This window comes from Labrus bergylta, chromosome 18, assembly GCF_963930695.1.
Source record: "Labrus bergylta chromosome 18, fLabBer1.1, whole genome shotgun sequence".
Lineage (NCBI taxonomy): Eukaryota > Metazoa > Chordata > Actinopteri > Labriformes > Labridae > Labrus > Labrus bergylta.
Genome location: NC_089212.1, coordinates 6,861,205 through 6,966,358, shown reverse-complemented (window position 1 = coordinate 6,966,358; position 105,154 = coordinate 6,861,205). Strand labels below are relative to the sequence as shown.

General features: G+C 41.1%; 2 protein-coding genes across 2 annotated transcripts; both read right to left on the bottom strand.

Moving 5' to 3' along the window:
• Window positions 1-7,765: 7,765 nt before the first annotated feature.
• syne3 (spectrin repeat containing, nuclear envelope family member 3) lies at window positions 7,766-45,976 on the bottom strand. Its single transcript, XM_020641258.3, has 18 exons — window positions 45,699-45,976; window positions 42,503-42,660; window positions 41,904-42,076; window positions 41,115-41,424; window positions 37,019-37,174; window positions 35,194-35,553; window positions 29,606-29,742; window positions 23,674-23,848; window positions 22,801-22,983; window positions 21,597-21,740; window positions 21,194-21,328; window positions 20,805-20,966; window positions 19,600-19,772; window positions 17,706-18,372; window positions 17,178-17,321; window positions 15,370-15,555; window positions 14,651-14,701; window positions 7,766-11,785 (listed from the first exon to the last, which is right to left on the bottom strand). The coding sequence occupies exons 2-18, from the start codon at window positions 42,644-42,646 to the stop codon at window positions 11,603-11,605; spliced, it is 3,483 nt and encodes a 1,160-aa protein (XP_020496914.2). The 5' UTR covers window positions 42,647-42,660; window positions 45,699-45,976; the 3' UTR covers window positions 7,766-11,602.
• A 2,875-nt stretch (window positions 45,977-48,851) lies between these two features.
• Window positions 48,852-98,621, bottom strand: gabrr2a (gamma-aminobutyric acid type A receptor subunit rho2a). Its single transcript, XM_020641270.3, has 9 exons — window positions 98,344-98,621; window positions 95,063-95,169; window positions 71,279-71,346; window positions 69,106-69,329; window positions 65,250-65,332; window positions 60,676-60,816; window positions 59,861-60,013; window positions 58,074-58,282; window positions 48,852-56,796 (listed from the first exon to the last, which is right to left on the bottom strand). The coding sequence occupies exons 1-9, from the start codon at window positions 98,463-98,465 to the stop codon at window positions 56,464-56,466; spliced, it is 1,440 nt and encodes a 479-aa protein (XP_020496926.1). The 5' UTR covers window positions 98,466-98,621; the 3' UTR covers window positions 48,852-56,463.
• Window positions 98,622-105,154: the final 6,533 nt, after the last annotated feature.

Sequence of the window (105,154 nt, the reverse complement as noted above, 5' to 3'; positions counted from 1 at the left end):
ACATTTAGCATGAGCCAATCAGCTCTCAGACAGGAAGTTTTCTTGTGTTTCTCTCAGTGAAAATAAACATTTTTGACCCATTTAGTGAATGTTTCTCATTATTGTCATGTTCAGGAATTTAAAGCTACTTGAAACTGTGTGAACCTGAACTCAGTCAAATATTTTAAAGTTGATATCTAACAGACTTGCATGCACAACATTAGCTTTCATATGCCTGTAAGATTCATTGTGCACACAGTTTTCAAGCTTCACTTTGAGTGGGTTGCAATGCTAACTACTGCTGATCAGGCCCTAGCTGCCAAATTATGGCAGCATGGTATGAAAGGTGCTATATGGTGCTGAAGAGATTTTCAAATTTGACAGCAGCAGGATGATTGGTTGAGGCAGAATCTGATTGGTTATTTACCTAAAGAGTAAACGCCCATAATCGGCTGATCACCAGAGCAGGGAGGACAGGACTGAGGAAGTGGAAAAGAAAAGGGGCATGTCCAGACTTTTTGTACTCGGGTAGGCCATCTGGGTCGCTGACTTGTGTCCGTTATGATGGTGTCCGGGGTTTGTCACTTTTTATAAAACATAACCCCTGACTTTTATTTTTTTTGTGTTTTTTTGTCTTTATTTCATAGGACGCTGGATTGAGTAGGAAATTGGGAGAGCGTGGGGAATAACATGCAATTTTAATTCATGTCAGAGTCTTGCCTCTTGCCTCTGAACCCCCCCCCTTTTTTAAGTTTGGGTTAATATTAAGAGTTTTTATCCGAGGATCAAAGTGTTCAAAGATTTAGGGGAAACTTTTCAGTGCGAAGAATTCTCCAATTAGTGACTCAAGCTTTATTTATAGACGCTTCCTTTTGAGTCACAGTTCTGAATAAACCATCAACTTATCACATTCAGGGAGAAGTGAGTGAAAAGTTGAACGTCTCCGTTTTTATCAGGAACATCAGGGGGCTTCTTGCAGAACATTTGGCTGCGACAGAGCTGGCGGTGAAGACGTAAACAGGACATGAGCCATAACTCAATTATTTCTCTCATCAGGGATTCATATTACTCAGTGGGCAGCTCATGCATCATTGATCCATGTCTGATATATCCGGCTTTCTGCACGCTGAACAAATACATATTGATTGCATATCTATATTTGCTTTTATTCAAATCTATATGGTGGACATAGAAAAACAGAGCTGCTCTTCCTCCTGAGCCGTCTATGACTCATGTAGCAGTGTGTGGGTGTTAGTGCAGCTTTTCAACAGGTGTCAGTTCAGCTATCTTCAACAGGTCTCTTCAGCGGAAAGTTTTTTTTTCCCCTCTTAATTGAGATGCAGGCTGAAAGGACAGAGTCACTTCCTGCAGGGCACTCAGCCAATCAGACGGCAGGATCGGCTATATTTAACCATATCATGGTCTGAATCCAGGCAGAGATGGAACAACCATAGACTGTATAAAACATGGGTGGGTAGTCTCATTGGTTTTTTGAAGAGATGTTATGATGCCCAACGATGGAGGTCATCATTTTGCAAATGCTCTCTGTACCAAATGTTTGATCAATCTAGAAACCGACAGAGGTTAAGCCAAAGTGGGCTTCAAGCCTCCTTGCAAACAGCCACAGGGCCCCCACCTGTCAGTCAACTCAGCCACGCCCCCAATTATGCAAATATATACATCTCACTACAAACCAAATATATTATGATCCGTCGAGGACAAAATCATCTATTGTACCAGGCTGTAAACATGTTTATTTCTGCTGTAGCGTTGCACATTATGATAAGGGACCTGATGGGGATTGATTGATTTATGCAGCCACTCTCAAGTGGTCTCTCGAGGAACTGCAGTTTTCTTGCACTTCCCTTTTGGCTTCATTTGTCAACGCAGGAGGTTGCCGCTGCCGCTTGTTAACAACTCAATATTTTCACATTTAGAAGCAGCTAGACTTCTTATTATCTTCTTTAAACTCCTTAAAGCTGAGGTAATGGGTGACATCATATTTCCTGCTCTTATCGGTCAAAATGTCAATCAATTCTGGAAACTTATTTACATACAGTATGTACACACGCGTCCACACAAACACACAAGTCATCCTCTTCCTATGACAAATGTCCAGCTCGCTGTCCATCTGTTGTGTGACTGAATACAGAAAGCAAGCCAGAAAACACACACACACACACACACACACACACACACACACACACACACACACACACACACACACACACACACACACACACACACACACACACACACACACACACACACACACACTCAGGCCACATGTAGTTAGAGGGAAGGACGAGTCAACAGTTGAGTGCACAAACACAGAGCTGCTTCAGTTCATCTCATCAGAAGCAAACAGTCACATGTTGATAAGCAGCACTGTCTGCAGAGTTTACATCTCAACAATCATATAAAGGATGTTTATTTCTTGATTTAGCGTCTTTACAAAGACGAATTCAGACGAAGACAAAAAACGATGGTTATCATATCGTGACATACTTTCACTTTTCATGTGAAGTTTATTTCTGTATTCTGTAGTCGACCTCATTTCTTTGGCTCCTCATTTTACTTTCAAATCAGCGACACCCAGCTGGTTTCCTTCAACTGTTTGGCTTTGACGTCAGAGCCTTTGACTCATCTCCCTCAGTAATAAACTGTTTCACAGCGCGCCCCCTTCAGGCCTGGAGCACTTCTGCTGTGATGACTCAGGCAGCATCACCCAGGTGTTAGGTGCTGATTTATAAGTGTTAAAAAAAATGCAGTTCATCAAGTGTCCACTTGAGGCAGACTACAAAAGCCCTGGAAGTCCTTTAACATCCATGTTAAATTGTCTTTATTTACAGCAGAGATAAACATGTTTACAGCCTGCGTGGTCATGTCTCTATTGGTTCACATTGGACAGGGTTGATTTTTTTAACTACTCATCTTTTAAGATTATATTAAGATGAAGAGTTATGCATGCATTTGCATAAACAGGGGCGTGGCTGATTTGACTGACAGGTGGGCGGGTTCAGCTCCACCTCTGTCTGTTGTTAAAAAACTTGGTTAGTGAAGGTTTTTTAAATATGGTGCCCACCATTGCTGCAGCTTCATAACTCATCTTCAGACACCAATGGGTGATGTCATTGAGACGGCGTCCATGTTTTATACAGACTACTGAACGTGGTGGCTGATTATGAAGCATTCTTCCACTTTTGCTGTTTTCTTCTGACTTTGTGCATTTTTGACTTGATATAATTTATTATTTGTGCAGCGGGTTTGCTGTTGAGGAAAATGAACCGTACAACCTAGGAAATCTCCCAGGGATCTCTAAGGACACTCAGGGGGGCTCCTGAATATTTCAATACATCTTAAAATATATTTATTCATTAATTTAAATCAAAGAGTACGGGCTCATGGGAGCTATTCGAAACTCCCTGTGGATAATGTCACCAATTTAACAACATCATTTAAGATAGCTTAAGGTGACACCGTATGCAACCTTCTTTTGAAACCTTTTTCAAACTCTAGTTTTTATTGTGATGAAGATTGTTTCCCACATGTCACACATTGTCAGTTATTCTACATGAGTTTCTGATTTCTGTCAGCTCACCTGTCCTCTCTGCTGACATCTCCCTCCACGTGCTTCAGCTGTCTGTCAGATAGTTCACCCTCTCTACAAAATAATGAAACAATGAGGTATGAGGAGCTAAAGAACCGAATCAGAATGTTAAGTTATCAGTACTCAACTTTCATGTCAGTTTTTTCTGACTTTTGCACCCAAAATAATCCCCCAAACCACAAATATCTATTTATTGCCTTCACTTGTGAAAATTTAAAAAAATCAGCTTTTAACTAGATAAATGATAAACGGACTTGAGCTTGTATATTTATTTTCTAGTCTTCTGACTATTCAAAGTGCTTTAACACCGTAGGTCACACCTACACATCCACACACTGATGGTAGAGGCTGCTGAGTAAAGAAACCATCACAACTAACTAATCCCAAATACACATTCATATGCCCGAAGCAGCAGGAGCAACTCAGGGTTAAGTGTCTTGCTGAAGGACACATCGGACATGTGGCTGCAGGAGCTGGGGATCGAACCCCTGACCTTCCAGTTGAGAGACGACTGACTCTACCACCGAGCCACAGCTGCTCATTTGGTTTATAAATTCTGAATGCAGGGGTTTAAAAAACAGCAACTTTTTATAAACTTAATGCATTTGCTTCTCGTTTTAATGTTTCATGTTGTGATAGTACAGGAAACATGTCTCCCCCTTTTTTCACCCATTTCTCTATTAAATACTGTTTAAAAAGGAAATCAGTCCATGCTGCTTTATCCTCTGTCATCAAGCAGGCGTTTACTTTCAGTTGTCGTTTTACATAAGTCAACAGTAGCATGCTTGTTATCCTTCATAATGGCTCCGTCTGAGATTTGTCGAGCATTGTCGGGCAGCACTGAGGCTTTTTAAAAGCTGTCTTTACGAATCAATGTCACTCTTCTCTTTCTGTACGACTCAATGTGAGCGCTAAGCCAAACAAACCACGGCTCCTCGCGCTGCGCTCTCTTCTGTTCAAATAATCAGCGCCGTCCCTGAACGTCTCTTTCAGACAGAAAAACACTCACCGCGCTGTGACAGCTGCCTTTTTTGTGCTGCTGAAAACTTGTTCAGCCTGTTCTGTGTGATGGAAAGAGAGAAATACAGGAATATAAAGTTCACCTCAATGGGAGAACGTAATCACTGAAGGCTCAGTGCCAGCGATTAAGACAACAGATCAGTCAACAGATTGAAGGTAAAAAGTAACTTCTGAAGATTTATGTTTCAAAATATCAGCAGAGGAATCAACTCATAGAGAGTAGATTTAAGAAGAACAGTTGTGAGGAACTCTGGCATCTTAAAAAACAGTTTCAGGGGTTTTTAAAATGGGGTACACACTACTCCTAGAGGTGATTGATCACAATAATTCTTTGTCCAATTGAAGTTATGATTTATTCAACCAAAATCAAGGCTCTTGGTAAATACCAAAAGCTCTTGGGAAGTTTCAAAGGAAAAAGGTTCCTCAGAGAAGTTCTGGAGGTCTTAAAAGACAGAACCCCAATGACATACCAGGAACAACTTGGGAGGAACCAAGACTCGGTGGAGAGGTTTCAGGATTATATCTGATGATCCAAGCCTCGACTTGCCGGGAATGTTTACAACCTTGAGCTTGGATCTTCCAGGGCCTTGGTTTCTTAGAGCTGGCCAAAAGGTTAAAACCATCGCTGTGATAAAACAAACCCTGTTTCTAAGAATCAGTGCTCGTCTGTGTGAAGCTCAACCTCTAGTTCAGCCTATAAAAGAAAAAGGACACATCTCTATGATGAGCTTTGACACAGTCTGGACTCTTGATAAAGCTGTTCTGTCTGTTAAACCTCACAAAGGATGTCTTTGTTCACTCTGCTGTGAAATGAGGATGGGATGAGTCTTGTTAGTGTAAATGGATAAATCATGACAGCACACTTCCAGGGACTAATGTAGTTAAGCTTCTGTGTGTTCACGATCAAATAACAGGGATTGGTGGCACTAAGATCCTCCAACTGAGTGAGGCTGAAGGTTTTATGGTCTTTAAAGGATTTCAGACTGAAGACGGGTTGTCGCTCTTTCTGTGCTTTAAACTCAAAGACGTTCACCTCTACTCGTTAAAGGATTGTCTTTGTCATAAATCATCATAAAATCAATCATATGGGCATAATGAATCTTGGAGGTTCCCGAAACAAGACTTTGGTATATTTTACTTCCTGTTATTAGATCATCAATTGTTGCTTTAAAACAAACTTGTATTCGTTGCCATCTCCTTATTTTTAATATCTGATATTCTGCTTTTTTCCTGTTATTCATGTATTGTCGATTCTTTATACATCATTTTGCCAACACACAACAACCTACGAGACAGGACTTCACAAGAACATCACCCAGAGGCGTTATGAAGCCCGACAGTGGTGGTCGCCATGTTGGTAATGCTGCTGACTCCAACTAACTTCTAAAACATAAGAGGGTAAAAAGTTAAGGTTGAGGAAAGCTGTGGGACTTTCTTGTTCGCTCAACCACTCCCATCTAGCTGTTCAAGCAAACATATTCAAAATCCTAGTTTGAGGGTCAGTAACGAGATTTAACTTCAGTGAAGCTGGGCCTCCTGAACAGCCACGCCCGTTGTTATGCTTAACTCTTAACTTTGTATGAAGTGAGTGTTTTGATTTTCGCTATAGGGGAAGATGTGGATGTTGTTTAAAGGCTGCAGATTGATGAGGAGTGGATTCTCTTTGGTTTGAGAGGCTACTCTGGTATTTTTTGCTTCATGTTTTTGGCAGAGTGTGAGCTCCAGATTGCAGCACAGCTCGGTGCGCCAGGCTTGGGGGGGCGAGGTGAGAGCAGCGTAGGAGGCAGCAGCACTCTCAGTGAGAACACTTCGACAAACTGACACTGGTTTAGATATTATGGAAAGTGGACTGTGGCAGGATACATCAAACACTGAGCACGGACTGATGAATCAACATCCTAGTTTATAATTTAGTGCAACACATGTTGGAAACTTGACCGTTGCATATTCTAAAAACATTTTGGTCCCAAGGTGGCTGAAATATTGTTGCACAAATTTTCCAAGAAAATAAACACCAGGGAGGGAGCGAACATTACCTCACTAAAGATAGAGTCCGTTAGCATGTGTAACCATGAGCACAGTAAATAAGCTTTTGTTGTTCATGTTTGTCATAGCATTTCATGATGTCACCTATTAGTATGTCAACAACCATTTTGGTAGTCTGTAGTAACCATGTTGGTTTTTCTGGAGCCAGTGATGACCATGTGTGGGGCGGCAGTACCTCAGCATGTAGGGACTTATGTTGGGAACCAGAGGGTCGCCGGTTCAAGTCTTGTGTTGGGATCAGAGGGTCGCCAGTTCAAGTCTTGTGTTGGGATCAGAGGGTCGCCGGTTCAAGTCTTGTGTTGGGATCAGAGGGTCGCCGGTTCAAGTCTTGTGTTGGGATCAGAGGGTCGCCGGTTCAAGTCTTGTGTTGGGAACCAGAGGGTCGCCGGTTCAAGTCTTGTGTTGGGATCAGAGGGTCGCCGGTTCAAGTCTTGTGTTGGGATCAGAGGGTCGCCGGTTCAAGTCTTGTGTTGGGAACCAGAGGGTCGCCGGTTCAAGTCTTGTGTTGGGATCAGAGGGTCGCCGGTTCAAGTCTTGTGTTGGGATCAGAGGGTCGCCGGTTCAAGTCTTGTGTTGGGAACCAGAGGGTCGCCGGTTCAAGTCTTGTGTTGGGAACCAGAGGGTCGCCAGTTCAAGTCTTGTGTTGGGAACCAGAGGGTCGCCGGTTCAAGTCTTGTGTTGGGAACCAGAGGGTCGCCGGTTCAAGTCTTGTATTGGGTACCAGAGGGTCGCCGGTTCAAGTCCTGGTGCGGACTAAAATATGGAAGTTGGTCTGGTAGCTGGAGCGGTGCCAGTTCATTTCCAGAGCACTGCCAAGGTACCCTTGAGCAAGGCCACAAGTGGACACTTAAGGAACTACAGTTTTTTTTATACTCACCAGCTCTGGAGGATGATGCTTCTCGTTCACACTCCTCTTTACTTTGTTTGACTCACTTTTGGAAAAAGCCTCAAGTGGCCATCCGAGGAACTGCGGCTTTATTGACACAATGTTTGCTCTGTTTTTTTATACCCATGTTGGTGCATCCTTTGCTTGTTCCTCTTTCAGTGCATCACTTTCTCCACCTCTTAATCTTAAAACAAAAGCTTACAAAAGAGAGAGTCAAGCACAGAGAATTTAAATTGCCATTTTTATTTCCTTAGAATACAAAAACATTGGTTAAATATAAGCTCTGTTGCATAACACATTGCACTTCTAATCGTTTTCAGACATTAATAAAATAGAATTTTATCCTTTTACAAAACAAAGCTCTCACTTTTCAATCATTACCTCTGCTGTTTTTCTAACAAGTACCGTATCATTCTGAGAGCATTTTGGACATTTTTGCATAACAAGTGTGCTCAAACTATCGGACAGCTTTTCTTCTTTATGTTTGCTACACAAACTGTATCTATGGGACCAGTTGTGCTCTGGAGATTCAAGTCATTTCATATGTTGCATAAAGGTTCAAACGGACACACAGTAACGTAAAGCCAGGCGTTGCATAGGCTTCTGTAAAACAGCGGTTCTCAACTGATGGGTCAGGACTTAAAGTGGGAGCCTTTTTCAGCAGGTCGCAGATAAGTGCCTGGAAAGTGCCAAAAAGTCTGCCCTAACATTTCCATCTCTTTGTTCTGTCTTTTGTGACAGCACTGAGCTCTGAACTGCACTATTGTTCATCAATTCAAGATGATTGGTAAAAAATTTAGCAGGAAATGATGTCACGATTTCTCAATAAGGAGTTGGCGGCGCGTCCTGAGGCTCGACCAGCTGAGAACCACTGCTCTAAAGGGAACATGTGCAGAACATACGAGCAGTGCAACAAACAGCAGCACCACTCAGCCTCATTATTGATTCATAAAGTACAAACACACAAAACATTATATTTAAACTGGTTATATAACTGTTATATATACGGTTATACAGATTGTTGGCTGTGATGCTTTATAAAGCTACATGTTGAATAAATACATGTGGTAATGGCACTGAGGAAAGATGATTACATGGATGGTTACATAAAGCTTTAAGGCCGTGATAACTGTAGATATTTGATAGTAAATCATGCTACAAGTTTCTATATTTACACATTAAGAGTTAATGGTTATTCTGACCAATTGGGGGTGGGGGGTGGGGGGGGTTAATGGAGGGGGTGCAAATTAATCTTTGTGTCTGTATCTTTAAACGTACATCTCGTCTGTTGTTTTTGTTTTCAGGATCCTCATCAGTCAAACTGTGTCTGAAGCCTCTCATGTAAAGCTAGCTTAAAGTTTTAACAGACTTCTGCCAGCAAATCAACAAGTTCTTTCTGAAAAGAGCCATGTGGCACTAAAGATGAGAGGAGGGGTCACTTTCTGCTCTTTAACCAATGAAACGAGTCCTGATGAGGAAGGAAAACTGTGAGGGGAAACTTTGGAAGATGTCCGGACTTATTCCTCCTGACAGTATCTGGACTTCCTATGTGATGTATTTAAAGTGACACAGCAGCAACAGTTCTAACATGTAGATAAAAAACAGTATATTTGGACGGCACCTGAAGATATCTTCATTATTTCCCTGCGTGGTTGATTATTTCTGAACAGTGATAACGGTGCATCAGAGCGTATTACTACATACCCTGGAGCAGAATGGAGAACATGGTATGTTGCTCGTGAACACAGCTTCAAAACGGACTTGATTTGGTTCCCCTGACAATAGTGAACAGTCAATAATACATAAATAAAGAATAAACCGCCGTAAAAGGTAAAGTATGTGTGTACGTGGAGGTGTTTGGGTGTATTTTTAGGAGTGTGCGTGGTGTGAAAAGAGTGGGAATGCAGGATAAAAGAGCAATTTGGAGCTATTTTTGGGTTTGCACAAAGAAGGTGACTGCCAACGTTTACAGCTCGGGCTTTGGCATCAAACGCGCACGGTGGTCCAAGAACATGCCGGAGGGAGGGACGGGGGGATGTTAGACGGCTTTCCAATTGTTTTTCACTGGAGGTTTAGACTGAGAAAGAGACGGATCGCCGTGGTCGAGCCAAAGCGGCACCTCCAGAGAGGAAACAAGGCCAACAAGCTCTCATGAGACGGAACAAAGAAAAGTGCTGCAAGAGGGGGGTATGAAAATCACGGACACCTTATTCCTGAGTCAATATCAGCAGATTAGCTGCAATGAATTCAGGATAAAAATAAAGAGATAAAGAGTGACTGTCTAAAGCTAACCGTGTGAGTCACACCTTCTCAGACAGAGTCAGGCGGGTCTGGGTTCTTCAAAGTACATTCTGCAAATATTTAACAGATATGAAAGCTGTTGAATCCTTCTCAAATATTATTCAGAGTGTTGCATGTTATTTCTGAGGTCATGTGTTTAACTACAGTACACGAGCAGGGAGAGACACTTTAAAAAACATCAGTCAAAGATTTAAAGATCATCCTCAGTGAGGAAAGGTAAGGCATAAAAGTAATGGAGGACGTATCGAGTCATCTTGTCATTAAAATATAAACATCCATAACACTGCGTCTCGTCTAATTGCATACGTTGGAGTGTAATTATAACGAAGAGTTTTCCGGTTACTAAGGCTTTATGCAATTAAACAACCTCAATTTATTCTTGAAACTGAGTTTTTGATGCAAGGAAAAAATGCAATAATAAACATAATAAAGTTTCTCAGACAGTATGACAGCATGTGTGTTTTTGTCCTGATGGCAGAAATCAGCTGCTGTAAATCTCCTTCCTTTGAGCACTTTTGACACTTTGACATTTCTCATTTTGTTGCTTTTCATTCACTTTGTCTCTGAATAAAATGTCCTCTCTGTCAGTCATGTGGCATCGTTTTGACGCGAGTCGTATTTTAGAAAGTTGGAGCATGATGAGCCTGAAATGATGGAAGAGGTGGAAGCTCGTTCCAGAAACAGAGGTAAGAGGGTCGTGGTTGGCGTCTCAAAAATAACAAAAACATTCACAATTAACAGGATGGACTCAGTCTGCGAGTGGTTGCCATGGTTTCTTCTTTTTTTTCTGCTTCTTGGCAGATTTGCAAACCAACTATGTGCATACTGCCCCCTGCTGTATCAGACTAATGTGAACTCAGACCAGCGAGGGAGGGGGGGAGCTATGAACGTCTAATGTGAAAGCTCTGACTCAGTTACTACGGTAACTAAGTCTGTGAACCTGGACTTGACTGCAGCAGGTTTTCTTCAACGAAACCTTCAAACTTTCTCTCTGACTCCTCCCTCCTACAGAGCCAGAAACGCGGTTCAATTTCCTTATTCATTCATTCAGAATGTACCACACGTGTGTTAGCGGAGTTCACCGTTTGTCCAGATGTTTTTATGTAATCTGTTCGGTACGCTGTATAAAATGTAGGCTACTTTTTTGTCCAACATGACGTCATATATTTTCGAGGAGCCTATCTTTTAATGGGGCTGCATTTATTACTCTGAAGGGTGTTACATTTAAGTCAGGAGAAGTTAATTTAATTAGGCGGAATTAGCTTAGTAGCATATTTCGCCAGGAAGACAATGGTCACTTTGGTTTACACGTTAAAGCTTCTACAGTTTCATTAGCGTACTCTGAAGGAGTGTTGCGTTCGATGGAGTCTTGATTGTTCTTGATTCTTAAGTTTAAGTTTGGATCAAGATTTTCAAGCTGCAAATAAAAATGTTTTGGGTGCAGAAGTGTTGAAGCAGAACAAACAGAAAGATCCAGAAAACGTTGGATGTGTCGTTTGCAGATGTGCGTGCTACTCGAGGTCGTGTTTCCTTCATTGATTGTGTTGCATAAAGATAGTGATGATATGAAATGTTGTGATTTTTTCTGATTGAATGACACCGCAAAGGAGTACGTTTTTGTTGCAAAGGAACACATGGTCCTGTCTGTCTTCTGTTAAAGTCTTACATGATGTAGTTATAAAGTAAACCTTTCAAACTCAAGCTATGGAAGTTAAATATTACTTCATGTTATCCAGGACCAGAGGGGGGAGGGGGGTTTCTTAAGTGGGTGGGGGTCCGTCGTAACGCAGCATGATGTTGAAAGATCTGGCGAAGTTGTTGGAGAGCGAGCAGCTGCCGCCTTCGTCCATGAGGGGCAGCAGGAAGGCGAGGAGCAGCAGAGCGAGGAAGAGGAGCCACAGAGGAAGAGCCAGGCGACACACCCGATGACACAACCCGGGCTTCTGCAGACACACGGGGAAAAGAAAACACATGAGTGCACATAGAAATATATTGTGTAGTATGAAGGTTTACCATTCAAAGAGCGGATCTGTGCAACAGAAGTCCACTTACACGGATATTCTTTCCATTTTTTTAGGTCATTTTTTGAAGTATTTTTAACATTTTATATCCTTAAAGGAGCAATATGTAATTCTGACACCTAGTGTTTAAAATGGGTACTTAATTCAAAACATTGTAGAGAGCTGTCTCCCCCTGCCCCCTCCTCTCTAGAGTCGATGCTCACAGGTTGCCATGTGGTGGACACTGAAGCTTCAGTGTTTATCCAGCTCTGCATCGGTCTGTAAACCTTTCTGTGTTCTAACCTCTCTCCATTTTTCAAAAGCATCTCCAATATTGATCCTAGTTTGAGCACGTTTCTGCTCGTGGAGCTTATTAGAAACATGCAGAGGCTTTTTAGGTCGGGTACAATCACTTCTATCTGAACCACTTCTCTTGCCCACTTCCATCACTGCAACACCTGTTGGTTTGACCTTTGCCTTGAAAAGCGAGGGGCTACATACAACATCCGTACGCAATAATCGATTATGTCATCTCATAAATGAAAGTGCAAAGACTACAAAGGCTTTAATCATGAGAAGACTTGAATTCTTGCCTTCCTTAAATATCTGTAGATTGAGCTCTATATTGGAAACATCACTGTGTGCTTCTGCTGCTTTATTTCCTGCATATTGTTTGGAACTTTTTCATTTGTCAACATGGTTGGAATTCAGCGTGCATTACCTCACTGATGTGATCATTTAATAGTGATTCTTTTGCTCAGAAACACAGGAAACCATTTTGAAAATGACAGATTTTGTTGTCCGCACACTCACAGATCCACAGAGAAAAAGTGTGTTTGGTTTGAGACTGTCGGAGGATGAGAGCGGCAGCAGCAGCAGCAGCAGCAGCAGCAGCAGCAGCAGCAGCAGCTCGCCCACACACTCACAAACATCATGTACCAAACTAAAGTGATGAAGCTCAGGCTTGCAGACTCTCTCTCACAGATTTGTTATTTTATGAATCATTTTTACTGCCTACATTCATCTTTCACTTCTGAACTCTGCCTCATTAGAAACATGATGGATGAATATCTACACAGGATGAGCATAAAACATCAAGTAACAGATGTTTTTTTGTAGAATTAGTGTGTGAATGTTGTTTGTTTAAACTGACTTCACTTACAAACCCTCCAGTAAAAACACTGGATCTCCTGAGGTCGGTAAAGTACAGATGCAGGTGAGATATTAAGTATGCACATAATAATAACAACTTGATCTGTTTGATGGTAAAACAAAGTTAACATCTATTTGACGTTAATTTGATTATTATGACATTATTTAAAGGAGCAATATGTAACGCTGATGCCTAGTGTTTAAAATGGGTCCTGCAGTCTTAATTCTAAAAACTGCAGAGAGCTGTCTCCACCCGCCCCCTCCTCTCTAGAGTCGATGCTCACACAGGTTGCCATGTGGTGAACACTGAAGCTTCAGTAGAAGCTTCAACAGTAGTAGCTACAAACCAAAACATGACTACATAACAAACCAAACAATGTTTTCAAACAGAGTCTGTCTGTCAGTATGAACAACAGGGACAGAAGAAAGAGTGTGTGCATACAGTGTGTGTTGCACTGTGTGTGCGTAAGGGTTAATGATTGATTGACTTATTAAGACAAACACTGTTTGTCTAACGGTGTTTCTTTAAATCAGCTCAAACAAACTCTACTGACCCAAAGTAAGAGAATGCACCTGTTAGAGTAGTACAAGTCTTTCCGTGTGGCCACTCACGGCGCGGGGATCAGAAATGAGAGCATTTTTTACAGCGTACCGGTCATTCCAAAATAAATAAAACTGTCTTCATAAAAATGAATTTTAAGTAACATGAGTTAAGCTGCTAAAGTCAGAAGTAGCAGCTACATGTTCAGTTAATGACCCTGGTTACGAGAAAGGAAAATGTAAATAAAGAGCACATCTAGTCAATAAAACCTCCCTCCCCCCTCCGGAAGATAAAGACTGATTTAAGCAGCAGCAGAAAAAAACGTGTGAAAGAATTGAGGAATGTCTGCAGAGCTGCTTCAGAAGAGGGCGTCTGAGGGGTCAACAGGGTGGTCATGGAGGGAGGGGGGCATTCTTTAATCTGCTAACCACCCACTGCTTACTAAATGAATGGTGGGGTGGGGGGTGGGGGCTGGGTGTTTTATATGCGTGACTTGATACCAGTGCTGGGTGGTCAGGTGTTTGGGTCTTTATGCTAAAGAATGAAGGACAGAATTTTGTTTAGAGGTTTAAAAACAGCACAAATATTTTGAATTTGAGCAGGTATGTTCCTCCTCTCGTAATCTTCATTGAACAGAAAGAATTAACTGAAGAACCTAGTTTTTAGTATCAACAGCAACAGGATTCACAGATTCAGCAAGAGTCCCCCATGGGAAGTTTCTGTGCAGCTGTGTAGCTCTTTTTTTAGTGTCACTTGTTTTCACCATGTGGAGTTTGTAATCCTGCTAACTAACAGTATATTAGTTGAGCTCTCGGCCTAAGACAAACGAAGTCCGGACCCACAGCCTGTGATTAATTCAACGAGAATTGCACAACCCACTTCCGCTTGTCACAAAAGAAAAATATTCAGGAAAGAAGCTCTTAACATGAACCTACAATTACTGAGAATGTTGAGAATGAGAATCAGACAACAATAGCATCTGTCCCAGGTGTTTTATCAGACTGACCCTGAAATAATCATCATGCAGAATCAATGGTAACAATCTTTGACCATTACATGTTTGTCCAGTCATGTGTACTCATTCTCTTTTAATAAATAAAAACGTTTTTTTCTACCTTTTCCACCTTTGATGCCACGTCTGGCTGTTCCTGTTTGGCTTTGAGTCTCTGCAGAGAAAGAAAATATTCAAAACAATTCTCAAAGTTCACGTCATTTAAAACCTCTGCTAGAAAATAAAAACACTGAAGCCATGCACTAGAATATCATACTCAAACCACGCTGGAACCCTTATGACTACTGATGGTTTGTTTCTAAATACAAATAAAAACAAGTTTCATATCATCATCTGGTTTTTTTTGCTTGTCTTGAAACAAACAAACCATACTTAGCTGTACAAGCATTGCTCTGAGTAATGTTACACTGCCACCTTGTGGTGAAATATCATTACTGCACCTGGAGGAGGAATCCCCGACATTAAATGTGTCAACAGCAAAGACTTCAAACATTAAAGGAGAAGGCTCTGTTGGCCTGTAATCAGAGCCTGAAGATGTGATCGAAAGATGAGATCCACACACGTAGTGATCTAAGTGCTGGTTCACCAGACAACTGTAGTAAAAACACAAAGCTGGACTACAGAATCTCTGATGCATATTTCTCTTTGCCTGTCTTTGAGCATTTTGTTTTTTTCAGCTTTCTTTTCTTTGTTACTTTGTACTCTGTAATGTTTGCATCAGAATTTGTATTGTGAAATAAAAAAATGCTGATTGGCAGATTGGTACAAAAGGCATTTTGATATGAAGGCTGGACTCTACAATAAAACATTTTCTCCTCTCACCTTAGCACCGGTCCTCGTCCTGAGCTCTCCCATGTCCTTCAGCTTGGACTTGTGCAGCATCCAGCGGTAGCGGAGTTCTTCCAGACTTGCGTCCTCTGCAGGTCCAGAACCGTCCTCACCTCCCTGCCTCTCCTGAAGCAACAGCTGGAACTGCTCCTGACCCCAGACTGCTCCTGCCCTCAAAGTCTGAAGCAGGAGACGACACAGAAACAGAAGGTATAACGGACCAGGACAGAAGGCTTTCTCATGTGTGTACAAAATGCACTTAACTTTTAATTATAAGTAGAGATGCACACTTCTTTAAAGCTAGCTTAAAATCTGATTCTTCAGCAGGAACAGCCACTTTGTTGTGTGTAGCAGAATTTAAAAGAGGAAAATCTGTCTCTTGCAATAAGAAGGAGCAGTCGTGTGGACTTTGCAGCACAGAGTCATGAGCGTTGTTACAGTGTGATGCTCACTTTATGAGTCCAGAATCAAAAGGAAACATGCCGGACACAGTCCGTGTAGTTGCAAGCAGTCACCATTAGGTGGCGCTAAAGAACAAACTATAGAAGAGTCCAACACTGTGAAATTGGAAATTATGAGAAATGACAGATGCAACACTATACACACCAACACTGATTAATACATCAGTACAATTGAATCAGAGACAAATATTTAAGTCAATGGGATTCAGGGCGTGTAAAAACTTTCTAAAAAACATCTACCAGGGTGACCAAAGTCCTTCCCTCACATCTCATCTGAAAATGAGAGCTGGTGTCCCTCAGCTGTTACTGTTTTTTCCAATTGCTAACACACTAAAATGACATGCATAGCACAATTATTTAAACGGACACACAGAGAGCCAAACCTCTTCTCAAGTCTCCAAAAATCTGAACACATTTTCTGCTTTACACACATTTTGCAATTCAAAATGGCACTTTTTAAATGCACTGAACACGGTTCTCTGCAGAAGACACAACAATCAGACATAAAGTCACATGTTTGCCATTTCAAAACACTGCCATTCAAAATGACACTACATGAGCTAATTGTCCAGTGTATGTGCCACCTGGCTAAACACCTCAATGGTTAATTGTTATCACTTCAATCAGGAAGTAAGCACTATGAAAAGACCACAAGTGAGCCCCCTTTTTTTTTTTTTTTTACAACAACAATGAAAGAGGTTGCAGAGAGAGGAAGAGGGAGGGTGAGAATGAGAGGAAGAGGAAGAGTGAGAGGTAGGGGTAGAGCTGGTAGAGGAGTTCATGGCCAAAGAAGACAACAACTTTCAAATGAAATCAGAGCAACCTTAGTTGATCATGACATCATGGGCTGACAATGCGAGAGGCTGGACAGAGAGTGCATCCCAACTTGAGCCGTTTTATTGTACTGGTATATGTTGCACTGACTTGTTTGGCGAAAAATAAAAATGTTTCAACACGTGTGTGTATCTGCAAATATTTCTGTGCATGTGAACAATCTGAACAATTTTCTACAATTCAAACTATTTTAGTATTATGGCAAAGCATACTAAAGATGAGTGTGCTTTTCATTATGCTCAACAGTGTGTAGTTGGTTAGACAAAAATCTGGTAATATGAATGAAGTGTGTGCCATTTGGTGCAAAAGTTAGATTTTGATAATGCTATATGTAGTTTTGGTTGCAGTGCTTCATTTTGCAGGATATATGAGGTATTTTGCAGTTTGGGTGTGTGGTTTTGTGAATTGTGTTAAGTATTTTGATAAAACCAGCCTAGTTTGCAAAATTGTGTTTTAGCAATTGGAAAAAACTGTAAAACCATCCTGAGTGTTCAGACAGAAACTGACCTTGAGTTTGTCCTGTCTGATCTTGAGTTCTTTGGCGCTGAGCGTTGCTGCCTTTGTGCTGAGGATCCCTGAGAGGAGTTCACTCTCTCTGGACAGCCAGGCCTCAAACTCCCACCTCCTGCAGCTGTACTGCCCCTCCAACCCCTTTAAAAACAAACAAACACTCATAAGATACTTTAAAGGGCACATCATGTCAAAAGATCTGGGATGCTTGCTTTTAATTTCTCAAGTAGTTAAATATACTCGTGGCTAAAAGTGCACTCTGTGGTGATAAAAAGCGTGACTTAGCTTTTGCCTACTTTTGATTTCTTTCCATTGTAAAATTGCATGGAGTAATGTTGCTTTCCTTTAAATACGTAACGCAACTTTTTCACAGTTAGCCTGTTTTTTGGATCAGTTAGGACTGTTTTTTTCTGTGTGCATGAGTTTGTCATTAAAAGTAATTACTTTTACAAGGGATATTTTGCTACTCTGCAAAGGGGCTGTAAGGGAGAACAGTTGTTTAGAGTAAGCACTGCACAACAATACCATTGTTTGCTGTGTTGTTGGTGGTGGAGGTGGTGGTGGTGATGATTTCTTGGCTTGGTCCCTTCTGAACAGAACAAATGCTCCTCCTCCTCCTCCTGGACTGAAATGTTCTCCTGCCTCCATGCTGCTGCTTCCTCCAGAGCTCATTCTTCCCCCCTCACCACCGCTGACCTTTGTGGTCAACGATGCTCCCCCTGAGAATCCGGACAAGATGCCACTGTCGCCCCCTGCTGGTATATCCCTGTCAGGACTCCCTGCAGTTGAAACTTCTTGAGCCGCTCTGCTGTGTACACTCCAAGCAGAAGAATCCACTTCATCACCTGTAAAGGAGTGGCTGCCAGCTTTATCTGTCCTTGATTGGCTGAGCTGCTCACTACCCTGTCCAGCCAGACGGAGGCCACCTTCTCTTTGACCCTGGATCCATCCACCTTGCCCCATTAGCCCCTTCTCCCCTGCACGTCCCTCCATGCTTCCTCCTCCCCCAGACCCCGAGCTGCCCTGGAGACCGTACACCTCTGCTGGATTGTCTTGTTGTTGGACCCTGGAGCCTCCAGCCATGACCTGATTGACCCCTCCCCCCAGACTCAGCTGTGTTTTCAGGGATAAATTGTGTGGTGAGAGGCCTCCAGCCCTCCATGAGTCAGACTCCATGGAGCTGTTTAGCAGCCTGCGAGAGAAACAAAGAGAGAGTATTTTTATATCCCACTGCCTGTAATGCATCAACAATCACAAAGAGAGCGGAACACAGAAGTTCTATAATTCATCTCTCGTTTTTCCTCTTGATATAAAACTTTGAGCAACAATAAACTAGCAGTCAGGCAGGGACTTATTATGTTGTTGTTTTGTTTCTATGCAGTCATTTATATTCTCTGCCACAACCAGCCCAAACACTGCAGAGACGGAGTTTAAATTGGTTGGGAATAAAGGTTTCAACAAGCAATCTGAAAAGAGAATCTAAATTAGAGTTTAAAGCCTGGTTTAAAATCCCACTAGGTGTCTTGGTGGCTGCATTGATTTAATGCTGTAAAGCTTTCAGGGAGAGCAAAAGTCACTGAATGACAAATGTTGAGCTGTTGTATAATATATACTGTGTGTGTGTGTGTGTGTGTGTATGTGTGTATATATATATATATATATATATATATATATATATTTTTTTTTTTAATTACGGGCCTGTGCCATGGCCATGCAAACATTTTTAAACACGTCTTATTTTATGTATCCCAGTGCCTTGAACTATGTGAGTGATGTGTAATTAGTCTGTTTAAAAAAAATAACTCAGTTCCTGGGGTGTCAGTGGCCGAGTGGTCAGTTTGCACAGACGTTCAAATCCGACCTGTGGCTCCTTTCCCGCATGTCATTCCCCCCCACTCTCTTCCCCAATTTCTGACTCTATCCACTGTCCTGTCTCTCTAATAAAGTCATAAAAAGCACAAAAATTAATCTAGAAAAAAAAATTCTGGCAATCTGGACATCAAAACTTATCTTGAAATGACAAATTATTCCGCTTCAGAAACGTATGAATAAAACAAATTAAGTGTCCGCACTGCAAGAAAGAAAAGGCCTGTGTTTTCCATAAGCTCTGAACTGCCATACATTAAAAATGATTTGTATTCTGTTCTATACCGATGAAAAAAGCTTGCTATACGTCAGTGAAAAAACGTCTGTTGGACTTCAGAGTAACCAAAAGAATCATTGCCACAAACATGGCTACAAAAGTTTGAAACATTACTAAAGTTTCAAACTGCTCATTTTGACACTGATTATTGCTGAAGCATGCACTCTTCCATGCTGCAGGACCATATAGTGTTTCTGTGGGGTGTAAAGATCTCATCGTGTAAAGAGAAAAAAAGAAAAAGAAAAACCACACCAGTATTGCCATTTCTCTCTCTACCTGTCAAGATTGAGACTCATGTTGTAAAGGGCCAACCAGGACTCTCGTAGGCGCTTCATGTCTCGGATGATGTGGACTCGTCCCGCCTCTGAAGTCCTGTTCAGAACGCCCTGACCCTGAGCCTCCATCTGCTGCAGCTGGAGCTCCTTCTCTGGAAACTCTCCCAGAGCTCTCTGTGGACATCAGCAGGGTTTAACGAGGTTAACGCACACTTCAGGTATCAAGCTGCCACCTCCATGTTTAACACTGAGATGCTTTGGAGCAGAGAAACAAGAGGAGCAACGGTCAGGCTGTTGAATACAGCTCTGAAACACTTGCACATTTGCTGCAGCATAAGAAAGCTGGAATATATTTAAAACCTCTGTAACTCATTTCCTGTTGTCAGTGAGTGTATATATGATTCTCTGACTCAAACATCAGTCTGTTCAGAAATACTTTTCTCCGCTCCGGTGCTCTCGTGGTGCATGTTTGAGCCTGACTGATGGCTGTTTAATTATATTATACAACAATGAATTATTAGCTTTTTTTCCCATAGTGCAACTGGTATTTAATATCCATTATAAAGTTCAGAACGTAAAAGCTCCTCAGCAGTGTAACAGCCACCTTTAAAAGTGCAGTGTTTAAATGTTAACGAAATGCAAAAGTGAAGAATCTCCCCCTGGTGGTGGTGAGATTGGCAGGAAGGTCGTTGTAATTACTAAAAGTCTCTTGGTATTCTCATTAAAATTCATGGCTGCAGGCATCACTTAAGGTCACAGTGAGCTGCCATCAGCTCTGACACAGAGCCGGCGGGATGGAAGGATACACTTCAAGAGACGTGAAATCAAGAGAAAGGGGAAATGGATGTAATGAATTGATTAGTTTATCCATCATGAACCCAGACCCCTGCAGCTCTAGACTTCCTGAATTACAGTCACAGAGCTAATGCATCATAATGAAACTCTCATCCTTCGCTGCTTCATTTGACACTTTTAATATTGTTCAAATTAGCAGATTGATCGGTTAAATCTTTCTCGTGTTGCATGAACTTGTTGAAGTGAAGTTTAAATAACAGAACTTAAGGATGGGGTCACATCATAGCATAGATTTCATAAGCTGCAGTGTTAGACAGTGAGACATTCCGTTTAGAAAAATGTCATTAATTTGATGTATGAGAGATGTAAATGCTCCATGACACTCCTTTGCAGTTAGGTGTAAAAACACACCTGAGCCTCGTGCTGGCGTCCCTCGATGCTCCAGCCTCCTGATTGGCTGTGGAAGGACTCCAGCTTCTGCTTCATGATCATCAGCCACTTCTCGATGTTTAGCAGACTTTCATGGAAGCTCTCGTGGTCAGCAATGCTCTTTTCACTCTCGTGAACCTTACCCTGCAAACAAAGGAAAACGTCAAACAGATTTAGAAATCATCCACTGCACAAGAGGTATCTGCAGCACCTGTGACTGTGTGTTTACAGTTTTTTTTTTTACCCCTGATATTATTGTTTATGGTGTTGTTATTTAAACTTTCAACATTATATCTATTGAGTTTTTTCTGCAGGCCGTATTTGAAGATGGCTGACGTCAAAGCTCTCCTGACACAGCTCTCCTGTCTTACCCGGACCTCCTTGTGCAGATGTTTCCAGTCTGCACAGAGTCTCTCAAACTGAGTCCTGTTGCTCTGACTGGACGAGACCAGAGTCTCCAGAGCTGTGATTTGGGCATCACATTCCTCCAGGTCCTTCAGGATCACCTGAGGAACCACGAGACACACAGTGTGACGCTGTTACCATTGAAATGACACAACTGAGGTTTCAGTTTGCAGTGTAGCACAACCCTTTATAGTGAAGAAATCAGTAAAAACTTTATGGGTACTGAGCTAAAGTTTAATGGCTCTTCAGTCTGATTTCCATTGATAACTGAAATGAGTTGAAACCAAACTGCTACTGATCTTCTTGAGGGAACAACATGACAGTGTGCACATAGAGTTTTAGCCCAGGTGTGACTAGGATTAGACTCACCCTGAACTGGTCTGACTGGGATTTCTTGGCCAGGATGTCAGGCTGGAGCCTGTCCACGGCCATCAGTCGGTCCCTGAGGCTGGTCAGCTTGGAGCGAATCATCTCAGAGGCATCTCCAAAGTCCTTGGTTCTTGAGATTAGGCCCTGAGTGATACAACAATTCAAAAGGTGGATTGTTAAACAGATAGTCATGTCTGTCTGTCGTGTTGAGCCTACATTCACATTATCGCATTTCATTTTAAAGCATATACGTTACGTCCAAATATCTGCAGAGTATTGGTATCGGCCTGAAACTATCCTAGTTGAAGGATGATCCATATTTGCACATAACGTGGCATTCACTGATTTACTTACGTGTTGACTTGCATCAATTTAATGACGCAAAGGTAGTACGCCCCACGTTTTAGTTTACTGTAATGTTTTTTCTTTTGGCCCTGATTTTCACATGAAGTGAATCCCTAAAATGTCATACAATCACACCACGCGCTGTGAGTTTGAAGAACTTCAGGGTTTTATTTTAGAGTGAACTCTCAGCCACAGAGATGTTTGTAAACATTGCACTCCCATTCGCTTGCTGGCTGTGTCTTATTCCACCCTGATTGGTCACTCTCCTATCAGATGACCTTCTTTAACAAACATCAGTCTTGACTTTCAGTCGTTACTTCAACATGAACCACCATTTAAAGGTGCTGTAACACTCTTTGTCTATAGTAGCTGCTGTTGTTTAGTTCGATTCTTGGTCTTGTAATGATTCTACTGCCTACAAGCCAGGCCCTCAATGGAGTGCTGCTCGTCTGTGTTTCTTTAAATAATAACTTCAGATCCAACACAATACTTTTATAACACACAATTCTATAAACAAAGCAGCTAATCAGCCAGGAGCAGTGAAGACATTTGGTTTCCTGGGATGTAAAATTATGATTTTGTTAAAGCAGTCTGGAGGCTTTGAAAAGACCGTAAGATGTAAGGGCTGTTTCTTGTTTTTAAAATAATCTTATTCCTTACAAATCTCTGTAGGGATCCTTTCTGTAATGTTGTCCAACACTGAAAATTTAATCTGAGCCTCTTAGTGTCAAAACAAGAACTTCTAATTTACCAGCTTTCATGATCTAAAGGTTATGCCGGATACGTTGGCAGTGTTCTACATGGTCTGGATAGTTCAGATATACATTTAAGATTTAGAGAGAGAGTACAATGTTGGCACCTGTAGTCTGCTCTTTCTCTGCTGCAGCTGATTGTGCAGCAGCTCTCTGTTCCTGACAGAAGAAGTCAGCTCCTCCTGCAGACCGTCCGACCTCTCAGGACCAAACACGGAGTCCAGCAGGTCGCCCTTCACCTGCAGCTGACCGAAACGCTCCTGCAGCTGGACGCTGTCCTTCAGCAGACGCTGACAGGAAGGACAGGAACAGAGGACACATCAAGTTTGTTGCAGCTTCACTCAGTCAAACCACACTTTCTCCAAGCTGCAGAACAGAACCAGTTTCATGCATGCACAAGTAGTTGATCATAAAATTGCACTGTTTGCAGTTTGCATCTCTAGTTTATTTTCATCAAGATCAAACTCTAGAAAATAACTTCTTACAGAATTTCACACAGAATTTTAACGACTATATAACAGTGATGAAACTCGAGCTCAAGCTTTGAGAGTTATTCATCTTTTCAATCTCTTAAGCAGGGTTTTTCAGTGAAAACATTCTCTGTGACCCTAAGGGTTGGATTATTCAGATTCTAACAAAGTTGATATTGGTCGTCCTGATTGTTTATGGCATTGTGTTGATGTTGGAGAAGTTGAGCTAGAGCTGAGGGATGTAAGGCCAATGTTTCCTCACTTTTTTGGTGCACACTAACTCCCTAAAATAATATCCAACTTCCAAAATGTTAAATACTTCATTATATTCCCCACCTAGCCTCTACCTGAGACCCTCTGGTGTTGACTCATTAGCAGGGACTGTACAATGACTTTGTTTGACTTGCCTGCCCTACAGCTAAACACCAAGCTTTGATTTGTAAATACAGCTGAGGGGAGCTGCACATTCAGATATAGACACAGAGAAATATTGACATGTGATTGCTTTACCTCTATATTCTGCACCAACATAGCGATGTGGGAGAAGTCAGTGACGTCAGCAGAAGCCTCCAGAACCTGTGAGACCATGTGGCTCCACTGAGAATAGATCAGCAGAGGGTCCTGCAGGATGTTTCTCAGCCCGGACTCTGACTCTGAACACAGCCGAGTCGCTCGGCACTTCACACTGCAACAAAAGAACACAACATATTTGACATATACAAGAGAATTAAAAAATTGACTCATAGGTGGTCATTTTTAAAACGTGTTAGTAGATCAAAAGAGAGAACAATCCTTTGCTTTCATGTAAACTTAAACCAAGAATGTAAGAATTGATGTAAGTATTCTTTATAAGACATCAAGTTCTTGTTCAGGTTTACACCCAACCAGCAACGTCTGGTTTTGAAGATGAAGCCAATGCAGAAGTGCAAAATCATGCAGTTCCTTGAGTGTCCACTAGAGGCTGGCTGCAGAAGCACCAGAAGTCACATACATACCACATAAAAAAAAAAACTGTAAAAAAAATAATAAAGGGGGGTCTGATTAGTTATTGTAATCACGGGCACACACTGTGAGGGGAGTGAATTTTTTTGAAGTGCTCTGTTTTGATTTTGAAAACAATACGTGTTATCCATAGTTAGGCCCCCAGCTGACATGATTGACAGGTGGGCGCATTGTAATGGTTCATCATGAGTATAAAAAACCCGCCTCAGCTCCAGCTCTCAGTCTGTCGTTAGGTTGACTGAAAGTTAGACTGAGACAGGATTTCCAACATGGAGACTGCTGCTGATGAACCTCAGGAGCCCTCTGCAGGAACACATGCATGACGTCACTCAGGCTTCAAATATTTATATTTACCAGTTATCTTTGTACATAAGAAACATTTTCCTCTTAATCTCCTGAAAATCAAAGACGAACCTATTTTTAAAAATGATTGACATATTATTCAAATGAAATACAGAGGAGGATAAAGTGTCCTCAACAATCTCTAATTATTATTCTTAGCCAAGGTGGGCTGTTTCAGCGTGGAGTCGTGTCTAGACCTAATATTTCAAAGGAGGAGGAGTGTGGAACTTTAAAACACTTTGAAGAAATTGGCTCAGTTGTATTCAAAGCACGGTGAGACAGATTCAAAGTGACCACGACTTTAGAAGATCAATACGTCAAGCCGAGTTCCTCCACAGACGCCTGACCTCAGCCCCGCTGAACATGTCAGGGGACCGAGGAAGCCAAGCATCACAAGATGACTAAATCATGCTGAGATAAAGTGGGTCATTGAGGTCTGCACAACTTTTTGAAATCGATCCCAACTCAAGTGGATTCTGCCAATAAATCAGCATCGAGGTTTTAATGGTGGCATCACACAGATGTGATCATGTCTCTCTGACAGCTCGACACACAGGGAACAGTGACGGCTGGTAGACTGCAGAGGGGTTGGATAAGGGGTCAGACAAAACCAAAACCTGTACATGAGGAACTACTGAGGGGAGACGCTGAGGCACTATGGGCTAGACAGGCTATCAGAGATCACATCAGAACACCAATCTAAAAGATACATTAAATTCATGTTTCCATCCATTCTTAAAGTCCATCCTGTCATGTAAGGGCATGAGCACACTTGATAGAAGTTGTGATTAGGAACAGAGAGGGCTGACATCTTCTTTTTGCTTGCTCATCACATCATCTGTCTTCTGCTCTTGACGTTTATGCCAAATGTTCGGCAGTGCTCATGGCACCGTTACAGGGTTGTTCTTCATAATATACACGAAGCTGTTTAACAGTCCAGTCGTGTTTGGACGTAGTGACGGTGCCTGCTTTATATCCAGAAAACCATTCTGACTGCTTCTTTCCCACCAGTTTTTGTATATTTTCCAGCTCTTATTTCTATCAGTCTTGTGTTAAAATTCCAAAATTCAAGCTGCTTCCACATGATGTGGTGATGCATGCTAAATACAGGGAACAGCTTTTCTTATCTAATGTGCCTTTTACCTGGTACAAATCTGCTAATTTACTGACACAAAAGCCTCCCAGAAAAGCACTTTTCTTCCACTTTGCTTCACAGACGGCATCAAGATCTCCTCCAGCATCTTTTAATTTGTTCTGAATCACACAAATGGTCCTCTGAGACGAAGTTTTTTCCGTCCATAACACTTATTTCCCCCTGACGTCTTCGTTCTTTTGCCCATCTTAAAACTTCACTTTTTATTGGCCAGTCTTTGATCAGCTTTTTATTTCCTACTAGAAGGACTGCATCAGTTTGACGATGAAGCTGCTGTTTTGGGGGGAAACATTTAATGAAGCTGCCAGAGAAGGACCTGTAATGTATCCCTTTCTCAAACTACAGACTCGGATCTGAACTTGTCTGCTTGTTCAGTTGTGCACTTGAATTTTCCAATTCTTATTTCTTATTGGACAGACGAGTAAACCATGTATGTGATATATAGTTTTAACAAGAAAAGAACAACAGTATTTAAGATTTGAAAGTCTTCTTATCAGAGAAACTGAAACTGTATTTTTTACAGTAACCATATTTGATCTATTTTCCTGCTGTCTATGGATGTGCTGCTTTATGATAATACCTAACCTGTCTTTACCAAGGTGTTTGCATAGTGCATGTAAAAGTGGCAGAAGTTGAAAGTCCCTGTTCAGATATTTCCCTGATTTCTTTGTGAATATTTATAATAGTATATCCACTAGGTGGCAGATTAGGACCAAATGACTCCATTCTGGCATTTGGACCGTGTGACTGTAAATATAACTAAACATGGAAACAGCTACAGAGCGTACTCAGGTGAGTTCAGGACAGAAAAAAACAACAACAGCAAAGACGAGCTGTATTAGATTCTCTTCAGAGCATTTTAACATTTTTCTCGAGTTGTTCAGAGTCTGCTGCTGACCTCCCTTCACACCCTGACGGCCTCCACTCTTCATGGGCTTAATTACATGTTGAAGATGAATTTTGGATGTTGTGGGATTTCAGGGAAAGGAAGATTAAAGTCTTTTTTTTACAACACAAAGACAAGGCAGGACAAGATTTCTGTACAATGGTCAGAAATGTGGCAAAATGACATGCTCTGTGTTTCGTCCCATCTAACCCGAACCCTGTTTGAATATAGAGTGTGTGTCCGCTCCGCTGCAGCCAACCAGTGTGTGAAGCTTTGAAAAAGCTAAGGGCCTGATTCTCAAAAGGATTGGGTTGCTTTTGCACCAGCTAAACCTGTGCAGCTGAATCAAAAAGACGCAGTCTGATTAACCAAACACAAACAAAGGGCTTAATGCAGCACTTACAGCGCTACACAGCAGACAGCTGGACGCACAGAGACCCACACAGCAAGGCTCCTTTATATTCAACTCGGATTCATTGCAAAAAGCATCTAATTCACAAACACCGGCACTTACAGCCAGAGTCAGAGTGATAAAAGATAACGTCTGCAGCTGGAGGTGATTGTGCTGCTATGTTTATAAGAGATGTAACGCTCAAACTTTCCACTGATCAGGGAAACAATTCCACCTGTTTTATCTGTATTTAAAGTCTGTATGACTTCAACATGACTATTATCAATATAATATAATAACCCAGAGTTCAATCAGTCCAGGGCTGTCGACACTTCATCCACACGTGTGGAGACGGTCTGGAGCCGTTACACATGATGAGGATGCGAGTGTTGCTTTTTCTCCCAGTCGTCTTTTCTTGGAGTTGTCCTATCTCTCACAGCCCCAGGCGAGAGAGCAGAATGTGATGCTGCCACACCACAAACCTCTAAAGAACAAATCAATCTGGCTGTATGTATGCCTTTCGTTAAGTACATTTTAGCACCAGATACTTTTGATATTTAAGCACATTTATAATTGGCTATTTTAAGACTTTTTAGCTTAGAAACTTTCAAATGAGGCATCTCTACGTTTACACAAGTATGGATTTTAAGTACTTTCCTAACACTGAGTTTATGTAGGACATGAAGCAGTTTCTGAAAATGAAGCAGGTGGATCAGTTCTGTCAAATGCTCACAAATCTTTTGAGCCATTTCATTTGACTCTTTGTTGTTTTGACTGCTGAGGTTAGAGAAGACAAACCTTCTTGTGTAAGTCACACTTTTATCCACTTAACCCTGAGATGAATTTACCTCCTTCACTGTCAACATGAGGAGAACTGGATGACTCAACTTTGTGCAACACTTTTAACTTTCTTGATAAGCCGTCAACATTTTATCCTCCAGTCGTCTGGAAACAGGGAACACTTCTCTGCTCGCAGGAATGTTGAGATTGTTAATTCAGTTTTGAAGGACAGGGACTGTTTTGTGTGGATGGGTGATTATTTATCTGAGAGTAGAAAGATGACATTTCAATTCCCCCTAAGTCTACGCTCTCGGGCCTCTCTGGTGCAAATTATAGAGAACAACTAAAGGTCGAGCCATGACTATTCAGATGGACTCACTGGTATAAATCATGAGATCACCTGCTGAGTATACTAAAGAATCGACCTATGTGAATCGAATATGTGCTTCAAACAAATCAATGACCGGATTAGCCTAAATCTTCAACAACCAAACTAAAGTTAAGCTGAAAATATTAATTTGGACTTCAAGCTTGAGCAGTTGACACTTACTGATTTTTTTGTTGTATTTGTAGACATTCCTGCTATAACATTACAGCAATCAATACCTCAAATGCTCCAACAAAGAAAGAAAAAAGTTCTGCAAACTGTGGCTTAGGGCAAGGCTGCAAAGATTTTCTCCTTCCAGTGGCTGTGTGCTCATTTGTGCTCACAATCAGACCAGCAACATCAGCTGTATAAATGGAGTTGGAGCACTTTTGGCTGCACGATTACAGATGTCTGTAAATAATAAAAAGCCAAATCATTAAGAGGTGATGTGTTCCCTTTTTTCTCTTCATATGAACCGTTTCACTTGATACAGCCAATGTCTGCTGCACAGAACTGCTTAGACTTCAAACTAAAACCAGAAGACTTGTGGCATCAAAAATCTCTTCTCTGGCATGCTTCCTATTTCATTCATAACACTATCAACTCTTTTCCTCGTCTCCTGATGGGCAGGACCCAGATACAAGGACGGAAACACTCTTGCTGATTTAAATGCTAGCAAGGAAAATGTGTTTACTTCCCACTCAGGCATTGACACAAGCAACAGTGCGAAAGATAGCCAGCTCAAGAATACAGCCATAAGAAGTAGTGGCTGCATTAGTTGGGATGTCCAAACTAAACGTGGGAAAAGTTTCAGATCATGAGGTAAAGGTATGTCGGAGTAATTCAGTGCAGGTAAGTCTGCAGAGGGCGCTAGACGGCTTGTTCTGCAAATAACGCCATAGTTCCCAAATATTAAACCAAGAATTTAATGAGACGGCTTCAAGCCTCTTCATAAGCTGTTACAACCTCTAACATAGGCACTGGAGAGCAGCCATGCAGCGTTCTGCACCCGGAAAAGGCTTCCAGAGAGCTGCCCAATCAGAAGAAAGTGGGCACGTAGGGAGGCCTTAATGAGACAGCGGCGGAAACTAAACCGTTTCAGGCAGTGGCTGAAATGAAGGTTTTTACTGACGCCAGTATCAAATAAATCAGGATTTCTTTCAGCTTTGCAATCATGCAAAGATGCTCTATAGGTTTCTCAGACTGACAACATGGAAGGAGTAATATGAGTAAAATACAGGATTTTTAAATTAAATCACACAGAAAAGCAGATGTCATGAATGTAAATGTAATGCAGCCTCTGTAATCAGTGAATGACTGTGTGTGAAATCATGAATGATATTAGGATGTGTTTAAGACATTTAAGCACCCAGAAATCTTTAAAAAAAAAAAAGGAAAAAAAAAGCTCTTTAAAAGATTTCAAGATTTCAAAAGAATCATTTTCCAGCTTTCTGAGTCTTTCATGGGTTCTCCATCTTTTCCTTCTTGTTTTGAAACAGCGTTAAGATTCCTGTCACATACCTCTGATGTTCTTTGACAACAGCCAGGACGTCATCAGAAAGATGTCGCGAGTCCTCCGAGAACCTGAAGAGCTCCTTCAGCTGAGCTTTCAGAAGTTCCACCTGGGACTCTTCTCCTGCCAGAGCATTCCTCACACCCTGCAAGACACAAGAATGAAACACCAAGTATGAAAGTCAGCAACAAAACAAACGGGGAAGTTTAACCGCAGAAACATCAGTCGTTTGTTTATTCAACATTATAAAACAAAACCATAACTCTGACAAGTTGATTTAGTTCCATTTATATTTGCTATGTATTACCGTACACAAGAGATGTTCCAAGCAACTTGTTTCCCTGTCGATAAAACATATTCAAAATCTGTCTAAAGATGTCGAAATTTGGTGCCAAACTTATTTAAAATGGCTAAAGAACTGTCCTGAACCATAATGCTTGTAGCTTATTAAAATTCTCCATTATCAAATTGAAGGCAATTATAAATGCTGATTAAATGTGGAGCACTTTGCAATGTGTGGTACTCCAAAAGTAAACAATGTGAAACTGGTTTGCCGATTGTAGCTAAAGTTTGCAGCGATAGCATCAGCCTGTGTTGAATGTGGTAAAGTATTGTTCCGGGTAAGTAGTCATATGCTGGTTTAACCTGACACAGCTGCTCCTGTAAATGGTAAATGGAAATTGTTACTTCTGATGGTCACTTTACATCGCAGCGTCTGCCATCTGTGTGGGAATGGGTGTGAATGTGTAGGTGTGACTCCTTCGCCTATTTTGCAGCTCCCTCATGTGTTTTGTATTTTTCATTCTGTGGTCACACACATTTCTCACACTGGACATTTTGATTAGCCACAGATAGAACATTACAGCAGCGCCTAATAAGAGCAATGAAGGCTCTGAACATTCAGTCATTCAGGCAGCATGCACAATACCACAGGCCTGAAAGTGACTCATGCAAATGGAGAGCAGACATTACACAGACCCAGCTACAGATGACTAACAATGAGTAACCACTATGGTATTATGAGAATGATTGTGAATGGATGTTAATTGGCAACACTAAATGATGCACATCCATCTTTCCTTCCATCAGCTGCAGCTGTGGGAAAAAAAAGCACGCTATAAACTCCATTTACAAATGCAACGATTAATTCTACTAAATACCAGCGATTAACCCTTCAACGTTTACATATTTTCTGTATGTTGAGAAGCTGTTTTTGCAAAAGGAATACATGCACTGCAGTTGTTGATAGTAAAAGTTCAATCCAGACCAAAATGTGATTCAGCTCAGTGACTCATTGGTGTCAGTGTTCATTAAATAAATAACACAGGAAAAGTCTAATTCACTGTGCTGCACAGTGACTCATCACACAGAGAATTATTGAGAGAGACACGCCCAGACTTCCTTTAATAAAACTGATTCTGACATAAAATAAGTGACAATAGGATTGTAGCTGTTGTCATGTAAATGCTACTTCCTTTTCACAGGAGAGTTTCCACATTGAGTTTTGCATGAGGAACAACGGAGAGGAACTGAGTATCTTGTAAAACTAGTTTTTCACACTCTGATCTGGTGTTCAAGACATTTACTAAATCATTTATTGAGTCTGAATATTTCAGGAGTTAATATGCTCTGAAATCGTAATACATTAATACATTTATTAAATGAAAGAGTAACTTCATTTCACTGGAGGCAAAAATGGGCCAGCTCATTCAGTGTTACATATGAATGATGAGATGACTCTTGGACTACTAAAAATATTTAATCCCTGATGTGGAAGACGATTAAAAAATGATTCTTAGTCCTCTGTCCCTGGAGAGATGTTGTGTCTATTCTTATCAGTAATACCTTGACAAATAAACGAGATCATCGTTAATGGAAAGAATCCGTCTGGATCGGGCCTAAAATCAATAAAATAATAATCACACCAACTCATCTGTTAAAAAGTTTAGGATGGCTTGTTTCTGAAATCGAGATATGCTGCTATAAACAACACACCTTTTTAAAGCTGGGGCATGAAAAATAGAGACACAGCTACTGTCAATATAGAAAACATGATATACAAAAGTATCCAACAGGAAAATATCAAAGCCACTCCCCAACATGCAGGTTCATGAGGAGCACAGAGCATCATAATCACAGCTGAACTGTATCAAGCTTCCTATCATCTACTTTTTTTCAGCACTTTATAAGCTTTAGATTTTAGAAGACTATGACCATAAGCAATGAGAGAGTGAGCAGTGTGAGCAGAGTGTGCAGAGATAAACAGACAGCTATTATGACTATTATTAAGAGGCAGGTAAGCCACCCAATAATTCAATTTGGTCCAAATGATAGGTCTTGATGGACTTAAAACAGTCCTCCTGTGGTCACACATGCTCAAAGTTTTCTTTAATGCATTTGAATTATTGATGACATTTTCACATTTTACTAAATGTAACAAAAATGCATCCAAAATAAACGTCCCACCCTTAATTTAATAGGAACACACTGTATTTTCTTTAATGTTAAGGCCATTAGCAGAGCTTTTATCACAAAAAATGTGGCATTTCTTGTCATTACCGGATTGCAAATTCCAAGAGGTAAAAACACTTTCGCTACATATTTGCATCGTAGATGAAGTGGAGTTGTTTACAATCTTTAAAAAATAAAGTGAAAACAGACTGAGTCACAGGGAGGTGACAGTCTGTCGAGACTGCAGCAGATGACAGATAGATGGGTCCACATGTCATTTAGCATTCCAGTCACACCCTGCAGAAGTAGCTCTGCAGGTCCACAGGTACACAAGTCTTTCTCTGAACAGTCTCCTGCTGATTCTGTCCTTCACCTGTCACATACATATATACAAAAAGATAGAAAAGCTAAACTCTATGGGGGAAATCATCCACACGTTTATTCTCACTTTCCTACTACGAGGGTCTGCATATCAATCTATATCCAGAGCCAGACAAAGAGGATGATAAACCTGCTATTTGTGACAGTGCAAGGCGCTCGAGTAGAGGTAATACTCTGGCTGTGACCACACCTCTCCGAGGCATTCAGGAGATCCTCTGAAGTAATAAAGCAGCTTCACTGACAGGGCTGCAGGATTGTTTTTCCCGGGGGTTTGAGGGGGAGGGGGGGGGGCAGGTATGTGACATCTAGAGGTAGTAAAATGTAGTCTGATGGAGATAAAGAATCCAGTTTTCATGTCAGGGCACGCAGACATTATAAGCTCTGAGAGGGGACAAGAGGAGGAATGATGATTGTGTTTGGAGGAATCGTAAAGACGGTATCAAAAACTGAAGGAGTGCAACAATAAAGACTGTATGATAGCAAGAAAGACAGATGGAGTACAAGATATTTGGTTTATATTACCAACCGAAAATTGTCTGTAGTTGAGATTCTGATCAGTGTTGTTGTTATCCAAATCAAACTGAAAGCATAAATAATCTAACCACCACCATCCTGATCACAGCAGGAACTGCACCTGCATCTAAATGATGTCAGCAGCACGAGCCTGTTTGGGAGCCCAAGAGGCACCTTTCAGAAAATGTTTCCATGAGCACAATCAAAACACAGCGACTGATATTAGGATCAAAACTAAAAAAACTGGATTTATGAAATTGAAAGGACAGCGACGATCTCAGGGGAAACAGAATCTAAGTTTAACCTCCTGAAATACGTTTTTTTGATCATCAAACGGACGATGCTTTACTTCAAAAAGATTCACGCTATGAACCTGGACTGGTGTGTAGAAAAAAACCACAGAACATAAATTATTAGATCCTGACCAATCCCGTGGGTGTTTGTGTGGAGAGTTTAATAAGAATATCAAGCTAGCTGCTGAGTCTGACCAAATTCAATGAATGTCAGTGTCAGTGCATATTATCATTTGATATGTTTCTATGTTAACCTTGCTGTGATAAGGGGTGCCGGTGTCCAAGTGGTTAGTGCGCATGCCCCATGTACGGAGGGTGTGGTCCTCGGAGCGGGCAGCCCACGTTCAAATCCAACCTGTGGCTCCTTTCCCAAATGTCGTTCCCCATTCTATCTCTCATCAATTTCTGATTCTATCCACTGCCCCACCCCCCCAAAAAAAAAACCTAGCTGTGATGCAGTATTTTCTTTGTCACTATGTTTCTTAGGCGTTGTGTCCACCTAACATTTTTCTCAGCGCCAGCTGTTTGTTGTTTTCAATGAGCAAAGCCCAGCTTCTTTTTTCCAAGCGCTACGCCTTTTTTTTGCAGCCGCTCTGAGCGCTGAAGTTGAAAATCTTTAAACTTTTCAGGAAGGCGCTGTTGACGTCACTGGCGCTCTTTTCCGAATGTATGATATTCCCTGTAGTTTTGCCACCTACAGATAATGTCTTGTACCCTCATCGTCTTTGATCCGAGTCTGATCGGGAAATAAACAATCTCAAATAAAAGCGTACAGTAGAAAGCAACAGAGCCGTGTCGTTGTCAACAGACTGATGTCATTGAGACAAGACAGACTTGCAGCGCTTTTCCGTCCCTGGAAAAAAATGCTAGGTGGACACAGGTCCTTAATTCAACAATGGTTCAATGTTCCTACGCATGCAGGGCAATGTATCAGATAAGCTCTTCAGTTCAGCAGTTTATAGAGAAGAAAGAATCAAGTACAAGAAAATAAAATGAGATGGAAATGACAAAATCAATTCATTGTGGAGAGGAGGATGCTTTGATTAAAAAGAGTAGACCAAGAAATAACTTTTGGAGCTACAGACAGAAAGAATAAAACTCCTGTGGTTGTTTGTTTACTTGTTCCATTTTATGTTGAGCCTTGTCACTCCTGCTGCTCGGGTAAAGTAGAGCTCTGCAGAAAGTGTCTGTCTGGTTTATTTCAAGGTAATTTTCCATAATCCTCTTCAGAAAAAAGATCACTGCAGACGCAGAGCTGTCTGAGTGTTGATGGCCACTGTCACTTCACTGAACTCCCTGAGATCTACACGGTGACTAACACGCTTTCCAAACACACAAACAAGCAACTTCTTTGAAATCTGTCATAAAGTGAAGCTTCAAAACTTTCTGACCCTTACAGCTGATCGAGGTCACACAGTTTCACCCTTTTTCACCCCCATCACCCCCATGCTCCTTTCCCGCATGTCATTCCCCACTCTCTCTGTCCCTGATTCCCGACGCTATCCACTGTTTGGACAGTCTCTACAGTAAAAGGCATAAAAAGTCCAAAAATAAATCTTAAAAAAAAATAAAACTGCTGTATGTTCATCATGTTTACAGAAATCAGGATACTACAGCTCAAGTAACCACGTCCTATATTCTGTGTGAGCTGGCTGCTCTGACCTGTGTGCTTTTAAAATCACTGAAAGTCTCACAGAAAATATCTTAATTCTGCATTACATTACAAAACTAGAGGTAGAAAAAAATGCTGTTCAGAAAATTCCAGCAATGTTGTGATGGCAGTTCTGACTGTCAACAGTGAGTGACAAGCTGCTGAGAGCCTTTAAAGGGCGAAAATGATTCTCTCATCTTGGATTTGTTGAACATCTATGTTGAGTACACAGGCAGTTAAGTCAGGTTTCAAATGTTTTGAAGTGGCTAAACTGAAAATAAAAAATGTATGTAAAAATAAAGCTTACCGTGTATTTCCTCCACTGGCCCACCATCTGCTCCTCTGTGCGGTCTGTGCGGTCCTTGGACTCCCGACCCTCCACCAGCTCCTGGTCCAGTCCCAGCAGAAGCCCCCTGAGGCGGCCGATGTCTTCTCCCAGCCGCTGACACCGGGTCATGTACTGACTGTGGGAGTCCAGGCTGGAGCGCAGGCCGTCCTCCACCTCAAACAGACCCTGCCTCAGCCTCTGCCAGCCCAGCCTCAGCTCTTCTGCCTCCTCCACGACCACCTCCGCCCCCCCAGGAGAGGTGTTACCCCTCACACCCTCTGCCAGGCCCTCGATATGCACCAGGGTCTTCTCCTCCCCGGCCACACTGTCATCCAGAGCCTGATGCAGGGGAAGGAGGGGCATGTCAATGTGATGACTCGGAATTAAAATCCAAAACCCCGACTAAAGTCTTTGTTGGGGTTTTTGTTTAGTTTTAAATCATTTCACACTCACCAAAATTTCAACACAATTCCTGTTTCATTTCTCTGTTAATTCCAAGGGTGCAAACTTTGTCATTTTCCAAATGTAATTCACTAAGATATAAAACTTAACACATCTTAAATTACAGATGTGCCCATAATTCAGCCGTGGGATTCCTCTATATTATTCCGATTTTCTGTCTTTCCTGATGACATTTCTAATCAGACGTCAGGACATAAAAGACTTGTTTGTTCTCCCCTCATGGGAACATGAAGGTGTTGTTGGACAGCCCTCTGCGGCCTGCCTGAATCACTGTGGAGGTAGCAGGACTTTGATCTTTAACGCCCGATCCTCAGCTAAAACCTTTTTGCAATGCCTGTTTACATGACAAGTGAAAACTTAAACCAGCTCAGTGATGACATCCCGCTGTTTCTTTTTCACTCAAACTTTGACATTCAAACTGTTGTGTCAAGTTCCCAACTCAGTTTTAATAACATACGCTTAAACAAAGCAAAACGAGAGAGTGCGTATTGGGCTAATTATGTGACACCAGTTTACCCAGGCACCATCCAACACATCGATTACCGTTACCATTTCTAATACTGGTGACACTCCAGTTGGAGTGATCACTCTTCTATAGAGACATACACATCGTGATAAAAACAAAGTCAATTGGTTCTCAAATAAGGGACAAACGTATATTTCTGCTAATATTTAATTATTTCAAATTCTTTATGTCCCAACAAGTTTTAAGGTCGACTCTAAAACCTATAGACGAAACTTTTTGTGATTTTTCCATCAATGTTCGCATCATAGTTAACCTCAGAGACTTCAAATCACTTTTTCGTATACCAACTGCTGGTTAGTAAATATAATTGGCCATATTTTTTTAACCGGCATCTAGACTTTGATACAGTCATTAAAAACCACTAGTACTTCATTTAAAGTGGCAGTAGAAATTGGAGGATATATGTACTAATGTATTTTTTGTTTTTGATTCTTGGCACACTGATCTAATTGTTTGACAAACAATAAAACAGGCGTGACAAGGCCGATGGTGGCCTGCGTAGGTCATTCAGAGAAATGCAAATGGTCACACGCCAATGAGGGGCAGAGTCATTGAAAACAAAAAAAACATGTTGTTGTAAACTTAAGGGTATGTTTTGTAGTGATGACAGCAGCTGCCATTTTGTTTGCCAAATTGTAATTTCACCTGCATTTTTTGAGTGTAATAAGATAATTTTACACCCTTACAGCTCAGAATATCAACTCAAACTCTGAACAGAATGTCTTCATCTTTCCACAGCTGAAAATAACAATAACAAAGTTTGATGCCTACAAACATGGTGACACCAAACAGCTGCATCCTAATTCTGTTCCTCACTTGTAAGGCTTTGAGCTTGTTCTCGGCTGTATCCTTCCTCTCCATCAGATCGTTCAGCTCCTTGGTCTTTGACATCAGCCACAACTGGAACCTCTGAGCGCAGCCTTGGTAGGTCTGGTGCTCCTCAGCGATCTTCTGAAGCAGCGACAGACGCTCCTAGCGAGGAAGAAGAAACACCTTGTGGTAATTTTTAGCAGTGATGAAGATGTTTCAGGACACATTACACAGTTCATATCTGGGTATCTGAGCAAGAAACCAGAACGTAAATCTGCATTCTCCTGTGATACTCTCTGCTGTCTGTTACTTCCACACGGAGACTACCACAAAGGGCCAGTTTACTGGTGAGAGAGGCTCCTACAAAACACAGCATTATTTAAATCATCACTTTCCCATCTAGAGCGAAATGTTCAGCTCTGCCAGCAGGCCAGTTTGTTTGAGTGAATGCAGGATGTAGGTAAAGACAGACGTGGGTGTGTGGTTAAATCTGACTGACACTTGAAAGAGCCCTCTGAAAAGGGAAGAGGAAGAGCAGATTCATTGGGCGGCTCACGCAGGAGAAAAATCAGCCTGCCTGTCTGTGTTCATGTCGACTAATCTGACAGCATCTTTACTCTGAATGTAAATGATTCACGGCGGAAAAATTCGCGGAGAAGACTGTTGCTGTCTCCGATTGCAACGTCTGAATCTGATTATAAATGAGCAGAAACAAAACATCAACACACTTTTGATTAACATCATCTTTATGTACTGCTGTCTGTCTGAGGATTCACTTTAAAATGGTAACTTCTCAGGTAAACACAAGTTCAATTGAAATCCTTACTATGTGTGTAGATTAAGACTAACAGGAATCCAATGCAACACAAATATCCCTAAAACAGTCACATATCCCACCAAGCAGTCATTCAAAACAAACTCAGACTAAAATTGGATTTTTATTCTGTTAAAATTAACGTTTTCCTCTTTAATGGTGGGAAAAAGTTAGTCAAAAGTAACTTTTTTTTCTCTCTGTCAGACTTTGATGATGTAATTCATATGCATGCATTTTCATCTCTTTTGAAAAAAAACTGGATGTAGCCTTCCATGCTGCCATGAGGTTTGTAACTGATGCAAGCATCTTTACAAACCTGCAACTTCCAAGGCTGAAAAATGAAGCGAACGCCTCAGTGCCAGAAAATTGCAGTTCCTCAAGTGTCCACTCGAGGCATACTCCAAAAGTGAGTCAATCACCGTAGAGCACCATGTTAAAATGTTCAACAGCCTCGTAAAAACAATTTTTTGTCTTTCTAGCACATTTATCTTTTTACAAAAACTGTACTGGGAACATTATAATATAACTCACTTCTTATTTTATTAGAGGCTTGAATGGCTTGTGATGCAAAAGTTTGTGGTCCGTTTTTTTGGTGAGACAAAAACTAGTATTATATTACTTATATGTTGAAAATCATTAGCAGTGTCTTTCTCACCATGCCACCTGAAGAGACGGCAGGGGGCATGTTCTTTAAAGTAACCCAGCAGGAGTCAATCCCTGCTTCTTACTCTCCCTAAAGTAATATGTACGAGTGAGCAGCAGGTTTGCTACATTGGCTTAGTTTCTTCAACTTCTGTTAACTGTCACCCCCAAAAAACTAGCTCATTCTTCAGCTAATTAATTAGCTACGGCTGTAGATTGTATAGCTGTGATTCACTTGGTGTTGGCCAGTCCCTCGCTCTGCTTCAGCTCCATTCTCCTTTGTGGCTAGTTTCATAATCTATAGCCTTTCACATCTTAGGAACTTATCTGAAATGGTTTTATGAACTCGACTGTGTTTAGATAGTAAAACCTAAATGTTATTTTTTATAGGAAACGTGTAACTGGTTATGCTACCTCGCTAACTATCAAGTTGACTGACCTATTCATCCAAAAGCTGTGACACAATCATCAAAGAGATCTCTCCTTCAGGCTCCGACATCTCAAACTGAGCTGTGTAAATCTGCCTTTTCCTCTTCTGCCCTGCAGGCTTAGTAAGAGCTGCGGGGCAAACTTAACTTCAGTTGTTCATCTTTTCTAGACAGGTACAAAAATATTTCAAAGGACAACTTTGTTGCTCTTCTCAGGTCCTGTTATTAACCACTAATTTTAAGCCCACTGGTTCCTGTCTGCTTTGTCTGCCTTTGTTTTTATTTTTAGATTTGCTTAGTGATGACATGTTCCTGCCTGTGAAAGTTTTTTTCTGGTAAAGGAGATGGAGTATCTCTATGGGACCTTTCTATAAAAATCAAGACTAAATAAGAAAACATTTTCCTTGATCTTAACCCACAAAGTGTCCTAATGTGAAGGTGTTTTTATATATATGTTTGCACGTGTGGAAGCACAATTTAAGTTTCCACTTCACGGCTCCGAGATTTCACAAATGCGATTGTTTTTTTGAGTTCAGAGAAGCCGTTTCTTCTTCCTCTAGCAAATTCTCTTTTGTTTTACTCTGAAGGATTAACGTTTTTTCATTTCATGCTTCAATTTCACTTTCTGTTCATAACAAGAATTACAATTCTTCTGTCTAAAAACTACTGCGCTGGTGTCCTCGCATGCCTTCATACATACTGTATCCTCTTAAACAGTTGCCAACACCAAAAAAAAGTTGAACACATTACACCTGTCCTTGAATCACCTCACTTCCTTCTTGTGTGTCAAAAGATAGATTTTAAATTCCTCTTGTCTGACTCAGGAGGACTAAATGTTTTTAGACCTCATCTGATTTATTGGTTCGCTATGAAGCATCCAGACCCCTCAGGTGATCAGTAACAACTTTCAATCAGTTTTTCTATAGCATCAAACAAGGTGAAGCAGCTTTTCTAACTGTAGAACAAGCTGCATGAATACTTGAGATCTGATAAAACTGTCAGTTCATTGAAATCATTAGTGTTTACTGCAGCCAGAAACAAGATTTAAAGGCACATAATGTCTTTAAATCGCTTTCTTTTTCAGCAAACTTTTCTTTTTATTGCCTTTTGAGTGCAATTTAATGTGCTCTTAATGTCTTTTGTAATGTATTTTATGCCCCTGTAAAGCACTTTAAATCGCTTTGTATCTGTAAGCTGCTTCATACCCTCCTTGCTCCTTGAACATATAAGCAGAGTTGGACACAAAGCTCTGTTGAAACTCTATCTCTGAAGTGTATACGAACCAAACACAGAAGGAAACTGACACTTCAGATCCTGCATGATGGAACTAAAGAGGAGTAAATAAACAACTTACACATATCTGAGCTTGAAAACCCAAACAGCAAGCACACTGTTTAGTGGTATCTGTTCTCAATCAACACTTACAACCTGCTTACAGAGGATGGCTGAGTCTGTTCTAGAAAGAATCTGCCCTCCACTGTGATTTGAATATATTTCACTGTGTTCTCTGGGATCCAACTCTGTTCAGCCCACAGCTATTCACAGCCTGCAGGTTAGGACCTCTTTCTATATCTCTGCCTCTCTAAGAACACACTACTTATAGAACGACTGCATGTCAGCAAAATCAGGCAGCAGCAGGGTAATGCAGAGACATACGTGTAGCTGTTCCTGGAAAATAAAAATAAATATCTTGATGCACTGCTTCCTCACCTCTTTATCTCTCTAGCTCGTTCACCAATCTCTCTCTCTCTCTTTCTGATGTTGAGCTCTGAAGGAGGGGCACACTTTGAATGGTGTGGTCTAATAAATCCCACACATTATACCTTAAAACAATAATAAAGATTATTGTGACGTGCAGTCTTACTCAGAAATCAGTAAAACCCAGTCTGGATGCAACATAGATTTCAGATGATATAAGGATACATTTCAGCTTCAATTTTCTTACTTAAAATCAACAGTAGCACTGTTGTGTTAATTTTAGCTGCTGTTTATAAATGTCATGACCCCAGCTGAATAAACCATATGACCTTTATTATGTATAACAGTTCTACAGGCTAGAAATATTTAGTTAAATATGTCAGCTCACCACTGGAAATAAAGAAGTTCAGGACTGTATGGTAACCTATGCAAGCACATCTCTCAGACACCCGCTGCCATGGCTCTGGGCATAAACATACCCTGTATGGTGGTTGAACAGTGCAGCAGAGTCTGACCTCACCTCAGCTCTGTCTCTGACATCGTTGTAGGCCTCCTGCAGCCTCTCCTGGGCCTGGGGCTCCACACTGGGGTCCTGGGTTCTGTTGTGCAGCGCGGCAGCCTCGTCCAGCAGCCGCTCCAGCAGTGCCGCCTGGCCGTGGATGTCGCTCGCCATCACTCTCTGCTGGTCCACCTGCCAGAGCTTCTCCTTCACCCCCAGCTGCAGCTCCACCCCGACGTCCAGACTGCGCTGCTGCTTCGTCAGCCACAGCTCAAACTCCTCGTAGGCCTTCAGGTACTCGCTCCAGTGCAGCCACACCCACTCAATCCGACTGGATGTGAGAGGAAACACGTGATGATGAGTTAAAGGAGCTGTATGTGTTAGGCTAAGAAAAATCTATAAACAGAATCTGCATGCTTTAACTTAGAGTTATATGGGTGAATTGTGTCATGAGGTAGGGTCAGGGCATGAAGAAATTTGGATATAATATTCTGAAAAAATGTGTTGATAACAAAAATAAACCTTGGACAGTTTTTACACAATAGTCCTAGTTAAACATGCCAACAGCAAGTCAGTCTGCAGTTTCAGTCTGTACACCAAAGAACCCGCCTGTCCCAACCACAAGCATTTGTTGAGCAAGTGCACTCCTACGAAGTGGATTCAGCCTCGAGAATATGAAGAAATAAAATGTAAAAAAAAAATAATAATTTAGCAATCGCTCAGATAGCTGCCTCCTTTACTGGAGGCTATCTATTCATATATTCTTTTTATTTGCTGCAGTTAGCTCTAAGTGAACTAACTGAACTCTACCTGTGACAGTGGATGATGTAGGTGCAGGTGTCCTCCCACAGGCTCTTCAGGTCTTTGAGTTTCACGTGGGTTTGATTTCTCAGCTCTTCGTCGTCGCTCTGCAAAAGGTTCTCCGCTGCCACCAGCGCCAAGTCCAACTTTACACGACCTTCATGCTCCGACTGATGGATTTTCTGCACATGCAGGAAAAGGCATCGGAGTTCATTTTAAAGGTAAACATGGGGGATTTGTGGATTGAATTTCAGATAAATAATAATCAAGACCGGAAACTTCTTGGAATCTATCATTAGCACTAATACCTCTCAAAGTTAGGACCATACAGAAAAGCGCTATATAAGCTGTATAAGTCCTTTACCATTTAACTTAAAAATACCCTTTAAAGAACATTAGATGAATATGTACCAAGTTCTGTGATTTGCTAATTTGTATTTATGCTAAAACTCAGTCAAAATTCAGTCACAAGAAAAGAGTCCTCAGAGGATCAGGATCCTGCTTAAAGACCAGAAACAGCAGCTGTCTCCTCTCTGGTGTCTGATGACAGAGGACGGATGTAGAAACGGGGATCAGAGGTGAAGTCAATGGTCAGTGTAATATCTGACCTCTGTCTCCCTGAGTCGGGCTTCAAGAGCATCAAGGGGCCCCTGGGTGTTGTCGTTGGTCTTCAGCCTCTCCTGGATGGCCCGCATCCAGGAGAGGGCCGCCTCCAGGCTCTCCATGAACTCCTGCTGCTCCTGCTGTGTCATGACCAGACCCGGGCCTGAAAGAAAAGCAGCAGGTAGACTCCGGGTCAGCGGAGAAATTTACATAAAAAAAGAAAATAACAATTCCAAATGTTAACAGAAAGCCTGTGATACAAATACCGGTAGTTAACATGTTGTTTAAAATACATGGAAGTGGGCAGTGTCTAACATTACCCTGATGCACCATGGGAAACGTGGGAGGTTTTTGTTCTCCTCATTGAAGAACATTTCTGTTACATCTCTATGTTCTCTATATGAGGGGCACTCTGTGCGATTAAGCGTGTTGCCGGCTGTTGAAAGCCCTTTACATTAGCATTATTAAGAATGCATGTGGGTTAGGATATCAACAGAAACATAGCACACTGACTATGACTAACAACTAGCTTTTGTTCAAAGGGGCATCTTTTCTTTCCATTTACACCAGTGATTAGCAGAAATCCAATGAAGCGTCTGTAATAATTACCACAGGTGCCTCCAAAAACATATAACACAAGATCCATGAGATTGTTACTTAAAGGCTGGCAAGATGAATCTCAGACATAGATATACACCTGATGTGGCACCTTTTAAACTTGCAAAAACTGAAAAACGCTTAAAAGCTGTAACTCACAGTTCCTTCCTATCAGCTGTTCTTCATTTTTTATACAACACCTGTGATTACCACCCATCTCTCCTGAATCCAAAATAAATCACTAATTAACCTATGATAGCTAGCTTCAGCTTCATGACTTCATCAAAATGATGTTAAAGCCTGGATGTTACACCCAGGGCTCTGTCTGAAAGGTCAAATGTGCGAGTGCTGAGTAAGAATGTTTTGCCTGTTTACATAAAATAATTGTATTAAGTGCAATAAATTCAGACTTTTCTGATGTTTTTATTGCGACTGCTCATGTTGCCATAACAATGAAATTGTGATTGGTTCAGCAGCCCCAGTGCATAAATATGCCAACACGTTATAAGCTCTCAGGACTTGTTTGCAGCCAGATGAATAAATGCAGCATTGTTTCTCCTGCTGGGCCTTACTGTGACTTTCTCAAGATTAACACATAGACTCCATCATGTGATGAGTCATAGATGATGAACACATACAGATAAAAATAAATGTGTTCGAAAAAGAGACATCACTGAGCGTGTTGGCAATAGGAGCTGTCCTGTTCACAGTTTTCATGACGTCTCTTTTGTGATTTTGTCCGACTGGGAACATGTTTTAGGTTCTTAGTTGAATTTTTAGATGCTGCAAAACATCTTATTTATAAATCAGTGATCTCAGGGTTCAGTTGGGGATTGCAGGGCAAAAGAGATCAAACTTGTTTCCAGCCTTTTCTCTAACCTACGCCCCTGAACTGCTCGTGAATCTCAACCATGTTGCATTTCATGACTCAGAGAAAGTGCTTTGTATTAACAGGTCACACATATAAATGCCTCAGTTAAATCAACACGGGGTTTCTCATGTGAAAGTGTGACGGTATGTATAATGATGAGTTTGAATAATATGTACCCTTTCTTGCTTTGTGCATATCAAGAATATATTGAAGGCAAAATTCCAGGACCATAAAACCACTGAATGTATGTATGATATTGTGAGCCATTGTGCAGGAGCTCAGCGTGCCCTCAGGAGATACAGCTGGGAGGAAAAACCTTGAGAGAACCAAACTGACGGAGGTAGTAAAAAAAGGAGGGGGTGTTCTTGGCACTGAAGGAGCACAAAGAGGCACACACATCGTTTCTTTGAGGGAAAATAAAACTCAGCCGGCATGGCCCGTTTTCTGAGTGACTCATTTCTCCCCACCACAACATTCCTTCTACCCCACATGTGATTGTTTTCGCTCAGGCTCTTGAATTCGGGTAAATTTAGAACTTTGTGTCCTCAGTGAACACAAACAAAAAACTCTTTATTTTTCTATAATCAAGACGAAAATGTGTTAGAAATGCTCGACTGGATTTTTATTAAATTTGCATTTAATCTGATGTCCGAATGTGCTGGACGACATCTTCAATGCTTGTTTTGTGCTTTTATTAATGTGTTTCAATCCTAACAATATCATTTTTTGTATCTATTGACTGTAACAAAGCACAGGCTGATTCACTTTTTCTGGACCCCACAATGAAAAGACAAAGTAAACACAAGTATTATTTATTTACAGGCTACAATGCACAATGCAACATATTAATATAGATGTGCTCCTGCAGCATTTATAAGGGATGGAAACGATTCGATTTTAAATCGGAATTAGGTTGACGCAATTTATTTATCGGATATCAGACAGACTGACAGACTTTTTTAATCGTGCAGCTATAGTATCGGTATATGTATCTGGATCTGATCTGAACTGAAAAAAAGTGTGTCAGTGGATCTCTAGTACTTTCACCCAATACATGCTTTAATTGGAGTTATTTCCATAAAATCATACAGCTGTTTTGACAAGTTTGGTTCCCTTCAGGTTACATTTTGGAAGCTCCTCATTTACTCTCCTGATTTTTTTTTTTAATAATACTACTTTACCATAATGTCTTTCATCTTTCGCTTTTCCATTCATCACAGATATTTATAACTAGGCGGTCTGGCTCATTAATAAGGCAACCCTTAAGCCCCGCCCCCTCAGTCTGACAGCTCGTGCGCTAAACTCGTTTTCATTAATCCTTTTCACTCGCACGTGCAAACGGCTGAAAGATTCGATCACTGCGTTGCCATGCTAACGACTGTTGCCATGCTAACGACTGTAACCCTGCTCATCTTTGATTCAAGGTCGCTTTTTAATGATTTTTTAACACAAAGTTTACACATGACTTCAGTGTATGTAGAGCTAACTTCGAGGTAAGAGAATAAACGGTTTACGGTAAACCCCCGGGCCGTAAAACAAGACTAACTAATACTTCTGTAGACTCAGATCTCGGCAGCTCATTATAGTACAGTAATCTAATGCAGAGCGGCTGTAAGCACCACAGTGCAGTTTCCGTGTTTTTAGCTAAAGCTAGGCCTATTATCCTTTACATAGCAGAGCAACGGAGGACTTCAACTGTTCAAAAAGGTCTCCAGAGGAATAAAAGCACTTACAGCTCTGTGTTCATCAGGTGTTTGTGTCTCTCTGCTGAATGAACGCTGTCCTACACTTGTGTTGTGAACAGAGAAGTTATGGCAGCAGGCAGGAAGTTGAGCTGAGGCCGAAGGGGGCGGGGCCCAACCCAACTGACAGAACTGTCGTGCTGCATTCACTGACACCACGTAAACTACATAACTTACCGACAAGCCAGCATGGAAGCAACTCATCAAAAATACCAAAAGTACAGCAATACAAAATGGAAAGGGGACACTGCATTCAATTATTACATGGACTGAAGGAGAGGAAAGCAGAGAAAATATTGGACATTTGTTATAACGTAGATATGTTACTTTCATTTTGTTTTTTTTCCACACCTGATGTAAATATAAAGTTGTAGATTTGTATATCGTAGCCTATAGTTTATGTCTTTCTTTTTGCTTTGTTAATATGCATGTTTGCATCATGTTATCTCAATAAAATAACAATTAAAAAAACATTGAAGCAATACAGAATCAGCTTTATTGTCCAGGTATGCTCACACTTGAGGAATTTGACTTCGATTGACTGTGCTCCCTATGAACAAAATTATAACATTACATTTTGAACAAATGTAGGGCCTACAAAAACGAATATATTCAGGCCTATTTTCATTTAATTTAATTTTGCATACTTTATTAATCCCTGAGGGAAATTCATGAGACAATAGTGCAGAGGTGAGCCGTGCAAAATATGCTGAAACAAATATTCTAATAAATTAATTAGGTAACAGATTGGTTCATTTAAATTAGGTTGTTTTTTACAGTGTTTACATGAAGGCAGTGTGCATAGGTTTGATGTCAGATGCGAAGGATAACAGTATTTAATCCTATACATGATTAAGTGAGTGACCATAAAATTATGTTAAATAATCATATTTACATTCACAGTGGGTGTTTTTTACAGGGATTTTTCTCAGAGTGACAGCTTGGGCAAAGAAACTGATCTTGTGTCTATTCGTTATGGCGTACAGTGATCAATGATCAGTAACGCCTGCCTGAGGGAAGGTCTTTGAACAGTTTGTGTCCGAGCTGTGAGGGTTCTGCAGTAATGTTACCTGACTGTTTCCTGACCCTGGACCAAAGCTCGTTTAGTACCTACAAAATGAAACTGTACTTTTCTTGTTTTCCAACAAGTTATTTTGTTATTACCTGTTTTGAAAGTAATCCTAGACTGCTGGATCTATTCCCAAGAAGTTTTTCCTTTAAAGACACACCAGCTTACTAAAGAAACTTAAGTTAAAAGGTGTGGCTCAAAAAAAAAAGAAAGATAAGATGGTTCAGTCAGTTGTGATTGTAGCCTATTTATTGCTTTTTAACCATCATAAATCCAAACTGATATGAAGAACTATCTGATAACGAGAACACTGTCTTTGCACTACAGTGTCTCTTTGTGAGTTAACAAAGGCCTTCATTGAGTTTATCAGGAGTATGCCTAACGGCTGTTTCAGTTTTCCTTTTTTAACTTGTTCAGTTTTTCAGCATGTCGAAAGGTTCAATTCTAACCACTCATGCTAACTTTCCACTCAGAGTATCTCAGTGTTTCCAGGAGTACTTGAACACATCAGCAGACCAGATTTGAACCAGAAGAAAAAACGAATCCAGGGCAGCTGCTGAACCACAGCTGCACACGCTCTGATTCAAACCAGGAGGGCGTGTCCTGAAGTGTGTTCCTATTGGAGGAAAAACATCAACTGTTCATATTGAGTTTGTTTGTATTAATTCTATCAGAACTAATCCTGAACAATTGAGTGAAAAATAACTTTAAGTAGGCCTAACTGTATCACCTTTGAAAACATGCTACTAAAATCTGATAGGCACACAAAAAAAAGAATGACTGTATTGTTCGTTTTTGTTGTTTTCTCTTGCATTTTCTCCTTTTCTCAAGACTACCAAGTTCAGCAAGCTGCAAGGATTATAGTGAAAGGTATGTCTCTTTTTTTAGATGTCATGCAACCTAAAGTGTCTCAAGAGTCAAGAACAGCAGAAAAGCAGAAAGTCAACAGGAATGTATTTTCAAATCTTAACAAAAGTTGTACCGCCTTGCTGTCTCCCAGTGTGTTCCCCTTCCTTTTAGGTCCAATCCTCTTTTTCTTTTCTAGCGATGGAAATCACAAACAGACCTAACAGTACATTTATTCAACCTGCAGCGGGCGTGCAGCCAAACTGAAGGTTATGTGAGGTCAAGATGCAGCCATTCCTGCTGCATAAGGTTTATTCTATTGTTGATCATTACATTAAAGGTCACATATTCTCCTCCTCTTCAACCAGTTTAAATAAGTCTCAGAGCTCCACAAGACATGTCTGTGAAGGTTCTTGTTTTAAATCCACTCTGATCCTGTATTTGATCATGCCTATAAACCCCTCTATTTCAGCCCTGCTCAGAACAGGCTGTTTCTGTGTCTGTACCTTTAAATATGTAAATGAGCTGTGTCTGACCACGCCCCCTCTCTGGAAGGGCTCGGTTGTCTCAGGCTTTCTCGCTCCATGTCCTATTGTTTACAGTGAGAAGGCAGACTCAGAGGGCAGAACAAAAACCTAGCTGTGGGAGTGTCACCCACTTGGGGGAGGGGTTACTGCCCTTTGTGATGTCATGAAGGGAACATCTCCAAACGGCCTGTTTGAGCACACATTTTATGAACAGTGGAGCAGGCAATAGATGGAGAGGATGAACTCATCATTGGGGGGTTTGTAGACGGACTAGGGACACATATCAGTGTTATATGTGACCTTTGAGGTTTAAAATAATCTTGAAAGTTGAGTTACCTCTAGTTTTAGTTTTGTTTTTGGTATAGGCTGATATCTGCATGGGATCTGAGCAGGGATTTTGGATACATTTACAACAACATGCTGAACAATGTTCTTTGGTGAATGCTTTAGTTACATAAATGTGCTTTCACTTTATACATAAATTAATCCTCTGTGCTTTGAAATTGGGAACACTTTGAAACAGTGTTAGTCACTGTGCAATGTTCAATGTTATGTTTTGTAAACAGTGTTTGGTTCCTTTTTTGTTCTTTGTGCTTTCTTTTGTTTTCTTCGAGGTGATGACAGCTTTTGGCACTCAGTGTTTGAAAGAGGGACTCTGAAAGTGTATCTACACAAAGACACTGTGGGGGAGAAAAGTAGAAAAGAAAAAATCAGACTCCAATTGAACAACTAGTTTAATCATTAAGCTGAAAGATCACATGTTTCTTTAAAACACCGTGCCAGACCGGGTTCATGTAAAGCCTCTCTCATGTTTGACAAAACAATTTAACAAAAGATCAGAAATGTCAAATTCATTATCAAAATTATACAAAATGATGCACTCAGTCTACTTAAAATCACATCGAATGTCAGTGATGGAGGCCTGATAATCAGAGATAATGTTCAGAAATAAGCAGAAATTACATTTATGATTAGGGTTTGTTCAGGTATGGGGACGTGGAGCTGCACACCCAAAACAAAACGAGGAGTCAGAATCAGAGGTTTCTTCTATTTTCTGCATTTCTTTGTCCAAATGAACAACTAAATGTCAGTCTATGGCGTTCATGCTTGTCAAGAAACATGCTTATCCTTTTTTATTATGATTTTTGGTCATTCTCTGAAAGACCTTGTCAGTTGTCCGTTTTTTTAATCAGTGAAATGATCACAGCAAGACGGTTGATTTACAAATCCTTGGAAATCGAGCAACTTCTACTATTTTGCATTTAGCTCGCCCACAAAGCAGCACTTCTTTCGAGGCTGGTGCCTTCAGGTTTTACATATTAATGGGATCTTTCCTCGGATTCACATCGACGGTGCAGAGATTCTGTCAGATGCTCCTCTTTGTCATAACTTAAAGCAGCATCACACTTTGTCAGCGTTCATCTCGGGGGCACGATGGTTCTGCCTCGGTGGCTCTAAAAGCGATGACTAGATGACTTCTGCACTCGCAGGACAATTATGCAGGTTTGTCTTTCCTCCTGCAGAGTAACAAAGTGCTGTGCGTGGCATTCTTTAGACAAATAGTACGTCAGTCATATCTCTTTGTGCTGTCTGCTTTCACCTATTAGGACTCTATAACCTGCCATTATGTGAAGTTTAAAGAATCTTTATACCAACCTTAAAAACAACATGGAGACATTTTAAGGAGTCCAGGGGTTGGATTAATGTGAAGCCACCTGTTAAATCCAGCCCACAGTTTAAGGCTGCAAATTTTACAATTAAGTTCAAGATGTTTGGAAACCAGCTGCAACTGTATAGCAGTTAGCATCCATCCATTATCTATGAATGGGGGGAACATGCAAACTCCACACAGGGAGACTCCTGTCAGACGGGGATTCAAACCAGGAACCTCCTCGCTGTGAGGCAACAGCACCCTAATGCAGCCTTCAAAATGACATGCGAGGTAGAATGAGTGATTCTGTGAATGGAGTCTGGGGGCTTTGAGAGGAGTGATGCAGCTGTTTTTGTTTACTTGAAGGTGCGGTAACACACCTGTCGTATCGTACTGAGTCTGTTTCCCAACTCCGTCACATATTTGATATGTACAGCTGGAGAGATAGTCTCTTTACTCAGAGAACCATGGTTACATATAATAACGTTCGTTTCAGCATCTAGTTGCTGTATATGCTTCATGTAGAGACATTTTTTAAAGGTTTCTTTTTTTTTTACTGTCTACCTTTGTTTAGAGAGAGGACAGTGGATAGAGACAGAAATCGGAAAGAGAGAGTTGGGAATGACAGGCGGGAAGGAGCCACAGGTCGGATTTGAACCCGGGCCGTCCGCCTGGAGGACCGCAGCCTCCGCACGTGGGGGCTTGTGCACTAACCACTGCTCTACCGGCGCCCCCATGGAGAGCCTTTTTAAGAATAAGTCTTCCACAGCTGATCATAAAGAACACTTGAGTTTTATTTATTACAGCTTGGGTTCACAGTCTTAGTTACATTAAAGTACTCAATCATGTTCATCCAAGAGCCTTTATTTTTCTTTCTTTGCCGTTACTCACGTTTGCTTACAGTGATACCACCAAATCTCCACACCACAACACGCTTCATGTTTAATGGAAATAGCTTCCAAAAAAAAAAAAAAAGGAACCAGTACTTTAAATTTGCATACTTCCAAAGAGTGTGGACATCAAACATCATTAATCAAATCATCAATCACATTTTCGGGCCAACAGTGTTCAAATAATGAAAACCTGTCAAACTGTTCTGTTTGTATAAATCATTGTTTAGTTGATCTATAAATGGCGACACACACACATACAAAATAAATAGATTTTTTAAAAAGCGTATAAATACTTTACATCGTCACAATACATTCTTTAGCACAGCCATCCTGTGTGCTTCAAATGTCTCTGATTCAAAGGAAAAACATCTATATTATATATTAGATATATTTTAGAGCTTTGGGGCTAAAACTAGGAAGCCCTCTGAGGACATTCACCCTGAGGCCCCGTGTCCACCACGCGTTTTTTTTTTTTCAATTGGTTTCAATGAGGAGTGAGCGTTCACAGCAGCAGGCGGATGCTGGGAGAAAAAGGGGAGCGCCCAACATCTTTTTTCCGAGCGCTCCTCTGCTTTCTTTATGTGGCCGTTCTGAGCACTTGAGTTGAAACTCTTTCAGTTTTACTGTAAAACATACAGTAGAAAAGTGATGTCATACAGCGGCCGTTGTCCACAGACGGTTGTCATAGAGATAGAACGGACATGCAGCGCTTTTCTGCCTGGAAAAAAACACCAGGTGGACATGGCGCCTTACATTTTATTTTAGTACATTTTTCTATTTTAATAGTTTCTTGTCGTTTTCTCGAGACCTTGACTCGTTATCTTGGGATAACCACACTGGTTTTACCATGATAACTGGTTAAATTCAGTCTCTTGCTCCAAATGTCAATAAATTAAGTCGTTATCAGTGGGAAGCTTGTGTTGTTATCTCGAGATAACAACGTTAATACGTTGAGAAAAACAGAGCGAAATAAAATGGTTGGATTTATGACCGCTCAGGGCTTCCGTAGAAAAGAACTGTAAATGTGAGTTGGCTTCAGATATTTGTTTTTGTTTTTTCCTTATTACACACAGATAAATTACCCCAGATAATAAACGGTACTTTACAATTTACAGGAATAGTTTCACATTTGTACCTCCATATGAGAAAATCAAGATGTAATGTATGTGCTTCAGATGGATATCATTTTTTTGTCACTTTAGTGCATTGGCCCTGAGGTGCAAAACACAAACATGTGTACACAGGTTGAGCACGACATCTGGGCTACACCCTTCACCCTGCAGGGGGGGGGGAAGTCAGAGTGTGTGGAAAATGGACTTTTCTTCACGCTACATCAGAAAATAAATACTGAGAGAGCATGGCTCTTAAGAACCCAGAGGATGACATGAGCTGGTTTCCTTTTCATCCTCTAAAGCTGATTTAACTTATTTTCATATTTTTGTGCTCTTAAGATCAATGGCAGTACTTCGCTAAAGGGAATACATGAATACACAGTGTGGCAGTGAATCAAACTTCAAATAAAGAAAACATCCTGACTGAACTTGGAACAGAAACGGATCTTTCTCTCTCTCGAGGACCAAACATTTCATAACACCAACGAATACTCAAAATTGTCGCAGGCTTTCATCAGAGGACGACCGGCTCGGTCACCGTTTTGTTTAGTCATTCAGCCGGAGAAAGAAAAATGAACAACTTTAAACAACTTTAAATGTCTGTTGGTGGAAACCATAGACTGTATAAAAGAAGGACGGCATGACTGCTCTCCAACATTGAAGTCAAAACATTTGGAGCTCCCCCTACTGACAGCTGCAGTGTAGGTCATAGGCCCCGCCTCCTCTAAGTTAACAGATGGGACATGACTCAAACTATAAAATCAAATAAATATTTTCTCTGATTGTTTCTTTATATTTATGTTAGTTCTTATGATGCTGATTTATGTCCAATGTCTGCAAAGTTTACCTTTTCATAGGAATAGGGTGGGTATAACACATTGACTGACAGCTCTGCTGACCAATGAGGCTCCTGCAGCACTGTGTCAGAGTAAAGAAGGAACCATGAGAGGAAACATAACATGCACTAACCAAAGAGTCATTGAACTCTCTTAGCATGAGTGCCTGCTCCCGTTTACGGATTTGATGGATCTGTGACGCCTTATCGGTAAGTCAAAAGTGTGTTTTGGTTAGAGGAAGGGGCAGGACATCAATACTGCAGCTTCATCAGCTGATCCCATACTGCTCCAACTCTGGAACCACATGAGCAGTATGTTTGCTCCTGTCATAGGGGGTATTCAGGTTTAATTTTTTAAGACATTTTTGTGCTGAGGCTTTTTGTACATGCCATCACAATGTGTGCTTTTAAGTGAGTGGGGTTATTTTCCTCTTACAGCGTGCTCTCTCAATTTGAAAGCATCACTCACTATTTCACATTCACCTCCTTGCCCTCACCGTCACTTAAACATTCCCTCCTCAGAGTTGATTTTCTGTGCTTGTGCGCAAACTGTCTGCTTACACTGACTTCCTTTGCTCCAGCGTCAGCCCGTTTTGCTGCAGAAGGAGAAGGAATAAAATGGTAGTGCAGAAATTCAGTGCAAAAAAACCCCAATGTATCTGAGAGAAAGTGCAAGCCTAACGTTTGAATACAAATGGAGCAAATTGTAGTGCAAGCAGGAGCTGTTTGAGAGATCTTTAGATTTGGAACCATTTAAACTTTGAATTGACAGCTTTACATTATATGTACTCACAGTTTATATCTTTTCTGTTCTGGTTACTTCTGGGATGCATGTTTGATTTTTGAGCAATGGAGAGAGAGCAGGATATGTGTTTTTTTGTGTGGCTGAAATGGAAAAATATGTAAATATGAAAGTGGGGCAAAGTGTAATGCAAAGAGGCTTAGTGAATAAATTACCACGTACATGAAGCTTGCAAACGTCCACTGAAGCTTCAAATCCTCCGAGGAAATAAAGAATAGCAGCAGAACAAACAACAGGTTCACACAGAGACTTAAGAAACGGCCTCTTAAAATCACATTTTTGACACATTTGACGAGAGTTGCTTCAATAATTTCATCTTATTCAACCAACTGTAATATAGTTGAATGAAACCTCACTGTAGAATATGAACCTTAAACTGTTTAGCTTTAATATTCAACATGGAAAGATGTGCAATAAATCAATTTTTCTTCACAGTTTACTGTATTTGGGGGATTTCGCTAAAATATGTGCTCCACTCAATAGTGGCCTTACAAATATCCATGCTGAGAGAAGGAACTTAGGGATGACATCCTCTCTGACAGGCCATGACGTATAACATGCCTGATGTACTCAGATGCATTAAAGTCATCAGAAGAAAACAGTTTGAATCCACACTGTGGTGGGGCTCTGAGGACGGTTCAGGGATGTTACTTTGGTTCAGACTTGATGGATTATCATAACATTTTCTGCAGACATTTATTTTGTCCAAAAGGTTCATTGGCTTCAGCACCCCCGTGAGGTCGATGATTTTGGTTTTGATTGAAATATCTGGGGATAGATTATCATAAAATTTGGTTAATGGTGTTTTTTGTCCTCAAACTTCATCTTGTGCCAGCAGAAGGTTGACATTTTTATTTGCTTTTGCAAAATGTCTCAGTTGAGTAAATGTTAATTTACCATCTCTACAAACACTGATTAGATTGCCTTAAACTTTGGAACAGAATTGTAATTGAATGTACTTTGGTGATTCAGAGTTTTCCTTCAGTGCAAAGATTTCATTTTCCCACTTCATGACCAGACACTTGTAAAAGTTAGTCCCCATCAGTCCTAACTGTGCTGGTAAATGTTTGCATGTTAAACTAAGATTGTAATCATGATAATCACGAAGTGCTTAACATAGTTAGCCTGTTAACAAGCTGACTGTAGCATTTAACTCAATGTATTACAGAGCTGCTAAATGGCTGTGGAACTTCAAGTGTGTTCAGACCCAAAGCGGAACAAATTTGTTGCATGACGCTTTTAGATATAGTCACTGCAAAAAGGCAGATAAACAGCAATTTGCACAGGTAATGCAAATGAGGCAAAACTATGAGATTAGTTGAGTTACATTTTCCCAGGCTGAGGGATAAACTCCTGTTTGGTTGTGTTACTAAAGCATTTTAGCTTTGACGTTCACCACACACCAGATAAGGGTCTAAACGCCACTTAAAAATAGTCTGCGTGTGAGCATGAATCTTTACTTTATGATGTAGTTGTTTGGAGAGATGGACAGGCGCTTCACAGCTACAACAGAACTCTGGAAGTTGGTGTCCATCAGAGAAATCCTGGTACTGATCCTAGCTAACAGGTCATCAAACTGGGACCTGGTACTGATCCGAGCTAACAGGTCATCAAACTGGGACCTGGTACTGATCCTAGCTAACATGTTATCAAACTGGAAACAGCAGGAAAGTTCATCCAGACACAGTTCATGGAGGAGGAGGGAGATGGACCCAGCTCTGTCAAATTCCAGATGTTGTTATGAAACAAGATACGACCACAAACAATATGAAAAATCTACACTGCCTGAGTGACGTCACCCCTTGGTTTCTAAAGAGGCGTTATGAAGCTGAACGATAGCAGTCGCCATATTGGAAGTGCTGACTGCCATACCTGATCCATCTAGAAACAGACAAAGAGATGTAGCTCAGGGAGGCCTTCAGCCTCCTGGCAAACAACTACAACTCACCCACTTGTCAATCAATTCAGCCATGGCCCTAATTATGCACATTTATGCAAAACATTTAGCTCTAATATAATTAAAAAGAATTAGTTATGTAATAAATCATCCCATCCTGTGCAATGTGTACCATTAAAACAATGAGCTCTAATGCCAGATTTTTCTCAGGTCTCATGTCTATTTCTGCCGTAAAATGGGACCTAATGAGTATTCTTTGGCTTTTGCAGCCAGCCTGAGGTGCTGAGGACGCTTGAGGTACTGCAGTTTTTTGCACTTCCACAACGGCTTCATCTTTCAACACCAACGGCTGCAGCCTGGTTTTGACACAGTTGGGATTTTTATAGCATCTTGAAAGCCAAAAATTCTGGGTGTTGCGTTGGACTTAACCAAATAATTAATCTGTTGTCATATTCATGCTGATAATGCAATACAAACATCTTCTTGGCTTTGGTCTGAACACAGCTTAAACCATGAAATTTGGTCTCATAAAATATGGTCCATGATATAATCTTTAGATTAAGCAAATTAAATGATCACTATTTATAAATTATGGTAGATAATTAGGCTTAGACTGATGGTGATACTAATCTGTACTTTTACTACAATAAATTTAAAGACAGGCCAACTTAGTAGCTCACAGAAAAATGCACTCTAAGCAAACCTTATCCTTAGTTAACAGTGTTTTGATTCCAATATCAAGAAATCGTTGTTTCCCTCCAAACTGTTCGTTTCAAGAAAAAATAGCTTTCCAGCAGCAGTGGGTGAAGCCATAAAACACTGAGATAACAAGCCTCAGTAGTTGAAATAAACCTTTCAAGTGAATTCTGTTGAGTTTGAATTAGGTACGCTAAGGAACATTCAAAGTGCTGCATGAGGAAAAAACAAAAGAGCTCCTATAAATCCTGAAAGTCTCAGAGCTGAATCCTTGCAGAGCTTTTCTGTCCAAGGTCTTAAACCCAATGATATATCGTCTCTAGACACACAGCACGCTCTTTATAAGTCCAGAAGTGTCCCGCAATGATGCAGCATAAAAACAGACAGAGTATTAATCTCTCTGGCCACAGTCCTGACGCCGTTTGTCTTCAGCAGTAGACCGACCAGTAGATCAGGTTGAAGAAGATGTACGAACCAGGAAAAAACATCCGAGAGTATTTGTCAATAGCGTGTGTGTTCTGGATGATGTTGAGGGCACGAATGCTCTTCTTCTTCTTGGTGTTGGTGGACTCACTGCTCACTGACAAGTGGACCACCATGTGTTCAGGTTTCTCAGGAACCTCGTGGAGCTCCTCCTGCTCCTCCTCGGGCAGCGGCTCCTGGGTGTATCCTGCCAGGCTGTTGGTGTCGGCCTCGCTGTATGTACCATCCAACATGGTCATGGTTCTCGTTTGGGACATACCACAGGTGCAGGGCAGGGACTGTCAGGGAGAAAATACAGTTGAAAAAATAAAATCAAGAATACAACGCATTGAAAAGCCTTGTTCTGTTCTTCCCCCAAAAAATCATCTATAACTTTACAGCCACTCTCACCCTACTGGACCACACTCTGTCCAGTAGTCCAGTGAATTCTCAGAGTTACCCTTTAGATTAAACCAAATTTATGAATATTTTTCTTCTATTTTAGATTCTGCCAAACGGAAAGTGTGATATCATCAGCATACGGTACTATTCCAGTCTGACGGTATTGGTAGAGACATAAACTACACTAAAAGGAGACTGAATTAACAGATATTTTCTCTTTGAAAAACACTTGGTGTTACCTTGCCGAACAGCAAAGACGTCCTCGGGTTGGAAAGATGGAGCTCAATTAATCTTTTTGTGAACAGCTAATAGTCCAACCAATATATATCTTTTCAGGAAGAAGATATGAGTACAGAACAGTTTTAGCAGAACCAGCAGGGGTTGACTTTTGTAGATCCAACCCTAACCTTGGAACAGTTATTGAAAATAACTAAAAGTTAAAACAGGAAAATGTTGGGGCTGAGATGGCCTAATGGTTCAAGTCCAACCTGCGGCGCTCCTTTACCGCATGTCACCCTCCACTTCCTGTCCATGATTTCCTACTCTATCTACTGTCCTATTCAATTTAATGCATACCCCCCCCCCCAAGGCAAATATTCCCTGCATGTTTTATCAATTTCATTACTAACGTGATGATTTTTCCAACCATGTTTACCATAAACAGACAGCAATACTGTATACCATGATTGGGCACGTAGTAGACAATGTGTATGTGTGTGTGAGCCCTGTGTGATTGCTGATGTTTGTTGCTCACTTTTTTTTTTTCGTTGAAAATTGTGATAGTTTGGAATCAGAGTTTTTAATTGCCACCATAGTCAAATATTGTAATTCACGAGGCTTTTTAGACCTGCAAGAAAATGTTTCAGTGATAAAATGCTGCATTGTGATTTGACCAATTTTCTGCTCGTAGGTAAATGTTTTATTCACGCTGTCTTCTTGCTCTTTGTATTTATTTTCACTTTTCACTGCTGTTATTTCCTTTATGTTTTTACACTGATAGGTGTTTTTGTAAAGTTGGGAAATTGCACAAACTCATGGAGATTGGCTGCAGCTTTTGAATCCGTGTGGGTCCTGTGTTGCTTAAGAGCAGAGAAGGAGAAACCTATTTGTAATAAATACAGCACGCTAACTTTGAGTTTTTCTAACAGGTGCAAGATTTTTTTTAAAAACGAACCTGCGATCTTGCCCGCTCTCTCAGCTTTCGCTCCCGCCGGTCCTGCACGGTGGACAGGTAGTTCACAGCGGCATACTCCAACACAGACAAGAAGACAAAGACGAAGCTGACCCACAGGTAAATGTCCACGGCTTTGATGTAAGACACCCGAGGCATGGACGCGTTCACTCCGGTTATGATGGTGGACATGGTCAGCACGGTGGTGATGCCTGGACACAAAATACACAACGTCTACTTCAACTACAGAAAAATGTGTTTAATCCAGAGTTTATTTTTTACTTCCAGTGTAATGGGCTGCTCTGGATAAGAAGGCTGACCTAGTACTGGGACATTAAAGTAAAGAAAGTGAAAGCAATAACATAAGCTCTTATACAATATGATGCAACATGGTCCAACAACCCTGTAATAAAACCCTGTGAAGCTCTCAGACAGGAAGGTGTCAGTGATGTGCAGGTGAGAAGGGGTCAGAGGTGAAAGAAACACAATTGGATTACTTGATCTAATCCAATTTTATAATCCTTTTTTTTTCTTTTGAACAACCTGTTTTCAAGATTAGATCCAATACAATGGCTTAAATCTGAACAGATTACTTTCAAACACATGGGACAAGGATAGGATAGGATAATGCCAGAATAGGAGTCAGAAAGGTTTCTGCTGAGATACAACTATGGACCACAACTCCAAACAAAACAACTCTCCACATCAGCCTCTATCGCCAACAACTATGCAGTTATGTTTTTCTTTGCAGCATTTGTGCAATGTTTGTGCGGGACTTAGTTTTGGTGTAATGGTAAGTACCTGATCTAGATCTAGGTTTATGTTCAACTCCTATCACCCCCCCCACTCTCTCTCCCACATTTTCTGTCTACCTAAAGCCGTAAAGGCAAAAGCCCAAACAATAATAATAATTTTAAAAAACGACAAAAAGAACAACAGAGAGATGAATAGCCACGAGCAAACAGACATCAGCCTTGTTGTGTAGGAATGTATTACTGGATGCCTGCAGCACACACCAGACTCGGCACATGCACAGAATTTAAAGAAGGAGAGGCAGGATGTGATCATCCTGAAAGCTAACAAGAGGAATACGAAGTGTTTTGGCATACATCAGACAGCTCACAGTAAATTATTGCAAGCCTTCATGGAGTGACTGATGAATATACTCGGCTTCTTTAGCAAAATTGGAGATGGAACTGGATGTCATTTTAATGTTTTAATTAATATATTAAACTTGTAAACATTTGTGTTGCTGATTTTAAGATAGGAACACCAACAATGTTGAATCATGAGAAACTAAGATGACCTACAAAGAGTAGTCCTGTCAGCTTTCTGATTGTACTAAATCGAGCTTCTGTGCCAGGTGACTCCAACGTTTATTTAATATAATGACTATTGAAATGATTAAAATGCAGAAGACAAAAACAATCAAACTGCTCTTTGAAAGTTAAAATGGACACAATGAGTTTAAGAACATCCCAACCTTCAGCTGAATCTAATCAGAGCGTGAAGATGAGCCATGAAAGTATCATAGAGAGCGGAGAAAACAGGCGTCTGTCTGACAAGTACACCAACAGCCTCAATGCAGAAAATAATTCAAAAGAAAAGTGAGACTGGAGTGTGGGAGGTTGGTGTATGTGTGTGTTTCCCGTTGGAGAAGCTGTGTCACAGCCAGCTTTCATCATCACACACACACATACACACACACACACACACACACACACACACACACACACACACACACGCTCCTCAGGCTCGCTCAATCCCTTCAAATGGGTTTTTTTTTTTACCCAGGGAGACTCTGGCCGGCACCGCTCGTCGGTCGATCCAGAACGATACCCAGGAAAGCATCACCATGAGCGTGGCGGGGAAATAAGTCTGCAGCAAGAAGAAGAAGATGTGGCGTCGCAACGTGAAGTTGATGTAGAGACGATTGTACCAGCCTGCAAACACAACGGGCGGCCTGATTAGACAGGAGGACATGATTCAACAGTGTAGAAAACATGAGAAATAAAAAAACATATTGCATGAGATTTTCATTAAAGAGGATATATTATACCCCTTCTCCACCTTTTCAAACAGTCCCCTGTGGTCTAAATGAAACATCTGTGCTGTGCTTTGATCAAAATATAACATGAATCAAGCAGCAGAGGAGGTTTGTGACCCTGTATAAACCAGCTCTCTCAGAACGCTCCGTTTTGGTGTGTGTGTCTCTTTAAATGCAATGAGCCCCCATCCCGCCCCTCTCTTCTGCGCGGTGTGCCGACGAGTTCAGCTTTGAGCTTCCATGGCAACTTGTCAGCGTACTCCCTAGAAAGCTTTGTAACTTTTTACAAGAATGTTTAAGTGCTTACATTCAGTGTTTGCCTTGAATCACTTGTGAATAAATACAGTTTGAGCCTCTCAGCTGCAGAACTACAAATATAACTTCTGTTCTGGTGGTTGTGAAGTACTTAAAATCCATAGTAAGTTGAGGTCTGCACTGGTGGGCAGAAATAACAGCAGATCAAACTTTATCGGATCATAATAATAACATATAATCATGATGCGTGTGTGTGTGTGTGTGTGTGTGTGTGTGTGTGTGTGTGTGTGTGTGTGTGTGTACCTGTGCTGCTGTAGAACGCCAGACGAGACGTCGTGTGGAACTTCTGGATGAGAAACTGCGATAAAGAGATGCGATCGTCGGTGCTGAGGGACTCGTCTCCACTCTTCCAGTACAGCATCAGGTCCTCATCAGTGTAGGCATCTGTGCGGGGGGGGGGGGGGGGGGGGGGGGGACAGAAATCACAGTCATATCAGAGTGTAAAGCATGGAGTCTGCCATCTGCAGCAGAGGTTTTAAATAACTGATGTGATCTTTGGACGAGCAGCAACCTTGAAAACTTTTGACCATACTGTAGATTCCTGACAGACTAAGGCTGACTTGTTTCTGCTGTTGATTTCGTTCATACCACAAACATAGAAGCAGTCTTCTTCAGTAAAGATTGATATCCTGAATGAGCTGTTGGGGCAGTGCTAAATACAGATATAAAAACATGACATCTGTGCAGACAATGGCGAGAGACAAATAAAGTGCATCATAAAGTATGGCATCGCGTCACGTCCATAGACTTTAAATATTAATGTTTGAGTGACGTCACCCATCTGTTCCTGCAGGGGGCGCTGAAATCCCATTGATGGCGGTCTCCATGCTGGAAATGCTGTCTTTGTCTAACTTTCAGTCAACCTAATGACAGGCCTAGAGGCTGGAGCTGAGGCAGGTTTTAAGCCTACTGACAAACCATTTTAACGCACTAACCTGTCAATCATGTCAGCTTCACGCCTTATTGTGAATAACTCGTGTCCTTCATCAAATCAAAACGGACGAGATGTTAAAAAAGATCAATCCCCATAGAGTGTGTCGATGAGCTAATCAGACCTACTTTCGATTTTTGTACCAGGCTGTAAACATGTTAATTTCTGCTGTAAAAACAGGCTTTTTTTGAATGGGTGTGTATGTGACTTCCTGTGCTTTTGCAGCCAGCCTCTAGTGGACACTCGAGGAACTGCAGGATTTTGCACTTTTCCACATTTGCTTCATTTTTCAACAGCGAAGGTTGCTGCTTGGTCACCTCCAAGCACCTTGGTTTAAATTGTGCCATACTATTTACATAATTCATACTACTTACAAATACTTAAAGTGTAAATGTGTTTCTCATAGCAGCTTGTAGAAAGAAGATGCTTTATGAACAATAAATTGGGTTTTTGAGAATTCTTTAGCCTTCAGGATCCATGCAGCTAGCTGTTACTGTGAGATTGAACTGTTACAAGCATTAGTATTTAAAAGATATTTAACAGCCTGATAATTTATTATCTGTTTACAACGCTGTAATGGATAATGAATAAGCGTGTTATCAGTGAGGGAGTCAAATAAACAGAACTGTGGGGACTCTGTGTATCTGTATCAGTGCTGCTGCAGTGATTAAATGGTGTAGCGGTGATTTTAATGGGATGATTAAATTAACACAGCTTTGATTAAAATCCCCCAAAAAACAATCAGATAACCTTTTTCCTCACACTCTCTGCAGCCTCTCTCTTCTTCTTCTCTCCGTATAAAATAAAGATAACAATGAAAAGTCTGATCCCCTGGTGTGACCGGCTCTTTACCTTTCCGAGCTGGAAGTGTCTTTGTTCACAGCTTTTATCTTTTTTGCTCTTTAGTCTTTGAGTTTGAGCACTCTCAAATACCCAGATGTCTACCCCCAGAAAATGGTCGATGTTTTGAAGCTGCACTTAATTCAGAGTCGATATTAAAACATCAGAGGGAGTGTGCGTTTACTCTTAAATGTGTGTGGAAGCTGTGTGATGTGGCCTCTGGTGTGTGCCGGGTGTTTCCTGGGAATATCTTTGATGTCTCTGAAACAAAGACACAGAGTGATGACACAGAGTGATGTCTCTCTCTCGCTCGCGCTCGCTCGGGATCTTTCCAGGTAATTGACCGGCCTTTTACGCCTCTCATTATTTCTAAGCAAGAGGGTAATAATACTACCGACATGACCCGTTATTTTGTCATAATTATGAGGGGGGAGGAACATCTCATTGCTTAGGAGTCATGTGATTGGTTGCAAAGAAACGTCCCTGACGCCCAGCCTCCACCATCGGACTGCGTCGTCCCTACAACCACCGCCGTCCTCATTCATGCACGGCCTGCTCTGACCTCCACCTCAGCGGCAAGGAAGTGTGGACAACAGGAAAGCGAGGAATACATAGGAGAAATCCTCCATGTTTTTTCACTCCCACCTGCCCTTTGCACATAGACAATGTTATGTTTTTTGGGAGGATGCAGTGTACAAGGAGACAAAACACTTGCTGTTCCAAGGCCACAAGTTCTGAATAACGAAGGATGTGCACTGGCAGACAAGTCAAAAAAACATTAAACTGCAAACATACTTTTTTCCATTCTGTAAAAGTGACACTCAAGTCTCTTGAGCAGATGGCTTCTGGTTGCACTCGAGGTTCTGGTTTTTAAACTGGCACTCTCTCACACACTCACACTCACACACACACACACACACACACACACACACACACTCAGTAACACCAATAAACACAATCTTAGACGCAGCTCAATCATAACAAAGATTCCCTGTCAGCTGGAGGTCTGCAGATGTCTCATGCCTACGTGTCTGTCATATTAGATTAAACAGGCATGCCTGCTGTTGCCATGGTGATTCCAGACACAGTCTGTCAGTTTGCACAATTGGGAAATACATTTCCAAAGATGAGGAATCGGGTCGTGGCTTTGATCTCACTGTTTGAGTGAGTGTGTGCAGTCGTATGATTAGAATATCAAACATGCCAGAAAACCATCTGAATAGTTGGGCCCAACTTGTTGGATACAACACAAATAAATTGTCTCAATCTGCTTGAAATCACATGGTGTACGCCAAGCTTTAGAAAGGCATCACTTCCTTTGTTCCACGTATTCAGCTACTTAACAATCTCCCTTCAGACATAATGAACTAAGGACGTCTGACTTTACAGACTTAGAAAAAACTGAGCAAATGTGCAATACTGTGTTTATCTAGAAACATGTTTTTTTATTGGTTACATCTGCACCACAAAGGACAGCCACCCAACTCAATGATAAGAAAATGTTTGCATATTTATCTACATATATCGATATCCACCACATGTATCTATGCAATGCTTTAGTGATGTCTACATGCTGTCCTCATGTCTTTTACGTCTTTATGCTCTTGATGCAAGGCAAACTCCCTTTGGGGCGATAAAGGTTTTATTAATACATTCATGTCTGCTGCTTTACGAGGACAGAAAAGAGTTCACAAAACTCTAGCAAATGTTTTACTTTTTTAGGAATATTTGTTATTATAGGGCCGACTAATATGAGATTTTTGGGGCCGATATCGATTTTGGCAAGTAAACAAATCTGATACCGATATATCAGCCAATATCTTTCTTAGAGCTTTGTTCGATCTGTAGAGATAGATAGATATAGATAAACACATTTATTGAATTAATCCCTCAAATGCAGTTAATAAACACTTATTAACACACACACAGACAAAGACAAGGTGGTCACTCAACTGGAAAGTAACTGCGCATGTATGTGCGTCACCACTCGGCACTCTGGAGAGTGATGATGCTTGTTATAATCCATATAGCGCCCTCTGCTGGTGACAGCCAGAAAGAGAACTGCTAGAGAAATTAAACGATACTCAAATTAAATGATATTTGTTTGTTGAATAATTCTAGTAATATCGGTGCATACCTGCGATAAAATTAGCCGGGCTCTAATTCTTACACGATGTATTTTAGATTTTGTTGTCCAAATGTCTCCTCATCTGGAGTATCTCACACATCTCAAATAGATTTAGAAGCAATAGATTGACAATTCCCTGATTAAAAATGTAATTTATGCTTCACCCCGCTGTGATACTCTCGCCTCGTAAGGTCGATGCAGGCGGGTTAGAGTGGGTGTTGGTGGATAATTACCTCAGGTTAATGTTTGAAGTCTATTTCAGTTTTCAGACTTAGATATCAATGATATCTGTTTTCACTTCAAAGCTGCATTCATGAATATCTGACCTCGGTGTGATACCTCACCTCTGAGATCTTTTTTTAGCGTTCTGACTTTAAACTATTTTTCTGTTGCTTTCTGAGTTTGTTGAACTCTTCTTGTCCCTGTTCTTTTTTTTCTGCTTCAGTTCAGTGTGATGATGATAACTGACTGACTTTTTCCTCAAATATAACTTGTAACAGAGACATATGACATCTCTTTCATAGCATCCATGCTGTTTGTTGTTGTTTTTACAACATTCAGACTTTCTGACCTGAGAGAACGAGAACACACTAAAGTCTGAAGAATAACTTCCCAACTTGGAGATTGGGACCGTCCGAGGAGCACCTGAAAGCAGCATCAGCGAGCTTTTTTCAATGACTTCTCAACAAATAACCAGTTTGAGTTCATTCCTTACGATTGTAAATTGATTGTCTAGAAGAACTCTTTTAGAGTCTAAATCTTTAGAAGAGAAAATAGTTCATTTTACTATTCCTCTTATTTATTGAAATGTTTAATGGATCCAGCAGTGTCCTCTCTCATGGTGTTTTATCACATCTGCTTATTTTCATGAGGTATAGACTATACTGTATAGTAAGTATGAATAAAAAGAGAACTCACAGCTCTCCAGCTCCAGCGAGCAGGTTTGAGAGTCCAGAGGGAAGCGGCTGAAGTCCATGTTACAGGCGGCCGTCACCGTCACTCTGTGAAACCACACAAACAACAATAGACACACGCAGTGAGAACAGGTGTGATGCTGCAAACATTTATTCACCACATGATGGCCAGTCAAAATCTGGATAAACTGCAGGATGTTGTCGCTCGTCTTCTGTGGCCTGAATAACAAAACAAAGATTTTGTTTATTTAGGGTCAACATTTTGTGTCAATCAGGACTGGCAATCCACCAGCTCACACACGTCTGCTTTCACCATAAATGGAGGCTTAGAGAACAACATGTAGGAACTCGGTTTGGTGCCCTTTAGCGCTCCTTTAGATGCAAAGCACAGCGGCTCTCCTCTGAGCTTCCTCACCTTATCTCTAAAGCTGAGCTCAGCCGCCCTGCCGAGGAAACTAATTTGGCCACTTGTATCCGCAATCTCCATTCAGTGACCACCCTATAGGCTCATATCCATGACATGAGGGTTGGAACGTAGATTGAGTGGTGAGTAGAAAGCTTGGCCTTCTGGCTCAGCTCATTCTTCACTAGTCCAGCACAGCGTTTGCAGTAATTTATTGCTGACACTGCAGCAATGGGCCTGTCAGTCTCGAGATCCATTTGACCCGTACTTGAGAACAAGACCCTGAGATACTTGAACTTCTTTGCTTGGGCAGAGACGAACTTCCCATCCTGGGGCGATTAAACCATTTGGGATGAAAATCCAGATATTGTCTCAAAGAAAACACCCAAATGTGTGACAGAATTTAAAACAGGGACTTTATCTGCAGATGATATGTTTGTTATCTTTTAAAACATCTATTTCAGTTTCTCCTAACTCTCACTCTATTGAGCATCTCATTTGGAGCCCCTCGTTGATCTGTTGATTTGAAAGTTGACAATGAACAAACTGAGGCTTTTCCTGTCACCTGAGCAGAACAACTTTCTGATCTCTGATCTTAAATATATATATATATATATATATATATATATATATATATATACATGCATATATAATATTTCTGATCCAGGTGAGCCTACAGATTTTTGTTCATGTCGTGTAGAAATGCTCATTAAAGTGAGCTTTAAGACTGACATAAGTCACATGAAATGCAGAAAACATAATCTAAAAATATTTTATAAGTTTCCACATCATGGATTTGGAGACGTTGAGTTGAGCTGAACTACAAACAGAACTTCAAACGCTGCAGAAAACTTCTCTGTTCTTCTTCCAGTCTCGGCGGCTGCACCACGCAACAGCACAGACTCGTCTGATGTGAAGAGGAATAAAAATGTAATTAAACCATTTCTGAGCAGAAAAGTTCACGAGTAAGAACGAGGATGAGTTCACCTGTAGAGATTTCTCTGAACAGCAGGTGAACGTGATGTTAACAGGAAGTCAGCAGAGATTCAGATGCAGTGCTAAAACACAAATATACAGTTGAATAAATGAATGTAAATCTGCAAACAGACTTTAAGTTTTCCAAAATCAGAGTTGGATTATGAACAGGGGAGACAAAGGCAAAAATATATACGGGAATAATCCCTGTTCAATCACTTTGTGAGTGTCAGTATGATGGAATATCTTTTAGCTTCTGGTCTGCTGGGAGGCATCAATCATCTCAAAATGTATCTCCTTAAAAGCACTTAAAGATTCAGTAAGATATCTACTGAATAAAATGATAAAGTGACCTTACTATATGATCAGACATGAAGGAAACATGATATGTTGAAGTGCTGGCTTCTCTGACAACAATGCAGCAGCCAGTATGTCCTCCTTCTAACTTTAGATTCTGCTCCTGAATGATCTGGATTTGTTTGGACCAGAGAAGGTAGGCGGTTTTAAGGTACCCCCACACGGCCGTTTTGGACGCCCCTCTGTTTACCAGATATGAGAGCAGTTATCAGGTCAACAGGTGTTGCAGCGATGGAAGCGGCCAAGAGAAGTGGTTCAGATAGAAGTGATTATACCCGACCTAAAAAGCCTCTGCATGTTTCTAATAAGCTCCACGAGCAGAAACGTGCTCAAACTAGGATCAATATTGGAGATGTTTTTGAAAAATGGAGAGAGGTTAGAACACAGAAAGGTTTACAGACCGATGCAGAGCTGGATAAACACTGAAGCTTCAGCGTCCACCACATGACAACCTGCGTGAGCATCGACTCTAGAGAGGAGGGGGCGGGGGGAGACAGCTCTCTGCAATGTTTAGAATTTGGACTGCAGTACCCATTTTGAACACTAGGTGTCAGAGTTAATTTGCGCCTTTAAGATTGTGATTAAGATAAGCACTAAAAGTCGTTATATTTAAGGGGCTCCATGGGTTTTCAGAGAGTTTTGGAGCCCTTCTGGGTGAGAGAACTGCTCAATTATTCATACTTTTTTACTTATTTGACTTTCCCACTGCCTGGGCTGCAGCCTGCAGGTCAATGCAAACACAAAGCCAACCTAATAAGACTGATCTATGCTTTGAAATTCAGATAAACTTTATACAGATATGAATTTGGATTATCTTGTAGCAGTGCTGTTTGCAGGATATTAAATCAGGCATCACAAGCACTTTATTTCTGTCACATCTTTAACAAAAATAATCTTTTACAAGGAAATGTTGTCGCTCTGAAGATGTTTCCATTTGTGTTACTTTGTCAGCAGCAACAAATACTACTTAAATACATTCAATCAATGCAGCCTGTTTTTTCTACAACATGCATTTTGGGAGTTCAAAGTGCTCCTGACTTCCTTCTATGCATTGAAAGTGTCCTTAAGTTTTACAGACGGTCAAAAAAAAGTAGGTTACTGCTCTTTTCAGTGGTGAATATTCTGCTTAATCTAAAACAAATGGACCTCTCTACGATAAGAGGTTCCAGCTCCTGAATGCATCCTGATCTTCAGCCGCAGGTTAGCATTGTTTTGTGTCAACACAGTTTTCAAATGAAGCCAATTTAACAACCAAGAAATGTCAAGTGCTGAGTGCTTTTATCCAAAGTGTTATTGTAGAGAAATGTCGGAATCAGAATTTGTAAAGCAACAGATGAAAACAAACAAATAAAGGTCAGGCAGCTCATTTTGGGTTATTATCCAACAGTTGGAGTTAAAAAGAGCTGAAATACATCAAACTGGACTTTGGGTCTTGGAACAATTTAAAAAAAAACAGAGACTGTAAATATGAATGTTTGAAGCCTGAGTGACGTCACCCGTCTGTTCCTGCAGGGGGCGCTGGAGTCCCATCGATGGCGCTCTCCATGCAGGAAATGCTGTCTCAGCCTAACTTTCAGTCTACGTAACGACAGGCTGAGATCTGGAGCTGAGGCGGGTTTTAAGACTCCTGACAAACCGCTACATAGCCCATCAATCATTTCAGCTATGGCTACAAATTTAAAAAATGTTTCTCAGATTTATTTTGGATTCAGGAGGGATATGCTGCAAAAACAGGATTTCTTTGTAAACATGTAAATAAACACACAAACACAATATTGAACAATGTCATCCCACGTCCCACATTTCACTCATGCCGTGAAGGCCTCTATGATATATATTGTGCATGTAGAAAAAAAAGACTCCTAAACTCCTTTAAATTGTCTGTTACCAATAATTACAAAGTGCACATGTAGTTCTTCCTGTTGTGTAATTGTATGAATCAGGGAAAGAAATCAACGCGGTGATGCCGGTGAAATTGTCTTCTGCTCAAATAAAGAATCAAAGATGATCTGAGGGCTTTGAGTAAAGTTGGTAAAAGCATTATGAAGCAGATAAAACCTCAGCAGCAGTGATCCTTTAAAGCAGCAGATTAATGCTCTGATAATATTTGTCAGTGACTACAGACCTGAGACTGTAGAGGACGTGTCCGTCGGGAAACACGCGCAGCATGATGTTGTCGGTGGTGGTGTCGTGGATGAACGACCTCTTGGAGTGGACAAAGAAGACATCGGGGACCCAGATCTTCTTCACCAGGCGTCCATCGAACGTCATGCTCTTGTTGGTGCTGCTGCTGAATGACAGGCGCTCGTCCTTCCAGTAGTGCCGCAGGTACAGAGTCATGGTGAAGTCCTGGACGAGATACAGGAGGAGTGTGTGTGAAGGAGTTTTGATTTAAACAATACAAAATGAAATGACTACAGATAACAAACTCATTATATTATCAAAACTGTGGAACTGCCTTCTCTCATTGATCAGATCTACCCCTACGGTATGATCAGACATTAAGGAAACATGCTATGTTGAAATGCTGGCTTTGTTTGGACCAGAGAAGGATCAATATTGGAGATGCTTTTGAAAAATGGAGAGAGGTTAGAACACAGAAAGGTTTACAGACCGATGCAGAGCTGGATAAACACTGAAGCTTCAGTGTCCACCACATGGCAACCTGTGTGAGCATGGACTCTAGAGAGGAGGGGAGACACCTCTCTACAATGTTGGACTGCAGTACCCATTTTAAACACTAGGTGTCAGAGTCACATATTGCTAATTGAAAGAAACAATGTTTATGTCTCAAAGAAGGCTGGTCATTTCCTGCATCACTTTGATATAAAACGTCTGAAATGTTTGTCTGTGCACGGTGAAATGTAAAAATTAGAGTTGCAGAAGAAGAATCAGAAATAAGTCATACAGGACTTAGCCAACACTAACAAAGGATGGATAAAAATTGATATGTGTAGCAGCAAATCTTAGGTAGATCTTTAATTTCGCTTAAAAAACAATTGCATGATTTTTCATTAACCCTGTCTCGTTTTCCTACCTCACTACTTCCTCCTTTCAGCTCATTTCAGTACATTATTATAAGTGTGCATGCTTTCATTTGCTTGTGTATCTACATATTAAATTGTAAACTGTAAGTAATTCAACAGCTACGCAGTCTAGCTTCTCTTAAAAAACGAATCTTGAACTCACACAGAGACAAACACGAGTCACACGAGCAGAACAAGCAGAGACGTCTGTCGGCGCTGCAGACGATCAAGAAGCCTGTCAGCGGGGAGACACTGCTAACTGTTTTTGTTGTCAGCATTTAATTAGATTTGGAGAAAATCCAGCTTTTCACAGCTTCACAGATTAGTACAGAGTCTGAAGAGAATCGTCTCCGTTCACAGATCGTGTTAGATGCTTTGAGTAGAGTTCATTATAAAATAGAAAATGATGTTTATTAAATTATCTCCACATCAGTTTAGGACACGCTGCACTAAAAGAAGCTCTAAATGAAAACACACTCACATGACTGATTGTGTGAGGATTCTGGATTATTAAATGACTGCAATAAAAACAATAACATACTGTTCATCTTACACTATCTCCACTTTGGAAAACAAGCCAACATGCTTTAAAGAGTGAGACAAGTATGCCGTTTAAAGTCCTCTACTTTCTAGTTCCTCATCCGTCTTTGCAAGCGACAGAGAGGAAAACCGGTCGTCGGGGTAAAAACGAAGCGGCATGTTGCGTTGGTCTCTCACAAGCGGGTAGGACACTCCAATAGGAAACAATAGAATCAAGCTGATTTGGTCGCTGACACTTGCTGGGGTCGTGTACTGTTAGGACAGGCTATCACTCTTAGTCTTAATATCATTAAACAAATATAAAAATAATCATCCCCTGTAGAGCAATAAATTAGATATTCAGGCCTAATTAGATTACCTTTTAGGTAATCAGGGGGATTACCTAAAAGGTAAAATTGACCTTTCTCAGCCCTAAGACTTTTAGGGCTCCTGCAGCCGGCCTAAAGTGGACACTCAAAGAACTGCAGTTATTGACACTTCCACGTTGGCTTCATTTTTCAACAGCAGAGATTGCCGCTTCGTGTAGGACCACAATTTTAAATCATTTTCACCAATTCATGAATTTAATTTTGCTCTTCCTTACCAAGTTATTATTTATATTGTTTATCACATTTGTTGTTTTTAGCACTTTTTGACGGCTGCTGTTTCAGTCCCAATGCACCTTATAAGGCATACATGCATTATCCATAACTTTCACATTTATGCAGGTAGGTAATGAACAGGTACACTTACCATATCAACCTCAGAAATACTGTCCAAGCTCTCCACCTGAACGTCCACTCCTACGGGGATCGCAGGACCTGTCGAACAAAAGTTCATCATGAAGTTACTGCATTTTAAGATTGATGAGAGGATATCTGAGTTTTAAGAGGTGGCTGTCTTCCTTTGCTTGGTTCACAGCTACAAGGGGACTTTTAAAAGGTGGCACATCATCCATGTACAAGAAGTCTCCTAGTACTCATTTTGTAATGACTTCTCAATGAATCACCAGTTTGAGTTAATTCATTAAAGGAAGAACGTGCAACTTTTTGATACAGTCTATGTCGCCCTTGAGCACCAATTACCGAGCTGCAATTACCTGTGTTCTGCATTGTTGTGTTAGCATGATCTAAAGACACTTACATGACATCCAAATAATCAGTGAGTATGTTCTTCTTCTTTTCTCTAGTCCTTGACTAAAACAGCTTTTATACTCAAGGGGAGGAGCCGGCCGTCCCGTCCATGTAAACACAGCTCTGACAACAACACAGCCAGCAGGACACAGGTCACTCATTGTAGGGGTTGTTTTTTAAAATTTTGTTTTTATTAAATGTTTTAATTGTGCTCATTATTAAATCTAAAAAGTAACCCTTTACATGCCAATTTGTTTGAAATAATTAACTTTTTTTTCCACAATATGTTTTAAAAAAAGTTAAACATACTAAAAGGTAATGTGATTATTCTACTATTATTATTCCTGTTAATAATAGGCATCAGCAATAATTCAGTCTGTTTCATGACTAGTCAGCAGCTAATCACATCAGACCTGCAGTGCAGAAATCTCTGTTGATGAGCAGGTATGACACAAGTTCTCATTCATGGAGACAAAAATGACACATTTTGTTTTCAATCAATACACAAACTCATTTATTGCAGCGCACTTAAGTGTAGACATTCAGTTCCTTTCCACAGGACGGTAAGAGATCACTTAATCTATTGTTAAAGAACAATCTCTTCTGTACATCCTCTGTCATAAAGAGGCAACATTTAAAAAGTCTGTACAGGGGGGGAAGGTTAAAGGGCAAAGGGAGATTATTAGTGATAAAATACTAAGGGACTACACAGTCTGCAATCAGAATGTCAATAATAAAAAAATAAATAATTGAGCATTTCTATTTTTATTCCGCAAAAAAACAACTGTGTTGTTAATATTTCGTAAATGTCTCAATTCATTCTCATCCTGGGTTCAGGTCAGGTTTTAATCTATGCAGTGCAAATTCATTACTTCACAATATTAATGTTTCTGTACATGTAAATGTAAACCATTCAAAATGTACCATGTTAAAATGATTTCTTCATTCAAGATCCATATTTTTATGTAGGCTATTTAAACAAAGACAAACTCCTTGACATCACGTCAATAATTACTTCCATAAAATAAGATTTCAAAATTTAAATTACACTTACGGCATCCAAACAAATTTCATTATGCACAAGTAATATTTCAATATTTTCAGTTGGATATTTTTGTCATTTCCACAGTCCTATGAAACAGTCTCTATGTGCACCAGTATGGCATATGACACCAGATTGCCAAGAGCTATTGACATGCATGAAACCAAACTGATTTAAACCACCCAAATACTGACAAGTTCAGTTAAAAAAAAATCCTAAATTCATTTATATGTTAAAAACATATAAATGGAAAACAGTCTTTCCTCTTGAGAATGCATTTATTTTTTGATGATAACTTCATCCAAATATTGCAAAAGAAAAATAGCCTGGAACACATTATACTGAAAAGAGGGTAGGGGCTCATTTACTATACTGTCTCTATCTGTGCATTTGCTAGTGTTTTGTTTTATTAGCGCATGCAGCTTGACATTTTATTCCTCATGAACCTCAGTGCTGAACTGTAACTTCTGAACATATCTAATGGGACTCCTTGAGTTGAGCTTATCTCTTGCTGACATCCACAGAATTCCTCCATGCTTCCTCACAAATGCATTTATTAGTTTTCCTTTTTCAATGAAGTATAATCTAGAAATAATTTTAAGGCCAGAGAATGCCCTATAGCAATTTTATAGTCACCTTTTGATGAACCCTGGTTTAAAAACATGTACAGTTAGATATAAGATAAGTAAGTTATACATATAATATTTACTGTACATTCACTTAGTTTATAATTAAAATGTCAACTATAAACTTAAAACAAACAAGATAATTTATGGCACACAAATATTTTTTATTTAAGATTTTAAAAATGGAAAGAGTGAAGAGGGTGGTGTTGAGGGGTTTGGCTTGGTGGGGCAGACGAGGAGGGGCTTGTGGGTCTCTGAGGCTTCTGAAGGAATGATTGGTTGTCCATTCATAGATGCCCCATGCAGGAACACTGGAAACACAGAGGAGTCCTGCCCTGTGAAAAAGATGAATAAGACATGTGTTAGTGTGGACATAGTATGACAACCTTTGCATGATATCTTTACCTATAATAAAAATAATATACATATGTCATCTTAAATTTATCAGCACTTACTTTGCTGTGTGACAGCAAGGTGCCCATCGCTCTCCAGCTGGTCCTGTAGTCATCCATCCTTCACATCTGCTCTGGAGTAAACACGTCTTCTGTTGCCATGGGAATCTTGGGTGTCGAGTCTTGGCCTTCTCCATCGTCTCGTCTTGTGGGGGGGGTTGGTACATCTGAGAAGCAAACAAACAACAGTATAACTAAGTGGCTAAAGACAAAATTAGCTTTTTATTAAAAAAAAGTGGATATGAACATTAGATTCCTAATGTTAGACAGTATAAACTTACCTCTGTCTGCTAGTCACCTACACCTAATTTATAAAACATGGTTACGTGCAACACAGTGAGGACAATAAACAGTGTTTAATTACCTGTGCATGGAATTATCAGCTGTCTTTAGAAACTATTGCTATTAAATATTACCTTACCTTTGTCTGGTATAGCCACCTGGACTGTACATAGACAAATACACAACAACATAACAAAGTAAGAAAGAGTAACTATCTCTGAGTCTGCACTATTCCAGAAGTTGATTTAAACTATCAAAAAACGTGCCTAATGCTTGTACAGTACTTGCAGCTGTTAAGGTTGCCTAACAGCATTGTCTGCCAGACATTTGGAAAGGTTTCTGGGGCTTTGAAAAGTCCTGCCAGACACAAAGATTCCACTTTTCACTTCCTGGAGTAATCAGGGCTGTCATCCAAATCAGAATAGCTGTCATCAACCACAGGGGGATACTCCCAGAATCCTCTTCTTCTGTAGGAGCCTGAGGTGGATGGAGCGGAGTCCATGTAGCGCTCCTCCCTGCTCCTCTTGGTGGAGGAGCTGAGGCCTGAAGTGGAAGTAGCACACCCAGTCATACTCATACCCAGAATCCTCCCTGAACCAGCCTGAGAAGTCCTCCTCGCCCTCGTCCTCGGTCGCCTGTTCCCTCTCATCCTCGCTCTCCTCTTCACTCTCCGCTTCACTCTCCGCTTCAAACTCCTGTTCACGCTCCTCTTCGCTCTCTTCTTCACTCTCCTCTCCATACTGCTCTCCATACTCCTCTCCATACTGCTCTCCATACTGCTCTCCATACTCCTCTCCATACTGCTCTCCATACTCCTCTCCATACTCCTCTCCATACTGCTCTCCATACTGGTCTCCATACTCCTCTCCATACTGCTCTCCATACTGCTCTCCATACTGCTCTCCATACTCCTCTTCATGCTCCTCTCCATACTGCTCTCCATACTCCTCTTCAAACTCCTCTCCATACTGCTCTCCATACTCCTCTTCATGCTCCTCTCCATACTGCTCTCCATACTCCTCTTCAAACTCCTCTCCATACTGCTCTCCATACTCCTCTCCATACTGCTCTCCATACTGCTCTCCATACTGCTCTCCATACTCCTCTTCATACTCCTCTTCATACTCCTCTTCATACTCCTGTGGTCTCCTCATCAACCACAGGGGGATACTCCCAGAGTCCTCTTCTTCTGTAGGAGCCTGTGGTGGATGGAGTGGAGTCCATGTAGCTCTCCTCCCTGCTCCTCTTGGTGGAGAAGCTGAGGCCTGAGGTTGAGGGAGCACTCTCCTCGTAGCATTCCTCACAGTCACACCTGGGCCTCTTACCACTTACCTGCTCTGTGAGGATCTCCTCCCTGCTCCTCTTGGTGGAGGAGCTGAGGCCTGAGGTGGAGGGAGCACTATCTTCTGATCTTGAAGGTGAGGTAGGATCTTCTTCCTGTGGATGTCGGACAGTCAGCAGCTGAGGAGGAGCATCAGGAGCAGGAGGAGACACCTGCTGCCATCTCTGGTAGAAATCCTCCGGGAACTGCCGGTCCAAAGGGGAGAGAGATCTGTTGTTCTCCTCTTCATCTTCATCCTCGAGGTCCTCTTCAGGGTCATACTCATACCCTGAATCCTCCCTGAACCAGCCTGAGAAGTACTCCTCGCCGTCATCCTCGGTCGCCTGTTCCCTCTCGTCCTTGCTCTCCTCTTCACTCTCCGCTTCGAACTCCTGTTCCCACTCCTCTCCCCTCTCCCCTTCATACTCCTCTTCATACTCCTCTTTGCTCTCCTCTTCGATCACCTCATCCTCATCTTCATCCTCAGAGGACACCGGAGGAATGTCCCCTGGTCTTGCTTCCTCTTCTACTGCAGAGGAGGGATCAGGGTTGTCATCCAAATCAGAATCGCTGTCATCAACCACAGGGGGATACTCCCAGAATCCTCTTCTTACGTAGAAGCCTGAGGTGGATGGAGCGGAGTCCATGTAGCTCTCCTCCCTGCTCCTCTTGGTGGAGGAGCTGAGGCCTGAGGTTGAGGGAGCACTCTCCTCGTAGCATTCCTCACAGTCACACCTGGGCCTCTTACCACTTACCTGCTCTGTGAGGATCTCCTCCCTGCTCCTCTTGGTGGAGGAGCTGAGGCCTGAGGTTGAGGGAGCACTATCTTCTGATCTTGAAGGTGAGGTAGGATCTTCTTCCTGTGGATGTCGGACAGTCAGCAGCTGAGGAGGAGCATCAGGAGCAGGAGGAGACACCTGCTGCCATCTCTGGTAGAAATCCTCCGGTAACTGCTGGTCCAAAGGGGAGAGAGATCTGTTGTCCTCCTCTTCATCTTCATCCTCGAGGTCCTCTTCAGAGTCATACATGGATTCATACCCAGAATCCTCACTGAGCGAGTCTGAAAAGTCCTCCTCGTCCTCGGTCTCCTCTTCACTTTCCTCTTCATGCTCCTCTCCCCTCTCCTCTTCGTTCTCCTCTTCCCTCTCCTCTCCGTTCTCCTCTTCATGTTCCTCTCCCCTCTCCTCTCCGTTCTCCTCTTCGCACTCCTCTTCCTGCTCCTCTTCGCTCACCTCATCCTCATCTTCATCCTCAGAGGACACTGGTGGAATGTCCCCTGGTCTACCTACCTCTTCCTCTGCTTCCATGTCATCCGAAATCCAGATTACTTCCTCCTCATCACCAGAGGACACTGAACAAATGTCCACTGGTATATCTACCTCTACCTGGTCCTCCTCCTCCTCCTCCTCCTCCTCGTCATCCAAGACCCAGATGACTTCCTCTCTATCACCAGAGGACACTGAACAAATGTCCACTGGTATACCTACCTCTACCTGGTCCTCCTCCTCCTCCTCCTCCTCCTCCTCCTCCTCCTCGTCATCCAAGACCCAGATGACTTCCTCTCTATCACCAGAGAACACTGGGGGAGTGTGCTCTGGTATACCTACCTCTACCTCAGAATCATCGTTGTCCACGATCCTGATGCTGATCATCTCGGGGAGGCCGTCTGCTGCAGGACGCATCACTGAGGGAGACAAAAATAAAGCATCAGTATACTGATTTCAAAATGTAACAACCTCTGATTAAATAACAACATCTGTGTAAAGTTAGCACTTCATTTGTCTGTATACTGACTAAGATTGCAGCCTGAACAATCCCAAACCAGCCACAAACCGTAGGCCCTTTAACAGTGATACAAAATATTGTGACACTCTACTTTGATGATTTTTTTTAAGATGCATTCATGCAACACTTGATGAAAGCCATACTTTTTTTCTGCTGGGAAAAACATACAGACAAGGATGTTCATATATATATACGTCAGAAGACCCAGGTTATAAACTAGAAATCTACAATTTGGTCATTTTTTTAAGCCTTTTATAGATTAGTCCTGTTTTACTGATGTATTTACATACATGATGGATAAACAAACATAACACTGACAAATGTTACAATTCTAGGATTTTCTAAATATAGGCAAAATAAAGTCTACTTAGAAGAATCTCCAACCAGCTCAGAGCATTTATATAGATGGGACTATTTTAAGGGTAGCTGGTTTGCCTGAGTTAGCAAATATTTTTGTATCAAAATTGCGTATGATAGGCCACTGTATCAAATTTGATTCAATTTGATTTAATAAAAAACTCAATTCAAAGCATGAATTATGACATTGAACTCAAATATAGTAGGCCTAAATGAATATAAAACCCATGATCGTAATTTGATGTGATGAGAACAGCTTGAAAATAAAAGCACAAGATAATTCAATATTATGTCCATCAAAACAAAAGTACTGAATGTCCAATCCTCAGATAACAACGTGCCTGGTTACTGACACTGACGTTCTGACGTCATGGATCTCCCTAACGATGGTCTCCATGGTGCAAAACAAAATAATATATTTAGCATTTTACGAAATTTGGCCTGGTCGCCATCTTTTTCAGATAATTTATATTTAATTTCTTAACAAAATTGTTGCTCTTAAACATAAATAACAGTATTTCAAATCACCCCGACACTTCCTAATTAATTCCACAATTGGCGCGCTAAGTATTCAGACATTACAGCAATCAAAAGGTGTTTTACACAGGAAAAACAGTGAGAAAATCAAAGTTCACCAAACATTTGTTTTTTTCATTGAGGCCTAATAACATCATGAGAGCTCTCGACTTTAAATCTCACATTTATAAAAAGGTTTGACTGATAAAACGTTAGAGCGTTTATGGAGATTAATAAGTTAATCAGTAAAATGTCAATGGTAAAATAAAAGGTCACATTTGACATACCTCCACCGCTGTCAGACAAGTGTTGGGCGGACAGGTGCTCCATCACCGGTCCGCTGAAGGCGATCTCCGAGCTCTTCGGTGTCCCCGATAGGTGTCCCACTGAGTCCAAGAAGTTCTTTTCTTTCCTGTTGTTTTAGAAGAAGTGTTCTTGTAGAAGATATTGATGCAGCGCTTTCCAGCAAGGTCTTGCAAAAAGGTCAACTCTCGTCAAAGTTCAATTGCAAAAGGGGAAAGTTGAACGGTCTGCGGCCCTTATATAGCTTCGGTTGGTGGTTACCATGGTGTTTGATGACGCGCGTGCGTGAGTGCGTGCGTGTAAACCGGTGCGGACAACAGCACGAGCCAGAAAGAGATTATAATGTGGCCTCTTAAGAGAAAACTTCTTAAATACTTCTTAATTGATTGAGGGACCACAATTTCCATTTTTGATCTATTCCTCTAGAGCAGGGGTGCCAAAGTCCTATTGGATCGGGGGCCGGATTTGTTCAAATGAGACCTCAAGTGGGTCGGACTAATTTTGCAGACATCATTATAACTCAACACATGGATATATAGGCTAATGTATGATTTTAAAAAAAGACAAAAAAAAAAAGGTACTTGGCAGTCAGTTCTTCTCCGTGTCCGCACTATTGTAATCTAACTCTGTCACTGACTTTTTATGCACCATGAATCTGTGCCATCTCTGTGCACAATTCGAGAAAGCATTTTGCCGCTGCTCCTCGGTTAAACCAGCGGACCTCTGTATGATCGGACAGCCTGTGTGTGATATCGTTTTTGGATAAGAGTGAAATGTTCAGTAATAGTTATATTTTTGAAAGCTGTCTGATGAAAGCTGGTGATAAAGTCCCAACAGCAGGCTACTGCATTTAGAAGTGATGTCGCGCTGAAACTTTTAGGTGATCAACACAACACGTTCAACTCTGGGTGACCTAAAAATGAACCATCTGTAAATAAAATCAGTTATTAATTTTAATTTACTGTTTTTACAATAACCAGAGTTAAAACTAGTCGGGAGATGCATCAGGCTTAACGCCGGTGTCCACAACCTACACTTAGTCTGGATGTGTAGAGACGGTCTGGGCCATTACGCATGACGGAGAGGATTGTTTTTTATTTGCACGAGCTGCTCTTTGTGGCTCACTCCATAGGAAGCTTTGTTATTATTAGTAAAACTTTTGTTTCACATCAGTGAAAACAGGAGAAACTGGTAAGAAGTGTGAAGAACTGAAGACCGTCATGATGCGCGCGCAATGCAGCGGTGTGCCTGTCCCGTAGCTTTGATACGATTCTGGCAACTTGTGAGCAAATAAAACTCAAGAAATATCGCTCCTTCGATCTCTCTTGAAAACCTGCATTCTGTGTCACCTCTCAGGTGTTCAGTCTGTTTGCTGATTAGCGTAATGCAGGAGCAGCTCGTGCGCTCGGCCACTCGTTTTTTTGATGATACCCCCTGCTGAGAAGATAATTCAAAGTGCCCCGTTTAATTAATATTCGTATCATGATATCAACCTTTACGTTGCTCATTTTACATAGGTTTTAATACAATTCGAGGAAAATACGTATTACAAATATTTAATTTATAAAAAACCTCAAAATATTTTCTCCTTCTTCCCAAAACGTCTCGCGGGCCGGATGAAACCTGCTGTCAGGCCGGATACGGCCCGCGGGCCGTATGTCTGACATCCCTGTAGACAGTCATGACTCAGAGAGACATTTACACTGGATAGACTTGATTTCTGCTGTATTTATGTGTAACATGTTGCACTGTCTTCCTTTAATTGTCCAAAGATATAAATTCTGTTTTTCAAAATTGCACCTCTCTAGGTCAGCTGTCAGTTCCCCATGTTTATGATAATTTGTTTCTGTTCCCTCCACACAGATTCAAGGACTTAAGTCACTCTCTTGTGTAAAGACAAACGAACCCTGCAGGACTCGGGGTGAAGTTAAAAGAGAGTTTAGTGACAACTGGGCCATTTCCAGCTGCACTGTGTGACGCATCAAGCCGGTATCGATCTCATAAATGGTCGCTTTCCAGTTGACCAAGAGTTGCTCTGAAATCCATAAAGAGCAGCACAAACAGGGGTCACTCGGGGATGAACTGTGGTGACGGCAGAGCAGTATGCAATTAGGGATAATGTGAAGCTTAGGGTCAGGAACATAGACTGTGTAAAAATAGAAACTGATCCAACCGGATCGGTTTTACCTACATCCCCTAATCCATAAAAAGATCAAGTTTGAGTGTTTGGTTGAGTCGATGATGCAGAAAATGTGTTTATTCAAACATCTATCCATGAAAAATAATAAAAGCAAATGGCACTTTGCTGTGAAGGAACAGCGGGTACCAACACGAGTTATGAAACTCCCCCTCATCCTCTTTATGTTGACAAAATAGTTCTCTGTCAGCATGAGAGAGCAGCTCCATGCAGAGTAAAGGTGAAGATCGGATCTCTTTTCATAGCACAATGACTGTGACTGAGAGAGATCAGGATAAAGAACTTTGTGAAAAAAAGAAAAAGAAATGTGAAACATCTTTGAAATAACTTTGTTGGATTTTAGTCGTCATCATTGCCAAGGCTACAGAGCCACAGACAGTAAGTTTTAACAGATCACTTCCCTTGAAAAGCTGAACATCTCAGGAGGTCAGACCTTTTCAAATGAGCTAACTGGAGGAGGCTGCAGGGTGAGCTGGTCCAGAAAATCATCTTTTGCAGACAATAAACAGCTTGCACTTGAAAAAAAAAACTTTTAGTAGGCTCTGCTCTCCAGAGGTTGTTGATTATACTTTTAGATCTACCTTCAAGTCCGGCCTGTGGCTCCTTTCTCACATATGATTCTCCACTCTCTTCCTACCTTCTCATTCTATCAACTGTCCTGTATATTCATAGAGGCATAACCCACCCCCCCCCCCCCCCCCCACCAAATAAAAGAGAGAAATAATTGGGGGCCCTACAATCCACATTTACCATCATTATGTCCACCATAGTCCTGACGCTTACTCCTCTTTCTCTTCCTTTTTCTTTGGTGGCCTTTCATCGACAAACTTTGTTATTCTGAGCACGGCAACAATAGTCAGGGGGGCCCCCTACTGGTCCGGGGGCCTCAAGCAGTTGCCTCTGATAACGACCTTCTTCTGTAACTTCCCTTATTCTCAGATACGACCGGCCTTTACGTTTACCTTTTCATTTGGTCATTGACAAACACGTCTTGGATAGGACAGCTGAAGAGAGGAAGGAGAAGTTCGGGGGAGAGAGTGGGGGATGACATGCAGCAGAGGGCTTAGGCCGGATTCAAACCCAAGGTCGCTGCGACGAGGACTCCAGCCTCTGTACATGGGGTGCATGTTATAACCGCTAGGCTGTCCGGCGCCCAAATTTATTCGTTTTTAAAAACAAGAAAAGCCTGAGCAAGAGAGAGCCGTTAACATCAGACAAGTTCCCAAAGTAAAAACACAATCTCACAAAGATGTAATGTAATGTAATGTTTTGCCTGTGACTCATTCGATCCTATGCTCCAATGTGCCGTACATGAGGTACAATTTGTTGTCAAATGTTTCACATTCAGAATCACAATGGATTTCTGAAAGGGTTGATGGACCAGCATTTCGTATAAGCCACACAAAACAGTCCACGTCTCATTTCAAAATCTCAATGGAGCTGAGGAATCTTCAATTATGAATCATAAAAACGCAGCATTCATGTGATGACTTCCACATAGCAATCACCATAGCAACGAGAAGTATAGACAAAGCATTGGGGTGAGTCCTCCATATTTTACAAACCTAACACGCATTTCTGCTGCATACCTCAGACAATGAGTCATTAATGACCCGGTAAACTCCACCAGATCGTCCTCTAGACGTTCCTGTTTTTGAAACTTACAGGCTCAGATTGTAACTTGAACAGAAAGGGCACACAGTGATGAAGTTGTTCCTAAAGAAGTGGGTAGTACTCTTAACTTTCCCCCCAAAGTGTCCCGTCCAGCAGAGGAGAAACGGCCTCTGTCATAGCCAGCGACATGTAAGACTCCATTTGCATATTTAGTCAGTGTGTACTAGCCAATTAGAGACTACTGAGGGAGGGTCATCCCTTCATCACCCCGGGGAAAGAATTTCCAGCATACTACTGAATATTGTCAATCAATCATTGGTGTGAATCAGACGGTACTGTATATCATGGAGACTGAACAATAAGTGGGTATGCTCTGCACTACACCACTGCCTACAGAGACGGACCTATTTTGTTTCAGAGACTTGTTCCATAATCTAGCCACTAGAAGAGATTTGTTGCCGACAGAGACAAAGATGGAAATGTGAGCCAGAGTTGGAAAGAAGAGTTTGTTGTGTTGGATCATTAAGCATCGAATAAATCCCTTAAAGTGGACACGTTTGGAAGAGATTTTCAAGTTATCAGTCATTTCTACTCCTTCATTTCTAAAAATAGTGCCCAGATTTAAACTCTGGATCCTGTTCCTGCCTCCCTGTCAGCTTTGGCATGTTCATCTCTCATCTGTTGCTTTCACCGAGTGTCTCGCTTGTGTCTGCATTTGGGTCCCATCTCTGCATCCTTGCGCTCACCAACCATCACATTTGCATCGCACATTTTTTTAATTTACTGTAGCTCAATGTGAAATCATGCCGTGACAATTGTGATGGCCAGGAGTGACATTTGGTCCACTTTCTGAAGTGTGATTTTCAACTTGTGTGAAATCCAGGAATTAGAAGCTGTCTCGCTTTAGCCGTGTGTGATTGAGGGATCACAACATGTTACATAAATCCACCGGAAGTGGATGAAGTGACCCAAAAACAGATGTAAATTCTGTTTCTGGGTTACTTTAATGAGAACAAGTTCATTCACATTTTTTTTTTACTTTTTAAAGAAGTTTTAGTTTGTGTCCTGGAGGTGCTGCTGGGGTCTTCAAGGTTTATCAAACTGTACCTGCAGGAGATACAAGTGCTCTGTTTACATCCTACTCTTTGTTACTTTAAAAAGATTTATGTCGATGTTTGATGTCACGCATCACCCTATGTCGCGACCTCTTATCTCCGTAGAAAGCTAACGGCGTCACATGTGACCTCTTCTCATCTCATCTCTCATCTATCTCATCTGAATGCAAAGCACACTGGGTGCTTGAGTGGAGGTAAGATTTACACAGATTTGAACCACTTTGCATCACTTATGTATACAGTCTGTAATCCACAGAGATTAGCAGAGACGCTAAATGCTAGATTAGAGTCACCAAAGCTTTTCAAACGAGGGGCCGTGGAGTCCACTGTGTGTTTGGGATTACTCTTCACTTATACCGCAACAATGCATCAAGTGTTACTGTTCTCCTCACGTCAAGGATAAATGCTCGTCTGCTCTCACAGTGAACTCATCAACCACTGCTCGGCGTTTTCAATATTAAGATATTCATCGAGGAAAAGGAGAACGGCTCTCAAAGGGGAGCTCGCTCTGTTTTGTCTCCTTATTTCTAACACTCATCTCTTGTGCACAATCTCATCTTTAATATCAGAATGGACCCTAATGAGTTTAAGATATGATGTACTTTTTCATGGTGACAACGTTGCATCAATAATACAAACAGCAGCAAAAGGAATAGCTGAATGCAGGAGAAATGTTGCTGTTGGTTTCTGAATGTTGAGACAGGAGTGAGCATCTCTGATTTATCCCAGCAGTCTGCTGTGATTATTCAGGATACCCAGAGCAGCACTTTGCATAGTTTAAACATTTCGGGGGAAAAAGAAAACCAGGTATTTTTCTTTAACTAGGACAGGTAGCTTGTTGCCAAGAGATACACCAGCTAATGAGATGTTAGAGCAGAGAAAGAAGTCTTTGTACTATTTATTTTAGATGTTACTACAAAAACATTTTAAATAGGCATTATGCTGTCTACATATTGGCATGCATCCTGAACTCCTGTATGACATTAGTGGAATTACAAATGTACAAACATCTACACACCATGGAAGTGACAATCAGCAGATCTCGAAGATGGAGAATGAACTATTCCAGGACTCTATCTTTCATTAACACAGACTATAGTTCCTTGTTATGAATATTTAATTTTCCCCTGAGACAACTGCTGCAAAAACAAGTTAAGCACTTGTGCTTTATGTGGACGGTGCATAGATAAATTGTGTTGTGAAAGTATAATCTTAGTTATCATTCAAATTCATGACTTCATTTATTGTTATTATTGATCCTCAGCTGGCGTTTAGGTGTACCTTTGATTTATGTGACAGTGACGACATCATCGTCAGCGGCCAGCGAGTGAGCAAGTAGTGTCCGATAGTGTTGGAGTCAAGACCACACTAACCAAGACCAAGACATGAATGAGACCAGAAAGCTCCGAGACCAAGACAAGACCAAGACAGTTAGGGATCGAGACCGAGTCAAGACCAAGACAAGACCAAGGCAGGGCGAGACCGAGACAAGACCAAGACAGTTAGGGATCGATACCAAGACCAAGACAAGACCAAGGCAGTTGAGTTTAAAGTCCAGTGAAGGATCGTGGTTGGCTTTGTGTCTTAAGGAATCTGAATAACTAAAAAACTTTATAAAGGTCAGACATGGATATCCTCAGGTTTATAATGTTCATCACAAGTGTGGTTCATCATCAAGAGATTGATTGAACGTAAGTGAATTTAAATGAAAACTAACGGGTTATTAAATCATTAGACGTTATGACAGATCCGTCTGTAAAGGGTTAAAACTGAGCTGATGAGCAGAGAAGAGCAGACAGCGCTGCAGGCTGAACTCTAAAAATATATTAAACAGTTACAGTCAAACTGAAGTTAATCTACATTTAAACATCCTGCAGCTGGACTCATAGCTTACTGTTTGTAGGTCATCAGCTCATTGAGACTGAAGTTGATTAATTTTTTCCTCAACATGAGGTAACCACTGCACAGTGTGCAGCCCCATCATCAGATCATGTAATAAACACAATCTGAGTCACTGCTGTCATTTCAAAGCCTTGATTACCTATTGTAAAAAAAAAAACTATAACTGCTGTTATTTTTTTGCATCCGTTCAATTGAGGGTGCAGAAATTTAAAATGCGAGTGCAATGCGTGCTTCTGCACCCTCGTAGAACCGAGACTAATTTGAAGGGAAATGTCTATTTCATGATCACTGCAGAATATTAACTGTCAATGCAATTTCCTGTTTTACATCTATCATGCGCACGTATGTAGAATATTAAATTCCAACATGATTAAACTGTTTAATTCGGTCTACACACAACTGGCTGCATTGTGTTGGTGTGATGACAAACAGAGTCATGGATACAGAATACAATGTGGGCATCTCCCTGAATGTTTCTCAAACCGATCTCTGAAGATAGAAACTGTAGATCCACAGGTGGATGTGATGTATCTCACTGACGATCAGAGAGAAAAACAAACAAACACCTGCAGCAGATGTTGGCTAACAGGAACAATTCATGTTTCCTCTAAATAACTGATACTTGATTTATTACCTGCATGCATCATTTCTGCAGGAGACGATAAACTTTAAGGACAGGTTGTGTTTGAGCCGTGAGCGTTCTTCTGCAGGAACAGGAAATTAAAGTGCCACATGTATGAATGGTGTTCAGTGATTCTGCCCGCAGCACTGTTTCCGTTTATTCACACAAACACAGCTGATGGATTCATGTCTCCTCCGACTCTGTAATTCAATCACACAAGAGATGTTATCAAACTGTTCTTTTTTTCTAACACATTTAACAAAGTGTCAGAATTCAAACAGCCCTGAAGGTAGAAACAGCGACAGAATAACTTACTGTTCACGGTGCATGCAGGTAAGCTACATTTAACTTAAAGCTTAGAACCCAAATGATTCATCACAGCAGAGATGATAAAACTATTTCTGCTGCATGCTCACAATCATTAGTGATGTGAAGATGTCGTCTTACATCAGGAGAACACGATTTGTCATTCAGAGCATCTCCACAGAACTTCAGCAAATCAACAAATCATGGTTTGTTGTTGCACATAAAAAAAATGCTGCTCTGTAATTTGCTGATGTTTACATTTTGGATAGTTGCCTCAAAGTTGTCCCTTTTTAAAAAAAAACATAATGCAAAGTTCTGGCAGCACTTCATGTTCTCTTACGTTTTAGAAGAAGTTGCTCTCCTTGGCTATGTAATTTGTCAGAAGGACTTCTATTCTTTATCTAATGTGGCACATCTCCTTTGGTTCTTCTATCTATCCATCATCTATACTGCTTTTCCCATTTGAGGTCGTGGAGGGCTGGGGCCAATCCCAGCACAACGGCTCCTGTGCTTTTGAATCAAAAATAGCAGTTTAAGCTTCATCTTACTGATTTGAGGACATGGCCGCATGTCCAAAAGGTTTCCTGTTCCTTAAGACTTTTGCAATCTGATAATTGCAAATAATTGTACAACCATTTTGAAGAAGTTGGAAATAATTGCCCATGTAAAGTCCAATATTCTCTCTTTTAGCTGCTGTCTGGTCTCATCCTGAGATAATTATGCCTTAGATGTTGTTGAAGATTTATCCCTTTAGCTGCTGAATGTTCCAGTGTATTCCCCAGCAGGTCTCTGTGACATGTCTGTCTGCTCTTAACGGCTGAGCAGACGGTGTACAGTCACTTCTGTTTTTTAAAAGGAGTTGATTGCACATCCAACTATCTCATGAAGAAACTATCACATTGAAAAGAAAGAGTCCTGCACACTACTCCTGCTTGACATCACTAATTTAATTGGAAAAATCACAGCCTTGCGGTCCCTCTGAACCTTTGTCAACACACTTGAGGGACCATCAAAAATAATGCTATTTTCAAAAATGTACAGTGCTCTGGCTCTAATAAGTACATGCTAAGAAAAGGAAAAAGCCCCAGAGGATTCCTTACTTTCCTTTTGTTCAGTACAACACACTGGGATAGATATTTAATCCTCATACAAAGTCATCATAATAGACCAGAGTATGAGTGACAAGCTGCTGATGACAGAATTTTCCGTAAATAAAGAACCACTGCTGCACTTTTACAGCCAGCTTTGGACTCCTCTCATTCCCGTGTGTGTTCTCCAGTTGGGACAAAGTGTCATTTGCAGAGTAACAGCTGTCTGATGGCGTAACAGATTGATGCCTGTGCTAATCTAAGCTGTAAACAGGAGGAACCGCTGCCAGCTTAATCTGCTCACCACTGCTGGAGGCAGGCCTTGCCCTGCGGCTATAGGCTAGGCTAGGCTAGGCTAACGCTACAGGCCAGCTGAATTACACACACACACACACACGCTTACTGTAAGCTAAACTACTATCTACTCAAAATTAAGCCGACATCACCAGATGTTATTTGGGTGCTACTGACCCAACGTCCAAAAAAAAAAGAGAAGAGAAAGCGGAAACAGAAACTGATGATTGACACCCAGAGAGGATAATAATAACATCTTCAAATCTCTGCTCGTGCCACAAAAGTCACTCAGCTGTGCAGAAATGTAAAAGAAAAGGGCTTGATCCTGCTTGACAACATAAAGCAGCCGCGATGGATCTAACTCAATGAACTGTTAGAGTTAGCTTTGCTAGTTGTGACAGGCGTCATACAATCTTATAATTAAATCAGCTCACTTCTGACTTCAAACTAGCAGCAGCGGCGGCAGTCACAGATGTTTGGCAGATATCAGCCCACGTTACTTTAGGACGTGCGGGGGATGACATTCAACCCCTTCATTTTTAGTATGAGTTTTTAAAAGCCTCTGTTTTGGCTGTCTGTGCTCTTAAGAGAGATGCATCAATGGTACGTTAACCTTTTCATCATGCAGGACTAAAAGGCGAGGCGCGGCGCGGCAGCAGAGCTCCCACGATGCAGCGTGGAGTCACTCTAAAAGACAGAAAGCGGTGAGACTTTCCCCTTAAGAAAGAAAATACTGAACTTTGTCGGTGGAAGTTCTTTTAGGGGCGCACATTCCTCAAGGTCGAGATTTATGCATATGATTTCACAAAAAGCACATTGAGTCCTTTGGCCTTTCATCGCACACTTTACAGTAAAGGCAGAAGAAGAATCTGATTCAATCAACACTATGCAATGGAATAAACAGATTATATGACATCTAACAAATTTAGCTCTGAAGATGTACAGTATATGTTGCCATTCTATTTTGTTACTGAAAGTAGATGTGCTTAGTGGAGATAGAAAGGGCGCACAAACTTTAGGCCACCCCATGCATAAGTCAGTGCCCCAGTTCAACCGCCCCAAAGTCAAAAGAGTCTGGACACGGCCCTGGTGCTCACAGTGTAGGGTCTGAGCACTCACACTATACATGTAAAATCCTTTAAAACAAATGAAAAAATCAAATCAGGGTAATCAACATGTTTCATGTAGTTAAAGCAGGTATTGTGGGTAAATCTGTCAACACTGATATCACGCCCTGCAGACGTCTGAAGGCAGCAGGACACACGTGTTTACATCTCTGCAGCTTCTGACTCAAGAGAGAAGAAGCATTAGAGAGCAGTGCTGTCACTCACTCACATTAATTGTATTCATCGTCATTAAATTATACTAAACCAACACCTGGCTGCTACAGAATAAACACACACCTGTGCACACATCACACTGATCAATTAAAACTTATTTGTGTGACGTTTGTTTTCCAACAGATGTTACTTGACCTCACCTGTCGTCTGTGTCATCGTCTCTTATTGAACTTTCTTTATAAAAAAACTTGCATTTTAAATTCTGCTGTCGGGTAAATTATAAATATTATAAGTGAGAGGCAGCACATTGATGTAGGGATCTGATTTAAACCCACACTCAGCTTCTTCTCCACAATCATCATGTCTCAGAGAAGCAATTTTTTCTATTTACTGAGCAGTCTTCTTTGTGCTTCCCTGTGATTGGCGCGTTGTACCACGGCGATGAGTTGTCAGCCGGTGATGTGGAGTACTTAATAATCATTCTCTGATCTATTTCAGAGATCTAAAACTGTTCTTGTTTTGCACTTGTCCCATTAAAGTATGTCACAGTCAGCAGCTCCTGTCAACCCTTACATCGCTGCAGTGGAAATAGATCCGCTGAGGAGACGTTGGAATTTATACAATACAACCTATACCAAGAAAATGTACAGTACGTAACCCGTGCAGGAATGAGATTAGAAGCTCAGAAGGCCATGGACTGTACTTACAAATTGCACAATGTTGGCGTCCCGGTGAGTGAATTCACATTGCATTACAGCGTTGTGGAAGCGTGACAAGCCCAGCATGCAGGCACACAGCGGGACGACTCTCCATCCCTTGTTGTCACACATTGCACGAGACCTATCGGGGGCATTAGAATCCCGCCTTCAAATGGCAATCTGTAATCATTTAACGGCTGCAATTGGTGTGGAAAAACAACGCCTGTTGGGTTTTTTTTTTTATGCTTCACACCTCGAAAATCTGCACAACTAGAGTTTATGCATGTTTTGTAAATTCTGCTGAAGGCCAGGATTCAATTCCATAGTACGTACAAGAACAAAACCATAACATGATCTCAGTGAAAGAGAGAGAGAGAGGGAGACATCACACTGACTCCATCTACACATCAAAACTCAGATTAACCACAAGTATCCAGATAAGATGCCACGTCTATGATGACTTTCTAAAAAATAATTGGAAAAGAATTATGCAAACAAGAAACTCCTGTTTTCAGATCTCCGCCGTCCATGATGCCCACACACAGTCACAACATTTACACAAAAGCTGTTTGTATGTATCGCCATAATATCATCAACAACATAAATGTACATTTGTCAGAGGTCAGAGCTGTAAACTCCTTTAAGCTCTGACTTCTGACCTCACAACCAAGCTTATGCGCTTTGTCACCCTGTTTTACACCACATGTAACAAAAAGACTTAATCAGCAGACGTACATAGTGCAGCTAAGACTTCCAGAGGCTCTGGTTTATATTTAAAATCATTTTAAATAGGATGCTCTAAAAATCTCCCCTGTGTCGTCGTTTAATATCTCATATTGATGACTGAAGCTTTTAGGTCAAATGGAAGAAGATTTAAAAACTGTGTCTATGTTGTGTTTGGATTTCTCCCGACATCAGACATATAGACGTCTGTTAAATAAACCTGTGTGCCTTTAAGGGTAGGGTGGAGGTTATATTAACGTAATAGGCTGCGTGAAACAACCTCCACCCCTGACTTTATGACCTCCAGTAAATCCGCAGCGCTGCTAAGCCCCCCTCCTATATTTTCTGAAAAGCACACAGAGCTTTGGTGTATGGTTAACAGATCATAACATGAGTCCCTCTGCAGCGCATACATCCAGTGATCCGACTGATGGGCTTTCTCCCTCTTCCCCTTCAGCGTGGATTATCAACGAGCTTAATGTGTTATCTTACTCTGGATTAAGAGCAAAAAATACACCCCACACGGAAATCCAACCAAAAGAGAAATAAGCAAAACTAGTGGTAGACCGGAGGTTATGACATTAACGTAACCACGGGAAAAAAGGAACTACGGATCAAGATGTGAATGCAAACAGCTAAAGGGAACTGAAAGTGAATTGTTTGATGTCAGAAGGTGGATATCGTCCACTGGGTCATCAGGGTTTTTTTTTTTAAAAGTGAAACGAGACAATCACTGTGACTACACGCTGCTGTCTTTGCGGTGTCTTAGCTACGCTGCGCATGAATTGGCAAAATAGCACGCCATCAATGCAATTATAAAACTGTACAGTATGCAATCATTTTCTGACCTTAATGTATTAATTCTGACAGCCCTAATTCAAAGCTAAGTTGTAATAAATCTTGCTCTTTATCACAATGTTTTTTTCTCACGATCCAAACGTGCTATTACAAGAAACTAAGTATCGGCAGGAGAAGACTGGCTAACTTCTTACAATACAAAGGTTGTGACTTAAAATATGGCAAGTTACTGCAAAACAATTCAGATACTTTAATCCATGTTTAGGAAAATTATAGAATTAATAACATGTACATGTGCAAAAATCAGTTATACTCAGATTCTACAGAGGTAAAAAGTCAAGAATTGGCATTCACAGACTTGAAATGTTTACATTGTTCTGAAAGGAAGAATGTGCAACATTTTACACAAAGTTATCAGAAATCAAGACTATCCTGTGTAAAAGTGTCTCTGAGTCATGACTGTCTACAATGAGTGAGAAGCTCGAGTCCCGCTGGCTGTGTTGTTGTCAGAGCCGTGTTTACATGGACGGGACGGCCCTGAATATAAAGCTGTTTTAGGGTGCTAACTCTACAATGCAGGCAGCAGGTGTTTGCAGCTTGAGCCGGAAACAATTTTGTCCGCGGCTTGTGCTTAATGGTGCTTCATTATGGTGCGTTCTTACTGATAACTCCATTGTGTGAATGTGAGTGGAGAGAGGTTGGAGGTGTGTCTCTGGAGGAGAGTGGAGGCTTCAGTATGGAGGAGGCGTGGCCAAACTGAAGTTTGTTTTGGTTTCATGCTGGTGCTCAAGGGCGACATCTACTGGATCAAAAAGTTGTACATTCTTCCTTTAAGTATGTCATAAAAATACAGTGTTTCTAAAAACTATCAACATTCAGAAGACAAGAAAAGTGATACACAAGCTGAAGTCCATGCACCATTACTCGCTTCGACTCTTCGCCACAAAAATGACAAATAAAGGCATTTCTTGTCCCCTGACACAGACGCACGCTGTCACCAACAACAGCCATTACAATTACTGATGGTGTTGTAGCTCGTAAAGAGGCATCTGTGTTCATCCGAGTCTGTTTCGTAACAAGCTTAAAAAATCCTCAAGGGAGCTTTAAAGTATTACTCAATATGAAAATGAGAGTTTGAGCGCACGAGGAGGCGTCGGCCCTTTGTAGGGACACAGGTTGCAGGATGAGACTCTTTATAATACCTCCAGCTTAGAAGGCTGCTCGGAATCCAAGCAGCTCCTGAGCTATTTATAGTCCCCCCTCCACCCCTCCCACTGTGACCTCCCGCTGCATGATCTGCCTTCCTCTGAAGTACCATCCCTCTCAGGGAGGAGAGGCGACCTCGCAAAACGACCGTTTCATCTCATTCTCAATAACTTCACAGTGAGAAGATTCAAAGATTCATTCCTTCTCCATTTGTTTCAGAGCAGAGGTGTGGGTGTTAAAAAAACAGCACCCAAATGTCTCCCTCAAAGCTCTGTGGACTTCTGAGCAGACGCGATGCGACTGCTCAGAAGAGAAACAAGAGGCGCACACTTCTGAGCGTATCAGCGAAGACTGAGCCTTGGGCTACTTTTTGAAGCATCTCTATCATTAAACATCTCTATGTGTAGATTAAGCACCGAGCCTTGAAGAGATGTGAAGGCATGCAGATTAAACAAAGAGTGTATGAAACATGGTGCAAGCACAGAGCAACGCCAGTGGGATTTTTAAAAGATTTGTAAATTGGAGAATCAGTTTCAAAAACTTGTACATCTATCGCACTGAGAAATCATAAAAACACAAATCAGGAGATTAGTGACATTGTCAGTCTGAATTAAAACTCTTTATATCTGTCGGTATGATTGCAGGGGATGGAGAAGGATAAATGTGGATGATGGACAGTAGGCTGGAGAAGCTCCCGGCTTTGAGGACAGTTGGGACAGTGGCAGTCAAAGATTCAAAAAGAATGTGAAGAATTTCTGTTTGCAGGGGACGAGGAGGAAAAACTAAATTGTTTGGTCCCTCAGACGGCACTGCTTTAAAAACAGACACGACTGTTGTGGACGTCACTTCCAGAAGACGTTGTGTCTGGGAGCACAGTTCATCGCTGCATTCACAAACGTAAGCTGAAACTCTACCACGCAAAGAAAAAACATTGTAGAAACCAGATCCAGAAGTGTTGCTGTCTCCTCTGGGCTCAAAGTCATTTAAGATGGACTGAGGTAAAGTGGACAAATGTCCCTTTTTATGACGAGTCACAAATTGTGATTCTGATGTGAAATATTGGACGCTGCATCATCGGGGCTAAAGCGGAGAGGGATGGGGGTGCATTACACAATGTCCCAACTGCTTTGGTAACAGGGTTATGTATGAGGTCAGTAAAACACACTCTTCTTTCTGTCATCTCTGTCCTCACTCATGTTCAGGCATCACGTCCATAAAGTGTTAAAGGAGCACTCAAACAATTAACACAGTGAGGTCAGTTCACTTGTCTGGAGGAAAACACCTCGACCTGTCTGTATAAAGTCTCCTGTGGCGTAACTTGTTCTTTTTTACAGGTCAAAGAACAACTCCTGAACGAAGAGAAAATAGATCTTTTGGGCTCAAAATTGCCAATATTTGACAGGAACTATGTGGTAGATCTAATTCAAACAAGGCAGTAAAGAATAATTTATAGACAATTTATTTTTCTATTTTTCAAAGAAGTGTCTTAACCCTGCTTTGCTTCCTCTGGCCAGCAGGGGGCAATTTCACTGGTTGCAAAGGAAGTCAGACTGTTTACAAGTCTATGAGAAAATGATCCAACTTGGGGGGGGTTCAACTTGTATCCATCCATTGATCTCATTGATCTGAAATGAGAAATGAGACGGCTTGGCCTACAAAGAACTCCTGTTTGCATCACCAGCTGTCCCCGTCCTCACCTATGTTTCTAAGCACTGCCTCTGTTGCCTAACCACCGACAGCTGTACCAGAACTAGCTAACATAAGTAATGTCACACAACTTAATGAAGGCTCCTATTTTCAGTCTGCCAGCTTGTTTGAAATGGGGGGCGATGAATCTTGGGAAGTGTTGGCCCATGAAGGACGCAGCAGATGGATCCTTCGTTGGCCGGGAAAATTAGGACGCATTTGAAGGAGCCTTAGACACGCCGCTTAGACACGACTTCAAATGTAGCCCCTCAATAATTGGGACAGTCTATATTCTGATGATAGACGCCATAAAAAAGCATTATGGGAAGAATCCAGGAAGTACAGGTCAGGTTATACTGGCCTCTGCTTGACTGATGGAACTCATTTCATGTGTCTCTGATGAGTTTCAACCTCAAGGACGAGTGAATCTATTTGGATTGAGGCCAATTTCAATGATATTTGATCCATTTTGTATACAGACCCACCACACACCTCAACTTTTGCTCTAAAAAACCCCAGAAACATTCATCCTAAAATGCCTAAGAAAACCAATCAAGTTGCAATGTGGATAAAAAGTTCCACATCTGAGTTTGTCTGCAGCATGCAATTATCAGTAAAACCTTTTATCCCCAGCAGAATGATGAGGCATACATGGGGACAATGTCCACTGATTGAACACAAGGGGCGCCATTCTTTTAGAAAGCGGAGAAAAAAAAAACAGATGTGAAGAACATCCCTCTAGGGGTGTTCTGAGAGATAGGGTTTTCAAGAATGGGATGGACAGATGAACTCACATATGGGCCGACGGATGAAAAACATTGAAAACATAACGCCTCAGGCAACAGCTGGATCTGGTACAGAGACATTAAAATGAACTTCTAAAATCTGATGAATAATAGACTTAGAGGGGATGACAAAATTAGAAACAGTCAGTGATAAGAAGCTTTCTGTCTCTATCAGCATGAGAGTGAATCAAACTCTGCTTATTCCCTTTTTCGAAAGCTTTTCATCACATTTGATCTTTTCAGGCCCTTACAGAGTTTTGTGTCCCCGTGTGTCTGTGATCATGATGAAATGTGTGTGTGTGTGTGTGTGTGTGTGTGTGTGTGTGTGTGTGTGTGTGTGTGTGTGTGTGTGTGTGTGTGACAGTAAAATATCTGTAAAACTATCAGGGGAGCACTCCCCACCTACCTCCAAACGCTGGCCTCATGGTGAAGTCATGATCGTCTACTTTGAGCAGGTGCTCCGTCTTCATTTTGCGAGACTTGGTCACATCTGGAGGCTTCTTTGCCAACGAGCTAGAAGAGATCAAATAGACATATGTCAGGGGGGGAGTCTGCAGAAAGACTGGGTTTAGTTTGGAAGAGATAAAAAGTGATGTAGCAGAACTGGAGGATCTTCTTCTTTTAGCTGCACGATTGTACACAGAGCAATACAGAATCAACAGCATGGCATGCTCTAAACTTTGCAAACAGAGTATCACAACGACGGTCCAGGCATCGTTGTCTACAAAAGAATTCAGCGGAAGTCAAAAATATCCGCTGAAAGCATTTCTCAATAACAGAATGTAAAAGTAATTTACTATCGTGGGATTAATAAAGGATATCTTTTTCTTCTTAAACTGAACCGACCTCGAAATGAAAATCAGTAAAATCTGTTCTCTGTTAAAAACTAGTGACTCACAGATCCTATTCTTACACAGAGTGTCAGGAGTCCAACTGACAGTCACTGATTGTACAGAAACTTTGATTTCCCTGCATTTTACGAGCAAAACATGTCAGCCTTTATAGGAGTTAAGTGTGCAGCCATGAACGACCTATAGTTAAGGTTTTGTATTAAAAGCACACATCATTTAAGCTGTTTTTTTCCTTTCATGGTTAAGAAAATGCAAATACATTTAGGATATTTCAAGGCTAAAACTGGCTCCCAGGCTGCACACATTCCCCTCCCTCAAACTGTGTTTGTGTCTTTGTTGGAACACAATCATCAGCAGTGAGGTTGTGTGATGCTTGTGAATCTAATTAGACCTCACACTGGGTTAAATCAACTCTCATTCATCACAGCATGCATGTTCTCTGCCAGCCAGCAGAAAAGACGAGATAAATGTTTTGCCCCCACTGACCTCGTGTCCATTTGCTATTTTATAAACCCTGGAGCGCAGAACATGTTGTGCGTCAGAAATATCTTGACTCATATTTTAAAGGGAAACCTTTAAACTCCAAATGTGGATCAGTGAGACTGACTTACAGCTGCACTCTGACCGTCGAGTCAGAGAGGAGGAGGTTGTTTCAAGTTGGGTGCCATCTTGGATAAATGTCTCCCACCCACCTCCTCAATGTGCTGGTGCATATTCAGTGCTGAACTCGTTCCCCCACGATGCACCACAGAAGTCATTCCTGCCTGACCCTTGACTATTTCACCCTGACTGCAGTCCAAACTCCTCCATCATTCATTATTTATTATTTATTCAAACTGTGCTAAGGGTAATATCTTACTGTTTAATGCCGCACTTTTTGTACATAACTACTTGAATAATCAGAGCTTTTCATACATTGCTTTATTTCTTCCAAACACTTGTCTCGTTATTGCTCTATTCTTATTTAGATTTCCACCCATCCATCCAGCAGGAGAAGTAAATCAAGACTTCCCTCTCTTCAGCAATGTTTTCCAGCTCCTTCTGGGGAATTCAGCATCGGCCCCAGGCCAGACGGGATATATAATCCCTCCAGCCAACCCTGCGTCTCCTCCCAGTTGGACGTGCCTGGAAAACCTCCAAAGGGAGACATCCAGGAGGCATCCTGAACCACCTCAGCTGGCTCCTTTGGATGCCAAAGAGTAGCGACTCTACTCCAAGCTCCTCACCCTCTCTCTAAGGCTGAGCCCTGACACCCTCCAGAGGAAAGTCATTTAGGCTGCTTGAATCTGCAATCTTTTTCTTTTGGTCATGACAAATTTCTTTTTTTTTAAAAAATATTTATAAAAGATAAATAAACACATTTCCTCCAATAAAGCATTTCTAATTTGGATGGTAGCATTCAGATTCTAATTCTTTATAAAAATGGGAATGAAGTGTGTTTCTTTAGAAATGTTTGAGAGTAAAAAGATTTTTTTTATTTATTTATACAAAGCAAATAAACACTCTCACAGCAGGGTGCTGCGAGCAACAAAGATGGCAGGATAGAGGCGGAGCAACATGTATGAACTCTATTTTCCATATATGGTCTGGCAACAAAAAAAACTGACCATATTTGGCTCATATCGCTCTTTCCAAACCCAACACAGTTGTAGCAGATGGCTGTTCAGCATCAGTCTGGTTCTGCTCGAGGTCTCTGCAGTTTGAAAGTCAGATTTGTCTTTCAACTGTTATTTTAAATGTTACTTAGTGGTGACCTCATGGTGGATCAAATAAAGAGTCTAGGCCTGCTCTTTTTGTAAAGTAAGTTGCATTTTTGCTCATTCATCCACCCTGACCTCCGCCCTTCTTTAGAAGCTCATGCTGCTCCTCCTGACAGACACCTGTCATACCTCACACCACCACTAGAGGTCTTTGTCTGATTAGACAGCTGCTGAGCTTTTCTGGAGGAGACAGTTTGTCAAAGAGTCCTCCAGAGCCACACACTGTCTGATGAGCTGCTCAGTGTCCTGCAGGCAGCTTCACCTCCTGCAGAGCGCATGTGTGGGTGTGTGTGTGTGTGTGTGTGTGTGTGTGTGTGTGTGTGTGTGTGTGTGTGTGTGTGTGTGTGTGTGTGTGTGTGTGTGTGTGTGTGTGTGGGCGAATGTCTGCTGCAGCACTCAGAGGTTTCCTAAATTCAGTTTATGCAGATATTTGCCTCATTTGAACCATTTAAAATGAATATTTGAGGATTGTCCATTAATTCAACATGAGTAATAATGAGCACATTTGTTAATCAGAGTGTTAAAATACAAACTGTTGCATGCCTTTCCACATAGGCTAGTGCAATAAACCCAAAGAGATTGCCACACCTCATTCCTGCAGCACACAAAGTTCAGGCTTCAAACGTGATTTATGTATGACAGTAACATGCTGAATGAAGGAATTATTTTCTATCAAGGAAGTTTTAGTAAAGACTCCTTGTACCATTTTGGTCAATCACACCCTTCACCAAACATCCACAATTCATCTTTGACTTTTTGCAGGTGAGATTTTATCTCCTCTTTAACTTCTGAAACTTTTGTTAGCCTGTCATCTACTCTAACTCTATTTTTCATTCAGAAAAAAAATGAAATCTGAGTAATGTGATTATTTCCACTCTTCAAAATTAAAAAAAAAATATTTCAGTGAATCCCATGTCACAGATCATGCTCCAAATTGCCGGCTGTTATTCTGTCTGGTTCCTGGAAAATATTGTGTATAATGAAAGTAGAATTTGAGGTGTTTTATTGAAAATTTGAGCATTTCTCTCTTTCTCCATGTGTTTAAAAATCATGTATTTATTGTAGTTTCCACTTACGTGCCGTGCTTTTGGGTCTCCACAGTCCCGGTCCATCTCTTCACCCGGTGTCCGTGCTTCCTACACTCCCCGCTAACGAGCAGACACAGAAGTAAAATCAGAGGTTTGGTCACATAAGGCATCCTGACGGCGTAAATCCACAGGTGAGTCCCGTAAAAGTGTCCTTCAGTCGATTCATTCCAGCAGCGCTCAGCCGGCAGCGCATCATGCTCAGCAGTGGAGGAGGAGGAGGAGATGATGGAGGAGGAGGAGGAGGTGGAGGTGGAGGGAGGCGTCCGCGGTCATGGCATCAGTCCGCCGCGCAAGGCTGATGGAGAGGAATGTGCGCGCGCGATCATACTCCAGTCTGCATCCTCACGAGAGAGAGGGAGCGGGGGAGAGAGAGAGAGAGAGAGGGAGAGAGGAAGGGGGGAGAGAGAGAGAGAGAGGGAGAGAGAGAACGAACATCTGTAGCCTGCATGCTCCGAGGGGGGGAGACACACACACACACACACACACACACACACACACACACACACACACACACACACACACAGGGATTATTTGCAGCCTGGCGCGTGGCACAAGAGAGGCAGATTATTTCTCGCCGTTGTAAATAAAAACCTCATCACAGGATACACGTTTCACTCCACTCAGCGACATGCTGCTGCACTTTTAAGGCAACCATTCATTCAACAAATCACAGAGAGGAGTTGTATCTGCAGCCTCAGATTTATGATACCAGCTGATCTGATGTCTAAAAGTCAATATTTATGTGGTTTCCACTTTCTGTACAGTCAGTATCTAATTAACATTATGTATTTGAATGGGGCGCCTAGCGGTTATGTCACATGCCCATGATGTCGTCCTCATCGATCGCCATGGGTTCGAATCCAACCTCAGCCCTTTGCTGCATGTCATTCCATCAGCTGCCCTATCTGATAAATATATATTTTATGTCCCACTCCAGACTCACTAAAATAAAATTCAGTTAATGTTTATTCTTAAACAAAGTGTATGGGGTTAATGGCTGCCTATAAATAAATAAATGGTAAAACGCTTGCAGTAACAAACTGAGGTGGTGGGTTTAACTGTAAAAGACTTTCTTCCCGAGTTGGGTCCTGGCACACCCCAACTTAATCCCGACCTCTTTATCCCGACCTCCCTTGAGTCCCTTGAGTCAAAGATCTGCTCTTTAAATCGCTTTAGTCCCGGCCCCACCAGAGGGAATCAATTAACTGCTCGCCATTGACTTTGAAGAGCATGAAGGTGTTTCCTCGTTGCTTTCTTCCCCTAACAAAAAACAGAAAAATGTCGAAAAAAAGCTGCTGTGTCGGGGGTAAAAAAGTGTTTCAAAGTATCCCTTTATGAACACCTGATCGGAAAAACAGAAGCTTTAAGAAGGCAAAATCTGTCACTGATAAATCGGGAGGCATCAGGAGGAAGAATGTGACAACCATATCCCTGACACTCAGAATCTGAGGTTGAAGCTAAAATATGCACGGCCTGCCTGCTTTTGACCTTAGTGTGGTTAAATGATGATGTTACCTGCTGGTTCCATCAGAAAGCTGTAAATGTCAGAGTACTTAACCTCTGTCCATGAAGTGGGCTCATTTAATTTCAGTAAAGCCATCCAAGGAGAGAAGACACAGAGACAGAGCAACAGTACTGAGTTTGAAATAAACTCTCTGTTTGCTACTTCTTAGCTTTTCAGTGCAGATTCTTCTCCTCTCCATTTTGCATGTTTTCAGTAAAAAACAAATACGGATCTGTCCCTATGACCTGTCGTCAAGCTGCCGTATGTAGTCACTCAGTATGTTTGCAGTGCACAATGTTACGAAGAGTCGATTCAACTGAATTTTTAAAATAAATGAAAACATGTTTGTCTGACTTTAATTGTTTTTAGTTGAATTTCTGGAAGTCATACTGAAACACCTGTTGAATGCAGTTGGGGCTCGATTTCCTCTTTTCATGAACACACCTCAATCTGTCCCAAGCTGGCCTAAAGGTGTTCTGAGCATGCTCCACAACCGGGCTTTGACCCAGAAGATGAACAGCCTGGTTGTCTGCCTTGGCAAATGTAAAGTACAGTATGTATGAATTGTACAAAGTTGTTTCTCCACAATTTCCCAGTTTGGGATCAATAAAGTAAATCTATCTAAAACGGTCCATGTTCTCACCATTAGAGATGCAACCAGTTTGTAGTTTGCTCACTTTGTTCTGTCGATTGTTTGGTAAGTAGGCCGAAAGAAGGCCCAATAGTAACTAGTGAAGTGTCTGATGTAACTAGGACAGAGATAATATAAGTTTACAACGGGTGCGTCTTGTGATAGTATCTGAAGGAGATTTAGGAGTCCCCTCAGGTGGAATGTTTAAATTGAGGTATTGTATAGGAGTAGTGCCACATGTGGTTGTGTAACGTGATGTTTTATGACCCATGACGAAAAGCGGATGTTTGGATGCATATAAGCAATTGTCTCTGTGTGTTCGAGAGAGATCATTATTGGCTTCTTGATCCTCCTGGTCAGACGTGACCAGTGATTCTGTTTCTTGCTTAAATAAAATTATACTCTTTGAAAGCAAGTCAGTCTCAACGGCGAATTTCTTCATCATCAAACATATCAACAACAAGGAAATCCACATCAATTTTGGCGTCACGAACAGGATCAGTTGGGGCCTTCTGCAGGGGACCACAGCTTGTTTATTATTTCCATCACTTCGTAAGTGTTTCTTTCTTTTTTTTTTCTGCACATATTGCGGAGCTGTTTCTGTCGTCTATCGGCAATTTTGGCCGCACTGTCAAAGAACTGAAGTGCAATGATGTGTTGATGTTGGAGTAATTCTCCGTCTAAATTGGGGTTTATTGAGTTAAAAAGTATATAGATAAAGGGGAATAAAATAAAGAAGAGATAAATAAGAGAAGAAGAGATAAAAAGTTGAAAGGTAATGATAGCATAAGCGCAACTAGTAACGAGACCAGTTAGCTAAAAAACTATGCAAGTTTAACAAGGACAGGGCCCGTATCCTCTTAACAGTAAGTCATGTGTAAATTAGACACTGAAGTGAAAGTTGGCTTTAAGAAGTAGTCAAATTTGAGTAAAAATAAAACAAAGGGGATCCCTGGCCAGGGTATTTGAATAGATGATAAACGTATAATGTAGGAAAATAAAAGAGAAGAAATAAAGATGAGAAGTGTAAAGATGAGAAGTAAAAAGATGAAAAGTGAAGATAAGGAATAAAGATAAGAGTTTTGAGAAAAGTGGGAAAAAAAGCGCTGAGTAAAGGAAAAAGTGTGCATTGAAGCATGCAGTGTGAAGTAATTTGTTAAAAGACAATTTGTTAAAAGTTTGACAGAAGTAAAATATTTGATAGAGGAAAATTATAAATGAGTCGACTTCAAAATCTGAACTGAAGTGTGTGTGGCTGTTGAAGGGCTCTGTCTCTGTCTGTGTCTTGTCTCTTGTGTTGTGATTTGGATGGTTTTGAGAGGTCTGTGTGGTGTGAAGATGTGTATTTGATCCGGAAATGTTCTTGTATATGTGTGATTGATAAATAGAATAGATGTATTATTAAATAGGCATATATAGCAGGTGATTGGTTAAAAGGCGATTTAGTAACTTATAAGAGGGGACATTTTTGCTTCATCAGTGATAAAAAACATGAGCCTTTGTTTCAGAGGACTTTTACTTATCTGATCTTCATCAGTGTTAAAAACCTATGAGCCCTTTGTTTCAGGGGACTTTATATATTAAATTTGATAAAAATCTATGAGCCCCTCAGAGGATGTTTGTTTAATCTGATAAATACACATGAGCCTAATAAAGGACGTTTATACATAGCATAAGTGTATATAGTATCTGTTTTTAAGAAGTGGAGAGACCAGCGAGGATAGTCTGTACCCATTCAGGTAGCAAGATTAGAGAAAAGAACAGAAAAATTCCTGATAAAGTTTAGAACTGCCGGCTGATTGGAGTGTGAACTTCTCTTTCTGTCTGTTTGTGCGTATGTGTGTGTTCACATTAAAATAGGTGGAGAGAATATATTTTCTATTTGGCTGTTGATTGGGAGGATATTGTGCTGATTTCTGTGTGTGCATAGACTCTGTGCACAGGGGTGGAGCAGTGATCTTAAAAGTGTGTGTGTTCTGTGCTAGTATATTACCACCCTCTAGGAAATCAACACATTCTGTTTTATTTAATGTCCAATAACTAAGTTTAGCTGAAACATCATATAACAAGACGAAGTTACAAAAGATAATTAGACACTAACTTTATGAACATCCATTGTGAGTAACCCAGTCAGCTCTAGAAACCAGATTCAAAACGGTTCTTTGTGATGCCATTATTTTGCTTTTCTTATTGCCTTACGCCTTAGTCTCTTTATTTCCGGTCTTCACATAAAATGTGCTTTTATTTAGAAAAACTGCAAAGGGAACTTCTGCTACATCGTAAAGTTATGGGAGTAAATACATACAGCTAAAATAACAACCAAGAGGAGAAAATGTTACACTTATGCTGTTTTGTGAGGTGGATTTATCTTAAAAACCTCGGTTTGGGTGACTTACTCTCTTTCAGAAGGATGCTACATGCAGCATGTTTCCATGTATGAGCTCTGAGCTCTGACTCAGTGATGAGTGACAGGAGGATTAAATGCAAATGTAACCTTACTGTGCTTCAACTGTAATCAAATAGATATGATTGGCTTAGTTGTCACTTAATAAATCTTACTTGACCGATAAGTTTTCTTTTAATGACTCCACTAGTAAAAAGTGTACATTTTAGTGAAAGTAGGGGTGTCACAGCACCCACAACACCCACGGGTGAGATGCGCCTGTCTGTGCATTAAATGCACTAGGTTTGGACCATAGGGTTTGGAGACGATGTTAACCCTTTGACAGCCAGGTTAGACTGGAAGCCCTTGCTAAAATTAGGAGGCGGGTCCAAGAGGCGTTGCCTCACATAGAAAGCCAATTAGATTACTCCTTTTGAAGAGGAGTGGAGAGAGAGCCCTTCCTCCTCTCTCTTCTCTCTGTGGGACACAGAGGGAAGGAAAACACACCCCCAGTAGGGAGACAGCCTTTGCAATAGATAAAAAAATATATAGATAAAGATTACAGATAATGTGTGCATATTTTACTGAATTGTTATTGCATTGTCTATATGGATTCAGAGTGATTAAACTTTTGTTTTGTTTTCTTTCTGTTTTCTCTGTTTCTCTCTACTATGCTGTGTGAGAGCTAAAGGGAAGACAGACAGATGGATTGTGTCTGAACTGGATCAGTAAAAAAGGCAGATGAGAGGATACCTGGGGGTACTTCACAAACACTGGAAGCTTGCGGATGACAGCATGTAGGGATCCTGAATCCAGCTTGATCAAGGCCAGTGCGGTTTTATCCACAAACTCTTTCAACAAACACCTGAACTTTTCTATCTGTGTATACACATTTTTTATAGTCAACATCTTTGATACATGCTTAGTCTGTTTTCACATAGAGGCTTACATTGTTTCTTCTATGTATCACATTACAATTATATAGGAGGAAGTCTTGGCAACAGACTGACTAATTGAAGCATTTGGTCAATAATGGAGTATTTTTGATTTGATTGATCATTTATGGAAAAGTTGATTTGATTCAAATGCAGTTGAGTGCTGTGAATGCTGGTTTCATTGTCTGAGTATGGTCTAGCTTGACCTGGGCTATTTTGAGATGGAACATTGACATTATTTCCATAATTTTAAGATAAATAAGTGTGATTAGATGCACTAGGTGATAAACAAGTGCTTTTGCTTTTATAGTAAGAAGGCTTTGGTCTCCTTTGGGGTTGGCAAATTCATTCACTTTAAAGTGTGGTAACAGTACTTTCTAAATAGTTTGACTTACAATACGAGGAACTAAGAGGGTCATTGTAATGTCAAAGATGGACACCAAAATTACAAAAGCAATCACTTCTGTTGATGTAGTACAGAAGACTAATCCTCTTGTTAAAGATATTCCAAAAATATCAGAAAAATGGAGTAAGCGTTGGCCTGACATTGACCAGCCTTGGCCAGTAGAGGGGACTTTGAACCCGGATGTGATTAAAACAATACAGGTGCTTGTGTCTACATATAAGGTAAATCAGATGAAAGGCAAAAAGGGGAAATAGACGTATGGAGAAAAGACAAACTGAACTTGGCATTCTGCAGTTGTTTGAAAATGAGGGACAGAAATTGTTAGAAGCTGCAAGAGAAAAAAGGAACAGAAGTATGCAAGAAATAAAGAAAAATGATAAGGCAGTGGGAAAGTTAATGGAGAAGGTTAACACACCCTTCTCACATACTGCCTTAGTAAAGAAGCGCCCGCCTTATGAGAAGGAAGTGAAGTTTACTGATGTTTATCCTCAGCTCCCAGGGATTAGACAGGAGGGCAACTATCACGTCACAGATGAGAGTGATAGTGATGGAGACTCAGAGAGAGAAGGTCCTACATATCTTCACCAGCTAGCAGCCGATGCAGGGGTGGAAGATGATGGATGCAGGATTTTAAGAGAGATTGAGAGGTCTATAAATAGATGCCTTGTGAACATAAGTGAATCTACCAGTCCAGAAGAAACAGGACCAGGAGACTCTTAGAAAACTTAACCAACTACAGCTGGTTGATAATAAGAAGGAGATGAAACAAGCTGTGGTTATGCAAAGTCAGCATCAACCAAATCAATTACCACCACAGCCGCAGCATGACCAGATCCAGTTTCAGCTATCTCAGCTGTTATCCATGATCCCCAATGCACCTTTTCCACAGTCAGTTTTTGACCAACCACAGATAGGAAGTTTAGAAAGAGGCAGAGGAGGA

Excerpts from the sequence above, each read along its gene's own strand:
- syne3 (XM_020641258.3), bottom strand. The coding sequence starts at position 42,646 with ATGACACAGCAGGAGCAGCAGGAGTTCATGGAGAGCCTGGAGGCGGCC. Across the intron at positions 22,984-23,673 it reads TGTTGGTGCAGAATATAGAG|CGTCTGCTGAAGGACAGCGT; the intron begins GTAAAGCAATCA and ends CCTTCCTGTCAG. Across the intron at positions 20,967-21,193 it reads ATCTGCACAAGGAGGTCCGG|GGTAAGGTTCACGAGAGTGA; the intron begins GTAAGACAGGAG and ends CTTTGTTTGCAG.
- gabrr2a (XM_020641270.3), bottom strand. The coding sequence starts at position 98,465 with ATGCCTTATGTGACCAAACCTCTGATTTTACTTCTGTGTCTGCTCGTT. Across the intron at positions 95,170-98,343 it reads GAGACCCAAAAGCACGGCAC|CTCGTTGGCAAAGAAGCCTC; the intron begins GTAAGTGGAAAC and ends GATCTCTTCTAG. Across the intron at positions 56,797-58,073 it reads GAGAGCGGGCAAGATCGCAG|TCCCTGCCCTGCACCTGTGG; the intron begins GTTCGTTTTTAA and ends TCTCCCTGACAG.